This window comes from Grampus griseus (assembly GCF_964374135.1).
Source record: "Grampus griseus genome assembly, chromosome: 18".
Lineage (NCBI taxonomy): Eukaryota > Metazoa > Chordata > Mammalia > Artiodactyla > Delphinidae > Grampus > Grampus griseus.
The window spans coordinates 1,339,023-1,483,201 of record NC_139012.1 but is presented as its reverse complement, the minus strand read 5'-3'; the positions used below and the strand labels follow the sequence as shown (position 1 = coordinate 1,483,201).

At 48.8% G+C, this 144,179-nt stretch overlaps 1 protein-coding gene across 3 annotated transcripts; it reads right to left on the bottom strand.

The window, feature by feature from the left end:
- Positions 1-43,778: 43,778 nt before the first annotated feature.
- TUBGCP3 (tubulin gamma complex component 3) lies at positions 43,779-104,016 on the bottom strand. Of its 3 annotated transcripts, XM_082675963.1 has the most exons (23): positions 103,908-104,016; positions 96,593-96,700; positions 93,424-93,491; positions 90,325-90,402; positions 88,864-89,081; positions 86,927-87,099; positions 86,037-86,155; positions 85,279-85,404; positions 83,462-83,530; positions 82,964-83,096; positions 80,848-81,014; positions 71,483-71,593; positions 71,038-71,146; positions 68,051-68,240; positions 65,955-66,090; positions 64,998-65,066; positions 62,364-62,499; positions 54,663-54,751; positions 54,406-54,537; positions 51,080-51,220; positions 46,974-47,090; positions 46,005-46,045; positions 44,714-44,865 (listed from the first exon to the last, which is right to left on the bottom strand). In XM_082675963.1, the coding sequence occupies exons 1-23, from the start codon at positions 103,981-103,983 to the stop codon at positions 44,835-44,837; spliced, it is 2,637 nt and encodes an 878-aa protein (XP_082532089.1). In that variant the 5' UTR covers positions 103,984-104,016; the 3' UTR covers positions 44,714-44,834. The 3 variants fall into 3 exon arrangements, with proteins under 3 accessions (XP_082532087.1, XP_082532088.1, XP_082532089.1); XM_082675961.1 differs by lacking the exon at positions 46,005-46,045 and having other exon boundaries at positions 43,779-44,865; XM_082675962.1 differs by lacking the exon at positions 46,005-46,045 and having other exon boundaries at positions 43,779-44,865; positions 68,051-68,222.
- Between the last annotated feature and the right edge of the window lie 40,163 nt (positions 104,017-144,179).

Sequence of the window (144,179 nt, the reverse complement as noted above, 5' to 3'; positions counted from 1 at the left end):
TTGATCAAAAGAAAACTTTAAATTCAAATGGGAGAATTAAAGGTAATATGTCATGATTTTAAATGTGTTGACATAGTAAAAAGCATTCTTTCGTTCTTATTCAGCTGGAAGTAATGCAGAACAGCACCCGCGGATATAATTATTGTACAATAGGTGCTGCTCTGGCTCCTAATGTTACGAAACTAAGAACTTTAAGAGTAAGCCGCCGCTATCTAGGTGCACTTTCTCTCTTACAGAACACAATTGTATTTTACTATAGGTGTTCGAGGGAAACGCGCTTTTTCTCTCTTTATCGTGGGACCAGCATTCTGTAGCCCTTGCTCTCTCTCTGCCACGCAAGGAATTCCAAGCAGATTCGACGCCTGCAGATCTTACGTGAGCAGACCCGCAATTTGCGTCATTTTCTCTGGCTCCAGGACAAGGTGTTCACAGAACATTTCTATCCAGCGGAACTGTACGATTTACATTAACAGGGACAACAAGTACAAATCATACTTTTATTTTACATATTTTACATACTTTAACTGTATCTTTACTCAGGTGATCTGCAAGGACCTTGACCAGAAATGTCAGACAATAGTCTGTTTCCATAACTTATGAAATGGGATCATTCGTTTAAATTTTTAATTAAATTTTAGTTAATAAAGTTTTATTTTTTTAATTTTAAATTTTATTTATTTTTGGTTGCATAGGGTCTTCGCTGCGGTGAGAGGATTTCTCATGGTGGTGGCTTCTCTTGTTGCGGAGCACGGGCTCTAGGCGCGTGGGCTTCAGTAGCTGTGGCTTGCGGGCTCTAGAGCGCAGGCTCAGTAGTTGTGGCGCACGGGCTTAGTTGCTCCGCGGCGTGTGGGATCATCCCGGACCAGGGCTCGAACCCGTGTCCCCTGCATTGGCAGGAGGATTCTTAACCACTGCGCCACCAGGGAAGCCCCCGGGATTATTAAAGAATCTGAATCATTTGCCTAAAAAATCTAATTCAGAAAAACAATCCACGGACCTGCCATTTGCCATTTATGTGGGAAACAAAGGACACACTCTGACCTATCGAATTTCCATGACTTTTCTGGGGGTGCATGCATTCTTTTGTTAAATTGGACCCTAATTTTTGAACTAAGTAAACGGGTATGGTTTCAGCTTGCAGGTGAGCAGGTGCCTTCCTTCTGGGGAGGTCAGTGGCGGTGCACTGGCATGGAGACCCCGCCCGCCCGGCTGCGGGCTCTGCTGCTGGAGGGGACAGACAGGGCACAGGTTTGCTGTCCTGCTCCCGGGCACCCTGCTCTCCTGGTTCTTGCTCCCCCCTCCTGGCCACTGGAGTGCCCGTGGGCACACGGGGCCCTTGATGGTCGTTCTTGGTTTCTGTGAATGAAAAATGCTGCTGCCGTATCAGTAAATCGAGGGTGTTGCGGCCCCCAAGCCTGCAGCCACTGCAGCTGCCCCCACGGCGCCCCTGAGGGGACTCCGTCTGGGAAAGCACAGGACGCGGCCCCAGAGAGCTGAGGTGCACGTCAAAGGAACGATTCCAGTGAGCCCAGACTCCCGTACCTCACCGCACATAGAGAAGCGCTACATTCCTTAACTGGAGATGTCGCGTTTTCTTTCATTAACAGTAATCTTTTGATGTTCCGACTACCTGGTCTTTGTTGCAGAAGCTCCTGTATACCCTGGCTCCCCCCGACCTCTTCAGGGGAGTCCCTCCGAGCCTTCTGAGAGGCTGCGTCCCAGGCTTAAGTCCTCAGTTTTGTTTGCCAAATAAAACATAATTTTATCAACTTTTATGTTGTGCATTTTTTTCAGTTGACAGCTCCGATGCAGAGACGAGCATGACGTTGACACCCAAACTTCGAGAAGCTTCTCAGCCCTCGAGGGTGGCCACAGGAGCTGAGGGGGCCGTTGGCTTGTTCTGTTGGGCCTGCTAAGTACTTAAGGTGGCAACTTCTACGTAAAATGCAGCTGCAAAGCCTCTCTCAAACATCGGGCCCGACCACGCGGAGCTACAAGTCCGCAGGCCCCCCGGCATCACCAGGGCCTCTGCTCAGAGCACATCAGCACCCACCCCGCTCTCCCTGCCTGGCCCCGGACTCACGAAGCACCCAGGGTGGGCGTCTCCCGCCGGACCCTCTGCTCTGTGTGTCTCTCCAAGCCCAGGTGGGCTTCAGCGGGCAGAGACCGTGGCCGTTAGCACCTGCTCTTCAAAGTGCGGCCCGAGGGCCGGCGGCACGGCCACCACGTGCTAGAAGCGCCACCTCAGGCCCCTGCTGGGATCCGCTGGGTCAGAGCCTGCTTCGTGCCGGGGTCCCCGGGCCCATGTGAGCGCTTGGAAGGTTAAGACACCACGGACAGGCCCTCTGGGTGCTCAGTCGGTACAGGTGGTGGCTGAGAGGGAGGTGGCGAGTAGCGACAGCGCTGGGCCTGATGCTTTTTAAGCAAATTAATTAAACCTACACTCAGATGAATAAAAAAAGTGAGCTGCACCTACTCCAGAAATCTCAGACGGGGGTGTGGTGGGCTGAAATTAAGGAAACTGGCTAGAATTAGCAATTCCTGCCTTTCAGCTGGCCACTGCCCTGGGGACTGAATCACACCTGGAACTTTCATTCACCAGGTTTCCAGAGGACCGAGCTCCCCTCGCCGGACAGGGCTGAGAAGTGTTTCACGTCACCTGCACGAGCCTGGCACCCATGCCGCTGAGAGCTGTGCTCAGGGGCAGAGAGGAACCTGAATCACAGGCCCTCGGGAGCCTCCGTCTGGGCCCCGAGTTTGCATGTTTCCTAGTGCGTCGTATGGAAGATGCCAGGAAAGGTGGCCATGGGCCCAGAGAGCCTGGACAGCTTGTCACCCACATGCAGCCCAGCCCAGAGGCCACAGGCCGAGGCCACGTGTGCTCGTCTCGCTGGTGCACGCACACTGGAGCAGGACTGGGGTTGTCTGTCACCAACGCTGTTCTGTTCCTGCCCCGTCTTTCTAACATTACTGAATTCAGGACGACCCAGGACGACATGCCCCGTGGGCCCCACGTGAGGACAAACCAGAGGGAGGTTCGGATTATTCACGTCAGCAAAGCCTCGGTGCTCACCCCTGCTGGAACCCGACGCGGGGACCCAGCCCCTCAGCCCCCGTCTGCCCACCGCCGCACCTGAGCCCGTCTGCTGGCTGCGGAGGGAGCCTGCGGCCCCCTTGTCTCTGGCCCCCCGTCGGGCCCCTGCGACTCAGCACAGCTTCACGGGCCCCCGAGGGCAGGGCCGGCTTTCCTGATGGGCTGCCCACCTGCCCCTCACAGCCACCCCACGTGCAGAACTCCCTCTTCCGTGTGGCTCCCACCCGCGGGCCAGGTCTGCTCAATGCCCAGGGGCAGGAAGCACCCACCCAGCTGTCCCATGACGCCGCCGGAACTGAGGGAGGACCACCAGCTGTAAGGGCCTCAAATCTGCAGATGAGAAGCTCCAAAAACCTCCAGCACCTACATTCTATCATGAGACGCTGTCACCGTCTCACTGTTTCCCAGTCCCTTTCACCACAGGTGGCAGCACCGTCACATGTGGCTCAATAGCAGTGCCCGCACAGCTCTGTGCTCAGGTGTTGTGCGTGGTTGTGGACGGTGGTCCTTGATTGTGGATGGTTCTATATAGTTGTGGACGGTTGTAGATGATGGTCCTTGATTGTGGATGGTTCTGTATGGTCATGGATGGTTCTATGTGGTCATGGACGGTTGTGGACGGTGGTCCTTGATTGTGGATGGTTCTATATAGTTGTGGACGGTTGTAGATGGTGGTCCTTGATTGTGGATGGTTCTGTATGGTCATGGATGGTTCTATGTGGTCATGGACGGTTGTGGACGGTGGTCCTTGATTGTGGATGGTTCTATATAGTTGTGGACGGTTGTAGATGGTGGTCCTTGATTGTGGATGGTTCTGTATGGTCGTGGACGGTTCTATATGGTCATGGATGGTTGCGGATGGTTCTATGTGGTTGTAGATGGTTGTACATGGTTGTGGAAGGTTGCAATGGTGTGGATGGTTGTATATGGTTGTGAAAGGTTCTGGATGGTTGCAATGTCTGTGGGAGGTTGTCCGTGGTTAGAGATGGCTGCCCATGGTTGTGAATTGTTGTCTTTGTTTGTGGACAGTTGTATATTGTTGTGAGCGGCTGCAGTGGTTGTATATGGTTGTCCGTGGTCGTGAATGTTCTCACAGTTCTGGAGGGAGCAGGGTTCATCCCGCCCACTTCAGGGGGATGAGCCTCTACAAACTCTGCATCTCCTCGGCAGCACCTGGGGCCACAGGCTTTCACCCAGAACAATCTCCATGTCGCTTCACTTCTTAAACTCAAACGGACTCATTCGAAAGAAGTGCAAATCTTGGTCCCTTTCATTTTGCTCCGGGATTTACATGTTGAAATAGAAACTATTATAAACTAATTTCCTTTTATTACAGTTTGTTTTGATTAATTTCCCATTAAGCACGATATTGTTTTTCAGGCGCATAGATTACTATATTAGCGAAGACTCTCATTCCCGGGAAAGGGAGGTTACAACCTGTTTGTTATAAGAATGGTGGCATTGGTTTGATGGGGTCGTAAACTGCGGGTGTGGACGTGAGGCCTCCTTGGGAGCACATTCAAATCACCAGCTGATAGACTGGGCTCAGGCAGGCGGCTCTGTAGGCGCTCAGTGGAAAACACACTCGCTTTCTATGATAAATAAATAAGTAACCCTTTTGGTAAAGCAAGAAGGCCGTCTGCAGTCTGCCTCTGCCCATACCCAGAAGCTGCTAGAGTCATAAATCCACCAGAGGTCTTGCATTCTGACCCAACCGCACAAGGCCAGCAAACAGCTGGAGCCCAGCTCTTTCAGAACAAGGAGCTCTTGGAGCCTCGTAGCCAAGCCGGCCCCGGTGGCTCTCGTCCTCGGAACCAGGGATCTGCCAGCTGTTCGTGGGGAGAGCTGACCAAGGACGATCCAGCTTCTTGCTTAACCCCCACAGCATTCACTGTTTTCGACCAAATGACAACCAAAGTTACTTCAGAAGTTTCTCATTAGCCTCATCCCTTGAGGACACTCCATCTCAGAAACTCCCCTTGACTTTCAGTCTCTCAGACACTCCCAAGGAGCCAGGGACCGTGCCTGGCTACAGTGGGTGGATTCCGGGTGGTGTTTTCAGAAGAGGAAATCTTAAAACGCTTCCCGAAGTCCAATCAGTGGGCAGCAGGCTGGAATAAAACGAGAGGCCGAGAGGAGAGTGAGGACAGTGGGTGAAGGAGAGACGAGTTCAGTTAAATCCCAGTAGCATGGGCAGGTCACCGAATGACGAGAAGCCTTTGAAGTGCTTGGCGGGGCGACGGCTGCTGTGCCAGTGGGGGGCACACCGGCTCCCTTGAGACCGAGAAGCAGGTGGCATCGCCCTTCCACGGCTCTGAACCCTCCAGAGTCAGGAGGCGCCGGGAGCGGGGCCAGGAGGAGGTCATCCACCTGAAGGAGCCCGTCCTGCTGGGCCCGGCAGGGGAGGGGTGGGAAGCCAACCACTGCGGGACCCCACTGGAGCCCGGGGTCGGTGAGGACTGTGGTGGAGGGGCGGAGGGGCTGGCAGAGTCGGACCCTGACCCCAAAACCCCGGGGGGAGCGGTGCCGGGCACCCACCTCGGAGGGGCCTTGGTGAGCTTCCAGAGCTTCCAAGAGTGGCACCTGGGGAAGTGACCGTGACCTCTGACCCCTCCATTGCCCCTACCACTCGGCCACCCGGCAGCAACACCCAAGCTAACACTCAGGTCCCCTCCTGCCATCTCTCCTACCTCCACCTCCTGCTGCACCAGAGAGGGGAGCCCACCCCTGGACAAGGCAGCTGACGGGCCTAGAGCAGGGCTGGCCCTCTGGGGGTGGGAATGGCCCGGCCTCAGGTTCCAGGTGCACAAGAAACCCCCGGCCCCCGAAGCTGGCATGGCGACTCAGAGGTCCCCCAAAGCCAGCGGGCTCAGCACGGCAGCCCTGGGCCCCCCGGGGCCATAGGGCACCTTAGCAACCACCCTTGACGCTGTGTCCTGATGGGAAATTTGGCTGCAGAGAAATGCATCCGAACACATAAGACCCAGCTTTGACTTCCTTCCCTTCAGAGTGAGATAAAATTTGAAATGTTCAAGTTCAAAACAACCCTGCTGTTCAGGTTTTTAATGTAGACATTGCCTCGTTCTGCTCAGTCAAGGTTTTCCCCCTCTGGCGCCACCTACCCACTGAGTCCATAAAGCGATCATTTGCAAAGAAAGAACCTGTAGGGACTTCCCTGGTGGCACAGTGGTTAAGACTCCGTGCTCCCAAGGCAGGGGACCTGGGTTCGATTCCCGGTCAGTCAACCAGATCCCACATGCAGGCCGCAACTAAGAGTTCACATGCCCCAACTAAGGAAGCCTCGAGCCTCAACTAAGGAGCCCGCCTGCTGCAACGAAGACCCAATGCAACCAAATAAAATAAATAAATACTCTTCTTAAGAAAAGAACCTGTAAGCATCCAGCCCGGTGTCCCCACACATGAAGGGACGTGGCTCTGAAGCAGAGCGGTCACTGGGCCAGGGCCAGGTTTGGTCCATTTGGCTTCCCAGGCTAAGGGAAAGGCATCTTTCTTTTTAAGATCAACATGAATTTTTAAAATCTCCCTCAATTATTTCAGATAAAAATCTGAAGAGACGTGCCAACAACATCACTGGTCGTTGAACTTGTGATAGATCAGGACAGTGCTTTGGGCAGGAATCTCCCAAACCCGCCTCCTGCTGTCCACAGAATTATGCTTCCTGAGTTGTGTGCGCCCCACGAATATTCAGAGGGTGCATTCACCTACTCGTGCCCCAACCGCAAGATTTTCTGTACTTCAGCCACGGCACTGGCCTGTGACCAGCTAAGCGTTTGGCATGAATTTGATCTCAGAATAAAATTAGCCCTCGATTCCCCATTCCAGTGGAAATTGTATGGCCTTCCCTCTCCACTTTCTTAATGGCTCCTTCACTACAAAGCCTCAATTGAATGGCCAAGTTGGCCATCCATAAGATTTGGAATTAGATGTACCGAGCGTAAATCAATAGAAAGGAAATCAAAACTAAAAGGCCAGAATTAGTTTTGCAGCTCGCTTTGCGCAAAACAACTTTGCATTGAACCTCGGGGCCACCTGGAGACTCCAGAACAACGCTGCGTCCCCGCTTCAGGCCACTGATGTAATGAAGCTATTTTATGAGCAGACATTAATGACAAGGCCCATTAAAATGGGATTATATACCTGGCTCATTCACCTCCAAGAGCTGCTAGACAACAAAATTAGAAAACTCAGAATTCCAAGTGTTTGATTCCAAATTGAAAGGGACGATGTATTTGCAAGGGTTTCAGCGGTCTCTGCATGGTTCCTGACTCAGATTTCCACAGAATTTCACGCTCTCGTGAATTTAAGATGCATCGTTTCCTGGATTCAACAGGGGGAGGTATAAGGAAGCCCCTCAGGCTCATTTAGAATTGAGAGGAAGTTATCATCCTCCCTCCAAGACAACCTCCCCAAGAGCTCTGGTCGTTCTCCAGCAGGGCACACCAGGTAGGGACCTTCATCCGTCTCTGCTGGTCCACCCTGGTCCTGTGCCTTCAGACTTGCCAACTCTTTATCACATTAGGAAAGTCATTTTCCAAGCTAATCAGCTCTTGGCTACCAATGGCTGGTCAATTATTAACATGTTATCCCTTCCAAAAGTATTTCATCTCACGTGGTACCCCCCAATAACATAATATTTTAAGTAAAGGAAGAACTCTCTAATGGTAAAAATCCAACCACCTGAGCCAATGAGAAGACAAGTTTGTGTCTTCATGGTCTGAAGGAGCTGCGTACTGTGTCGCCATCTATGGTTGGATCTGTGAACTGCAGATCCCTGTTGTATTTCCACAGTGGGCAACCGAGCCATAAAAGATAGCAGAACTAACTGTTCTATTCTGAACCTTTATTAGTCAAAAGAGAACCATGTCACTTCCACCCTTCCTTCTAGTTCCAAAGCATGGAAACTTTTATTTATTCTGCATTGTTATAAGAAACATGAGTTCTTACTCACAATGAAGCATAAACTCTGACGAACGGGTGTTGGGATGTGTGATTTCAGGGTGAAAAGAGACAGCAGACCCAGCTGCTTCAAGGCTGTGGTGTTATCTTAAGAAAACCAGCACCTAGAGTCTGTCATACAGAGTGAAGTAAGTCAGAAAGAGAAAAACAAATACCGTATGCTAACACATATATATGGAATCTAAGAGAAAAAAAAAAAGGTCATGAAGAACCTAGGGGCAAGACGGGAATAAAGACACAGACCTACTAGAGAATGGACTTGAGGATGTGGGGAGGGGGAAGGGTAAGCTGGGACGAAGTGAGAGAGTGGCATGGACATATACACACTACCAAACGTAAAATAGATAGCTAGTGGGAAGCAGCCGCATAGCACAGGGAGGTCAGCTCGGTGGTCTGTGACCACCTAGAGGGGTGGGATAGGGAGGGTGGGACGGAGACGCAAGAGGGAGGGGATATGGGGACATATGTATATGTATAGCTGATTCACTTTGTTATAAAGCAGAAACTAACTCACCCTTGTAAAGCAATTACACTCCAATAAAGATGTTAAAAAAAAAGAAAATCAGCAAATGAGAAAACTATTTTCACCCATTCACTGCAAAATTTAACAGCAGGCAGAATGAACTTCTCTGCTAAAGTTGATCTTCCCTGTAGAACACTAGAATGACAGAAAGAGATCTCTGCACTTTTTTTAAACTGACAAATTCTACCTCTTTTCTAGAATCTCTGAGTTCTGGGATGCACTTACCGACAGGAAGAATAGAAGAGAGAATTTCTATGGGAAAACTTGGGAGAATGGAAACAAAACATGAAAAATTGGTGCTAAAAAAGAAAAAAAAGTGAATGTGTGTGTGTGTATATCTATATATGCATGTAGTAAATAAATAGCTGATGGGATCTGCATGTTTTGAGATAGAACTCAATTCTATCCTGAAAGTGAGCTTCCTTCAGTACCCAGACAATGAGCGGTGATTGATGACCTTTGATATTTTTCTCCAAGAGCGATTTCAGGTTAAAAAAATATGTCCCATGTTAAGGTGAAGTTCTCACCAAATGTAAAATTTTACTGCCAGTTCACACATTCAGCCAAAAGTTCCTTTAAGTTAATTATACATTATCTGAACAAGTGTATACACCTTCAGTCTCTTCATATCTGTACACATTTTCTGGTACTTTTGTTCTGATTTTTAAAGAACCTTGACTAATTCACTTTAGCGTGAAGCTAATCCTACACCGTGGGGCTAAGTATAAAACAAGTGACATTCTCAAATGGGTGACAAAAATGAACAGACTGGGGACAATTAAGTCTCATTAGCTGCGTGTTGTCACATTAACTACGGGCTGCGGCACCAATTTTCTCTTCTCTGTCATGGGCCAATGCTCCCCCCGCTTTTATGGAGCAAGCCTCTTGGTGATGAGATGCCCAGAGCAAGCCCTGCTTCAGCTCTGTTCATGTCGGGCCCTCTGGACTTTATTTCCATTGCCACAATCTTAGACGTTCACCCCTCAGGTCTGTTGGTCACAGCGATGAGTCACTGAAATGGTCAAGCAGCAGAAAAAAGTTCTTTCCCTGCTGCTCAGTCCGCACCGCAGTTAGAGCCGTGGGTGGGAACAGAGTGATTTTATTTCAAGGCATGATTTTAGAACCTTGAAGGCGGTCATGAGACCCAGACCTATAGGATGCCCGTTTTAATTCTTAGTCACTTGATCCCAACAATCGTAGGACTGACAACTGTGGATTTGTGAACGCACCCAGGGGGATGAACCGTCGTCTGCTTTTCCACAGTGATGGGGAAGAACGGCAGCGAGGCTGCAGCACGCGCATTAGTGGGGGTGTTGCTGGTTTAAAAGCATCTTTAAAGTTTCTTTACCCTGTTTCCCTTTTTGTCTCTCTCTAGTTAATGATGTCCTTTGGGGGGAAAAACCCTGCATTTAAGCTCAGCTAACAGAGGTCCTACTCCATAGTGGTGTGTTTTGCAAGGAGTGGGTCTGGATAAACTTTTCTAGCACAATTTTATATCTAAGCCCTGATGGATTTTTCTTTGAATTTTCCAGTTAATACTTAATTCTATGTAAGCAACTTTTTTCCCCTTTAATTGTAAGGTAAGCCCATCCTCAAACAACAGTGTGTTTTGTATAATATATTGGATTTTGCCAAAATTATTTCTTAAAGCAATATTGGATTCTTTATCTGAATTCAAGAGAATGATACAAAACAGAACCCGAAAATGGAAGTGGTCTCAGGGAGCACGTCTGCCCAGACGTTCTAGGTCTGTCTTTGCCATCCTGAGGCGCTCACAGCTAAGCGGCTACACTGACCAGCCATTTTATTACATGTAGAAATGTGTAAATAATCTGATTTCCTGTAACAGCAACACTGAAACACAGTCTTCTCAGAAAACACAGCCCATGCGGAGACAAAGAGGATGAATGAACGAACAGATGAATGGATGAAAAGATGGTTGGATGGATGAATGAAGAGATGAATGGATAAATTGATGAATGAATACAGCGGTGTTCTCAGGGGTCCCCTTACTCAGGCAAATCCTCCCTGCTGCTTCCTCAGCAGAAGTGGCATTTCACTTTTCTCTCCCACGCTTAGAATTCCCTGTAGAGGGGTCCTGGGAATGCAGAGCTATTTTGGCCCATTGAGGTCAAGGTTGGGGTCCCCAAACGCAGCGCCCGGCACCACCAGCAGCCTCGGGCTGGGCAGTCGCAGGGCTGGTCTGCTCGGACTCGCCTCCCGTGGACCCTCCCCAGGGAGGAAGGGCCACTGGCCACGGCCCACGTGGCCTCCGTGCGAGACCCAGGTCCCTTCCTGCCTTTACAGCATCCACATAACCAGTCCCTACAGTTAATCCGTGAAGCATCAGAACTTGGCGACTGACACAGTTCATCTTTCCCAGCAACTCTGTTTAAAGCTTTCTGAGGACAAAAGTAAGAAGACAATTACACAGATTGCGGAGACCAGAGAAAGAGCAGGAGAAAGAGAAGCTCGGAGAGACACAACCACAGTGGAAAGTGCACAGCTCAGCAGTTAACAGGGCAGCGTCCCAGCTGATAGGACGACAGCCCAGCACCTGAGCGCACGCACGCGCCTGATTAAACCCAGCAACACACACCCGGAAGAAGGCTGTAAGCTGGGACACGTCTTTGCCAGAAGCAGCGTGTTAACCGCTGCTCGTGCACTTCTCCAACTGCAGTCCTTTAATTCTTTCATTTAGAGAACAGTTTACATTATAATAGCCAGCATCACTTCTGTTTTAAAACAATTGATTATATGGCTGTTGCCAAATTATGGACCCACTGGACATTTTCATAAGTGAAAACAACTGCAAATGTGCTTTGAAAATGACCTTTAAATAGGGTGTCTGGTGACACACAGAGGCATGGCCTAAGGGTCCTGGTGCCCCTATTCCGAGGCCTCCCGGGGGTTGAAACATCTCTTTCCTCTCAAGTTTTCTGGGAGCAGAGGTCTGTGGACTTGGCAGCGGGAAGCCCGTGAGCTACAGCCCCTGCCCCCCGCCCTGGGGTCTCTGCCCGCAGACCCCAGCCCTTGCAGACTGTCACACTGCATCGGAGGGCCACATGCTGGTGACTCCACGCGTTCATTCTGTGGCCGAAAGTGCCTCAAACAAATCTTCCCGGAACCTCAAAATCCTGCCAACCCCACCGGCTCAGCACCCGGCCAGCAAGGAATCTTCCCAAGTCCTAAACATCTCAGAAGCCAAGGTGCGGCAGCAAACAGCAGAGGCCCAGAGACCAAATGCCCCCGGGATGAGCGCAGGGCCTTGAGGAGCTCCTTCAGGGACAGGAAACGGCACCGCCAGTGGGGGGTGGAGGGCGGGTGGGAAGGGGAGTTGGGACATGACCCCCGAGGCCAGACCCAGCCCAGTGATCTCAGCATTAGCCAGAGACGAGTGACCCAGCCCCCCGGGGAGGGCCGTCCTAGTGGGATCAGTGTAAGAGGCTTGTCTGAGGTCACCACCCAGCACGTGGCTACGCTGGGAAGTCAACCAGCCCCTGCGACTGGAGCTGACCTCTTAACCCTGGTGCCCACGGCTGCTGCAAACTTGCCCCAGCTGGACACGTGCCCCCACGTTTCACAGAGAGCCTGCACGCTCTTCTACTGCATGAAAATTGGAGCAGACATCTTTTCCCCGTTCTTCCCACTAAGCACCACGAAAAGCCCTGGTCGTCACGGACAAAGCAAACATGGGAAGCCTCTGGAAGGTGCAGAGGCAGCAGAGGTACAAGGATCACGAGGCCCAGGCTGGCCGGGAGCCCCTAGTTCGTGGTTTGGCTTATGCCTCCCACCAGGTGCTGGAGAAACTTGGCAGATCTGGAAACACCCACAGATCCATACGAGAAAGGCTGCTCTCCAGCCTAAGGACCGGGAGACCAGTCGGCCTCCCAAGACCCTCAGTGCTTCCACAGTAATGGTTCCACCCCAGCCAAATAGCACAGAGGAAATTCAGGCCCTGTCCCCAGCCTTCCAGCAGAAGTTCAGTGGCGAGTCGACACCCGCACCATCGTGGGGCTGAAAAGAGGCGGCCGGGCCATGTTTGGGGTTGTGGTGGAGCAGGCTGTGTGGGGAACACGGGCTTCCACCCCAGCCGACAATATCACGGTGCACCAGCACGGGGTCAGGAGCCTGCCTGCTCGAGGACAGGTTTAAATGAGATCCAGAGTCTTATAACACACACACCACCCACGTTTCCATCAAAGACCATCCGCCACACCAAGAACCAGGAAAATGTCCTATGGAACAAGAAAAGACGCTCAGCAGAGGCCAACACTGAAATAACAGACGGTAGGATTATCTGATGAGGACGTGAAAGCAGTGACGGTAAGGATGCTTCACAAGCATTTACAAATACACCTGAAACAAATGAAGAAACAGCAAGTCTCAACAAAGACATGAAGCTTTCAGCAAATAAACAGAAAATACAAAGCAGAACCATCTAGACGTTTCAGAACTAACGACTATTGTATATGAAACAGTGTCAGATACAAATATTGTGTCTGACCCACAAGGTTGGCTCAACGGCAAAATGGAAAAAACAGAAAAAAAACAGTGAAAAAAGATAAAACAATAGACATTCCTCGGTGTCACTGACCATCTTAGCAAGCTGATGAAGAGTCACACAATCATATCAATTCATGCAGAAAAAATATTTAACGATTCTCCTCAAATTGATGTACAGGTTTCACGCAAATTCCATCAAAATCCAAGCAAAATATTTTGCAGACATAGACAAGATTATCCTAAAATCTATATGGAAAGGCAAAGGAACTAGAATAGCTAAAACAATTTTGAAAAAGAAAACTAAAGTGGAATTACTCTACCTGTTTTCCAGACTTTTTATGTAGCTTCAATAATCAGGGCAGTGTGGTATTGGTTGGGGCATAAACACATAGATCAATAATACAAAAGAAACAGAATAGAGAACCCGGAAAGAGCCCCACACAATGACGGCCAACTGATTCTCTAAAAAAAAGGCAAAAGCAATTCAGTGGAAGAAGAATAGCCATTTCAAAAAATGGTGCTAGAGCAATTTTAAATCTTAAGGCAAAATAATGAACCTTGAACAAAACCCACAACTTATCAGAAAGTAACTCAAAGTCCATCATAAATTTAAACGTAAAATTATAAAATTTTTAGAAGACAGGAGAGAAGCTTCAGGACCTAAGGCTTGGTGAAGAGTTCTCAGACGTGACACCAAAAGCACAGTCCATAAAAGGAAAACAGCAATACATTGGGCTTAGCACAATTAAAAACAGCTGTCGTCCTACAGAAGACTTTGTAAAGAAGATTAAAAGACAAACTATGGACTGAGAGAAATGTTTTGCAGACCAAGTGTCTAACAGAGCACTCATAGTTAAGAATGCATAAAGAGCTCTCAAGATGTAACGGTGAAAACCCCCAAACAATCCAGTTGGAAAATGGGCAGAAGATGTTGTCTGCAGAATAATGGTTCCCCAAAGATACCCATCTTCTCAGGCCTGTAATCTCTAGAACCTGAGGATATCTTGAGTTTTATGGCAAAGGATAACTAAGATTGCAGATGGAGTTAAGACGCTAGTAAACTGAATTTGAGGACAGAGATTATCCTGGGTCATCCACATGGGCTGTGTTAGGGTTCTCCAGGAAGCAGAGCGGATGTAGTAGGGGATGTAGGTATATATATAGGTGGAGGTGGTGTAGGTATATATATAGGTGTAGGTGGGGTAGGTACACATATAGGTGTAGGTGGTGTAGGTATATACATATAGGTGGAGGTGGTGTAGGTATATATACAGGTGTAGGTGGTGTAGGTACATATAGAGAGAGATTTATTTTAAGGAATTGGCTCACACAATCGTGGTGACCAGCAGAGCCCAAATCAGCAGGGCAGGCGGGAGGGCTGGAATCCCAGGGAACGGGTGGTCCTACCATCTGCTGGCACAAGTTCCTCTTGCCCAGGGGACGCCAGTCTTTTCTTTCTATCCAGGCTTTCAACTGATTGGATGAGGCCCACCCCCAATCTGCTTTACTCAAAGCCCACCAATCTTTTTTATCTCCTTTGATAACTAACATTTACTGAGTACTTAATACATGCCACGAACTCTTCCACGCACTTTATAGTTTTTATATTTTTCCCTCCCAATTTGAAAACCAACATAACATAAAATTTACCATTGTAACAATTGTTAAGGGTATAGTTCAGTGGTATTAAAGGCATTCATATTGTTGTTCAATCATCACCCCCATCTATCCCCATAAATCTTTTTTAGAAAAAAAAAAAAGACATTTATTCAAAGAACAGAATATACTTAGAATTGTTTGCTTCTAAAAAGCCCATTTTCCCCAAGCTTTAACTTTATGATTTCATATTAAGCAATGAAGTTATTTTACACAATCTAGTTACACAATTTTACAGAGATAGTCCCATGACTCTTTTTATCTTGTGAAACATAAGGTCTATACACTCTGCCTTCACTCTGCTCCTTGCACCTACCCATCCACTTTCTATCTCTGTGATTTTGACAACTCTAAGGATCTCATATAAGTGCAATCAGACAGTATTTGTCTTATCGTGACTGCAAAGCCCACCAATTTAAACCTAATCTCACTCAAGACACCCTCACAGAAACACAGCCAGGATAGGATTCAGTACATGTAGGTACTGTGGCCCAGCCAGAGCGGCCATTGTAATCACAGGGGTCTACAGATGTCGCAGCAGAGAGTCAGAGACAGGACAGGCTTTGAAGATGGAGGAGAAGAGCCACAGTCCAAGAATTGGTGGCTCCTGGGAGTGGGAAGAGGCAAGGAAACAAATTCCACGCAGCTTCCAGAAGCCACACGGCACTGCTGACACCACGATTTTAGGCCAGCGACGCCCGGCTGGGGCTTCTGGTCTCCAGAACCAGGAAGATTATAAGTTTATATTGTTTGAAGTGAGTGTGGAGGACACACCTGCCCAGGGTGGGTCTCTCCGGCTTTGCTGTCCACACCCTTACAGGGAACCGTCCAGAGCGTCATTCGTGAGAGCCCAGCTCTCTCTGCTTGGTCTAAATTGGAAGTGGAGACAAAAACTAGGAAAACTGTCAGCTACTGATCAGATCCCGGCAGGGGCTGTTGTTTACCTTCCTGGACCTACCTGGACGGTTCCTGTGGTTGGCACTCTTTGCTCCTGGATGGTCACCACGGACACTGGTTTCCCTGCCCGGGCTGGTCACTGCAGACTGTGGGTCGAAGTTCTACAACCCTTCATGGTGCTGTTTTCCATTTGAGGCTGCTGGTCAAAGGACCGCACTTGAGTGGAAAGTGTCCAGACCACTGGTCTGTGTGTCATCAGACCATTAATTAACTCAAATGGGACACGGACCCCAACATGCTCCCTGCAAATGTAAGCTGTGCTTAAATCCAACATGTCCATGGACACTGCAAACGTTTGCAGTATCCTCCGTGGCTACCCCTCAAGGTAGACTGCTTTCCACATCTACCCAAAGAAAATCCTTAAAGCATCTGCATTAGTTCCCCATAACAGCAATAAAAACATAAAAAAGCCAAAAGATCCCTGGTGGGCCTGCCACCTTTGGGTCCTCCCCGGGTTTAGGGGGCACCGTTGTTGTGCATCCAGGACCACCCCCCTGTGGTTGGAGGACTGTCCACCTGGGACCCAGCCCTGCCCTGGGGTGGACGAGCTACCCCATTCTGAGCCCCAGACATAGGAATCGGTCCGGGATTGGGATATGGGATGCGATATGGCCCAGGCAAGCCAACCAAAATCCTGTGGGATTTGCTCACTGGTGTGAATGGAGCAAGAATCTCGGAGGGGTGGAGCTGGGAGGTGGTGCGGGGGGACAAGCAGCCTTGCTCCTGCTGAGATGGAGCGGGGACTGGTGATGGTGGGGAGACAGGCGTCAGCCCCGGCCCCCCTGCTGGCTCCAGCACCTGCTCTGTAACTCAGTGAGCTCCCAGCCTTTTCCCAATGCGCCTCTTTCCCCCGAAGCTGGCTTTGTTGGGTTCTGCCAGGTCTCAGGGTCTGCAGGACTGAGGGAGGACGGGAACGGGCAACAGAAGTAAGGAGAGGGGATCCCCGTCCCCCAAGGCCCCAGGGGTCTCCCGCATCTTCCTGTCTCTGCCACCCACACAGGCAGGACGCTGTTCGCTTCCTGCCGTGAGGTCACACACCCTGGACATTCCACAGTGTCCTGGAGACCACGCGGGAGAATCTGAGGGGACCTCAGGAGAGCGTCCTCCTTCCGCAGCTGGAGGAACATGGCGGCTAATACAGGAGTGGCCGTCTTCGTCCTGCTGCTTTGCTGCGGGCAGGGAGCTGAGTTCCGGCCGATAAACATGACCATGGGTACAGTCACGGGGCGTTGCTGTGGGTGGGAGAAAACGGGTGCCTCCCTGGGCTGAGTCAGGCGGGCCATGGCCTTCTCCTGGGGTCCCTCCCCTTCATGCCTCCCCAGATTTACCGTTTGTTGCTGGGGGAATGGAGCAAGTTGGAGCGTTGTTCTATATTTGAAGCTTTGTTCAGATCCAATACTCCATGGGAGAGTAGCATACATTATATATTTTAACTTTTAATTATGGAAAATTTCTAGCTCACCCAAAAGTGGGGGAATCGTGGAAACTCCATCACCCAGTTTCAAGCGTATACTTTTTGCCATCTTGTTTTACACACACACACACACACACACACACTTTAGTTGTTACTGGAGCATTTTAGCATCGTCCAAGACGTCTTATGATTTTATGCAAACGCCTTCTTGCTAAGATAAAGGCATTTTTCTCTTACATACCTACAGTGTCATTGAAACACTAACGAAATTAACAAAACTCCCGTGCAGGGCTAGTACTGGCCCACACTCAGGCCTCCCCCCAGGCCTCAGAATCTCCTTTACAGGCGGCTGGTTCGAACCCCACCCAAGCAGGCCCCACCTGGCTCCGGCTGCTGTGTCCTGACCTCTGAGTTGAGGAAGGGGACAGTGGACGCGCCCCCCTTGCTGGGATGTGACTCGCTGGCCGAGGAGGCCGCAGGTGCAGACAGGGGCGGGGCCCCCCGACCCCCTCTTCCTGGCAGGAGGCTGCAACCCGGGCCCCCTGCTCCCCCCTCCCCTTCCTGCCCCCCTCAGAGGTCACCAAGGGCGAGCTCGAGGACAGGGGTCCCGACAGACCCCCAGCCCAGCTCCCAGGCCGGACGAGCAGGCCCTGGAGAGTCAGCACAGGGCCCATGCAGCTCCCCTGAGAGCAGGACGTGGCCCAGGCCGGGCCCAGAGTTACCAGGGGGGCGGGCCAGCCCAGCCTGGGTCTGGAGGTCCCCCTGCCTGACCTCGTCACGAAGAAGCTACTGCTTCCAGCTGCTTTCCTGCAAGAAACTTTGAGTTTTGAGGCGCCGACCAAGGACGGCATCCTCTGGGTGCTGGGGTGTCGAAGGTTCTGTGACAGGTGGGGGCGTGCGGTCACCCCACACCGCTGGGTTCCCCCGGCTGCCCGTTCCTTTCACGACTGTCGGGCCCCCGGTGCCCGCGGGAGCTGCTCCCACACAGGCTTGACCCAAGCGCTCCTGACGCAGCCCCAAGTCGGTCCGTCTCCTCGTGCAGACAGAGACGTCCGCAGGTGACCGTCAAGGGCTTCCCAGCTCGGTTATCCTAACGCGGGCACAGGGCGGGTGGAAAACTGAGAATGTCAGGGGGAGGAGGCGTCAACAGGCACCACACGGCGAGGCGGCTACGCTTGACAGTGCGCTCCGCAAACCGGCCGAGACCACAGAACGTAAATATTCTGCTTGCGCTCGCTGGCTGGCTGGCACAATGGCTCCGCTATAATTGGGGACAGACACAAAATGAGAAGAATATTTTTAACGAAGTGCTTGCACGAGCAGCTGTGCGCGTTCGTAATGACTCGTTAGTGTCGCAGCCAAAGAGGACTGTACTTTTGTTTGCTGCGTTTACGGAGGTCAGCACACTGGGAAGCCATTGTCATCACAGCACGGCCCTCTTTATGCCGGTTTCCTGTGTTGTTCGAAGCCGCGGGCGCGCAGATGAGCCGATCGGTATGCAGATTGCCCATCATTAAAACTTGGAAAATCAGCGTCGTCACTGCTTTAGTGCTGGAACTTGAGCGCCTGCAGGCGCCACCTGAACGCTCTGTGCGCCCCGAGGGGACGGGGGCCCTGACCGGCCGGCCCCTGGGGGCGGCTGCCTGCTCTCTGCTCTCCGCAGGGGCTGGAGGAAGGGGCTGACCCTGACCTTGAATGCAGGACCTGGAGCCGGACACCCAGCCCTAAGAAGAGGGGGAGGAGCCCTGGGCGGTGCTGCCGGGGGGCCGGCACTCAGTCCCCGCCCACTGCCCGGCCCGCGAGGCTGCTTCAGGTCGGCCAGGCCGGGGAAGCCGGCGGCCAGGAGCCCGGGGGCCCCACGGAGGACTGGCTTCCGGCGGTCAGCTCCCCCAGGGGACTCGGACCGCCCGGAATCGCTCGCTTACGGAAGAGGAGCCGGCGGGGCCAGTGCCTCTGCCCCCCGTCCAGAGAGGCACAGGGCAGGTGGCCGTGATGGTGTCCCTTCCGCACGTCACATCCTCAGCCCGCCGGTCATACGGGAGCCGCGTGGGCTTTTTACGGAAGGACGTGCGGGTCCCTCTTCACCCGCCCGGCGCTCCTTCCCCCCGCGAGGGGCGGCGCCAGTGAGCGCGGCCCGGGAGCGCGGGTGTCACCTCCAGCGCCCGGCGCGCCACCCGTCCTCACCCCTCCCTCCCGGCGGGCCCCGAGTCCCAGGAGCCCCGTGCAGGGCCCCTCCCCCTCGAGCAGGTGGTCGGCCCCGCAAAAGGCAGTCGGCCGACGGACAAGTCGGTGCAAATTCAGGGAACGTTGTTAAACTATTGGGTTTTTTCCCCCCAGTTTCAGGCACTGAACAGCCAGCAGATTTAAGAAATCTGGATGACGATGTGGATACAGGATTTGGTAAGGAGGCTCCTCTTATCACACATCTGGTCCATGCCTGGAGGGGGTGGGTGACCGTCGGTGGGTGTGTCCCAGATAAGCTGGGGCAGCCGCGCAAGGTGGAGCCAGGTGACTTGGTTTGAGGCTAGGATCACGTTCCCACGGCCCGCGCAGGCCTGAGCTGGGCGGAGTGAGACCCCCTTCAGGATGCTGCTGGTTAGGACGCGCAGCTCTGGGGCCGGACGGTGGTCAGCTGAGCTCTCGGGGAGAATCCGGCTCCACCAGGTCAGGGAGTGGCTGGGACGAGGACTCACACTTGCCCGGCGGGTCTGACAGTTACTGTAGCGGAGAATTAGAGTCCGACACCAGCACCCGCTCCGTCCGGGCGGCCCACCACCCAGAGCCCCAGACAACCTTTGGGAAAAGGTCAGAAACAATGGAGTCACCGGGATTTCTGATGACTTTCTGGGCTCAGCAAGCTAACCCTGCAGGGGAACTGCAGCCCCTGCCCCGCCCTCACATCCCAGGCAGAAAGTGGAGAGCCTTAGAAGTGGAAAATCCTTGTGTCTGGAAATAAGCCATGGGACCCACATGAGAACAGCAGAGGTGCTGGTTCAGAGCTCGCTGCGCAGCGTCAGCCACCGTCACTGGCGTGTGGCAGAGACTCAGGCAGATGGGGAGGGGAGAGCTCATGGTGGGAAAGGGGGTTCAGGGGTGTCCAGGGGGAGGGGATGGGGGGACAGCTCAGGGGTGTCCTGGGGGAGGTGCTGGGTGGACAGCTCAGGGGTGTCCTGGGGGAGGTGCCTGGGGGACAGCTCAGGGGTGTCCTGGGGGAGGTGCTGGGGGGACAGCTCAGGGGTGTCCTGGGGGAGGTGCCTGTGGGACAGCTCAGGGGTGTCCTGGGGGAGGTGCCTGTGGGACAGCTCAGGGGTGTCCTGGGGGAGGTGCTGGGGGGACAGCTCAGGGGTGTCCTGGGAGATGTGCTGGGGGGACAGCTCAGGGGTGTCCTGGGGGAGGTGCTGGGGGGACAGCTCAGGGGTGTCCTGGGGGATGTGCTGGGGGGGACAGCTCAGGGGTGTCCTGGGGGAGGTGCTGACCAGAAGCGGGTCCGTGTGATGGGTTAGGGGAGCACGTCTGACTCTCTCGCATCCTGAGTTGGAAGCAGGGAGGAGCATGGGAAGCCATCAGTCACTGATGAGGCCCGGCCGGCCGTCAGGGGGGCGCCGATCCCTGCGGGTGGGTGTTTGGCCTCCAGCGTCAGCTTCCTGTGATGTCTGGGTGGCCAGCTGGCTGCCCTGCAGGGCGCTCACGCAGCGGCCAGAGTGTTTTCTATGTTATGTAGGTCATCGTCCGATTGCATGTTCAATATCTCATTTCTCAAAAAGGAAAATTTTAAGTAGAAAAGGACAAGGTTTAAAACCACAGAGCTTTCTCACCTTGCACACCTGGTCGGCTCATGTCTACCTGAGGGTTCTTCCAGCTACGATTATACGCACAACTTACAGAGGTGTGGAAGTTTCCGGCAGCTTTTGGTCTTGGTTTGCCCACCTTTGGGGCGTCCCCAGCCCCCAGCCCTGAGGGTGACTTCGGCCCCTCTCACCCGAGGTTGTCCCTGCCCGCCGGCAGGGAGTGTGTCCTGCTGCAGCTGGGCTGTCACCACCCTCTCCGGGGACCTCTCAGGATGTCTGCGGGTCATGGCGCGGTGTCCCCGGAGGCCACCCCAGCGTCCTGCGCGTCACACTGACCGCAGGAGGCCTCGCTTCTCTGCGCTGGTCGGCCGAGCCCTGTCCCCTGCCTGGCCGCCGCGCCAGCCCCGGGTAGGGGCCCTGTGACAGCCGGAGGTCTGTGCACACCTCATCCTGCCCTCACAGACGGCTGGATGCCTCGCGACAGAGACCAGGGACCAGGGCTGGGCCGTCCCTGACCCTCCAGCACCTGGACCGTGTCTGGTACACATTAGGTGCTCAGTAAATGCTTGTGGTTCCCTTGAGTGTCCACTCTTCCCCGTGACCCCCAGTCTAGCCTGACGCCATGACGTTTTCGGGACTTAGCGGTGGTCCTTCTGCACAGTAGCTCCCAGCAAAGGGGCCAAGGCCGGCTCGAGGTGGGGGAGGTACTGCGGAGCAGCTGCAGAGGCCGCTCGAGCAGAGCCCGGGGGTGGGGGGATGGGGGGTGGGGAACCCCGCCCCGCGGGGTCCTTTCCTGTGTCCCCAGCAGCCCCACCACGAGGCCGCGCCCCTCAGGTCTCCCTGGCCGGCCCTCCAGCTTGTGCCCCAGGGTCCCGGGGGGCGTCCACAGCTCCAGACATCAGGGCCACCACCAGGTCGTCGGAAAGAAGCAGGGCTGCAGGTCCAGACGCTCCGCACATCCTGTACCCCCCACCCCGGCTGCAGGGGTCTCAGAGCGCCCCTGGGTGCACACAGCCAGGCCCTGGCCAGGCTCAGGCTCTCTGGGGAGGGAGCCACAGAACTGGGAGAGCCTGGCCCCGTGTGTGGGGCGAAGTCTCTGCTTCCTGTGGTGCTTGCGGGCTTCTCCCCTTTCCGTGTGTCTCCACGTGAGCTGGAACCGGGGCACCAGCTGACAGCTTCAACTTGGCTGGGACTGAGGGGCTCCCGGGACTTGGGACTCTCATGCTGAACCAGGAAAATCAGGGCTCGAGTCAATACAAACCCAGTGCGTGGATGGCCGGTCACACGACCACCGGGCTCACAGCTGGGGCTCAGCGCTGCCGTGTATTCATTTAGCCTCAACCCCATCCCAGTCTATGTTAAGTGCTCCCTACATGCCCTGCTTCATTTGAACCTCGTAAAAATCCCGATGAGATAAGCACAGACCCCATTTTACAGACGTGAAAACCCAAGGTTCAAGAGAAACATGTGTAAGAGCACAGCCAGTGAGAGCAGAACCAGAGTGCGGTCCGGGGCTGCCCGGCACACAGTCCAGGACGCCTATGTTAGAAGCTCCCTGGCAGAGGTCAGAGGATGTACAGGAAGGAAACCCTGCCGCATCAGGTAGAAATCAGGAAAGATGCTCGTGCCTGCCTGCTAGGGGATGGCTAGAGGGAGGAGTCTCAGAGAGGGGACAGACGGCAGCAGGGGCAGGAAGGAGAATTACGACGCCGCCCGGGCCGGGTTTCCAGCATCGTATCTCCGGGGGCCTGTTTCTTGTCCAGGGTACCTGGATGGTCTCAGGTTTTCAGAACTTATTTAGGGAGGCGGTTGTCTCCCCACCGAGACAAGGTTCTTTAGAAACCAGGTCCATCTCCACGGAGCTCCTTGAGTCCCTGGTCCAGTCCAGCATTCGCCGCCTGCCTTAGGTCTGCGTAGAGCAGAAGCATGTACGTAGGGTCTTGCATTGCTGGTTTAACTGTCCTTGTGTGCTTTTTCCAAGATGAAATTCTGGTCCGAGAGATGTTGGAGCCAAATAAATCATCATTTCTTGAAACACAAAGACTCCCACCAACATCGACAAAGACTCCGACAAAGAAAAAAAGCAAGTACACATTTCTTAAAGCCTAATTACATGTGTTCCTAGAGGTCTGTGGTACATATGCACAATCCCATCATGGTCGCATTCTTTGAGGCCAGCTACTTCTGGGGCAAAAGCAGATGGAGATGTGGATGAAACAGTCGTCCCAAACATCTGCTGTAATCTCCCCTAGACTGGGGAGGTCACACCTAGACAGGCAGAGACAAGTCCCTTTATCCCGGCTGGTCTCTGGGTGCACGTGCAAGAAGGGCCTCGTGCTTGGGATGCAGGTGGGGTTTAGCCACTGTGGGAACCCGGGGCGTACGGAAATAGGAGCTTTCGACCACCCAGCGCGTTTGATGCTCACCTAAACCTCTGAGAGCAGGGCAGTGACTACGACCCCATCCGACAGGGGATAAAAGTAAGGTCTGGAAGAGGACTGGCCCGAGGCCCCAGAGCTAGTAGTGAACAAAACAATGTGCTTTCCCAAAGTGCAGCTTCCTGTGGTCCAAATGCACACAGATAAGTCAAATAGCACCCTGAGACCCAAGACGGAGCATTTGACCCTCGCTCAGGAGAGAGCAGCATGGCAGAAATCTACACGCAACGCGTGAAAACGCATTCAGCAGCAGGGACGTTCAGCATTTTCTTGAAATTTTACATCCAGATGGAAGTTCCAATAGCTCATGGAACATCTGCTAAACAGCTGGGTTCAAGGAGGTCAGATGAAGCCTGACTGTTTACATACTAGGTGGCCAGAGCGCGTTTTAAGTAGAAGTTGAAAGCTGTGTTAGCATCCCGAGCTAATGCTTTAAAGTACAGTATGGATGAAAACGTTCGCGGGAGTGTACATTTATGTTTTCCCTCATTTTTTTCCATGCTTTTCATCAAAGATGCAGACCTTGATGAGAGCTATCAAGTTGGTGGTCCTGAGGGTTACCGTGAGCTCTCAGATATTTCATCATTATCTCCGGACCCTGAGGACGAAATTCTCAATAACGGTAAATGCAGCCGGGCAGGTCCCAGCCCGAGCTCAGGCGAGGTGGGAGGACAGGAGGATGCAGGCAGAGACGCCTCCTTCGTGGGGGAGGAAGAGCGTGGTTGGAGGGTTGGAGAACGATGCCGCTTCCGCCACCGTGACACCTCCCTGGTCAGGCAGATTTCCTCCCTCCTGGGCACGGAGAAGACAAGAGGTGACTCAAAGACACATTCCCGGGCCCATCGAACGTCTCTGCAGGTGGCGCCCGGGAATCTGCATTTCAGCCCATTCCCCAAACAGTCTTTCCAGTGAGCCGGCGGGCGTCTGGTGTTTGGAAGATTGAACAGGAATAGGGCTGCAGTTACAGTTAATATTTCTAACGCCTCTGGGTGCATCCCACACATTGACCTGTGCAAATTGCCCAATGGCCAGTGTGGTGTTTGCTGAAAGGCAACTTTTTATTTCTATCATCCTTCTCTGCTATTAATTGAGATTCTGGTTTAAGGAAGCGCTTGCCCTTTATAAATATGTATGTATGTGCATATTTAAATGTTTATTCATATCCATTCGCACTCACAAATATTTATTCTATCGCGTTTAGCACGCTAATGTCATTACTGTCGTGTCCAAATTGCCCCAAATTTGCTTTGGGGAATCCTTCCATTTGGTTCTTCTGTCCTTCTAACGCCTCATCCCTTTGGAGCACTTCCTTACGTTCTGGCACCACAAGTACTGCACCTGCCCCAGCCTAAGAATCTGGTTTCTTTTACTGGAGAACTGAACTTAGAAACCAAAGGTGGCTGCCAGGTAAATTCAGTGGAATAGCATTGCTTCCAGTCCCTCTCGGCAGACAGAGCTGGAAAACATATGAAGACACACAAACACACATGCAGATGCAGACTGAGACACATGCACACACACACACAGATGCACACGTGCACGCAGACACGCACAGACACCTCTGTGCTGACTTCTCAGCCTCCCTCCCTGCTTCCTTTGTTTCTCTGTATAAACCATGAGTTCACACGGGCACCTCTGGTTCCACTCCAGTATCAATTTCAGGGGCTCTTCTCGAAGCTCCTTCTCGGTACCACTTTGTTAGGAACTGGCTCCCACTTTCCACACAGATTTAACTGCGTAGTCCTGGAGTTCAGAATTGCTATCCCTGCCCCTGAGAAAATCCAGTCACCCCACAAGAGAACAATATTTTTCATCGGTCCTTTCATCTCTAAGTGTCATTGTTTTCCGGTGTCGCCAGGGCCATCCTCCCTGCCCACCGGGCACCCTGCATGTGGCTCATTTCTAATACGTAAGGCTCCTTGTTACTGTTTGCTTTCCCTTGTCAGTTCCCTCAGCCTGTTAATTATAAATACTTACTTACATCTGACCCTGAAGCATCACTATGGTTTTGAAAGTCACACTCTAGAAAAAGGAACACAGAAACCCCCCCCAGCCCATCATCCCACCTGTATAGGGGACCAGTCTCCTTACTTCCATCTTCCTGTGTCTCCTTTTGCACAAATGAGGAGATGAGAGATATTCATGTATCCCTCCTTTGTTGCATGAGGGGTACACACCATAAATCTCCTCTAGTCTTTTTTTCCACTTAACAATGAAAACTGAAAATCAGTCCACATCCGTTAATACAGATCTCCCTCTATTTTTCACAGCTGCAAAATATTCCACAACGTGTGTAAACCATACTTAGCGCCCTGCTATCTGTGTACAGTGTTTCCACTTGGTTCCAACCTTCTGCAGTTACAAACACTGCTGCAATGAACAGCCTAGTGCATAAGTATTTTCCTATTGTTGGAGATGTATCACCAGGGTAAATTCTTTTTTTTTTTTTTCTTTTTTCTGTTTTTTGCGTTACGCGGGCCTCTCACTGTTGTGGCCTCTCCCGTTGCGGAGCACAGACTCCGGACCCGCAAGCTCAGCGGCCATGGCTCATGGGCCCAGCTGCTCCGCGGCATGTGGGATCCTCCTGGACCGGGGCACGAACCCGTGTCCCCTGCATCAGCAGGCGGACTCTCAACCACTGCGCCACCAGGGAAGCCCCTCCAGGGTAAATTCTTAGAACTGGGATGGCGGGATCAAAAAATGAGTGACTATGTAATCTGAATAGTCAGATAATTCTATATTTACACAATAACTTTCCAAAATGCTTTCCAATAAAATTTGAAAATAACATGAGTGTTTCAACCCAGCCTTTTAAAATAAAGTGTGAGCTGAAATGTTCATAAGTATGTAATCAAATGCTCCCCCATGTTTTCTATGTTCTTCATCCAAGAACCCCAAATTGATGAGAGTTACCAAGTCTGTGGTCCCGAGGTTTACCATGGACCACAGCTCTCCTCTGGCCTTGAAGACAGGTCTCGCAACAATGGTAAATGTCACCTGGTGACTGCCCCGGCCGGCATCCGCGTGCAGTGGAGGGACGGGGCGTGGGCATCGAGCATGGCTGGGACAGCAGCCTCACCCTCAGTGTGTGCTCACACTTGTAAATTATCACCAATCTGATGGGGGAGGAGGGTGTTTCTGTCTTGTTTTAATTTGCAATTTTCTAATTATGAGTGAGTCTGAACATCTCATATTTTAAAGGCCGTTTCTTTTATCATTTCAAAATCTTTCCTTTTATCCTTTCCCTTCAGTCTTTTTTCAAGGCTTATTTTTAAAATATAGTTGGAAACGTACAATATAAATTCTGTACCTTGCTTCTTTATGTCAGATGATAATGATTTTCTTTTTTTCTTCCAGTTTTATTGAGATGGAATTGACACGCAGCACTGTGTGCGTTTCAGTGCACGCATGATGATTTGATTTACACACAGCATGAAATAATGATCACAATACTTTCACTGAACATCATCTCATTTAGATACAAAATTAGAGAAATAGGAAAACATAATTTTCCTTGCGATGAGGACTCAGGACTTATTGTCTTCACAACTTTCATACATAACTTGCAGCAGGGTTAATTACATTTATCATGTCGTACATTACATCCCTAGTCCTAATTTAGCTTATGACTCAAAGTTTTTACCATTTGACCACCTTCACCCCATTCCCCTCCTCCTTAGCCCTGGTAACCACAGGTCTGATCTCTTTATCTATGAGTTTGTTTGTTTGTTTTTGAACTATAATTGACCTGCAACACTACGTTAGTTCCTGTTACACAACACAGTGAATCAGTATTTCTATACCTTTCAAAATGATCGTCACAATAAGTCTAGTTACGATCTGTCGCCACACGAAGGTATTACATAATCGTTGACTATATTCCCCACACTGTACATTTCATAGCTATTACTCATTTAGTTTGCAACTGGAAGTTTCTACCTCTTAATCTTCCTCAACTATTTCTTTTTTCTTATTATTGAAGTATAGTTGATTTACAATGTTGTGTTAGTTTATGGTGTACAGCAAAGTGATTCATTTAGATAGCTAGCTAGCTAGCTAGCTAGATAACTAAATAACTAAATATATATACATATATATATATTCGTTTTCAGATTATTTTCCATTATAGGTTATTACAAGATATTGAATATAGTTCCCTGTGCTATACAGTAGGTCCTTGTTATTTATCTATTTTATACACAGTGGTGCGTATCTGTTAATCACAAACTCCTCATTTATCCCTCCCCCTCCCTTTCCCCTTTGTTAACCGTAAGTTTGTTTTCTATGTCTGGGAGTCTGTTTCTGTTTTGTAAATAAGTTCGTTTGTATCATTTTTTTAGATTCCACATACAAGCGATATCATATGATATTTTTCTCTGACTTACTTCACTCAGTATGATAATTTCGAGGTCCATCCATGTTGCTGCAAATGGCATTATTTCATTCTTTTTTATGGCTGAGTAATATTCCATGTATATATGTACCACATCTTCTTTATCCATTCCTCTGTCCAGTGGACATTTAGGTTGCTGCCATGTCTTGGCTATTGTCAATAGTGCTGCAATGAATATAGGGGTGCATGTGCCTTCTCAAACTGGAGTTTTCTCCAAATATATGCCCAGGTGTGGGATTGCTGGATCATTTGGTAGCTCTATTTTTAGTTTTTCAAAGAACCTCCACACTATTCTCCACAGTGGCTGCTGTAATATTTATAAACCTTTGGATTGGAATGCCTCCAGGTTGGCAATACTTCTACAGGTAGTCGTCATCCTCAATAACCCCTGCTGGCATTCATGTAAAGTAAGTGCCCAGGAGAAGCAAGGATCTAGGTGTTTAAATCCTGACAGTGAGAGAATGTTCTAATTTCATTCTTTTCCATGTAGCTGTCCAGTTTTCCCAGCACCACTTATTAAAGACACTGTCTTTTCTCCATTGTGTATTCTTGCCTGCTTTGTTGTAGATCAACTGACCATAGGTGTGAGGGTTTATTTCTGGGCTTTGTCCTCTCTTCCATTGATCTATGTGCCTGTTTTCATGCGAATACCATACTGCTTTGATTACTGTAGCTTTGTAGTATAGTCTGAAGTCTGGGAGGATTATGCCTCCAGCTTTGTTCTTTTTCCTCAGGATTGCTTTGGCAATTCTGGGTCTTTTGTGGTTCCATATAAATTTTAGGGTTATTTGTTCTAGTTTTGTGAAAAAATGTCATGGGTAATTTGGCAGGGATTGAGTTAAATCTGTAGATTGCTTTGGGTAGTATGTCCATTTTAACTATATTAATTCTTCCAATCCGAGAGTATGCGATATCTTTCCATTTCTTTGAATCAGCTTCAGTTTCCTTTATCAATGTTTCATAGTGCTCAACATATGTCTCTCACCTCCTTTCCTTTATTTTCAATCATTCAGCATCACTTTAAGTATACAGCATACTACATATACTCGGATCTTGCTTTCTAAGGAGTATTGCCAAAAAGAAAAAAATTTAATGCATGAGTTAAGCCTACATACACTGTAAAATCCTAAGAGTTTCACACTGATAGAATTTTGTTTTAAAACAAACTGATAACTATGGGGTAAATCCAAACAAGGATCCCTGGGTGAAACAACAATCATGAAGCAATTCCTGCCTCATCATCGTCATGCAGCCGTGAGTGCTGGTGACCCCTCTTGCAGGTGCTGGTCGCCCCCCAGCCTCAAACAGACGTTCCTCCTCCCCAGCCAAACCAGGCAAGTTTCACTGCCTCTGCCTGATGAGGAGTTGGCGGGAAATACTCCCCCATCTCCACCGCCACCACGTTGATACTTGTTCAGTCTTTTTCGCTGCACGAATGTAACGTTTCCTATTTCCTGATCAGGCATTGATTCCCCCTCCTTTTGCTCTGCAGGCATCCATTTTTGATTTTTCAGGGCATCTAGGATGATGGGATACCAGGGCCAGGAGGGGTCGGGATGACCCACCAGGACCTGCTAGTTTCCAGGAAAGAATGGATCGGCAGAAGGGCTACACAGCCAGTCTGTGGCTGGTGACATCCTGTTAGAGGTTCAGCCCATTTAATTAAAGGGAAACGGCGTCGTGAAGCCCACACCTGCAGGGTAGGTGTCTGCAGACTCTGAATGAATGAACGGGCAGATGAATGACTGAAGTGTCCCAGCTGGAAGGGAACACTGAGCCCTGGAGCTCATCTGAGCAGAGGACCGGCTTCTACAGGCATGTGTTTTATTAACACGGAGAAGAGGCGAAGTCCCATCGTGATCTAGTAACTTCACAAGCAGCTCAGATGCAACCTGACAAGAGTTTCTGCTGTGGCCGAAGGGGCGGGTTCTGGGGTCCGCAGGCAAATCCACCGAGGGCCTCGCCGAGGTGCTCACTGACCTGTCGGGATCAGGCCAGGAAACTGCCAGAGAGAGATCCTGTGGTCACGGAGGAACTGGACTGGAAAAACAGGGGCGAGCAAGTTAAAGGAGTACTCCTCCGTGTTCACTGAAGGCAAAGGGCAAAGAAAAGGTCTGGCAGAAACAGAGGGAAGATCAGACAACAGCACGGCTATAGCTGGAGAGGAACCCGTCTCCGTGCTGGGGGTTAGGACACAGCTGGTCCCTTCAGCCCCGCCTGGTGGGCTGACACCTTTCCACGGGAAGCGGGGCTCCACCAGGCCAGTGGTTTCCAAGCCACTGAGTGGGTCCTGAAATCAATTCATTGGGTTGGCACCAACATCTAGAAGAGAAAAACAGAATAAAAACAATGCACGTGTTTTGTTTCGAGAGACAGGAGGTGGTCACTGGTCACGGGACAAAGCGCCTTCCTAGCTGTGTGGGAAGATTCAAAGACTGAAAGCCGCAGCTTCCGGGATACGCTCACCCTTCTGTGAGTCTGAGATCTGGGCCGTGTGTGCATCACGGGTCTCCTCGCTGCCCTGGTTGGAGCCAGGACCCACCTCCTGCTGGGGGGCCTGCGGGCGCATTCCGCCTACACCCGGGCCCCCCTTCCCCGGCAGACGTCGGTGCTTGAGAGAACTGCTTGCTTTCAGCTTCTCATCCTGAGCGAGGACGAGGCCCATCGCCGGCACCTGCGGCCAGTCCATCCGCCTGTGTCCGGAACAAAATACCGCAGACCTGGCGCCGAAACACTAGGAACCACCCGCCTGTCGGCTATGCAGGCAGAGTCCAGACCAAGGGGGGCTGGGCCCTTAATCTGCTCCGTGCCCCCTGACCCCGGTTCTGGTGGTTTGCACAGTCCTCGGCTTGTAGAGACATCACTGCATCTCTGCCCCTGCCGTCACCTGGCCTCCGTCCCCGTGCACGTCTGTGTCTGCGGCTAAATTTCCCCTTTTCATAAGGACACCAGTCATGTTGTTGGATCAGGGCTACCTTGCTCCAGTGGGGCCTCACCTTAACTAGTCCCGTCTGCAGCGACCCTATTCTAACTAGGTCACCGTCAGAGGCACTGGGGTCAGGACCCCAACACGTGAACTTCAGGGCGACCCCTGACCCCACCTGCCGGCAAAGACCTCCCATCCAGCGCCCAGGAAATTGTCAAGCCAAGAGGAGTTTCCCCGCTGAACGCTGACTGCCTTTTGTACAAAGTAAAAATAAATACCTCGCCATTGTATTCTGGTTAAGAAGCGGAGTGAGGCTTTGGGAGCCCTGTCTTCTTCCCTGTGTTATTTCCTCCCGTGATGCCTGGGTCCCAGGCACGCGGGGATGGCGCCCATGTCTCCAAGGAGACTGCAAGGGGGGCTCCCAGGGCTGCTCAGGACAGGCCCGCCGGGACGACTGGAAGGCGGTTTGGGGTGATCAAGCCCATTCAAATATCAAGTCCAGCCCCGAGCACCCTCCGAAGAGGCTGTGGCCCGGGTGAGAAGCCACGACTCAGATTCTCCCACGTGTGAGCCTCGACTGACGTGTGCTCAGGTTGCCCGTGGGCCACACCAAGAGCGTTTGCTTTTCTCATCTGTGGGCTCAGAGTTTGTCTCTGCCTTGAGCCTGGCTGTCCTGGGCAGGAACGTGGACAGAAATTCACCCAGCGCGAGACTGCCAGGAATGGAAGTAATAGGACGACGACGTCAGCCCTTCAGCACCTCCTACTGACAGACGCAGCCCCACCAATCCGTGGGTCCCGGGACCGCTCTTGGGCCACGTGTGGACGGGGCTGGCGTGGCCTCGTGCATCCCCTATGCTGTCTTCCCGCAAGCTCACGGGTGGGCGCGTGTGCCTTCTGCGGAACAGGAAGTTGTTTAAGAAGCAGGCTGGCGGCAGCCCTGACCGCTCGGGTACGAGGCCACCGGGGCTGTCCTCTGTTCTAGAACAGTGCAGCAGAGAGAGCAGCTCCCAGAGGTGCCTGCTCCGTGGGAACTCAGACATGCAGACTGAGAGCGGGAAGCGTCGCCACGGAGAACAACGCGGCGGGTCTGCCTTCCGGGTGCGTGTTCACTGTAGAGCCCCCATCCATCTAGATGCCGGCGGCCAGCGCCCCCTGCCTGCCCCTCGTGACACCGAGGGGACCCCGAGCCCCGGCTCCCCACCGAGATCGGCTCCCCCGGAACAGGCAGGATCCATCCCCCAGGTTGTGTGGGCAGATTTATCTAGAACCTTCTCCTGCTGCCGAAGATAAACTCACCTCCACGGAAGTGCTGCTCTCGTTTCTGCTCACGGGAGGCCGCCTGGGTGCTCAGCACTGATTTACGCACAAGACCGACTTCTGTTCTTGCATCGTCTAAGACCCCAGAGTTTGCAGTGATTCGTCTGAACTAGGTTAGAGATCAACCCCATATTCTCTGTAGACAAATGATCACCTAGAAGACAGTCGTCATACGTGTCTCTGTTTGGGGGACTTGGAGCCTCAAAATAGGAAGGAATGAGTCGATTATAACGCCTCCTGAGGACCACGTGTTAGGTTGAGCCGTTGGAAATTCCTGTTTGTGCAGATCAAACATGGTCCAATACCTGCAGCGTCACCGATCCCACCCAGTCCCTGGCGCCTTCCAGGCCCCCGCTCCAGGGAGGGCTCCCGCCCCTCGGGGTCCCCACAGGGAGGCGCACCCTCCTCTCTCCATCCTCGGTCCCCCAGGCACCCACGCTCTGCTGAGCAGATGCCGGGCCTCCTGACCCTGTCACCACAGGCAGAGCCTTCCCTTTGCTCGACGGCCTCCTCTCCAGACAGACACACAACCCCTAGCACACAGGCTGCCTCACACCCTCTGGGGGCGTGTTCATTTCTTCCACGAGCAGAGCAACCCCACGCTTCCCAGACTCACTGTTCGGGGCTACACTGAACCCACCACTGACCCCCCAGAGTCACAAACATACAGGCTTCGTAACATCGTCCTCATGAGCCAGACCTCGGAGTCACGAGGCAAAGCGGTTCTCGAGGAGGACTCCCAGGGACGACTCGCTGACGTGGAGTCCAGGCTCCGCGGCAGGGGAGCTGCTCTCACTTCCCTTCCCGGGCTGGAAGAGGCTCCTCACCACTAAGGGGCGTGGTGCCACTGACCATGTAATATATCACCTTTCCCTGACGTTGATCATGTTAGCCTAGTCTTAGATTCTTATTGGTATCTGTCATAGTCCAGAGGAATCCAACCTACCCTCCGTCTTTCTCTGCTGAACAGGAGCGGAAATGGAAACGTTTCTGTGGGACATGGGGGCGTGGGAAACAGTGCAGGGTAGAGGCCAAGAGCTGGTCAGATCCTGGCTCTGCCTCTTATTAGCTGTGCAACCTTGGTTAAATGACTTCACCTCTCTGAACCTGTTTCATCGTCTGTAAGCTATGGAGTTACTGTGAGGATTAAACGAATTGACAGAGGTAGACAACTTGGGGCAGACAGAGTCTGGTTCGTAAGAAATGTCAGGCGTTATTACAAGATTTTTGGGTTTTATTAAGGTATAATTTACACACAGTGAAATCCATCCTTTTTACCGTCCAGTCCTGCAAGTTTTGACAAATACATAGGGTCATGTCGCCATTGCAACGAACAAGACAAAACAGGTCCATCACCCCAAATTCCACGCCTCCATTGTAGTCAATTCCTTCCACCACCCCCAGCCCTAAAAAGGACGGACCTGTTTCCTGTGCCTCTAGCGCTGCCCTTTCCGGAATGCCGTCCACGCGGTGTCGTTCGCTGTGTAGACCGTGAGTCTGGTTTCCTCCGTCGGCCAATTGCCGTGTCATGTGTGTATCCGCCATCGCCCCCTTCTCAGTGAGTGATGCTCCACTGGAACCACAGTTTGTTCATTCCTCACCAGCAGAATGACATCCAACCTGTTTCCAGGTTTGGGAACTACAAATAAAGCCACGGTAACCATCTGCGTAGTAGTTTTGGGGTGGATACAGATTTTCGTTTCACTTAGGTAAATATCTAGAGATACGGTAACTATGTTTTACTTTATAAGAAACTGTCAAGACAGATTTTTGCATTGACTAGAAGGATTCGAGTTGCCCTGGGTCCTCCTCAACATTTGATATTTTCTATCGTTTAACCAATCTAATGAGCCTGCAGCGGTATGTTATTGTACTGTTAATTTGCATTTCCCTAGTAACTAGTGATGTTGCGCGTCCCGTCCTGTTCATTTGCCACCTGTGTATCTTCTTTGGTCAGATGTCTGTTCAGACATTTTGCCCATGATTTATTAGTTTGTTTTCTTATTATTGCATTTTGAGAGGTATTTGTACATTTTGGATACAAGTCCTTCACCAGGTATGTGATTGGACAATATTTTCTACCGGTCTGTGGTTTGCTTTTTCATTTGCATAACGTGGTTTTTCAAAGATCAGGAATTCTTAATATCGATCAAGTCCAATTTATCCATTTTCATTTTATCGATCATGCTTGTGGTGTCGAATATCAGAAATCTTTGCCTAGTTCCAAGTCACAAATATTTTCTATGTTCTTTTCTAGAAATTTTACAGTTGTAGATTTTACACTTAGGACTATGATTTATGTCGCGTTAATCTGTGTCCGTGATGAAAGGTAGATATTTTGTTTTGGTTTGATTTCTTGCATGTCCTGATGCTCCATTGTTTCAACACCATTTGTTAAACAAACTCAGCTTTCTCTGTTGCGTTGCTTTTGCTGACACTTTGCTCTTTGAATTGCCAGATGGTGACAATCAGTCGATCACATATGTGTGGGCTATTTCTGGATTCTTTCTTTTGTTCCACTGACGTAAGATCTATTCTTTTTCAGATTTCACATTGTGTTGGTCACTGTATGTTTACAACAAGATTTGAAATCAGGTAGCATGAATCCTCCCACTGTGGTCTTGATTTTCTAAATTGATTTAGCTATTCTGGTTCCTTTGTCTTCCCATATAAATTGAAGAAACAGCTTGTGAATTTCAACAAAAGAAAACTGGGCGGGATTTTGATTGGGGTTGCTACAGATCTGTAGATCACTTTGCAAGATGCTGACATCTTGACATATCCAGTCTTCTGACCTTGCAATGATTTCATCTCTTTAGGTCTCCTGTGACTCCCCTCATCAGCAACAAAACCCTGCATAATTAGATTATACATAAATATTTCCCATTTCTTGGTGCTACTACAAATGGTACTTATTTTAATTTCCAACTGTCTGTTTCTAGCATATCGAAATGTGATTGTTTCACACACTGACTCTGTAACCCACCACCCTGATCAACCTGCCTTCAGTTCCAGCAGTCTTCCTGTGGATTCTTCAGGATTTTCTACAAAATTATATTATCTGTGCACAGTTTTGTTTTTCCTTTCCAGTATATACACCTTCTATTTATTTTTCTTGCCTTATTTCACCAGCTCTGACACAGTGCTGAATGTCAAATAGGAGTGGTTAGAACAGACATCCTTTCATAGCTTCGGGTGAAAACATTAAGGGTGCTTCTACTAAAAGCTGATGTTAGTTGTGGGCATTTTTAATAGAATCCTTTTATTAGGTTGAAGGAGTTACCTTCTTTCTACTCCTAGTTCGCTGAGCCTTTTGATCAGGAATAGATGTTGAAATTTGACAAAGTTTTTTTCTGTTATCTATTGCAGGCATAGTGAACTTTTTGGTAAAAAGTCAGATAGTAAATATTTTAGTCTTTGAGGGCAATATGGTCCCCGTTGTAACTACTTAACTCTGCCATCGTAGCACAGGAGCAGCCAGGGACAATACATAAAAGAATGGGTGTGGCTGTATGTCAATAAAACTTTATTTACTAAAACAGGTGTTGATCCTATATCTTATGGCCCATAAGCCATGGTTTGCCAACCCTGATCTTTTGAAATCATCAGCTGGGTTTTTTTAATCCTGTTCATATGGTGAGTCACATGTGATTGATTTTGAGTGCTGAACCAGTCCTGTATTCCCAGGATAAACCCATTTGGTCATGACATAGTTTCTTTTCTATATTTTTGAGATTCAATTTGCTAAAATTTACTTAACAATTCTTGCATCTATGATCATGAGTGATATTGGCCTCTGGATTTTTCTCCTTCTGATGTTTTTGTCTAGCTTTGGTTTCAAGGTAATAGTGGCCTCCTAGAATGAGTTGAGAAGTGTTCCCTCTTCTTGATATGTCTCTAGGAAATGGAAATTATTTCTACCTAAAATGTCTGGTGTACACACACACACACACACCCCTCTGGAATTCTCTTCGGACCCCATCTTTGAACCCCAGCTGCTTTGGCCTCTCCCTGCCCCCAACCCCATCTCCTTCGCACATTGAGACCTCTGGGCTCCGCTGTGTCCCCCATCACTGTCTGGCCTGGAAAGTCTCCAGGCAGTAAACTGGAGGAACCACAGGAAACCCTTCATTAGTTTCCCCTCTCAGGGATTTCTATCCTTTGCTGCCCGTCTGGTGTATGCGAAATCATTATTTCGTATTTATTTTTCTAGTTTTTAAATTACCTTGGGAGGATAAATCTGTTCCTTGTTATTCCATCTTTTCCAGGCATGAAAATTCAAATACTAGGATATATTGATGTGGTTCCATTGGGAATCCTGTAGCTATGAAAATCTCTGCATTTTAGCCCAGAGAGAAGATTCAGGTGGCCTGGGAGAGCAGAGGGCAGAGAGCCCAGCCCCCTGGGTTCCTTCCCAGCTAGGTCACCTGCGGCCCCAGTGCCCTTAAGCAAAATCTGCCTCTCTGGGGTCTCACCTGTAAAAGGAAAGTAAACATCATTCCCAAGCTTCGGCAGGTGCACCGATGGTCAAATGGAACCCCACCTGCATAGGGACCATGTGAATGTTGTCATGGTATGTGCTCCCTTGGGACTCCCAACTCCACAAATAAGCAAATTTAAGATGTAAATTTTTATATTTATTGATGAATTGTATGTTTTTCCGTAAATTCCCAGCCTGAATTATCTGTCAAAATTTCCTATACGATTTCCTCTTAAAAATACAGGTGTGGTTTTAAATATTCAGTGAGAGGATGATGTTGGTAATAATCTCTACGATGTGGAAAATCCCTGGAAGGACAACACACAGGGACAGGGAGGGCATGACAGCTGTGGCTCCAAGAGGAAACTAGAGTCAGTGATTGGAATGGCCTGACTTATCACGGACAGACTTTTTCAATTTAAAAATTGTACCATTAAAAATACAAATGTGGTACTTAATAAAATTTAGCTTAGTTTTTTTTTTTTTTTTTTTTTTGCAGTACGCGGGCCTCTCGCTGTTGTGGCCTCTCCCGTTGCGGAGCACAGGCTCCGGACGCGCAGGCTCAGCAGCCATGGCTCACGGGCCCAGCTGCTCCGCGGCATGTGGGATCTTCCCGGACTGGGGCACGAACCCGTGTCCCCTGCATCGGCAGGCGGACTCTCAACCACTGCGCCACCAGGGAAGCCCTTAGCTTAGTATTTTTAAAGCCTGAAGCATCTTGAAGGATACTGGAACTGCAGACATCTTCCCTTCCTTGTTGCCAGCGCAGCCAGCTCTGCCTCTGTGATTTCCGGGGTGTCTGAAAAGTCTTCTTGGTCCCCGACACTGTCCCTGACATCCTGACTGTGCCTAAATGCCCAGTTTAGACTTGGGGCTCTGTTGAGATCAAAGTGTCCCACGGGATAGATATAATTTTATGCCATAATCATTACTTTCCTATTAACATTAGCTTTAACAAAAGATTCATTCACTCACTCAGTAACTATCTACTGAGCACCTGCTCAGAACAAGGGGTTCTTTTCCAACAACCCACAGGGTAGCCAACAACTAGTTATTTCTCATGGGTTCAACAAATATAACCGTCTAAACCTGAAGGTTTTTCTTAAGTGTTCCAGGCTGTACTTATATGGGGTTTTGGGAAAACCGAACGGAGGCAGGTCTTCTTGGTGAGCTTTGCGAGTAGGGCAGGTGGGAAGGGCAGCTTCCTGCAGGGGAGCTCGTCCCCCGGCAACAGGGACCCTCGTGGGCAAAAGCTGCCTGAAGTGGCCCCCACCCCTCACGCTGCTCCCCTTTTTTGGCAGCGGGACCAGCGAGTCCCATGCAATTTTGCGTGCAAAGGGGTGGACAGGAGGGAGGGTGGAGAATCGCCCTTTGGAGGGGTGAAGCATCTTATAAAATGTGCGTCCAGGACCAAGGACAGCAGCCAAGCAGTCAGGAGCATCGTCCATAGAAGGAAGCAGTGCCAGCGCGCACAGTAGACGACACAGATAGCGCTACCGTGTGCTCAGAGCGAGGAGAGGCGCACGGGAAGCAAGAAGACGTGGCCTCCACCCCGTGCCCGAGTGCCCAGCACGCACAGTAGACGACACAGATGGCGCTAGCGTGTGCTCAGAGCGAGAAGAGGCGCACGCGAAGCAAGAAGACGTGGCCTCCACCCCGTGCCCGAGTGCCCAGCACGCACAGTAGACGACACAGATGGCGCTAGCGTGTGCTCAGAGCAAGGAGAGGCGCACGCGAAGCAAGAAGACGTGGCCTCCACCCCGTGCCCGAGTGCCCAGCACACACAGTAGACGACACAGATGGCGCTAGCGTGTGCTCAGAGCAAGGAGAGGCGCACGCGAAGCAAGAAGACGTGGCCTCCACCCCGTGCCCGAGTGCCCAGCACGCACTCTCGGCTCTGGGCTCCTGCAAGGAGGGATGTTTCAACAGCCTCACCCGAGGCCATGTCACGTCACGTGCTCTGCGAAATACTGCGTTCTCAGAGCTCGTGGTTGTCTAAAGCTGAAAAGACGTTTGGAATCCTGCCTGAACTCTTCACCAAACCTTGATCGTTATACTTATTTCTCCTCCAGGAAAGAAGAACTCAGACAATGATCAACATGTGAAACAATCGGTTCCGGACACAATCCTTCAAAACACTGGAAAATCTCCAGGTAAATGGGAACAACCGTTTGGCTCTAATAGGGATTCTCTTCCCTGGTGAGAAGGGACATGAGGCGTCCACTCGAGGGCCCCGCGTGCCCTGAGAGCAGCTCTGGAGGAGCAGGCGGCGCCGTCCCGGGGGCACCAGTGTGGGCGTGCAGGGGTCTCCTGGCCCACCACGTGCGCGTTGCAGGAGTCCCGGGCCACCTGCGGGCGTCGCCTCCCTTCCCGCTGAGCCCAGCGAGGCCGTCCTCTTTCCCAGGAAGAACAGGCAGCAAAGTGCACACGCGTGTACAACATGCACGTAGACACACACACAGACGTGCACGCACACCCGATGCCACTGTGTCCTCGCGTTTGCCGTGCTGGGGAAATGCAAACTGGGTCTCTCTGGTGTGGGAGGTGAAGCCGTGCTCCAAGTGGGGTTTCCGACCTATAGTGCTTTCTTAGCGAGGCGACTAGAGCACAGCTTTCGGCAGGTTTTTTTTATCCACACTCATTCGGACTGTGGGCAGGTTGTACCTCTGCCTGACTTGTGGAAAGGGTTCCTCAGGACAAAGTGGGGTTGTCCCATTTCTCCAGAAAGGCGGGTCTGGAGAAGGTCGTGAATCCTGCCTTAGAAATAACCACGGAGAGAGGACTTCGTTCCGAGGTGCAGACCTGGCAATGGGTTGGTGCTGGTTCTAAAACTCCACTGCTTTTTATAAATTTATTTTTATTTATTTATTCTTGGCTGTGTTGGGTCTTCGTTGCTGCGCGCGGGCTTTCTCTAGTTGCGGCGAGCGGGGGCTACTCTTCGTTGCGGTGCGCGGGCTTCTCACTGCGGTGGCTTCTCTTGTTGTGGAGCACGGGCTCTAAGCGCACGGGCTCAGTAGTTGTGGCACTTGGGCTCAGTAGTTGTGGCTCGCGGGCTCTAGAGCTCAGGCTCAGTAGTTGTGGTGCACGGGCTTAGTTGCTCCGCGGCATGTGGGATCCTCCCGGACCAGGGCTCAAACCCGTGTCCCCCGCACTGGCAGGCGGATTCCTAACCACTGCACCACCAGGGAAGCCTTGATACTTGGTTTTGACGATTATCACGTCTGGAAAAGATTCCTCACCAGGACACGTAGATCAGAATGAGAAGCGCATCACTGGCTGGACTTCTTCATCGCGTTGGGGGTTAGTCCAAGCTGTCGACCGGTTCTGCAGGGGATTTGGTTAAAGTCCGGGCAGTAAATCTCTGTGCTCCGTGACCCTCAGTTGCTGCTCCAGACCACTTAGAACGTGTTGCATTTTGACAACTCTAATAAATAGGCCCCACCAACCGAAACCCTCCGCTTGGAGTATCTTAAAACAAGTTTAAAAGTGGATTCCCGGGGCTGCCCTGGTGGCGCAGTGGTTGAGAGTCCACCTGCCGATGCCGGGGATACGGGTTCGTGCCTCGGTCCGGGAAGATCCCACATGCCGCGGAGCGGCTGGGCCCGTGAGCCATGGCCGCTGAGCCTGCATGTCTGGAGCCTGTGCTCCGCAGCGGGAGAGGCCGCAACAGTGAGAGGCCCGCGTACCGCAAAAAAAAAAAAAAAAGTGGATTCCCAAGTTTTTTAAGTGTTTAAGCCCAACTTACAAAAAAATAAGGGATACATATCATTCTTCACAATAAAATCCCGTAACGATTACGTAACATTTCTGAACGTTCATTTTCAAAATGTTTTCTCTGCAGAACGGTCACACTGACGGGCACCCAGCTCAGCACGGGTGGCCGGGAGCCTGGCCAGAGCCGCGACAAAGACGCCCTCTTCCTCCCACGCCTTCAGCCTGAACACCCGCGATCCAACAGCCCTCCCGGGACCCCCTCCCCCTCCAGCTGGAGACCCTTAGCCTCTGCGTCTTCCACCAGCAACGCGAGGACGCCGCCTCGTTATACGATGTTATATAAGACACATTTCTTTGGAAAAGTAGCTGCTTCCTCACTTGTCACTCGAGAGGTTCCCCTCGCGGCCGGCTGCGCGTCTGAACGCTGTTGGAAATGTTTGCTCAGCGGCCACTTCTCCTCAAGGGAAGACCTGAAAATTGGACATTTATTCTTCAGTAAAATCGAACATCTGACTGTGCGAAGGCTCAGCCCTGAGGTTACAGGGCATCACAGAGGACTTTCAGGGCCTCCTCCCGTCTCCTGGCAAAATACTGTGAAGATTCCACTACTTAAAGGATAAACTGACGCTTCTGCTTCCGCTTGGGCTGCGAAGGTCAAGCGGAAACGGGGGCAGCCCAGCTCCTTCCCAGGCAGGGCCGTCGCAGGGGCCCATGTGCTGTGATGTCCCGGGAAGGGGGGCAGCGAGGAGGGGGCACATGCGAGACGATGCGAGGCCTGTGGTCCCGGAGGAGCCGTGCCCCGCAGACCCCCGCGGGGCAGCTGAGACGCAGGAAGAGCGGCCTGGAGACCCCAAGAGAAACGCTGGGCCCCTCACTCCCCTGGGGGCCGGTGTGTGCGGTCCTCTGTGCCCCTGCTGGGGACACGCAGGAAGCAGGCCCCCTCGCCCGCCGACCGCAGGGCGGAGGCTTGTCCGCGGGGACCCCTTCCCCCACGTACGGCTGGTGTCCCCGGCACACGGGCGGCATCGTGCCGCGCCCTCCGGCCGTGCTCTCAGGGTTCGGAAAGCTTTGCATTCCCGTGTTTCTAAGCGTCCCTCCTCCTCCTCCGCAGCCCCAGGCTGTGACCCCTCCGGCCCCGTCAGGGGCTCCCCGCTCCCGCCTGTGGTGCCGGGGTCACCGGGGCCCCCAGGGCTGGAGCCTTGGGTGGACCACGTCAGGCTTCAGGATGCCCTCAAAGGGCCTGGTGCTCCCTTGAGGGGCCCAGGGGTCAGGCGCAGCTGCTCTGGGCGCCCAGCCTGGTGGGGTGACCCCAGCCAGCCCAGGCCTGCAGTCCGCAAAACAGAGCGGCCTTCCCCAGCCCCACCCTTCACGTCAGGGCATCTAAGGGAAGGACCGCAGCTCTCCGCCAGGTAGGGTGGGCAGCACAGGCTGCAGGACAGGGCGGCCCGTCAGGTGTGGGCGGAGGCTGAGACAGGCCACCCCTGGTCCAAGCATCCCCGCGGGCAGCGGACCCGCAGGCCCTGCAACGACACGAGCCCAGCTTTGCGAGAGAGGGATGAGCTGAGGGCTGCTCTGACGGCAGAGGCTGGTGCGCACGTCCGGTGGGGACAGATGCAGGCTGTCGGGCTCTCTGGCGTCCCCCGGGGGGGGGGTTAGATTTCCGGTGGAAACCAGAGAATGTGTGAGAAAGCCAGTCGAAAGTGCTTGTCGGCAGCATGAATCTGGGCTCCACGCAAGTTGCTACGCGATTTTCCCTGGCTGCATTTTTATTAAAACCTTAAACCGGAATAAAGGCAGAGAGATACAAATTTATTTCTCTTCTTGAAGAGACACCTGGCAACACGTCCACAGAACGATGATCAGTCAGTCAAACTTCACACCATTTGACTCAGTTTTCTGGAAAGCAGAGGCATATTTTCAGCGCAGAGCCGTGTGTGATTCACGCCCCCCTGCGCCCCAAGCCCCCGCGGAGCTGGGCGAGGCCGGCGGGGAGGCTGCAGCGGCAGGGCCCTGGCCCCGAGCGCCTTCTCCAGGCAGGCGGCAGGATCTGACCCAGTGTTCCCGGGGGCCCAGGTCCCAGTGCACAGCTTTAGCACCTGGCGGCCCGCTCTGGCCGGGCCTGGCGACCTCAGCCACCTCAGCCCCTGAACCTGGGTCACCCCGCAAAACCACAGCAATGGAAACACCTCTGGGGCAGCTGGAGGGGAGGGAAAGCGAAGCGCGGGCGCTGCCCGGGAGCCCCGGGGTCCGTCCCAGCCTTCCTGCCCCACACCCCTGCTGCCGCTGCGGTTTCGGTCGCGCTCGCCCCTCACGTGGCTGTGGTGCCTCGTGACCCAACTTGAGTGTGACCGTGGCTATTTGATCAAAGGGCTCTTTTCCCAACAAGTGGGATTTTCAGCTTGGCTGTGCCCTTCTGCCCTGCAAAGCCTGCAGGACGCATCCTCCCCAGCGAGAGAGAATCACATGCTGGGAATTCTGCTGGCGACATGGTCCAAGGCTAAGCCAGCAGGCGGGAGGGTGGCAGGTCCTGCGAGCCTGAGGACGGCCTTCGGCCTTCAGCCTCGGCAAGTGGCCTCCTGCGCGGGGGGACGGCTGGGCCTGCGGGGGTCCGGGCAGGGGCTTCTCTCCACTGAGTGCACGGCCGCAGGCCCGCGAACCTCGTGCACCGGGCCCTGCACGCAGCTCCCCAGCCGCGGCTACCTAAAGCTCAGAATGATTACCACCTTCTGGGTGAAACGGCGGCCCTGCCCTCCCGGGGCCGCGCGGGGCACCTGCCTCCAGAGATGGCTCAGCCTGCAGTGGGCTCTCCCCTCCCCACCCCAGCACGGAGCCCCCCGCTCCCCGAAGCCGCTGCCGACTCTGGTTGGTGAGACCCTGCTCGGGGGTGACAGGCTGCCTGACCCTCCGCAGTCAGCGCCCCCATCTTCCAGGCCCACAGCCCCTCCTGAGTGAGCCCCTCGACCCGGCCCGGTCCGGGCTCCTGTCGGAAGCGACTCCACAACCCACGACTCAGCCTGATTACCTGATGGCTCCTAAGTCAAAGGGCATTTCTGTCCCCAAATCTAGAGTGGCGTTTTCTAGAGTGGCTTCTACTGAGGAGTCACCTCTGGAGAAATGCTTCAGATAAATTAAAAGCAGGCTCCAAGGTCAAAAAGCTTCGGGCAGTTTCTCCGGGAGATACACGATACATCGTCATTTCTGGGAAGCTCTGCAGTACAGAAACCTGCTTCAAAATTCTGATCGTATGAATCTTTAAACTCAAGTTAAACGTATATCCTAAGAAGTTCCGACCCTCGCCCTGGGTCCATCTCTGCACAGCCAGCACCCCTGATGCCCCTTTTCTTGTACAGGGACTCTGCACCCAAAGGAATCGGACGTGGGTAAAAACTGAGAGGACGCATCACGCAAGCGGCGAGGGGGGCGTTCCCTCTGGATCTGCACCGGAAGTTGCACACGGTCTGATGTCTTGGTTTCACTGATTCAATAATTCATATAGTGAAGCACGAACTCTGCCAACCCCCAGCCCCCGAACCTGGCAAGTGAACTATGTCTCTTCATAGACAATCAGGAAAGAACCAACACATCGGAAAGATAATCGCTTTTAATTTTCTAAGTTTTCACTTACGCAACATGATAAAGGCAGATATGACTCGATATGACATTTTTACAAAAAATGTCCCCCCAGCATCTGGGCAGTAGTATATAAATATTTACAATGAAAAAATAGGCAAGGAGAAAGGAAATCTTCATGGTTCAAGACAATTTCTTTCCAATGCTTCTCAGAATCTTGAAAATAAAATACTTCATTACCTTCCTTAGTCATCCATATTTACATGGTGATTCAGCTGATGGTTCAAGAAATCTAGGCTTCAGGATGTTTTGTTCTACGTCACTCCTGCTCTTTTTCTACACTATTTTCCAAGTTATCTGAGAGTAAATTAAATATAAAAATGTAAACTTTGAAGGAAGAGAAAAAAAGAACACGTGTAAATGCACTGATAGAAAGGTCCTTACAGAGGTTAATATTTTACAACACTAAAAACCAAAATAAAATGCTCTCTATATTTCTTTAGTAGGGACATTTGGTTTCAATGTAATTTGATGACATTAACAAAAATTGCCTCTGAAGAGGATGCCGAGGAAACAGCAACGATGTTACCATCCTAACTGATGAGTATCCATCACCCTAATTTTCTCTAAAAGAAACCGTGGTTTTTTTCAAAAAGTGACAAATATGAATTATATCACGGAGAGCTTAAAAGCCTCAACAACGTGTGGTATCTTTTAAATATGAAGACTTTGAAAAATAAATTTGAATAGTGCAAGCCAGCCTCTTTAACGTAGTGATATTACGAATATATTCAACTCCAACGTAGGAAAGCACGACTCTGCCGCCGCCCGACGCCGGGCTGTGGAGGTTGCCAGGATCGAGGGCAGCAGGCGGTCCCCGAGGATGCGATGCGAGCGTTTCCATGACGACGCCTCCAGCGGTACCTGCCGCCCTGAGGCAGGGCCGGGGCCTCACGTGTGGGAGCTGCGCCGGCCCCTGGCGCCCAGGGACACGCGGAGCCGCGGCTCCCGGGCGCGGTAATGCTCGTTGAAATCCAGCCTGAAGCTCAGGAAGCGCAGGCTCTCATCAGGGCTGGTCGTCAGCAACACCAGGAACTGCTGCACGATGCCCTGGAGAGACGCAGGGGACACACGCCCATCTCAGGTCCAGGAAGGAGCTGCCCACACAACCGCCCCGCCTTTAACCCCCTCCGGGGTTATTTCCAACACCCACCCTAGCGGCTGTTCCTGGGACAAGAGTTCACCTAGTCAAGGGCAGCCCCACGGGGAAGAGATGCTCATTTCCACAAATGCAAATTCACAACAGTAATTTCATGGAAAAGAACTAACCAACAGATTTTTCCTTTCTGCCCTTAAGTTCTACAAGAACGAGCAAAACAGCAAAGCAACTGGTGGGAAAACATCCTATTTTTTAAATTTTGAGTAGATAACTTCAGTGTGACACTTTTCATATTTCACATGAGTTATGAAAGAGTATTTAATCATACAGCCCTGACGGGAGGACAAATTGAGAACACCAGGAACAGACACGTGATGGAAACCATGGCTAGGGGACCCGGTGCCTTTGGGGGTGTCGGGCTGCGGCTGCCCCCGAGGGCGGACAGTGCGGCCACATCACCTCCTCATTGGGGGGTTTGCAAAGACGACGACAGGGTGTGAGAGACGTTTAGTCAATTTTAACAGAACAGAATTCCCAACTGCTTCTGTCCGCGCTGAGTCACTGAGGACACCTCCCATCCCTGCCACCCCCCCCCCCCGCCTGTCTCACGTCAGCTGACCGTCACCTGCTCAGGGGAAGCGCTCGGGAAAGCTCTGATCGGCAGAGAGAAGGTCACCGACACACCCTTGTCCTTCCTTCCCGAACTCTCGAGGTGGACACTGCCCCCCACCCTTGCTTCTGGTGGAGCTCCTGGGAGCTGGGACGCGTGCAGACGCGTGTATGCGACACTAGTCACTTTACACTGAGCGAACACACTGCCTGCGTGCGTGTGCGCATGTCACCATCTCTCTGGGTAAGGAGGACTTGGGAGAAAGTCCCTAAGGAACCACGCTGCTCAAAACACCGCCAGGGCTTCTCGCGAGCGCGAAACTGAAACATGCCGACGAAGGACGCCTCCACCTGGACACGTGAGGACATGCCTTCCCGCGGGGCCGGGCCCAGGGCCGCTCACAAGCAGCAAAGCACGGATGGCTGTTAAGACTCTATAGTGCTTCAGCCACCGACACAAAGAAGACAGCAAAGGACTTACGTGATCAGGAAAAGAAGTCTGAACGGCAGTGATTTACAAGGCTGTAATGTTAAGTAATGCTGGGATTACATTAAGGTTACTTTTTAAAAACTGTATTAACTCTACCGGGAAAACATGTAACCACCACTGTCCTTTCAGAAATCAGCACTTGGACACATTTTAAGCTACTGAGTACTCCTCTGCAGCTGGGCAACCATCTTAATTAACAGCACGAACGTAACCACGAGGCACCCATTTCTGAGAATTATGAACCCACACCACATACAGGACCTGGGTCAAGACAGCGCTTCATCATCAAAACACCCGCCCAATAGATACATTTTTGCATTGGACATAAACCAGTCATTACCACCATTCATGAAACGTGTTTTCAACAGAAAGGTAACAGGAGGCCAATGCCAAAGTGAGCCCACTTACAAAAGGGACAAATTTACCCCTTAGTTATGCAGAAGAGAAATTCAAAACTAAAAGTGTGAGGACCTTGGGAAGCAAACTAGATGCCTACGGAACAGGGTTGTGGCGTTTCAGTCAGAATTCTGAACCAATGAACCAATGAATACATGGCACAGAAACATAAGTTTTCAAGGTCTGGGGTTCATAAAATCTTTTCATCTCTATTTCCAGCACTAACATCACCTTGAGAAACATGAAATCAGAAACCAAACCCTCAAAAGAGACAAAGCAGAGCAGAGCGTGTGGCCTCCGCGGCCCAGCAGCCTGAGGCCCGTCCCGCACGCTCCCCACACGCTCCCCGCACGCTGCCCGCACGTCCGCAGAGGAGGGGGCCGCAGAGCCGCACCCACCAGAGCAGCCACGGGAAGGAAGGGCCACCAGAGGTCGGACAGCACCGAGGGCAAGACTCCCACCCAGCGGCAGAGGCTGGACCGGCTGGAACGACGCCCCTTCCGTCATCTGGCGTCGAGCGTCAGTTACCGTGACGTGGGCGGCACCCTGTCGCTGGACACGCACCTGGTAGAAATGTGTCAGTATGCGCAGCTGCGAGCACAGCCTTGGTATCGACTCCTGGAACTCCCGGACCCTCTGGTTCTCCTGCTCTTCTTCTGCGGCCGTCACCCCCCACTGGCCCTGAGAGGGAGAGAGAAGCAGCCGGGTTAGACTCCGGATGGAAGACGCTGGGGGGCGGGGCGCTGACTTCCACCCCTCTGTGCCGCTGGAAACGTCCATGATCTTTTTCTGATGCCAAACTGCTCTCTAGCTTACATTTTTCAATTAATAACATACCTCGGAAGTATTTTACATCAACACACGAGTACACGTAGAACTCCCTCACTGTTCTTAGTAATGTTCATCAGCCCCAGTGTTAACACTGTGACATCCCACAATTCAGACGATTCTTCACAGCTCACCAGTCTTCTGCTAGTAGAAACAATGCTATAATAAACAGCCTGTACCTGTCTGTCATTTTGGACGTATTTCAGTGCAGATACTTTACGTGTCTGTAAACTGAACCCGACGGTTCAAAGCACTGGCACCCTCACACGTTGCATTCACTCCTGACTTGAACGGGAACGGTTCTTACCATTTCCCGTAGCCGTGATGCATGTAAGGACAGTTCTCGATCACTGGTGAAGCTGACTAGCTGCTTTCCAGCCAGCACACGCAGGAATTATCACAGGATCATTTCTTATCAATTAACATGGCAAATTACATGAATAGACCTCTTGAACCCCTGCATTCCTTAAATAAACCCCAGTCTTGGTGAATTATTCTCTCAATATTCTGTTAAATGTTTCCCCTGTATTTTCTGTAAGACTTCTTCCATCAACATGTACAACCCAGGTCTGGGATAAAGATTCTCGCATCTGGTGTCAACTTCACAGAGCTTCCCAAGCAGGCTCTGGACACTTCCCTCCCTGTGACTGAACTGGCGCACGAGCACAGCGCTCTCCACGCCGCCGAGGTCCGGCCGCTCCCTTTCCTGTGGCAGAGCTGCTGATAAGCAACTTTGCTCCTTGCTGAGCCACTGCTCTGCCTAGAATTTGCCCTCTGTCCAGAGAAAGCCCTTCATCTCCCTCCCGTGTGCAGGCTGACTTCACGGGTCTGAGCCAGACAGCAGGCGGCATTTCCGCACCGCCTCGGTGTGTCTGTCTTCCCCCCACGGCCTCCCAGGAGGTGCCCGGCTTGTTCTGCTCCCCCTGGGCCGGGGACGCCCTCCGTCCACGCTCACCCTCATCTCACCGGGGCCCACCTCCTGCTGCCCGGCCGCCTCCGGGTTTCGCTGCTTCCCCAGCGGCTTCAGCGGGCGTCTGGGTGGCTCTCTCCCCGTTTATTTCCGTCGGCATGAGGGTTGCGCATTTTCAGAATCGCGTCCTGGGGCTCCGCAGCCTGAGAGACACGGGCCACCTCTAGCGCCCCTCCGGCCCTCCCTCCGTGGCGGGACCTCACCGCAACCCCATCTTCCATCACAAGCTGGCCCTGTCCTCTCTACTGCCTTGTGCCCTCGACGGCAAGCTGCTTCCCTCTGGACAACTTCAGTGCCCGGTGCGTCGTCCGTCCTTTCCACTCTGTCCTGTCTCTTCTGTCTCAGAACCTCCCGACCAAGCAGGTCTGCCCAGACGGCGAGCAGGCGATGGGTCCAGAGGGCAGCCCCAGCCCAGAGGTTACCCAGAGGCCTCTGCTTTCATGCGGTGGGCTTAGCCCCGCTGCCTCTGTTGACAGGACAGACACGTCTGGTCCCACTGTCATCTCACCAGCAAGACGCTTTCCGGTCTCCCTGACGGTGGTCCTCTTTTACCACATGGTCTGTGTTTCTTCTGACAACCAGGAGGCTTCTAAGTCTGTTCAGCGGCTGCCTTTAAAAGGACAGCTTCACACAGCGGGCCGTCCCTGTGCTCCATTTCTTCAGACAGCGTTAACCAGCCTGAGGGCGAACGATGAGCGCCCCTTCTTGCGGCCTGATTTTAGGAGACGTTATTTCCACGTCTGTATCTTTAATGTACGTACACCTGTCTTACTTACTTCATGAGCTTTAAAAAATACCTCTTGATGCTGGGTTTTAAAAGATGAAGTAATTACTAAACTTATATTACTTTCTATCCTTTCCCTACCACCTTTTGTCTTTTCGAACACAATTTTTAAATATTCTATTTTACTGTAGTATATACATATAAAAAAGCACAAGAATTCTAAGTGGATAGCATGATGCAGTGTCACAATGCGGCATACGCGTCACAGCTGGGCTGACATGCACGTTCACGTCAGCAGCACAGCGGCTGCGTCCAAACACTTTGTCCTGTACTTGCAGCCAGGTAACGATTTTACATAGTTAAATTCAATTTTGTTTTATAAATAAAAGCTATTGCTAATAATTAAAAGCAAAAATGAAACCAATTAATCTAACTGGGTACTGAGCTGGTGGCAAAACCTTACGGGAATAGCTATTTCAGGGAGGTCACCCTGCAGGAGCGGACACGTGGCTGGGAAATCGCATGGCTGCTGCACTGTGGGGGGAGGGTCAAGATGCCTGTTCTGAGAGAGTGGTGTGTACAGGTGTGTACAGGTGTGGGGGGGGCAGGTGGAGTCAGAGAACAAAGAGCTGGGTGAGCTCCTGCTAGAAAACAAGATTTCCAATTGTGAGACAGAAAAAAGAAGAAAGAAAAGGCCTTTAGCCCTAAATTTGAATTGGACATATTATCACACACGGTTTTGAGAAGTGGGAAGAAAGCAGAAAACTGAGGGCAGGGACTGAAGGAGGAAGAGGCGCCTGGGAGCCCTTGCCTAGCAGCAGCAGTGCGGAACGCTGCGGCAGGGGCGGGCAGAGGCCCCCGACCAGGCGCCCTGGGCCCTCCGAGCCGTCCTGCACAGCCCCTCCAGCCTGCAGGGGCCTCAGGTCTGATGACAGTGCGCAGATCACCCTGCCTCGCGAACGTTAACCACTCCTCGGGTACACTCGCAGCTCTCGCCTCTCCCGCGTATCCCGAGCACGTCTGAACAAACACACTGAATAACCTGCCTTATCAGGCAGATCTGCTCCGAGGTGCTGACGGGTAACAGTCTGGGGAGTGAGCCTGGGCGCCCCCAGAGCGCAGACTCCCAGCTCAGCGATTCCCCAGAAGGGCAGAGCTCTGGGCAAGTGGGCAGTTTGAGAAACCACGGCCATGGCGGGATTCACTGGACACTTAACAGCTGACATACACCAGCACATGAAAGTAAGGAGCTCCAGGGGAGTCTGTTTGTTTATTATCACTCCCGTTCTACAAACCAGGAAACTGGTCTCAGAGAGGTCAAGTCAGCAAAGGCACAAAGCTGGTGACGGGGTCGTGGGCCTTCAGTCCGCCTGGTGCGCAGGCTTCCTGGGCGGGCCCAGCCGGGAGGCCCCGGGGGCAGGGGGTCGCCAACTCTGACATTTCAGCCACAAACCCCTGCTCCCGGCAATGCAAACAAAGTGAGCAGTACACCCATCCCTAGAACACCCTGAAGGCACGACACGCATGCTCTGTGTCCCTTCCAAGTTAACGATCCTCTAACGCAGACTGTAAGGGAATACTCAACAATAAAACTAATCCAACCGCATCAACTGAGCAGTCTGTCACCACCCCAAGAATAAGCATCTTGAAAAAGTGAAAGACTGTACAGATTATATCCAATACAAGACATCCCATAAAGACTCAAACTCATTCAATAAATCTTTGTACTTCAAGATCATGAAGGACATGAACCACTCAGTAAGGTGACTGAAAATAGCCAACGTGCACAAACCCGGTTCCCATGGGTACACATGTGCCCGCCAGCTCCACATGAGAGCGACGCAGAGTCGGGCACCACCCAGCGGAGACACCGACGCAGACGAACGTCTCGACACTTGACTGAGGAACGCTGGCAAGAGACCAGAGCTTCCCGTGAACTCTGCCCTCCCTGATTTTGAAAGCTGAGGACAGTGACGGTGCCCACTCCCTGTAAAAGAGTCCAGAGCCGCTCAGGACCCCAGCCGGACGCGGCTACGACCACAGCCTCAGCGACATTTCAGCGGCAGAGTCTGCTGCGCTGGGAATCACTGCGGCAACAGCTCACCGTCTAAGCGGATGAGCCCAAGCCCACCAGCACCAGAACCATACCTCGGCTCCACGCTGCTGCTTCTTCTCCTCGAACTGCAGGCGCCTCTGCAGCTCCTCCAGGGCGGCTCTGTAGATGGCATCTTGAGTGTTCTGAAGCTCGATGATTTGATCAAACACGGCCCTCAGCTGGTTTAAAAGTGCCTGGGGAGAGAGGACAAGTTTTTTCTTTTCATGAACAGAGCCCCCAACACGCTTATTACTAAGTTTTTCAAATAAAATATTGACACTTAGTGAAATTCTCAAGGCGCTCTTTAGCTGTTCATTCATGCATCAGCAGACACTGACTGAACACCCGGTCCTGGCAAATACGCGAATTCTGAATCACCATAGCAACAGCAAGCAGTCAGAGCCCAGGCTCTCGCTGAATCACCTCCCATCCTCACTGAGACCCGGCAACCCAAGGTGCTGCCCGACTCCACAGTGTGGAGCGCGCAGCTGCGCCCGCAGCGGGACTGCTCGAGGATCAGAAAGCGAGGGGAAAGGATGGAAACACTTTTTTTTTTTTTTTGGTGGCACATACCAAAACCAGACATGGAGAATATGAGAGAGGAAATTCTTGAAAAAGTACAAAAAACAAATCCTGCAAGGTTTTTTAGAAAAAGGTATCATGCTTTACACCAGGAATGAAAGGATGGTTTTAAACCAAGGGCGACAGTGCGTCTCCCTAATTCACAGGGTCCCTCAGGGCACACACCTACCGCAGGTCATGCATTCTTTCTCTAGTGCGGCACGGAAAGGAGACCACAGCACAGTCTTGTATGTACACCAAACGATATCCACGCACCATACACATCCTAACCCAAGGCTGTACGGCGAGCACCACGACACCGGCGGAGGGGAAGGGGCAGGGGGCTGAAAGGTAACATGAGAGCCAACACCCACGGGGTCTTTCGTGGACAGCAAGCAGTGAGCTCGGCTCAGAGCTGCCTGTTCCTGGTGGGGCCTCAGCCGTAACACAAAATCAAAACAAAAGCTGGAGATGACTTTTTAACAAGGATTTATTTCCTCTAGTTTGTTTCTTTATTGTAGTCAAATAAAATTGACTATTTTTGGAGCTGGGGTGACTTACTGCTGTTTACTCCAAGCTAAGAGTGCAACATGTGCTTCTGCTGTCAGCAATCTGTTCAGACAGGGCGGCGACGGAAGTGCCTTCTGTGCTGACACCGGTTTGCGACAATTTACAGTGTGACTCAGGATTTCTCTCAAGAATGCACAAGCAGAAATTACGAAAATGTACACACACACCTGTCACAACCTCCAACTTCAAAATTACGTGTATCAAACAGCCTTGTTTTTCTTACTAAGTGACGTAAGAAAAATACATTTAATTTATGTCAATAACACACTGCCTTAATTTGTTTTATATATTGGGTTTCTTAAAAAACAAAAAACCCTCTAGTGATTACTTTAAATAAACCATCAAATTAAAAGTAAAACCCTCAGCAGACGGACCATTTCAGAAAAGATCATTAAGGCCTTCAGCACACGACTCCTTCCATGAATTTAGCCAGGACCAACTCACACGTAAACATCTACTATCATGAGAAAATCACGTTACAGGCGAAAATATTTTCTCGCTTGGATCCTGTTCATCCCCGTAGACATCTTTAGCAGTGAGCAGCGTGGCCTCTAGCTGTTTACAATGGAACTTCCACATGTGCAAACGGGCAGAGACACCGCCACTGGCAGGTGCGTGTGCTCCTGATTCGCCAGCTTGGGGACAACCCCCAGCCCTTCACACGTTTTCTAAAAAGCATTAGATCTAACGATTGTAAATCTCCCTGCAAAACACACACACACAAGATGACTTTTAATTGTTTAAAAACAGTAGCAACTCACATGTGCCAGGCACTATGGTGACGGCTTACGAGCAGCACACAATTTAATTCTCACAAATGTAGGGAAGAGAGAGGGGTGTCGTGCCCTTTCAAAACACGGGAACGCCGGGGTCAAAAGCTGAGAAGTAGGACGGAGCCTTAGGTCCACCTGCCCGCAGTGCCCCGCGCTGTGCGAGTGGACAAGGACATGCTGGCAGCGAACGCCCGCAGCCCATCAGGTCGGGCCCTGGACACTCATCTACCCGGACTGAACATGAGCGTGTCAGGAGGCAGACCCCTGACAGGACCTGCCCACAGCGCCAGCCTGATACAGACGAGGTGCAGTGATCGAGGCTGAAAGCCCTGAGGTGTGCGCTTCCTAAGTTCTCCTTACGCTCCAAGTATTTTAAATTACTCCTGTGCCACTGTTTCAATATGTTTATAAAACATTCTATATAGAAGCATCTTTGATCTGAAGCATCTATAAAGAAGCACACATGATCAATAATTCTCTAATAATGAAATCTGGCATATCAAAATACCTGTTTTCCCAGCCATGGATGGCTAACCAGATATACTAAAAAAATCAGACAAGTACAGCTGATTCACTTTGTTATACAGCAGAAACTAACATACCATTGTAAAGCAATTATACTCCAATAGAGATGTTATAAAAAATGATAAAAAAAAACAGCACTAAGATACAATTGCTCACCTATCTATCACACTGGCAAAAATTTAAAAGTATGACAACATGTTCTGTTGGCGAGGCTGCAGGAAAACGGACTCTCACGCACCTGCTGCTGGGAGTGCAAACGCACACACGCTTCTGGCAAATATCTACTAAAGCGTCTACTAAAAAAGAAATCAGACGGAACAGCGTGTTCCCACAGAAGGACCCCTGCAGCGGGTGGAGGTTTAGTGGGAAGCAGCCCTCTGCGATCCTGAAACGTCTTTAAAGTCGCACATTTAACGTCAAAAATGTACTTGAAATTTTGCTTCCTACTTCACATTTGTCTCAAGTGAAAGCAAAGTGTTCCTCATTTTCCCAGATCTCTGAATAAAATCTAAGCTCCGGGAAGACTTGCCACACGGAACATGCAACTTTCAGCAGGGCCTACAGGAAGGAGTGTCCCAAACAAGCAGGGGTTTATCCAGACAGCCTGTCCTGACTCTGCCGCCAGAGGCTCCGGAAGGCCTGGCCTCCGCCCATACCCCCTGAACTGAGGGATGGGCTCTGAATGCTTGTTCTCGCACTGCCATCCCTCAGGACGACTCCCCCCTGAGCAGCACGCGAGGACATCGCTGCCACCCGAGGAGGTGGATGGGCGCCACCAGTCTTCATCCTTTCATGCCCAGTTCAAGGCACGTTCTCACCTGAGCACTACTGCTCCAACCCTGAGGGGAAACATCACACTAACAGCAAGACTGTCCCGGCTACCAGGGCTGTGGCCGCACCAGGGGACGAGCCCAAGGGAAGGACTGGCTGACCGTCTGTTCTCGTCTTACCCTGGAGTCGGCGTCCAGCAGACAGCGGGAGATGACGGTGTCCAGGAAGGCCTCGTGCGCGGCGATGATGTGGTCCAGGTCCTGGGCCTGCTGCACTTTGTTCCAAAGTTCATCCCAAGAGCACTCAAGCACCTGGAAATGACGAGAGCCTGAGGGAGGCGCTGACGCCACGCTGGCACAGCACCTTCTACGAAGCACAGCACGACGGCCTGAGACAGGATGATCTCAACCAGAATCGAGGGCTGATTCGAACGTACCTCAAATGTAATGTAATACTGCATCTGATGGATGAAATGGACCATCTCGGAAGCCAGAATGTGACAGTGGTGCAGCACCCCAGAGAATTCTGCAAGAGAGCCGGACACCGCCGTCGGACACCAGCACAGCCTGCCCTCCTGGCCACCTGCCAGCTGTCTTCCCCCAAACTCCCTCACTTTCACTCTCGATCCCTAAAGCAGGAACCCGCCTTTCCAGAGTCCATCTCTGTGCTATGTAAACACGTACTTAGCCACCCAATCACGCAGTGACAGATTACTTTACGGAATATAAGGATCTAACAAGAAATGGCATAAAATGAAATAACTGTATTTGAAGAGTAGAGAAATTCTGTTTTACAGAATTTGAATAAATATAAGCTCAATTTTATGGTTTCTTTACAGTCAGTCTGCCTACTGTGCGTGAGACTTTTACTATTCCCTAGCTATTTGGCGACAAAAATGACATTTCCTTAAGTACCGCATGTGACCTTGTCACCTGAGAGAAGCATGAACTTGGAGGGGGTGGGCAGGGCCCAGACTCCACTCCTGTTCTTTGTGAGATTATAAAACCAGGAAAAGGCTGGAGGGTCACCAGGGAGCAGCATTCTCTGCTTGGACTTTTCATTTTTGTTCAGAGACTCCGCTGTACTATTATGGGATACTACTGTCCCTGAAGGCTCCATTGGGGGAATGACTTTAATATGGGTCAGACTGGACATATTTCTGTTACCGCTCCAAGGGCCTTCAATTAGCTACCTGGATAACTCACTTGTCGCATGCGGTTATCTGAGAAATCATTCTTGTCCCTTCCTCAAAGAGTAATGACGGAGCGACGTATGAACAGGTGTGAAAAAAACAACAGTGGTGCTGTATACTTGAAAAACTACTGCTTTCTACAAGCTGAGGACTAAGAGACACTTGTGGGGATTCTGGCTTGTCTAACAGGCCCTCCTCGGCCAGGGAAGAAACAGCACGGTCACCTCAGAAGATCGGCACAGGCCCCAAAGCCTGCCGCCCCCGTACCGTCAGGAATCTGCGATCCGTGAATGTGGTAAACGTTCTTCTGAAAGACAGCTCTAAGCTTCCTATTCCATTCGTAAGCCCAGAGTGAAGGATGTACTCCTCCTCCTAAAACCATCAGAGGGGCTAAGACCTCTAGTGTAGCACTCAAAGTCTATTTAACTAAAATGACTTTTCAATGTAAAAAGGCGTAAGAACGTGCTGTTTTAAGCCATGTTCATCTGCATTATGGTTTAGGTAAGCTTCTCAGAGAAGTAACCCCAGTGTGCAACTCCATCTGGGGTTTAACCAGAGCTGGAACGGCGGGCTGCCCCCCCCCGACGCCAGGCAGTCCCCGGGGAGAGCCGTCCGTGTACATTCAAACATCCCACAGGCATGTGGGCGCGTGCCAGTCCGATTCTCCAGATCTTTCTCAGTGTGATGGGATTTCTTCATAGAGCGGCAAAGTTCCATGAAACGGTCTGTGATACGAAATAGTCTAGAAACCCCGTGTGGAAGGGTCTGTTTCTTTACTGTTCTTCATGTCATCACAGACCTCGGGTGGAACTTTCCCGGAAGCCCAGCGTCTCTGAGGCCTCGTCCAGCACAACCTCACCACTTCCGAGGGCACGGCTCTGCCCGCACTCACAGCAAACGGGGGCAGCCTGTTTCCCAGCCTCGTGAGACGGGTCTGCAGTTTACACTAACCCAGCCTGACATTTTCCCACCAAAGAAAGTTTAAGATCGCAGGCAGAACGGTAGGTCTCATCCCGGCTCCCGGCGGATGACCTGAGAACGTTGAGCGCTGCCCGGGGGCCTGGGTCAGTGCAGAGGCAAGAGCACATCTGCGGCCACTTGCCAGCCTCCGGCTCCAGGACAATCTTGCACACATCAGGGAAGAAGTGCGACTCCAGGTTTCACTGCTCTGTGCAGTCTGGGTCTCCTCTAACTATCACCTAAGCTGAAGTCTTTTCCTCCTGCCCAGATCTGTCTTGGGCTGCAGATCCATTTACCCTTAAAAACATCTCACACAGGTGAGCCTGACCTGGCAGCCCGGCCCCGCTCCTCCCGTAATGCCCGGAAGCAGAGGCCCAGGGGTCCACCCTGGCCACACCTCCCACCCCACGGCTCTCAGCCCCAAGGCTGCAGGCTCCCCGGGCTGCATAACGCTTGCACACCGTCATGGTGGGCCAGTCTGCTGGCCTCCAAGCTCAGCCCTCGGGGCGGAGCCTCCCTGGCCCCTGCTGCACTGAAGTCACACCGGCTCACTGGGCCTCGAGGCCCTTGCACCTGGCCCAGCCCCCCTTCTGAATCCGCTCTTCTGCCGGCCCCCGGCCCTCCCCCACACCCCACTCTTCCCGTCTAACGCACTCACCTCCAGATGCCAGCCCGGGAGCCCCTCCGTCCTATGACACCACCTGGTGGGGGTCTCCCTCCCGTACTCCCACAGCACCTGGTCTTCCCCACTTCAAACGACGATCAAAGCGCTCTAAGTGCCTGCTGACACGTCCAGCTTGCCTGCGAGACAAGACGCTTCCTGACCACAGGGACCTTTCTGTCACATCCACCACTGGATACCAAGAACGGGCAGCACCGAGTAGGCCAATCGTTATTTACTGAATGAATCATTTCGATCCTCAAACTTTAAGGAGACAATCTGCATCATCTATGTCTTGACTATTTCACTCACATCCTTTTCAAAAGGTTTCTGTGACCAAAGGCAAATTTGGCAACAATGGTAAAATGTGTGTTATTTTCTTCATAGTCTTCAAGTACTACCAAATGTATTTTCACTCTAGAAAAATGATCTGTTCTCCAGTCTGAAGGGAGCACGGAGGACAGCATCTTTAATGCACCCTCCTCCCAAGATAAAGCCTCTGAGAGTGAAGGGGCCCGAGGGCACTGCCTCCTGAAAAGGGATCTGGTGAAATAACTCACGCGGTAAAGCCTGCACTCCCTCTACCACCACAGTGCTTCCCTTCCGCACGGGAGAGAGCAAGTGCTCTGAGCTGACGGATTCGGAACTGCTCACTGCCCAGGTAAGGCTCTAACGACTATGAACCCAATTGATACGGAGACTGAATTCACAAGGTATACTTTGGTCCTTTAACTCCTAAAAAATACAACTTACACCTGAAACAGCCCTTGAATCTCTTTACCCAGAACCTTGAAAATACACTTAAAACATACTTAAAATATAAGTACTTGTGTTTTTACAATTGAACCACAAATAACCATATAATTCTAAAACTTCCAAAAGCAAAGCAACATTCACCCCGAGGTCCAATAAATACATAAATACAGTACATCTCCCGCTGGACTAACGTGGCGGCAGACGGCTTTACACAGACACCAAGAATGACCATCTCCCCTCCGGCAGACTTAGGTGTGAGACATTAGACCTGTCTGTAATCCTCTACTGCCCCTCAAGGCTGCGGGAGGGACTTCTGGGCTTTAAAATACACCAGCAGCTCTCACGGGCTTGACCCGTGTGGTGTGGACATCTTTCCCAGAAGCTTCTGCCCAACTGGAGATGCACTGGAAATAGTCTTGAGTGTTGTTAAAAATTACAAAAGTTTCTTTCCAAGAAATACCCTAAAACAATTTATTCACAATTTCAAAATCACCTCCTTCAACTTTTATCTACAGCTGAAGGGATGATATTCACCAAATATCACCAAATTACCCATGAGATTCATTTCTCAAGGCTATGGAGTCAAAGGACATTGGTAAGACCCTGGGTCTTTCCTGTATCCTGGGTACAAGACCTCTGGTCACCGGTCAGGGCCTCCTGCAGACACCGTCTGGCGTCCTCTGTCTACCAGGCCGAGTGTGAGGACACCTGTCCACGTGGGGCTCCCCGAGGGGTACTGGGCTGAGCGCTGCGCAGGTTCCATCCTTGCCTTGAAGGCAAGTGCTGCCAGCCAGCCCTCACCCAGACGAGGCCTCTGAGGCAGCCCGAGGCCACAGCCCAGAATCCGGGCAGAGCGCTAACCACTCAACCTAGCAGTCTGGCAAACAAGAAGAGAACACATCACAGGCGTGTAATCACTGAGGACTACCTACTCACCCACGTGGACAGACACAAAAAGGAACTTTCAAAGAGAAAAACATCTACTCATCTTTGAGCCACCATTCCACTAAGCCTAGAACGCCAACTGTAAGATGAATCATTATCATATCAATCACCAAGAAAGGAAAACAAGTCCCGTGCCAGCAGGGGAGCCGACCACTTCCCCTACCTCCTCCTCCTTCACTTTTATTTCCAAGGAGACCAAAAAGGAGACTATTTTAACACCATTCTTTGGGGAGGGGAAGCTCCATGCACTCCCTGCCCCCAGGACACAAAGGCTGAGAAAGAGGCAGGAAGCTCATTTACCTGTAGTTCTGTATTTGTCTATTTCATCTGGTTAAATGTTATCTGAAATACACATTTAGTTGCCACTAATAGCAAGTTTTTAGATTAACTGAATCTAACAAAAGAACTTCCATTTCTTTTTAAAGGAAAAAAATCTGTAAACCATTTCAGATCAATAATCTTTTCTGTCTAGCTAAATGGCAAATATATATAAAAATGGGTTTAATCGGCTTGGCATACCATTATCAAACTCTCTTGCTCTGAGCAAATCGTTTTCAGGTGTAACTATTTACTCCAAACAACTTATTTTGATGAATATTATTAAAATTATATCTGGGATGATGATCATGGATACTGTGCACATGACCAAACACACACGTGCATATGTGAAGGACTCCACGGGCTGCTTTCAGAAGCATTTTCTGGCATCTTCCTGTATTTTTGCCTCAGATTTATGGTTGGTGGGAAATTTCTATATCTGCTGTGTTAAAAAGACTAACTTCCTGGTTGATCTCTGTTCATCAAGTTGCCTGGCCGTTAATAACTAAAACACTTCCTTATAAGTTAAAGGTAAGAAGGCTGCACTCCAACAGAAACATGGGCAAAAAAACAATTTCCTGACGAAAGAAAGAAAGTGTTTACATTCAAAGATAATTTAAAAAGCATTAAAAGGAATTAAAATGAACTTCCAGGGAATTCCCTGGTGGTCCAGTGGGGAAACTCCCTGGTGGTCCAGTGGTTAGGACTCCACGCTTCCACTGCAGGGGGCATGGGTTCCATCCCTCATCAGAGAACTTAGATCTCGCATGCCATGGGGTGTGGCCAAAAAAATTTTTTTAATTCATACAAAACAAATAAATAAAATGAACTTCCATTTTCACCTATCAAACTGACAGTTTGTTTGAACATAATATCCAACAACTATCAACCAGTGACAGCTGTGCTTACGGGGATGTAAATTAAATTGGTACAAACTTTTCAGGTACAAACTTTCCTGAAAAGTAATCTGACAATATGTACCAACAGAGTTAAAATATAAATACTAAGAAATAAAAGTATTAGTAAATGCACAGTAAACCTAAGATTCGTATCTGTTAACCCAGCAATTCCAATTCACCTATTCTAAAGAAATATCCAGAGGCATATAAATATATATTTACACACAGCTTATGGCATTATTTATATTAGTGGAAAAATAGTAAAAAAAAAAATCAAAAAAACTATATGCCCAACCGAAGAGGAGAGATAAAATGATATGTCCACAGGAGGCAATATTATGCTATTAAAAATATGTTAGAAGAAGTTTTAATGACAAGGGAAAAGGCTCAGTGAAAGAAGCTGAAACTGAACACGATAAAATAGGATCAAGTTATGTTAAAATTACACAGAAAACTGATCAAATAAATGCATTAGTTATCTTCAAGTAGAAAACAAAACTCATTGCTGACTATTCAAAATAAGAGAAAAGCCAATTCGCATAGACACTGCTGATATCCAAATCAGAAAAACGTATCAGAACCAGCTAATACTTGGATCTGTTACAGAGCTCAGATTTCCCACAGCTAAAAATAATACAGTTGTTGGGCTTCCCTGGTGGCGCAGTGGTTGAGAATCTGCCTGCCAATGCAGGGGACACGGGTTCGACCCCTGGTCTTGGAAGATCCCAAATGCCGCGGAGCAACTAAGCCGGTGAGCCACAACTACTGAGCCTGCGCGTCTGGAGCCTGTGCTCCGCAACACAAGAGGCCGTGACAGTGAGAGGCCCGCGCACTGCAACGAAGAGTGGTCCCCACTCGCCGCAACTGGAGAAAGCCCTCGCACAGAAACGAAGACCCAACACAGCCAAAAATAAATAACTAACTTTATATTAAAATAATAATAATAATACAGTTGTTTATTTCGAAAGGAGAAGAGTGATACAATGACAAATATCTGCACTGTGCTGAAATGATCTCGATCAGACACTGAGGAAGATGAGACCCCTGTGCTCGCGGGGAAGGAGAGAGGGCAGGCCCAGTGGACACCTGGCAGGCGCACCGACCGTGTGACTTCCGACCGCGTGACTTCCGGGGAGGTCGGCAGAGGCAGAGCCAGGAGCCAGCGCCTCCGCCCTCATCGACTAGAAAATGGACGCTGAAGGCGTATTTACCGTCCACAACCACGAGAGGCTTTCAAAGAAAACGCCCCCTCTTGAGTCCTTCTCAGCTACTTCAGAGGGACCCTACCATAATCGTCTCGAAGTGAGTCTGGAGGAAGCTCGGCCAGGAGCCTAAGAGCATCACGACCACTCGCCGAGTCCCGCCGGGAAGACAGAAAGCCTGGACGCCAGTAAACCTGTGATTCCGCGTGTTACCACGTGGACAGGTACCCACCAGCCCCCAGCTTCTGGGGTGTCACAGTTCTGGAACTCTGGGAGCTGCCCAGGGAGGAACCTCGACCTAGTAAACAAGCAGAGCTCATGCAGCCTTTCTGCAAACAACTGCTCCTCTTTTAGGAACTGCTTTCACCAAAGGATTAACAGTATGACCGTGTGGTTCTTCTCTGGAGACATAATTTGTTGAAATACTTTCTCAAACGTTTTGACCAAATCACTTCCAATATAAAGATTTCAAAATTATTCATAATTCAAGTCACTCGATATTTATAACATTAAAATGAACTTGGGGCTTCCCTGGTGGTGCAGTGGTTGAGAGTCCACCTGCTGACACAGGGGACACGGGTTCGTGCCCCGGTCCGGCAAGATCCCACATGCCGCGGAGTGGCTGGGCCCGTGAGCCACGGCTGCTGAGCCTGCGCGTCCGGAGCCTGTGCTCCGCAACGGGAGAGGCCACAACAGTGAGAGGCCCGCGTACCACAAAAAAAAAAAACAAACAAACAAACAAACACAAAAATGAACTTGACTACATGACATGAGAGTTTTATTACAGCTTTTAACTGTAAAATATTGTAAAATCTTCCCATGTCCTGGTTTATGAACCAAAACAATATTAAAGCAATTCCCAAACAGACTTTAATTAAAACACTTAGTGAATTTTAAATGAGCCAGTGATTTATTAAACAGCTTTCTTTCCTTAAAGATTATTTTTTTAAAAAATTAAAGTACATATATGAACACTACATGATTCTAAAAGAAACTTCAATGTCTAAAAAAACCTAACTTGACTCAATTTCTTTTCCTGATTTGCACTGAAGTCAAGATAAGCATATTACAAATGAGCCTCTTCACAAAATACAAATCCAAAAGCACAAGAAACCACTTTTCAATACGTTAAGAACACTTCTGTTTTTGCGAAGCTGCTAGAAACCAGGGGCCAGGCGGGGACACGCCCTCTGCCGGGGTTTACCTGGCATATTTCTCAGGAGCTTGGCGTTGCACATGTGCCCCTTCCGGATGTCAGTGAGGATGTACTCCATCCGCTTGGCCCTCCAAAGGAAGTTAAACACTCTCAGGTAGTGGCTCATACACTCTCGAGTGAACACCTGGAAAGAGCAGAACACAGGCTGACAGGATCCTGTGAGGTGAGGGTCCTCCCAGGGCAGGGCTCAGTCTTTTTTTTTTTCCTTAAACAAAAAGTCAGAGAACACACAACCAACTCTAACACGTTCTAAGTAGTATGTAAGCAACGAACACAGCACACTTTAGGAAAGCGTCATCACACAGCAACCACGCTGATCGTTTATGTGTCAGAGCACATTCAACGGACCTGATGTACAAAAGTTCAGTGTGGCCGAAATTCCTTAAAACTATAACCTGTCTTGAGGGGGGACATTCACATCCCACTGCATTCACACAGGGAAACAGCACCCACAGGACGTGGTCCCTCAGTCCATCACTTACTGCAGAATAAAGTTCGGAGGAACATTCAACAAATAAGCTCCTGACACCTCATGTAACACCCTGGAGACCAAGGGTAGAAATACATGGATCTTACCCTGCCCACTGTCAAAATGACATCTGTCCTTCCAAATCCTTCTTCACAGAATTTGTAAGAATCTAAAATAATGCTGTGTTATAGAAGACGTAACTATATAACTAAGATATGTACCCATTCTAATTAAATTCTATACAAAAAATGACAATCTCAATGAGAATAGAAAGGAAATAGAGATTAATATGGTAAATTAAACAGGGAAAAATCAGGAAATCCATTTGCTTCTAAAATCTGATTCTAAAACCATAAATTTTTAAATAAAACAGCCCTTTTTATCTTTCTAGTAACTTCTGTATCCAACTGCACAGAATTTAATGTGATAGTTAAAAATTATTTCAATTTCTAACGCTAGTCTGATTATCTGCAGCTGTCTAATAAAATGGTTACAGGTACAGCCACTCCACTGAGAACATGCCAACCCAGGACATATGCTGACCCTGGGACTGGAGGGCAAAGACTGGACAGGGAAGAGGCCACTCCCTGTGTGAGTCCTGGGCAGACTCCACCAACCAATTACAAGGCCTCTTCTCCTTCCAATCCAGCCTCTCCCGTCGGACCATCAACCCACTGGAGTCAGCAAGGAAATTGACACCTATTAGCCACAGGCAGGGATCTATCTTAAATTTCTTTTTAAATACATCTATGATATAAACTTATTTTCTTGACTCTACTAGAGCTTTCAAAAATCTAAAATCTTGAAAATATAACATTGCGTGATCAATTATTTATGCACAAGGTATGCAATGCATAACTTCGATACTCTCATAAGATGTGCAAAATCATACAATTAAGTAACCGTGTATACAGACCATGCTCAGTGTATCTATCACTCCAGGCACCTACATTTTGTGAAATAATCGATGCAGCTGCCTTCACTATGGTATCATTTATTCTACGAAAAAATAATATGTAGTATATGCAATATTAACAAGGTAGAGAATATGAAAGTTTCTAACATAAATAATTTGTTAAAATATCCTGTTTTGTACATTATAATTACTTAAAACTATTTATGACGTACATCTAAGGAGAAAAAACTAATTTGAATATGACCAAAAATTAAGTCTGAGCACAGCTGTATATTGAAGATGTAGTAGCTTTGATCTGGTAAAGTTTAAACAATGGGAGTTTCCATGTGAAAAGCCTGCCCCAGCAGCTACCGCCTCACAGGAGACAGGCAGGGCCCCCTGCAGAGCAAAGCTGTCAGCCCAGAGGGAATGCAGGAGAGCCGGCTTCGGTGCAGGCTCTCCAGCAGGAGATGGGCCCACATCACCCCTGGAGAGGAAGGACAGCCATGGACAGCCAACTCTGCAGAGACCGCTAGGGAGACACAGTAGAGCCAAACTACACTACTTCTTAACAGAATATTCTCCCAAGAATTAGAAGAAATGCATGTCCTTCTTCAATATTTCAGATATGAAAATGACTGAGATAAGTTCAAAGAGATACCTTGGTCAAGGAGAGTTCACTCAAGTCTGAAAAAAGAAAAACTGAGCACTAAAGAGGGCATTTTAATTGCAGACACACAAGAGAGCTGTGCTGGTCAATCCTTTATGACCTGGGAACCATTCAAGGAAACAGAGCTTTTCTTTAAACACAGTGGAAGAGCGCCGTGAACAACTGCGCAGCTATTTTCTAATCAGCTCAAATGGATACTAAATATCAAATTTTATCCAAGTAGTAAAAATACAACGCCACTAAAATACTTTATAGTTCCCTTCAAATTATCCTAAATTAGTCACTACAGTCTAAGAATAATGGAACAAAATGAATAACCCATTTGTTAAGTACTTGCTGAAACCTATGATAAGAACAAATGATATTAAGAATTCTTAAAATAATCCAGCACTTCAGCACTCATTAGTGACTGGTGCACACACACATGCACACGCACACACACACGACTCTGGCTCGAGCATTCATTCAATGGACGCATCGGGGATGCGAGCAAGCACTTCACGCGGAGCTCTAGAGAGAAACCGACTCTGAAGCAACAGGGACGTGCAGCCACCCAAACAGCTACGACGGCGCCCAGCGGGATCTTACGGTTGCAATGGGCCCATCGACGTGGTAGTCCAGGCTGAAGACGTCCCAGCCGGTGTCACCTGGAGAGACCTGAGAGCAAAAACAAACACACAACTGCAGGGCTTCCCACCACTGTGAAGCTGTCGAGTCCTCAAAGGAAAGGCATTAAAATAAAGCCCAATTTTTAAAAACCACTCCGCAGTTCTGAGCGAGAGCTGCCTGAGAGCAGAGGAGGGCATCTTTTTTCCACTCCTGTACCCTCAGCATCTAGACAGACAGGCGCATACGAGCTGCCCTGCAAATATTCTGGAATAAAGAGCATATTTTTAATGAAATTGTAAAATCAGTTTTAACATTCATCAGCATTTTCTTAAATGACAAAAACCCACTGCCTTTTGTGTTCCTAATCCATAAAAGTAAACATTTTTTAAAAACCCACAGGTTCTGCTAATGGTCCTTCATCATAAGTAAGCAAACAGTGTATTATGTTTATGAAATGCTCATTCCCCTAAAAAAGCCATCTTCTCTCAACTAAAACTAAACACCTCTGTTTGTGATCAATGCTACTGCGATCTGTCACCTCTGTGCCCGGTGTCGTCACCAGCAGCAACAGCGGAGGTGACTAAGCACCCACCTGGCCAGGCCCCAGGACAGAGCTGCACGTCCCCTGCCCGCAGCCCTGGCGGCCCTCTGTCAGGAGAACACACTGAGGTGCAGGGACCCGTCTGAGGCCACACCACGCCAGGCCACCGGACAGGGATTCCAAAGCACGGTGGCCAGCTCCCCCCCACCAGAGCGGAGCAGCATGGAGCAGCGAAGAGAGGGGAGGGGAGGGGAGGGGAGGGGAGGGGAGAAGAGACAGCAGAGCAGAGAAGAGCAGAGAGAAGAGTAGAGAAGAGAGCAGAGCGGAGCAGCGGGGCCTCAGGCCACACGGAGGGCGCCAGCGAGGAGCCCCGGGTGGGACCAGAGCTGCGGTACCTCCAGCAGCCTCACATCCAGTCTTCTGAGGGCCTCAGGGCTGTCAAACTGGGCGTTGGTGGCTCTGACAGCTGTTTCAAGAATTCCAGTCAGGTTGTGTTGGTACAAAGTCGTAGCCGGACGGACAAGCTCTGGTCTTAACAGAGTTTGGTAAAAGCAAAAGAGGATGTTACTTGGATTCTCAATGCGCTTCCTGAAACTTCAGACTATAGAGTTCAAGTGACAAAACCTAACAGGACAAATGGAACCGATACAACAGGCAACAAAATGACCGTAAAACCTGAGTGCTACAGAATTAACTAGAGATAAGATTTCATCAAGTATTTGGGGGAGCAAAACACTTCTTTAAAATTAACTTTGATTCAGCTTAAAACCGAAAATCTTAAGTGAGCCACGCATGTTAAAAAATACAGTTTTCAAACTTAAGCCTGGCCTACAGTAGCATGAACTACTGTAACTTCCTGTACAGATCCAATGGGCAGAAAGGACTAGATTAAATCAAAACAATTGGCTGTGTGGACACCATGATTCTAAAGGCTAAGAACTACCGTGTTACCAGCAAACACTTAAGGGTTACTGACATCTGCGTTCCTAAACATGAAACTGACATCTGCGTCCCTAAACATGAAGCTAACATTTCCGAGGTCCGCCCCAGGTGTGCACAGGGTGGAAAAGGACCAGCAACGTCAGTGTCGCTCAAATAAAGCTGAGGCAAGCTAGAGGCTGATGACATTCCCCTTTTAAAACTAGAAACTTAAAACAGGCCTTTGAGAAGAAATAAATTTTTCATTTGCTATCAAGGATGAGACACTCTAATTATTAAAACGCGGCATAAGGCAAACACGGGTAAGTCGGCTAAATGATGCGATCTGCAACACGGCCATGGCCTCTAAACGTTCACGAAACACCTGCTCTCCTCCACCCCAAACCTGCACACTTGGCCCCCACCCCCTGGGCCACTGAAAGAACATCTCCCCCTAAAAACTCATCTCCACCCACTCCCCACAGGTGCTGCCCTGGGACCAGTACCTAAGTCACCAGTGACCCCCTTCCTTACAGAGAGCAGAAAGGCTCCTTCAGGAAGTATAACCACCAAAAATTCATGTTCAGCAGATCATCAACTCTTTCATGAGCTAACACCTCAAACAAGGTTACCCCTGAGCCTGCTTGCTATGTGTGCCCCCCAAACTCAATCATCTTTCATACTGAAGACGGCCTTCTGGTTAGAGGTGGAACTACGGAGTTTCCGTGGCTGAAGCGGCTTCTCAAGTGCAGTCCCCATGCCAGCAGCTTCCCCTCGGCCGGGACCCTCTAGGGACGCACCGTCCTGGCTCCAGCCCAAAGCCATGGAGCCGGGCTCTGCGGGCAGGCCCGGCCATCCAGTCCAACAATCCCTGGAGGGGATTCCGACACACATGGAGTCTGGGGACCAAAGGCCTGAGACACTGCTGGACTCACAAAGGCATGACTGAAGTGTCCCAAAGGCAGCGCCAAGAAGCCACATGTCCAGTCCTAGGCGCCCGAGTCCACGCTGTGCCCACCCTCGGCTGCCCGGGGCCCGGCTGTCTGCTACAGAGCTGGCCCTCCTGTCTCTATGGCAGGAAGGAGGGACACACACTTCCTTCTAGAAGGGACGGTGCCAGGAGGAACGTCATGGAACTAAATGGAAGGAGCAGTTGTATTTGCTCCATGAAGTTGTTTTGTTTTTTATTTTTTTTTAGCAAGAAATAATGTAAACTAAAAACATGGAAGAAGAAGTTCCATCTTGAAACATACATTTTATTTCTCAGACTACTCTCAAACTGAAGCTAGGCTAACCGACCTCACCACGCACCCCTCATGCCCCTGCTGGTCGGTGCCAGCGCTCAGGAAGCGCACGAGCCCCGCGAGCGGAGCGCAGGACCAGCAGAGCTAGAGGGACATCGGCCTGGTGACGCGACGGTTTTCTCTCCTGGATTTCACCTTCCCAACGTTCCGTGAGGATTTGACACATTTCCTCTAATGTCGCTTTTACTCTTTTAAAGAGAAACTGTAAAGCTCTTTATCGCGCTGAAATCTACTGCACGCCTACAAAAAACCCTCAAGAGCCTTCTTACTTGAGCAAGTCCATTAAGTGCCTGATGAAGTCTCCTTGACCCAGCAGCAAGTACCGCCGCATGGCCTGCATGTGGTCCAGCAGGCTGTACTTCTTATTCAGAACATCCAGTAGGTACTTGCTGGTCTCAAAATAAGCCGCGTCAATTTTCCCCTGAAATGCATTTTCCAAATCTGTGAAAAAATCTGCAGCTGTAAAGAACAAAAGGGAAAAGTACACATACGTACATAATCTGCATCTTACGAGGAGGAATGAGACTCACACACACAGAGTCACTACACCCGCTCACAGCTTCGCTGACAGCCGAGGGCGTGGTCAGGAGGGCTTGTTTGTGCTTCGGAATAACGGGCCCATTAAGAAAAACCTATTTCAGTACTGCTGCTATTCTAGTTATACATTACTGCGGAGAAACTAAGGTGTCCACAGTGAGGAAAATGTAGTTTTCTGTAGAAGCGGAGGTCTGATGGTGCAGCAACGTGAGGACGCCAGGCGCCGAGCTGACCACGGTCATATTGCAGGGATGGGGGAGGGGGAGGGGCAACATACATTTCTGTTGATCTACGTCATTTTAAAAATGTCAATATCTCCCCCCGGAAGTGTTCTTACTGTACCAGCGTTTGATTCATGAAGGGTTTTCACGTCAAAGAAAAGGTCCGATGCCAACCAATGGCAGCCCAAGCGCCTGTCAGAAGACACGCGACCCCGAGCCTGCTGGCCAGTCTCTGTTCCATAGGCTCCCACAGGAAAACATTTACCCTTAACTCTCTAGGCTCACTTCTAAATTTCCAAAATTTCTCACCTATGAGAAATATAAATGTGACTTGTCCCACTGCTTTTTGTATCATTACCAGCAGCCCTCCGAGTCCGCACCTCCCATCCTCCCAGCGGTACTGACAGCCAAACAACCTTCCTCCACAGAGGGCAGCAGTGGAGGGGGCAAGAGTCGCCGACGGAGGCCCAGCGGTCTCCTGCACGCCCGCCACGTGCTGGGCGCTGGGCGCTCGGCGGTGCTGGCCTCCCCCGCGGGTCTCCACGGCAGGCAGGGCACGGCACTCGTCCTCCCTAAGTGCTATCTTCTCCGGCCACTAGGGAAGCGTCGAAAGGCATCAAAACAACTCTTCACCTGGCTCTTCCTCCTTCTGCTACCTCTTCAGCACAGGTGTTTCCAAAAATTCTGTACGGGGATCTCCATATTCTAAGAACTAACCTGGCATCTCTGAATCCCTAAAAAGTTTACGCAGAATAGTGCGTGTCAAACACACCTGAGACGGGGAGCCAGAGGGGTGAGAGGGAGACGTGTGTGGCCCGCGGCTGCAGCCGCCGCCTCGCTCTGGAGCCCTGGGGCCCTGGCCTTAACCGCATGGCGACACAGCTGCAACCACATCTCCCGTCAGCCCTGACCTTGCTCTGGATTTTCAGTACAACTCCAGCACATTCTGGAATCTCCCCTAGCGAGTCCTCTCAGATGCTGAAAATCAAGCTGGGCCAAAAGGAACACAAGAAGGTGCTCAGCATCACTAATCATCAGGGAAATGCAAATCAAAACCACAATGAGACGCCACCTCAGGCCTCGCAGAAGGGCCACCATCGAAACGTCAAGAAATCACAAGTGCTGATGGGGGCGTGGAGAGAAGGGAGCCCCAGTGCAGCCACTGTGGAGAACAGTGCGGCGGTTCCCAAAAAAATTAAGAACAGAACTACCACACGACCCAGCAATTCACATCCAAAAAGGAAATGAAGTCAGGATCTCAAAGGAATCTCTGCACTCCGTGTTCACTGCAGCATTACTGACAAAAGCCAAGACATGGCAACCACCAAAGTGTCCACGGACATATGAATGGATAAAGAAGATACAGTGTACATATCCAATGGAACATAATTCAGCCTGAAAAAAGAAGGTACTTCAGCCATTGGTGACAACGTGGATGGACCTGGATGACATCATGCTGAGTGAAGTAAGCCAGACAGAGAAAAGAAATACTGTATGATCTCACTTACATGTGGAATCTAAAATAGTCAAACTCATAGAATCAGAGCGTAGAATGGTGGCTGCCAGGGACGGTGGAGAGGGGGAAACAGGACGGTGAAGGTCCAAGGGTACCAAGTTTTGATTATACAAGATGCATAAGCTCTGGAGACCTGTATATACCAAATGGCACAGTGCCTACAGCTAGCAGTACTGCACTCTGTGCTTCAAGCACGTTATCTGTACACCTCATTTCATATATCACTTTCTACCATTTACTACTTATTGATTATTTCACTTTTTTGTACATTTAATCTCCATTCCTAGATCACAGTTCATGAAAAGCATCATCATGGTGAATTCATACCATCTCCCCTATAGCTACCACAATGCCTCACACAAAATAAACTTGAATGAGTCAAGACAACAGTATAAGGAACAAATGTAGCCAAGACCCGACAGCTGTCCGTGTTAAGTCAGCCACACAGAGAATACATGAAATTGCTGAGGATGGGGCAGGCAGCAAATGGGGGAAATGGCAGAGAGGGCAGTAGTAAATGAGGGAAAACCACAGAGCGGTTAACACGGTGCGGCATTCTGAATACATAAACGCTGGGAATCCACGCTGATTTCTGAACAAGCCTCTGAGTTCATTAGCAAGTGTTTCCTTACTTTGGCATACTGTCACTGCATCATAAAAAAAGTAACACAAGTTACCAAGGAGAGTAAAATAGCTACACTTACTTATTGTTTAACTGTATAAGAAAGAAAATTCAAAATTTACACAGTAATAGATATTTTATATGTGTCACACTGTGTATTAAGGTATCCTGGATAATAATTCAGAAAATCTGTCAGTCCTATTGAACGAAACGTACTTCAAGCAATATATAGCACTGTCACCACCACCATCACCAACGTCACCCCGACATCACCACTATCACCACCACCACCATCATCACCACCATTGTGCCATCACATTATCACCACCATCCCTATCACCACCATCATCGTCATCATACCGTCCTGGGGTGATTCTGCAGACTTGGTCACAGCTATCATCTTTGTAGTGGGCGTCTGGTCATGACAAACCTGGTGCAGGAAATTTATTGATTTTCCTATCAAAAGCACCTAAAAAAAAGGAAAATATTCTAGTTACCTTTATTCAAAATTAAAACGATCAAACATCCAAGCACTACAAATATTCATAAGCAACAAATTATTCTATTGACTAAAAACTAAATAATAAGAACATCTGGGATAGTATCAAGTGAATTCCAGGAACTGAAAAAATCGTTATTAACAAACACATATTAATGCGTTGAGGCAGTCAATTAACATATACTTCACCTCAAGAATGTAAATCCTAAAATGCCACAAAACTGTGTGTAACTGAAGACTGGTTTTGTCACCGGATGCAGGTAAATACAGCATTAGCACATCACAGTCACAGCAGCCCCACCCTACCTTCCTGGACTGGTCCATCGTCATGAAGGATGGGATCATTGATTTCCTCAGGGTGTACTTGTCGTGCCACAGCCGGTCTGTCTTCACTGTTGGATCTGATGCTACGAAAAACTGAAAGGAAAGAGGCAGTGAAACATTAAAAAGTGATATTTATGGCGAAATATTAGCTAACAGCAACATCAAGAAGTAAGTAATTCTAGGAAGCAAAATTCTCCAGATATTGGGAGGCTTACCATTTATACAATAAATCTTATTTTAAGAGGCATTTTGATAGATCTCTCTAAATGGAATCACTTATTCCCCACTTTTTAAAACCAAAATATAGTGAAAATAAGATAAGCTTTTTCTTAAAGACATGTGGTCGCCCGTGTAAATATAATATCAATCACAGCCTCTGCTGTGTACGTCATGGATCTGAGTGCGAGGCCTGCCTAATCCACACGGACTCTTCCCACCACCTCAGGAAAGGCACACAAGCCTCTGGGGCTGTTTGAATATTCAATTCAAGCCAATTCAGAGTCTTCCTCTCCTCCTTCCACCAATCAGCAGCGTCTCCTCCTGCCGCTGTGCACCGCCTGCAGAGGCCCCAGGTCCACCCGCAGCACTGCAGGAAGCGACCTTCGCGTGGCGCCCTCCCCCAGAACCACTGCGCTCAGAAGTTTCCCCTGTTCACTTCCTCCCCGTCCCTAACCCCGCCCCGCCGCCTGTTCCCTGACATCCCAAAGGGCACAGGTGTTAAGGAGGAAACTAAGCTGCTATGGTTTCCAGCTCGTTTGCTACTACACTGAGGCCACTCTCCTTTTTCAGTCATAGTCCTAACAGACCTGTGCTTTTATTTCTATAAACCCAATCTCTAAAAGCAGAACTGCTGAGTCAAAGTAATTTCTAATTTTTATAAACAACGCCAGATCTCCCTTCCAAACGGCCCTGTCAACTGACCCTCCCACCACAGGAAGCTCTACATTTCTGCATCCTTGCTCGGTTTGAATTTTGCCAATCAGGCAAAATCACGGTTGCTTGTCCTGTTCTTTCACTGACAACAAAGGAAGCTGGGCCCATTTTCATAATGCTGATTACCACATGATTTTCTCCTGTGAATTGTCTTTTTATATCTTCATCCCATCTTTCTACTGTCTTTTTCTTACCAATACACAGAGGCTCTTTGTTATATAAGGGCGAGTGACCATTTGTGAATCATTAAGAATTACAAATGTTTCCAAGTTAATGATCTGCCACTGTGTATGGTCTGCTCCATGTTTTGTCTTTTTCTTTCTGGGTCATGTTGGTGACTGTCTTCCTTTATGGCTTCTGGGTCTCCTGTCTTCCTAAGAGCTCCCATCCTAGATTACGGAAAGATTCTCCACTATTCTAGTAAGCACACTGGGCCCTCCGTATCCCTGGCTGGGGGCATCCACGGATGCAGAGCCCAGGGATGCGGGTAGGGTGGGCACCACACCACTTTACACAAGGGACTTGAGCATCTGCAAACGTTTATCTGCGAGGGTCCTGGAAACAATGCCCCATGGATACCGAGGGACAGCTGTATTCCCGCTGCACTGTTTTAGTTCCTTAGATCTTCCATCCCTGCACACAGTACACACTGGGGTCTGTTTCCTTCTGGGCTGCATTTTCTCTTTACTGGCCAGGCCAGCACCCTTTCCTCTGAGCTAGCGTCCTCACCAGGAGCGATCATTACAGTCACTTACATCGAAAGATTAAAAGGGGAAAAACTGACTCCACCAAGAGACGCTGAGGAGTGTCTGATAGTATGTTTACACCCGTCCACGGCGACTAGTTAGATGGACTGGAGCGCATCTGGTGCTTCGATCCATCTCGGTTACTATCCCTCCCGGCGTCCCGCTGCCCATCCTGGGAGGGCGGAGTGCCTTGAGCTGACGCTGCATCCTTCAGACTCCACGCAAGGTGCCTTCCCTGCTGCTGGCCTGATCCAGGCTCTAGGTTCCTAAGCGTTCATTTCTCCCCCGACCTAGAATCAGCTGCTTCTCCAAGGAGCCCCAGTCCCTTTTAGGGAGAAATGGCATTTGGACCACAGTCTGAGTACTTGGCAGTACTTTAAGTCAGCAGCTGGATGTCTGAGACGCAGCAATGGCCACGTTACACATGGCAGCTCGGTCCTCCCACTGGACTGTAAGATCCATTGAAGTCCTAACATACCTAAATGCCTTTTTGTTGATTTTTACGTAAATTCCAAATCACCAATTGGTGAATAACACACAACCCTGGCTACAAAGGTGTGTCTGCAGATACAAAATGGATTTAAAGAATTTTTAAAATATTTTTAGCAAATATATAGCAATACAAAATTAATAGTTTCCTAGCAAAAAGTAAATAACCAAAATAAACCTAAGGAAGGGGCTTGAGAAACAGAGGAGGGAGGGAGAGAGAAGACTGTAAAAAGAGCAGTATCTGTAGAAGAAATCAGAAATGTAAACTGCTATCACTAAGACATGGGGCCTACTAAACTGTAAAAAAAGGTATCTTTCTTATATTATTCTAGACCACAGAAGAATGTGCGGTACCTGTTTATTTAATGAATCTCGTTTAACACGAGCTAATCCTGATAAAAATAATGCCCCAAATGGAAACTACAGACCACCTTCCTTTGTGAATACAGATGAAGAAACTCTGAGTGAAACATTATCCTTGCGTTACTGGAATAAAGTATTTTGGGGCACAACATACTTCTAATACACACTAAATGTGTAAAAATGAATTACAGAATATTATCATGTAGTCATTAAAAATGAAGTATGGGGATCCCCTGGCAGTCCAGTGGTTAGGACTCAGCACTTTCACTGCGTGGCCTGGGCTCAATCCCTAGTCGGGGAACTAAGATCCCGCAAGCCACGTGTCATGGCTGGGAAAAAATTAATTAATTAATTAAAATGAAGTCTGTTAACTATCAGAAGCCATTCTGAGAATCTGATGAAAACTATAGATTTTCTTCCCAGGAAAAAAATGCTTATATCCACAAAATACACAGTTTTTTGTGCTATTCAGGAGTTTCAGAGATCACATTTTATGAAGTCTTGGTATAGAAGAATATATGTTTAATGGCATGAAATTATTTTCTTTATTTACTTAAAATAAAAATAGAGGTTACAGGACTTCCCTGGTGGTGCAGTGGTTAAGAATCCGCGTGCCAATGCAGGGGACACAGGTTTGAGCCCTGGTCCGGAAGATCCCACATGCCGTGGAGCAACTAAGCCCATGTGCCACAACTACCAAGCCTGCGCTCTAGAGACCCCAAGCCACAACTACTGAGCCCACGTGCCGCAACCTACTGAAGCCCACGTGCCTAGAGCCCGTGCTCCGCAACAAGAGAAGCCACCGCAGTGAGAAGCCCGTGCACTGCAACGAGGAGTAGCCCCCGCTCAGCGCAACTAGAGAAAGCCCGCACGCAGCAACGAAGACCCAGCGCAGCCAAAAATAAATAAATTTATTTAAAAAAAAAAGAGTTTACAAAATACTATGCGTGGTATGATATACACACACATAAAAATATATAAGAATACACTGTAAAAAAGGGATATACAAAAATATTAACAGAGGTTATAGGTTCATGATGAGATTCAATAAATTTTAATTTTCCCCTCTGTGTTTACATACTCAGAAACGTTTTAATTGCACATTTTTAAATCAGAAAAAAATACTGTTCAAAAGAACTGAGTAATTCAAGCCAATGAGTGAACATATGGTACAAGTAAGAATTTTTTTAGAAACACTGTTTTCCCAAGGCGATCAACTAAAAAAGACTTTTTTTTCCTGTTCACAGAAATCTACTCCCAAGGGTAACTATTAAAGGAAACAAAATTTCTAATGATGTTAGGGTCTTATATTTGATCCTTGTATTTGATCCTAGATGGTATGGAGCCAGTTCCCTTTAAGTAGGCATCTGAACAAATGCCAACACTTTTATCATCATGAGGATGAGACTGCTACATTTATTTCCAACTCATATTCTTATCTTTAGATATCAATTTAAATTCTGAAAGTATTTATTGATATTCCTTTCTTCAGTTTTTAAATTTATATTCCCTTTCTAATTTTAAACACATAACTAATGACTGCTTTCAGTACTATTATAATGAGGCTATCACCACTTTAACATAAACTCAAATCAGCCCTGATAGAAACTGAAGTGTCACAAGCTCACCATGAACAATCTAAGAGGTTACCCAGTCACCACAGTGTGTCCGCTCTGTGGCCTGCCATTCAACAGATTAGATTAACTGCATATAAATTGTTATTTATCTGTTATTCACTTAAACAGAAGAGCTAGTTTCTACAGACAACACACTAATTTATCCTGATAGTTGGAGTACAGCTGGATTTTTATCAGTATGAACAATAAGAAAATTTAATTTAAAAGATAAAGAACTCAGGCATTCAGTCACCTTTAGAAGTAGCATCACTTCATCCGAGGGCAAAGTAGCCCTCAATCACCTACTGGCAAACATCTAGAAGCAAACACCGAGAGACCTGGGCACACTTTAGGATATAATTAATCTTGCGAAAAATATAGCTACGGAGGAAAAGAATCAAGGTCAGAATATAATTGCAATATGCTTTTATTTTACTGATGCACTTTCCACTCAAAGTTCTTTAATTTTCACCACTATGTCAAACACAGAAAGAAGTGAGGGAAAAATAAAGCATAATTGAACCATGATTTCTCATGAAGTGCTGGACGAACGCCAAGGTCTTCCTGCTAAGAACAGAAATAAAGAGGGTAATTTCCTCAGCAAGCGACTTATCTTCTAAGACCAGATCCATTCATTCAGACCACAAAGGACCCCAACTTCAACGGGTCAACAGGCAGGCCGCCACCAAGAGACCCGCCTCTGGCCACGCGGAGAGAAGCCGGAGGCTCTGGACCAGGGGAAGGCCCTGGAGCCGACCAGGCAGCCTGGCAGACGACAGCTTTCAGGGGCGGGCGTCCAAGTGCCGAAGCGTAAGACAGGTACACGGTCAACCTTTAACTCCAGTAACTCCCAGCAAGAGTGTAAGCGGAACAAAGTAAGGAGAGGGCTGAAGGCGTCCAGAGAGGCAGTCCAGAAAGCAGCCCCTGCATTCTCTCTAGTTAGTGCCCCGACCTTCCGATCCGAGGATGCAGGTTTGGGAGGCTCAGCAGAGCGTTTCAGCTAACACTTGAAGCAAGTGGAAAGCAAGAGTGCTGACTTTCAACTTTTCCCTTATTTTCCTGTTCCTAGTTGAAGGCCCCAATCCTTTATAGCTCTGACAGGTTTATCCAAAAGGCAAAAATATAAAACAAATTAGCATTGAGCTATCATGTTCTTACCTTGAACACACTGGCGTAATTTGTTTACCTCTCAGTTTACAGGGGGGAACCCACGTGAGCCACTAAATGTCTCACGATAGAGCTTCCCTGGATAGTCATTGTAGCAAAATGAGAAACTCTGGTTTCCTTTTACAGTCCTACTCTGTAAGAACCAAAAATAATTCGAAACTTCTCCCCAGACACTGCAAGCACTTTCTACACTAATCATTCAGTGCGTCTGTAAAACCTTTTTTTTAAACTGAGGTATAGTTGATGTACATTATAAGTTCAGGTGTACAACATATTGATTCACAATGATTAAAAGTCCATTTACACTTATTATAAAATACTGGCTATAGTTCCTGTGCTATACAGTATATCCTTGTAGCTTGTTTTATACATGACCAATTGTTCCTCTTAATCATCCACTTCTATCTTGCCCCTCGCCCTTCCCTCTCCCCACTTGTAACCACTAGTTCGTCCTCTACATCTGAGTCTGCTTCTCTTTTGTTACATCACTAGTTTGTTGTATTTTTTAAGTTCCACATATTAGTGATAGCATACACTATTTGTCTTCCTCTGACTTATCTCACTTGGCATAATGCCCTCCGAGTCCATCCACGTTGTTGCAAATGGCAAAATTCCATTCTTTTTATGGCGGAGTCGTGTTCCATTGTGTGTATATGTACCTCATCTTCTTTATTAATTCATCTGTTGATGGACACTTAGGTTGCTTCCATATCTTGGCAATTGGAAATAATGCTGCTATGAACATCGGCGCGCATGTAACTTTTCAATTCAGTGTTTACGTTTTTTCAGGTATATACCCAGGAGCGGAATTGCCGGCTCCTATGGTAGTTCTATTGTTAATTATTTTGAGAGCCCTCCACAGTGGCTGCGCCAATTCACACTCCCAGCAACAGTGCCCAGGGCTCCCTTTCCTCCGCGTCCTCGCCGACGTTTGTTATTTCTTCTTTTTGATGACGGCCATTTCTGACAGGTGTGAGGTGATATTTCACTGTGGTTTTGATTTCCATTTCTCTAATAATTAGTGATGTTGAGCATCCTTCCATGTGTCTGTTGGCCATCTGTATGTCTTCTTTGGAAAAATGTCTATTCAGAGGACATCTGTAAATTCTTACAGGTCTCTAGTCTTGCCTGCCTTTGCACTTCATCCTAATACAAGATAAACAAAATAAAAGCTGGATACTAATCCCTGCACCACTCGACTAAAGGATCATATCTTTTTAACAATTAAAAGAAAAGTCCGGTCTTCCCTGGTGGCACAGTGGTTAAGAACCCACCTGCCAATGCAGGGGACACGGATGCAAGCCCTGGTCCAGGAAGATCCCACATGCCGCAGAGCAACTAAGCCTGTGAGCCACAACTACTGAGCCTGCACTCTAGAGCCCACAAGCCACAACTACTGAGCCCATGTGACACAACTACCGAAGCCCGCGCACCCTAGAGCTCATGCTCTGCAACAAGAGAAGCCACCACAATGAGAAGCCCACGCACCGCAATGAAGAGCAGACCCCATTCACCGCAACTAGAGAAAGCCCGCGCACAGCAACGAAGACCCAACGCAGCCAAAACTTAATTAAGTAATTTAAAATAAATAAATAAAATAAAAGTAAAATTCCAACTGGTGGACGCAGAGGCAGTTTTAATGATGCCACAGAAATAGCAAAGCTCAGAGGCCACCTGGAAGTTTTCTTTCAGATAAAAGGACTGAAAACTCATCCTTGGGCTGCAAGTCAGTCAAACCCAGAGGCAGCCAAGGTGGGACACTGTGAGTCGCTCTGCAGCAGGAGGGGGAGAGAAAAGCCTCCCGGGAACCAGGTAAACATGGGCGTTTCAAAGAGCTTCCTGGAAGGACCACAGGATAAAGCCACGTTACACAGGAAGTGAGCTCTGCAGAGCCGTCAACAAAGACTGACAGGAGCTGCACGCAGGGAAGTTACTGGGGAGGAGTGGACGGCGGGCCAGAGAAAGCAGGTCCAGGAGCCCCACCAGGCAGACAGGGGCAGACATGGCCCCGGCCCCACTCTGGTCACATCCGCCAGTGAAGCCATCTGGCCCTGGACTCTTCTTTTCTGGAAAGCTTTTTAGAGCACTGATTTATTCTCTTTACTTGTTATAGGTCTATTTAGATTTTCTATTTCCCATGAGTCAGTTTGATAGTTTGTGTTTCTAGGAGCTCTCTCAGGTTTTATCTGGCAGAACGAACAAGCTAATTCTAAATCTATATGTAAGTAGAAATGTGCAGAAACAACAAGGACGATTGTGAAAAGAGCTGCTCCTACCAGATATCAAACTTTAAAGCTACGTTTAAGTATTACTGACAAAGAAATAGCAAACCGAAAAAAATAGTCCAGAAACAGACTCGGGTGTAAACGGGAATTCAGTATAAGATAAAACATGGCAAAACCAACATCTGGAGAGCATCCGTGAAGCCTCTGATTCTCGGTACTATTCTTACACCTCTAAGTCTGAAATAATGTGAAAACAAATGGTTGAAGAAAAATAATTAAAGGAAAAAAGTGCAATTACAGATACAAGATATCCAAATGTATAAACCCATCCCATGATTCGACTCTTAAAAAGTCAGACAAATCCACAGGACAAATGGGGAAACAATACAAACAGCAATTAGTAGGACAAATAAAAATAACCGATGCACGTGAAAAGCTGGTCAATCTCACTAGTAACCAGTGAAACACAAATACATAAATACCATAAGAGACGCCACATCTCATACATTAGATTAAAAGCACTTTTACTCAGGTTGGGTAACATGAAGTGCACACAGGAAGGAGGAATAAGCCGACGGGGGCGCATGGAGTGTGGGGACCGGGAAAGCCACCCAGCGCTCGGGACGGAGTCAAACCTACAGCTGTGCCCTCCCCACAGCCGAGCCGGCCCATCTCCCAGGACTGACTTCAGAGAAGCTCATAAACACTCCCAGGGAGGCACATGACGTGGTGTTCACTTTAATAATGTGGGTAAGATTTAAAACTAAAAGAACATAATCTGTTCGGACAGGAGAGCAACATGTTAGGCAAAAGGGCCGTGTCCAGGCAGCAACAGTTACAAGCCCAACCCTGCACAGGAGGCCCACAGGGCACCCTGGGGGCCTCCACAGCACACACGCACATGTGGATGCCGTGTGTGTCCCCAAAGCACAAAACAGTACCACCTACGGTCAGATCTGCTTCCCTGATTGCTTACGTGCAATTTCACCCGCGAAAAACTAGGTGCAGACAGGAGCCCAGCCACGTGGGCCACACGAACATCCCCACAGACGCACCTGAAACTGCCCTGCCGCCTTCACCCACGCGTTCCAGCAGCCACGACCGCCCATCCTGCCTCCACCCAGGCCCACAAGCTAATACCAGGGCTTTTTCAAGGTCAGTGTCATATTTACTCTAGAATCTGCCCATTCCTTAACCGTTTAATATGCGTTAGAAACTGTGCTACAGCTTCCACTTAATTCCTATCCTTTTTTAATGTAACATAATGACAAGGTTTTTGAGTGTGATGCCCCTCACTCTACTTTTTGTCAGAGTCTGGTTTTTACCATATGATTTTGCATAGCAGTGATTTTTAGGGACAAATATGTTACATTCTGGGGGAACTAACTGTATTTCAATAGGTACATATACACATATACAGATAACTTGTCTCATTAAAATTGTCAGCACCACAGTTAACCAGATGAGTTCAATTCACCCAGTAATGGTGCAAAGCACGAGAACACGTAATACCCCCCCCCGCCAGCAAAACCGGACTGAGACTGGGGACCCCTAGTCCGAGCTTTGCCGCCAGCTTGCTGCTCAACAGGGACAAGCGATCTGCCCTTGCTGAGTCCCCACCGCTCAGACGGGGGTGACGATTTCTCACTGGCCAAGTGCAGCTCTGACTGAGGCAAAGCAGGCCAGGCAGGCCAATGAGGTGCGGTGGCGCCGCCGTGAGGAGGAAATCGTTTCTGGAAAAAATCAAGAAAGGGTAACTGCTCCCACGCTCCTCAAAGCCGCGCCTGAGAAGGGGCCGCGTCCCTTACTTCGTGGTACGTGTCCTCGAGCTCGCCGTCGTAGATCCACCGGTAAAGGAAGCTCAGGACGGGGTGCGACACCAGGCTGAGGATGTGCTGCACCAGGGACCTCATGGAGGGGTCCCCCGTCTTGGTGTAGGCGTGGACGGCTGAAGCCAGCTCACCTCCCTTCCTTCCTGGGGACACAGCAAAACATCCACGTGGACACTCACGGCAGAAACCAACAACTGAACACTACCGCAAACGGCCAAGTCGGAGATGAAGCGTGGCTGCTCTCTCAGTACCGTCCGGACGCAGACGCAGCGGCCAGCACGTGACGGACCAGGAGCCCAGAGGCCGAGGTTCTCCCTGGGCTTCACGTGAGTCAGAGCCTTCACGTGACTCTCCACGACCTCTATGGAAAACGCGACTCGAGATACGACCGAGAACACGATTCTTCACCTTCTCCTGACTGAGACCCACATCCAGACTCACACTTCGTACCGCAACCCAGTACACAAATAGGCATATATAGAAAACAAGAGTTTTACAAACAACACTTACACTTTAAGGTTTTCTGTTTTTTCCTTTTTAAGGAAAAAGATTTTCTTATTTTTTCCTTTTTCTCTTTTGGTAATAATACACTGGTCTCAACTCATTAAACTGATGTCATAACCCATTAACTAACTGGTGGCCCTACAGTTTGAAAACATGGCCCTGTGTTAATAGTGCCCGGTGTCCCAGGAGCACAACTCAGCATAAAATACTGGGAGTGGCAAAAACCAGATCCAACAGTATAAGCACACGAAGAGTTTCCCATGTGAATAATTCTGGAGTTCATTAGATTGCAGAAAGTTTTTTTTTTTTTAACAGCTTTATTGGACTATAATTTCTTTACAATGGTGTGTTAGTTCCTGCTGTATAACAAAGTGAATCAGCTATACACATACATATATCCCCACAGCCCCCCCCCTTGCGTCTCCCTCCCTCCCACCCTCCCCATCCCACCCCTCCAGGTGGTCACAAAGCACCGAGCTGATCCCCTGTGCTATGCGGCTGCTTCCCACTAGCCATCTATTTCACATTTGGGAGTGTATATACGTCCATGCCACTCCCTCACTGTGTCCCAGCTCACCCTTCCCCCCCCGTGTCCTCACGTCCATTCTCTCTACGTCTGCGTCTTCCGATTGCAGACAGATTTTAAGGGAAGGACTGATGTACTCTGACTTTAGTGAGATCCCTCTTGGCATGTGTGCACAAACAGAGCCAGAGCCAGTTGGCAGGTTATGAGGACAGGGCATGAAGAAGGCCCGGAGCGGGGACCCCAGCGCCCCAGGGAGGGCAAAGCCTGGGGGCCTAGGGAGGAGCTGGAGGCGCCAGGACCGAGAAAGGATGGGGGTCGGCAGGAAGACAGTTGGGGGGCTGCCGGTAGCTGGAGAGAAAGGAGGCATTTACTCACTGTATTCGACTTCTTTCTTCTTTTGAGGAAGGTGCCCCCCACACCGTGCCCTTGGAGTCAGTGGCCCCGAGAACCATCCCGCGGGAGGGGGGCAGCACACACGCAGCCAGGAGGGCAGGGTGGTCACCAGCCCCCACATCTCACCTGGCCCTCCCACCCCGAGGGGGCAGGGATCCCCAGTGCCCACGGTTACAGATGAGGAGAGACAAAGGGCTTCCTGGCCAAGGGAGCACACACAGTGAGAAAGATGCTGAGAAGCAACTAGAAACACAGGCTGAGAGCCCAGGGGAGGCCCCACCCAGACGCGCAAACAAGGGAACTTGTGACGCAGCTGCTGAGCCCAGACGTGGGCCAGAACCTGGGGGTGAGTGAAGCGCTAGGAGAGGCTGCTAATTGAAAGACGAATAAAAGAGGAACAGAGATAAGCAGCTGGAACACCGTGGGCCAGAGGAAAAGGCGAAATCTCTGAAAACTAGACCCCGCCCCCTTCCCCTCAAGGAAGTCCTGAGCCTCCAAAGCATAAACACTGGGCTATGAGGGCAGCTGGTTATTCTCCCTATAATTTCACGTCTATTAATTTGTATTTAATCAGCATCCTTCTGGCTGTTAAGCATACAAAAGGGGCAGGCACAAAAACAAACCTCAGTGACATTCCCTATAACCTGCTTTGAAATAAAGCAAAATGACCTTGGCAGTGGTCCACCAGCGCCGCCAGGGTCTTCAGTCTTATCTTGGGGTCGTACGTCCAAACCAGGAGACGCCGGAGCGTTAAGCTACTCTCAAGGCCCAAATTCACACCCTGATCATCTTCTAACTGTAGCTGAAAAACAGGAAAGACAGAATGTGTAAGTATAGGTCACCAAACAGGCCAAGCATGTCTTAATCCATGTGAAGTAGACACGGGGAAAGGATTATCCTCATAAAAATGAAACAGAAGGTCCCTCTGAGACAGCAACAGTTCCTTCAAGCTACAAAGGAGGTCTGTTTCAATGGCAGACAGGACCCTGAAAATTAGCAATGAACTGGCTCTAGGACACACTGAAACTTCACAGATATCCAATCCTTCCCAACAGGATTATCAGATTTTTATCTTTCAAAAGTAATATATGAAGAAACTTAAAAGTTCTGTACAGTGGCATTTCCTAACACTTCAAATCCTGAAGAAATTAAAAATGAGGTATTTACCTGGGAATGTAGAACAGACAGTAAGCGGTAGTATTCTTTGAGCTCCTGGTGCAACGCAGCACAAAAGCTCTGTGGAGAAAGGACGGAGCACAATTAAAGTAGGACACGGTCACTGCACACGACGGTCACTACACCGCAACACACGGGGACCTCGCAGGACGACGCCTTGAGACAAAGTTCGGGTGTCCACGAAACGAAAGTCTGCTTCTGTCCACAGTCCCCACGCAGGTGTACCCACCACGATATACGCATCTAATAGCATCCGGAAAGGGCTGTCCCTCAGCATGAGCTTTGCAGGAGGGAAGTGGAGAAACACAGTGCATTTTTCATAAGCTAAAGGGCATTCACTTTAGACACTGATGCTTTATTTTCGGATTACGTCCCTTCTAATTTTTTTTCATTGAAGTATAGTTGATTTACAATATTCTGTTAGTTTCAGGTGTACAGCAAAGTGATTCGGTTATACCTATATATGTATACATCTATATTCTTTTTTTTGGACTCTTTTCTGTTATAGCTTATTACAGGATACTGAATATAGTTCCCGGTGCTATACAGCAGGTCCTTGTTGTTTACCTATTTTATATACACACAGTACCGTGTATCTGCTAATTCCAAACTCCTAACTTATCCCTCCCACCACCTTCCCTTTGGTAACCACGAGTATGTCCTCTGTGTCCTTGAGAAACCTGTCTGTCCTTCGCAGGTTCTGTCGCAGGCTCTCCTCCTGCAAATCCCTAGGCTTAGGCCCAGAGTTCATTCCAGAGGAACAGGAGTATGTGAAGGTCCTTCTGATACCTTTTCAGAATTTAAGATTGAAAAGGTACAAGGCAGTTTTTAATAATGTGGATGGTACAACTCCCCTCACCAAAATGGGGGGAACTGGCATGGAGTTGCCAATTTAAAAATATCACTAGTGCAGCACGTTAGAGAACATAAAAGAAACATTAAGTGTCTATCAACAGATGACTGGATAAAGAAGATGTGGTGTGGGTGTGTGTGTGCGCGTACATATACAAACACACACACACACACACACACACACACACATGCAATGGAATATTACTCAGCTATAAAAAAGAATGAAATAATGCCACTTGCAGAAGCATGGATGGACCTAGAGATTACCATACAAAGTGAAGTAAGTCAGCCAAAGACAAATATCATATGATACCACTTCAATGTGGAATCTAAAAATAATACAAATGAACCTATTTACAAAACAGAAACAGACTCACAGACAGAAAACAAACGTATGGTTACCAAAGGAGAAAGAGAAGGAAGGGAGGGAGGGATAAATTGGGAGTATGGGATTACAGATGCACACTACTATAGTGAAATAGAGAAACAGGAATTTACTGTATAGCACAGGCAACGATATTCAATATTTGTAACTACAATGGAAGGTAATAAAAATACATACATATATACGTATAACCAAATCACTCTGATATACACCTGAAACACAACACTGTAAATCAACTATCCTTCAATTAAAAAAAGGTTTTTTTAATTGAGAGAATCAAGTCAAAGGGAAAATACACTAAAATATGTAAAGTGACTCATACATGGTCAGTGTTCCTAAGTATTCATTAAACATTTTTAAAAATCGCTATATTTGATTATCTTTGTCACTATCCACTATGTTTTCTCTTTTCTTGAGTTGACCATGACTGACACAGTCCATTTTCAAACCTTCTTTATGTAAAAAGAACCCTCTTCAGAATGACTTTCTTATAAGATTCTAAGGAGATTAAGCATTTCCCGAGGTGAATGTCACCCCAAAACCCCACGTGTCTCCGTAACAAAGAACATACCTGGCCTACAAGTCCAAATGAACGGTCTAGGCTCCTCTGGTCAGTGTATTTTCTGATTTTATTATGTAACCATCCCAACTCAGCAAGTCTGACTGTCGTATCCCTCAAAGATTTATTTAGGTTTGCCTAAAAAGTAAATATATCCAGAGTTTAAAATAAAAAAATTTTAACACTAGGATTTTAATTATTATTATTGTTTTAACCATTTGTACTTTTATAATTCTTAGGCTTCTACATAAGAAACTTAAAGATAACTAATACACCATCACTCAAGTGAAAGCAGTGAGACTCTAGGGAACAAGAAGCGTCACAGAGCAGGCAGAGAAGTAAGACACCTCTGAGCAAGTGTTAGGCCTGGGTCCCACCGCCCCAGGAGTGACTGGCCGGGGTGCCGGCGTGGCAGGGACAGTCTGTGACATCAGTGGCCTCATGACTCGGCTAAGAGTTGCAAAAGGACAGAGGGTCAACAAGAAGGACTGTGGGAAAGGCAGGTTCTGGAAGACAGAAGCAAAGATGCCAGGATACTTGGCCGTCAGGTAACTCGGGCACCACCGCCACAGGAGGAAAGGGGGCAACGCGCTGAGGATCAAACCAGGGCGCAAACCAGGGTTCCGTGGTGCAGGCTGACCAGGACGCCCGAATCTGCACGCCAGCCCTCGTGACCCTAGTGCTGCCTCACAAACCAACCGTGCCTGCCTGGTCCTGATGCCATCTGTCTTGACTTCTGAACACTTCAGACGGGGTTTCAGTGACTGTACCTTTCCCTCCACTTTGTAACAGTTGTCAGCGTTGCTCATCTTGACATTTCTGCCGTCTATGCCCTGGAAGACGTACAGAATATCTCTGACTAGGGCTGCCTCGGCAACTTCCACAGCACCTGTAACACGGTTTTTACAAGGTGAAATAAATCGCACAACACAATTCGCTCCAGGTAATATATTTGCAACCAGAACAAAATTTAAAAACTAAATAAATGAGTTTAAGATGAGAAAGAATATGAAGTTATAAGAAAAAAGGATTTCCTGAAAATGATATGGAGATCCTATAATTTCTCTTCCAAAAGTCTTTTAAAAAGACGAAGCAGTATGTGGGAGTTTAACATATGATCAAGGAGCAGCACAAATCAATCACAAAAGGATGGATAATTATTTCACACGACATTTAGAAAACTGGCTACACAGCAAGCACGCAAACCTGGTTCCATCTCCATCACCATGACGAAAGCAGTTAACACAGCAGAAACGGATTTATGATTTCCACAAACCTTGGAACAAAAGCTAACTCAGAATTTAGGTGTTACCCAATGTCATGACAAGAGGCAAAGCCCACAGATCCAAGGTCTCAGTGGGAGGAGACACAGCGAGAGCCCAGTAGGGTCAGGCTCCCACTCCAGGCTGCAGTTGTGGCGATAATGGTCTATAAATATCGGATTGCAGCAAACCGGGCCTATCGTCACTGGGGAAGGGAGAGCAGACCCAGGAAAGCACTCAGCAAGGACCTGAGGGGTGGGCGGCTCTGGGGAGGCACAGTCAGGGTGACAGGGTGACAAAGCCAGCCTGGAGGACTGAGGCTCCTGAACCCCGTCACCAGACCGAGAAACCAGGCCAAGGCTGTGAGCGTTTAAAACAAGGGGTGCATCCCTACTCACCACCTGCATCCCCTTCTCTCCGTGGCCTCGTCACATTGCGAGAAACAGCGCTGGGGACACCTTTCGAGGTAGTGGTTTGTAAAGAAGGCTGGTTTGCAGTTAAAGTCCATGCAAGACGTGAGCTCAGCTGCTGTCGAAGACAATCTCCCACGCCCGGAGCTGGGTGAGACTGTCTGAAAGAGGAAGGGACCGTCTGTGTCTTCAAATGCCCAGCTCTTCGTGGAGGACACTGAGACAGCCGAAGACACACCACCACCGCGCCCCCGTGTCCCAGCGACGACGCCCACGGCCTCCTGGGCTCCCGCAGTGGCTCTCGGGCTCTTCCTGCCACCTCCACAGACTTCTCAACACACAAGTCACAACCTACTGGACTTTTCTTTACAAATACATAACACACACCACCCAGCTAAAACCACTTTGAGATTCACTACTGGTTTTACCCTGAAAGTTAACATCTTTCATCCAGTCAACATTCGTTGAGTTAAAAAAATCTGAAACGCTGTCCCCCTTCCGTCCTCCCTGTCCCTCAGTCTTCACAGCACTTGATACGAAAAGAAATGTCGTAATCCGCAATTAGTTTTAAAAATGCACAAACATAAAATACAAGGCAAAGGCACCTCCAAGGTCAAGACAGCTTCTAATAATTTGGAGAACATGTCAAAGCTGCTCCCTGAAGATGCAGGAAGCTGACAGCTGATTTCTAATGACATGTTTTGACAACCGCAACAAAAATAGCGCTTCCTGGGACCGCAAAATACAGAAACGAGGATCTCAGTGGCACTACTGCTTCCAAGTGGTGAGCTCTGGTTTTAACTGGTCGAGTAAGAGAGGAAAGAAAAACCTGAAATGGCCCTGACTTTTCCCTATTTTTGACGGGGGGGAAAAGTCATCAACAACACTAAATTAAAACTATGTTTTTGAATAGTCCTAAATTTAAGAAAAAATTCTAAAAGACCACTTCAGTTCAAAGTTGTCTATACAGCTTTTTCGATATCATGACACTAATTATTTCAAATACTTATTTTAAAGGTGAAAATATGAACATCTGTTTATTCTTTTAGCCAGAATATGAGTTTAAGATGAAATTTGGGGATGTATTGTGCTGTCTTTCTAAAATACTAGACTCCATTTATTCCACACGTGTGGTACACACATTCTATCTTCTGATAACTTTAACAAAATCTGATTAAGTCGCACAGTGACTTATAACTGTATTGCGCTCATGTGGAAAACGTCATTTGATGGTAAATCCTTGGTCACTGTTCTCCTGGAAAAATACCCACTTTCTGACATTTTAGAGCACAGTCTACGTTAATGGGATTTCTAGGAACGTGTATGGAAAAACACGCAGGAGAGCAACGTTCCAAGTCCATTCCGGCACTGGCGCTCGCTTTATTCTCAGCCATGAGCTCTGCGTGTAACCGGACGCGACAGCACGTTGATATAAAAGCACCGTAAGGTGCCATACTCCTCAGTCTGAAGATCTCAGCGCTTGAGGACGAGACAGCTTTATCTTATGTTCCTGACATCTTAAATAACTGAGGAAGAGAACAGCACACCTGTGAAGGCGACAACATGCACTGAGAGAAGTATGAGAGCCCAGCAAGAGCCTGTCGCTCAGTTACGGCCAGAGAGGGCTCTGCACGCCGTCGCGTGAGCGGGCCCCCTGCTATAACGGGCCTGTGCCTTAACAGGCGGGAGTCGGCCCAAACCCTTCACAGTCAGCTAGGACTAAACGCGGGAAGAGCTCCCGTCTGAAACGGAGGGAGTGCTTGGAAGGGAACATCCTAGATAAAGCACCTCAGACCCGGCGCCTAGAACATCCCTGGCACATACGAGGCTCTGGAGGTCGTTTCGGTGAAGACGAAATGCCTGATTAAAGGCTGAGCACGCCCCACTCCTACTGTGTGAGGACTCCCGCGCGCGAGCTGGGTTACCCTGGGAGGAGAGGCTGAGGCGTCGGGGTCGGGCCGCTGAGGGCGCACACGCCGATGCTGCTGACGCCGCTGCTGCCCAGGCTGCCAGAGCTCTGGGCCGGCGGGACGCTGCGGTCCTGGTAGTTCAGGGGCAGGGTCTGAGGCCTGGCGTAGTAGTAGGGCGTGGAGTGAGCGTCTCGGGGTAGCGCTTGAGCAAACAACGTGGCATAGCTAGAAACCTGAAAATAAAAGGCGGCACGAATATGGGTACGAAATTACAGAACGCTTTCCCACACCCGCAAAGATAATTTACATTCAGACTTTGGTTCTATTTTTGTAACTGGATTTTGTGCAGGCAGACCTCAGAGACATTGTGGGTTCAGTTCCAGACCACCGCAATAAAAGGAGTAGTGACACAAAGCAAGTCACACGAATTTTCTGGCTTCCCAGTGCATATAAGAGTTATGTGTACACTATACTGTAGTCTATTGAGTATGCAATAGCATTTTGTCTAAAAAGCAATATACACACCTTAATTGAAAAATACCTTATTGCTTAAAAATGCTAACCATCGTCTGACAATGTAAAGTTGCCACACACCTTCAACTTGTAAAAAATGCAGTATCTGAGAAGCACAATAAAACGAGATGTGCCTGTATTTATTAAACGATAAATCAGTTATTATAGTTTTGAAATATGCCTGAACTGATAAAGTTCTGGAAAGTTTTCTGAATCTCAAAACTCCCACATGGTCTGATAACTAAACACTTTACTCAGAAACCAAGCAAACTGAAACTCAAATAATTACTCAAATATTTTTAGAAGTCTGGCATTATTATGCAATGAAAGAATGCTCATTACTCAGACTAAGGCTTTAAAGGTCAATATGACTCTTTCACCCTCATTCTTCAACTCTCTAAACACTCAAATTTCTGTGGTCGAGCATCTTATTACACCAGACTCTCTGGGACTCTGGGCGGCGGCCCAATAGCTCTTTCAAACACCACACGGGTCAAAAACTGAACCCACTGACAACAAACTTTTCATGGTATAAGAGTAATTAATGTTCATCATGATATCTGAAAGCCCAAGAAAACGCTAAAAGGTCTTCTAACCCAAAGAATAATGAAGCTGTGCTAATATTAATAACTTCACAGAATAAAAATCTGAAAACTGATAGTTTATACTCTATTTAACCAGACATTGTTATATTTGAAGTAATAACATGATTCTCAAGAAACATCTTAAGGAAACACAGCACACTGACTAAAAATGCCCTTAAAAACAAAACAAAAAGAAAGAAAGAAAAAGAAATCTCTTGACCCTCGTGACTGCCCAGAAAACTATACAAAATTTTTTTGCTTTTCTCCTACTATTTTCTTAAGTATGGAAGCCAATTCCTATCAAAATTTGGTGTAACTGTCCCAGCAAAAGACACTGTGCTTTAAACAGGCGTCGAGCTGTGAAAACAGAGCCTCTCACCTTGTTAGGCTGCTTGCGCGGATCTTCACTAAGGCTTAGCAAGAGGTAGAGAATTGACCATTTATTTTTCAAAACTCCCTGTTTAGAAAGAAAACAGTAAAAGAACAACTTTGTACTAGTTCCCAATTTTATCTTCCTCTCTCCTAAATTACCCTTATTTCCAAAATAGAAAAGCATTTTAAAATTCACCTGGTAACATCAAACCTAAATTTGTCGATTTTTCAGGCACTACCACAGTGCTATCCATGAGAAGGCAAGAGAACGTTCTCAGGAGGTCAAGACCCTTGGAACATTTAACCCCCTGAAATCTAACTCCAAAGTCCCAATGCGAACATTTTTTCAATTACCCTATTCCTGTCTAACGGTATTTCCTCCGGGAAATAATTCTTATAATAACCAACTTCCAAAACACAGTGATTATAAGAATAATACCATCACAAAATGTGTGAATGCTTTCCCCGCCTTAAGTCCAATTTAAGCCATAAAAAAAGAGTATTAGGAAAAAAGAAAATAATTCCGAAGTACAAGACGTAGGTCTCGGCATCATGCACTCTTGGGAAATTCAAGGTTCTGAAGCACTTAGGTGTCAGGATAACTACCCCTAGGTTTCTATGCAAGGTAATCATACGATTTCATTAATTTCCAAACATGTATCACTCCCCCCGATTCACAACCGTTAACAGCAAGCAGCCCGCCCTCGACACATTTTACCCCAAATTTACAGTGCATTCCACTCTATTCCTGTGTTCCTACCTTTCCTATGCATAGGCTAGAAACTATAAACACTTTATTTACAAAACAAATTATGGGACGGTTACTCACGTTGCACAAGTTCTTCATTATATGTATAAAATATTCCTAGAAAGTTTCTTTAAAGAATAAGCTCATTCCAGGTATTTAATTGATTCACACAGAATTTTTCAGAAACAGCCAACTTCCCAGCTGGGACAACAGCAAGGAAGAAAGAGGCCAGCCCTGACCGAGGCCTCAGCCCAGTGGTAAGCAGACATTCGGGCATACACTTTGGTATCATGAACTACCCTTCCAGACACAGGAGGATCGCTCAGTGGTCCAGGCTCACAAAAGGACCCCCCGAGGAGACATGCATCTCTCAGAAACAGAGACGTGTGTCCCTGCAGCGCGGCAGGAGGGGCTCACTCTTCCCTACCCTGCCTGTTCCAGAGGAAGCCAACCAGAAGCAAGGGAGCCTAGGGGCTGCGATCCACACCCGTCAGCACCCCGGAGCCCGAAGCAGCAGAAAGGGGGAGAGAACAGAGCTGGTGGGACCACCAGAATCAACAACTCCAGCAGCACACACGTTTCAGATGATTCTAAACCACTTCAGACCCTGCTGTCTTAGACTTTGAAACTGAAAGGACCTCAATTCACACATAAAACGTTAAACGCTGCGCACACCCTGAATTCTAAATGTGGAAGCGCGTATCAGGGCCCCGTAAGCCCTAGAGGAGCATGGGAACAAGCGTTGCGCGCGCAGTTACTTTGAGCGGCGCGCACCCCGGCCCACCCCTCCCGAGGCCCCGGCTCCTCTCGCACAGCCCCGCTTCCCGCCCCCACCCCCCGCCGCCCCTCCTCGTCTTCAGCTCTGCCCCGCCCGCCATGGTCCAGCTTCTAGCCCAGGACACCCTGCCCACACCTCTGCTCCCTGACTCCTGCCTGGGGTCTAAAGACACAATGGCAAACGGTAAAGGGCCCCTCGGACCTGCCCTGGTGCCCACGGGCACACTGCTGGAAGGCCCTGACGGGTGGGAGGGAGGACCAAACACCGACCACGGCTGTGGTTCCAAAGAAGCGGACGTTTCAGCAACAAGAAGGGACGGCTCCCGCCGCTCGCTAACGTCTTCCACCACGCTTCAGCCTCCAGCCCTAGGAAGCCGGCTACTATGTAAAACATCGCCGCTTTAGGAATAAGCATTTGGTGTTCCAAACTGAACTGTGGGAAACAGCCATTTAAATTAGAAACGTCTTAAATATGTTTTCACCTAATGGCCAGTGTTAACAGACATAACAGCTCTTACTGATGAAATCTCCCTTTGGGGATCTCAGGAAGGCGAATCAGCATTTCGGGAATGTGACATCTGATAAGCAGATCTTGGTAATATTCAATGCACAAGTGAAATTGTTTTTAAAAATAGAGAAAGATTAAGAAAACCAAATAATACAGCAGTTTGAAACTACCTGCCTGGAAACGACTGTACAAAAAAGGTTCCTCTTTTTCTTTGGATTTTATAATTTAATGTTAGATTATATTCATATTGAAAGGTTTTTTTTTTAATCATATCTCTTGCAAGGTCATTTCTTAACTTCATAAATATCATCAAAGATGGAAAAACATACTTAAAGCAGTGAATCCAAGTAAATCCAATTGAATTAAGGAATCAAAATGGTCAGCACATAAGGTTAGGCTTCTTTTTAGGGGCACAACAGACGAACAGAGAGGAAGACTTGAAAGAAGCACGAGTGCTACCACTGGCAGCGTCAGGCACCGCTCCGTGATGTCACCATCGTGAGACTAACCCGGGATTTTTGAGCAAAGCAGTAAACTTCTCAGGATTTCACTCTCTTCTCTGTAAGAGAAGGGAGACGGCTACCTAGCTGTCCAGCTTCCTTTATAGTCTGAATCACAAAAATCTCCCCCTAGGATTGTTAGTTTACTGGAGTAAAGGCCAGCAGAGTCTTTTATAAAAATAACAGGTAACAGCAGGTTAACATTCACAGTAACAGCAGGAATTGCACCTGATGAACAATGAGATGCACCAACAAGCTAAGCCTCTGCTGTCGTGTGTAGACAAGTCAGAGCTTCTGCTGACGTGCTTCCTCCCAGGGACGTAACTAAGGCTTCGGTGACACGCTCACTGCCCAGGAAGTCTGATCGCTTTCTCACTGCAGCTTCATTCATCTTTATAAGCAATTTCACATTCAACCCAGCTAGAAGCTACTTCTAACACCGAACGTCTTTGAAAAGCAAACACTATCTAGAGTTGAAAGCCACTACCCAACACAGAGAAGGTGACCACGTGCTCCCAGCCACACTGACTGCCTCGCCCACGGCAGAGCAGCTTTCAGACACGTGCGTGATACCTGTGAGTGAAGTTTCCTGTGGAGTTCTGAAAATAATGCAGCATCTGCTTCTCTTCTCTGTCGGGTAACTGGAAAGTCAGAAAATGAGCATGTTAATGACACACACCAAAGTTTACTCTTATGATACTATTTCACCATTCACAGTAATGGATAACTCTGACGTCTGCAACGAATCTTGAGCTTAAGAATCAAAATAACCAGGCAACGTCACTTCAACTCCATAAATTTCGTCAGGTCACTGGATCTGAGATTTGTAAAATATGGACAAAATTAGGCTGGAATCAAAGAGTTTATGTGAAAATTAGCTAAAGTAACAGAAATGATGGGATTTTTTTAGATCCTATCTATAAATAGTAACAAGCCGCCCAGTGAGGCAAAGTACCACGAGTTCAGCTAGTTAATAAAGGCCACCTGGAGGGAGGGATGGGAAGTGAAAACATCTCTGGGATCCTAACTGCAAAAGGCAATAACAGAGAAGTACCCCATTCATGACAGTGTGACTTAAAACCACACCTTCTAAGCTTTTTTGTTAATATACACGCAATGCTTCATCTTGCTTTGGTGTAAGATATAATAGTCAGTTACTGTTTCAAAATCGAAATTGAAACAGCCAAGGGGCTAATCTTCACCCAGGAATTCGTTCCATGCCTGCGTGTCCCCAGGGCTCACGGCCACAGCACATTCTCTAGAAGCCAAGGGAACCAACGAGAAGCTCACTCGCCGCTCGGCTCCATGAAGGAGGACGTGGGCCTGGGAAGAGACGCTCACCCACATCCAGCACGCTGCACGCACCGCCTGTGCACAGATGCCTCTCCGAGGAATCCCGCTACAGCCGAGAGAGAAGCACCGCCCTCAGAAGCTGGCTCACGGGAATCCACGTCTATTCACCCCAGCGTAGCAGGACTGCTTTCTTACAATCTCATCAGCCAAGCTCACTTAGTTTAAATGCTCGAATTCTCCTCTAGAAAGACAATGACCGACTTGACAGCCAGTACCTTTTCACATTCATCACCTAGGAAAGGGTCCCCGCATCATGTACTGACCGTATGGCCCAGCATGTCTCGCATGGACATGCCAGAGGTCGCTTCACCCTGATCAAGCGGCACCTCCAAGTCTCCCTGTGCAGAACGGCAGCGCCCTCTTTAAAATGCACTATTACAAAACGCATTCAACAGAATGAATGCAGCTAAAAATTCAATATAATTTACTTTTACATGTTATTTCTACAGAATGGGACTAATGCTAACTCAGATATAAAAGTCACAGGACAATAAAATATAGTAAGTGATATTAATAAAAATGAACACAGAATATTCACCCCAAAAATGATGTTTTATCTAATGGACTGCTAAATAAAGCAAAACAAGCCTGGAGTTACCATGTACCTCACTTACCAATGTGAAAAATGAAGACACCGACAGGTGTGAAATTTTGTCACACACGAGTTTTGCGATTTGTGCCAATATGAGACATACCAGCATTTTATAGAAAATTTTATAGAAAATGGCAAGTTAGCATTTCTGTGCTATTCTAGACGGCAGAACTACCATAACTCAGCTAATCTAATTCACCAAAAACAATCACCAAATTTCAAAAATATTAAAATGCAAAAACTAAGTCTAAGAATGAATGAAAGATGACAGACCACTGGTGACCACTCCATGCACCACCACTGACACCTCAACCACAGCTGGGCCACGTCAGGGATGGGGACTCGGGCTGGAGGCCCAGGGGCAGCCGCGGACACCAGGTGATAATGGGCAGAAGAGACGCACCGCATCTACACAGCAAGCCTCATTTCAAGGGTACAGAGACAACACAGAACAACAAACTGCACACGGTTACAGCTTTCTTCTTAAAAAAGGACCCTTCAGGACCCACCCAACAACGTGGCTGCCAGTCCTGTAACTGAGGACAAACTATCTTCAGCTACTCCAAGGATGTGCAGTGCTCTCACCAGCGGGCCTGGATCTGTACCTCCATAAAGGGCATGGTCTGTTAAATGCAGTACCCAATAGTTGGGGTTCCCACTAATAATCTAAAACGTAACAATCATCAGGGATCAAGAAGCGAGTACAATGTTCTCAGGCTCAGTTTTACAGACAAGAAAGGAAAATAGTCTCTACAGTATGCTAAATAGTCCGTCCCCCCCACCTTACACAGTACCTACATGCCAGGTCACCCCAAGATCTGAATCATCCCAGCCCTGCACTGCTCACCGAGCCTCCCCCAGACCAAGCCGCTCACACGCCAGGGCCTCAACCCTACCCCCGGCTGCCACACCACCCAGCTCAGGTACCCAGCTCTGAAACAGGACATCCACCCAGAGCCCTGGCCAAACAGTTAATAATTCAACAGCTGAGGCAGGAAACGGTGCCGTGAGGAGCTACCTCCGAGAAGGTGGCGTTAACACTTGCGACAGCCCGTTTCACCTGGGCGGCTTGAAAGCCGGGCCTGCAGGGAGAACGCACCTGCTTTCTTAGGTGCCAGGCTGCTGCTTAGGTGGCTGGGGCCAGGCTCTTGAGTCTGGAGAACTGTGAGGAAAGGGGACCCAGCCCCTGGGGAAGAACAGGGGACAGGGGCGGCTCTCACAGGTGGGCCCTGGTGCTCAGAGCCCCTCCCTCAGATACTGCTGGGACGCACAGTCGGGGGCTAATACGTGGAAAGCTTCCTTTTCTAAGGTAACAAACACTGTGTATGAAAGCTTTCAGGACCATCTCAGAATTAAAACATTCAACAGTAAGCTCTAAAGGACTGCGAGTTACTCACTGAGTTGTTCTAACTGCCAAGATAATACCCTCTGTTATCTGGTCAAAGGGTGCATAAGATTAAATACTTATGTTATCACAAGATAAGCAGCAAGTTATATGAAGTGCTTTTATCTTTCTCACATTCTTAACCCAGGTTATGTTGTTATAATAGTATTTAAAACAACCCCCTTCCACTATGTTCTTGTCCTTATTTTTAATATATATTTTTATATATTTGTAATAGTACCTATAATTAAAATGTGCTTGGGAACTACATATATACATACAAAGAAATACATATATATATAAAGAGATACACAAGTATATATCTCTGTGTGTGTGAGTGTGTGTGTGTATAAACTTAAGCTTTGACAAGTTTAAGAATGCAACACATGATAACACTTAAGAAGAATACGTACGTTCTTTCTTGATTTTTTCAGCTACTAGAAATTCATCTCTTTCAACAGTTGGGGCAAAGTTGCTGCCAATAACTCGCACGGCATACTGGAACTGCTGGGCCACGTCGGCTGAAAGGCAAATAAAAGGATGCAAGTTACCACCATCACATTACGTTGTGATCCCCTGAAGCTCCAGTTCAACACAGTGCACTGGGCATGTGCATCTACCGTCCACCTTCCCCAGGGCTTAACTGAGAGGACGGAAGAGCCACAGAGAGGCAGAATGAATGACTAAATGAGCAGAATGACAGTTTTACAGACAAAGTGAGGGAGACAGCAACACAAAGTCTGACAACTCCTAGGAGACAGAAAACAGACTGGACTGATAAACATAAAAAAAGGAGCAGGAAAAGCGCCAGCCCAAACCATGGCACCTGCTCAGCAGAGCCTACGAGGAGCCAGGGCTCACGTGCACACACACACCAGGACTGGCCGCGAGCAACCAAAACGGGCAATAACGTATGAACCATGTGTGCACTTCCAGGTAAAGAGGGTGGCTTAAACACAGACACGTGCCTCCACGCCCTTCAAAAACCCCATGAAACTGAGAAAGGGGGATCTTGTTTTTTCTAAGGCATAAACCTACAAGAGCAAAGAAAACAAGGCAGATCAGTAAACCCTGCTGACTCGACTTCTAAAAGTGGATCCCACTATGATCACTCCATAGCCACTAGCCCATCTCAACAAGTCTCCTGAGTAGCTGGTGACCTACTCCTCCTTTTGCCCCTGGAGTGAATTACCCACACGCAGTCAGGCTGATCCCGAGGAAGGCTACAACACTGGGCCCCTTGCCACCTGCCACCTCTCCTGGCCCAGCTCACGACACACCAGCCATGCTCTGCGGTCCTGCCCTTCCTTGAGGACGCCTCACTCACGTCCAGCTGAGAACCCTGACACACCCTCCCCCACCTAGCTCCTCAGACCGCCTTCCCACCTCCAGCACACGTACACACGCACACACGCACACATGTACACACACACACGCACGTGCAGAGTCTTCCTTAAACACCACTGCACCACAACACAGAAGGTGAGTGTATACATGGGGGAAAGGAGCAAACAGAAGTAACTCACACTGTTTCTGTGGAGTCACAGGATTAGAGGGGAGACCTTCTTCCTCACGTTTTCCCACTTTAAAAATTTTCTACACCAAGTATACATTAATTTTATAAATATTAAGTGTCACTGAACATCACTTATTTAAAAAGAGTGTTTGTATAACTATTTTAGTTAAAAATTATTTTTAGATTACCATGATCCTGAGTTCTACAAACAACAGTTCATTAGCAACATACTTGAGGACATTACAGAAAAATCCCCACTCTGAAAGTTTCATAAACTTTTGAATTTTCTCCCACCCAAAATTCAAACCTCCTCAGTACCAGACACCCTCCTCTTCCTTGTCTTCACATCTTCTCCACGCCTCTGTACGTCTACCACATCCCTCCCGCCTCTGCAGCCACACTGCAGTTTCCCTATCTGCCTGCCAGCCAAGTTTCCAGTCTATCTTTCTTGTTGATGATAGAGTATTTGAAAAACCCATCCGCTATTTCTTAAACCGAATCCACCTATCTTGTGCTTCAAAGGTGGACGCACAGAATCCAGACCGTGAAGGAAGTCAGCAGAGGCAGTTATTCTCTCTTTAATAGTGACTATCATCAAAGATTACAATGCAAAGTGTCAAACAATGCCAACCACAAATTTCTCCTTTAACACCCCCAAAACAGCATTCAATTTTTAAAGTATACGTAAACTCAATCAGTAGTTCAATGAATAATTGCAAAGCACCTACTACGTGCCAAACAGTACAGGCCCTAAGAATAGAATAGACAAGAAATAGTGGCTAACAAGGCAGCCTTTGTGAGAATACAAAAGAATGAGGCCAATAATACACAAGGTAATCAGACTGTGACAAGAGCTACTAAGAAATAGGACATTACGACGGCAAATAACAGGGAAGACGTCGTGACACAGGCTGGCTACGCAAGGCCCCTCCGAGGAAGCGACCTTTAAGACAGGCAGGAGCCTGCCAGGTGAAAAGCCAGAGACCCAGGTGGAAAGGACACAGTAGTGGGATTCAGGGCTACTCAGGACACTGTTCCTCAAGGAGGCCAATGACTGGATTCTAAAATCCAAATCATCAAAGCCAAACGCACTCCATCAAGAGTCCCAGACAAGGAGGCCCACACAGCAGCTCTGTGATGACCCGGCTTAACCCAAGACTAAAAATAGGAGTATTCAAATTTTGGACCACAGAGTACCGGAGCACTCTCGCCTCCAATCTGCTCTGGGTATGTGCCAGGGGTGGGCGGTTTTCAGGAGCGGGGAAGGGGAGGTACACCCCCCGCCAAGCCTCCCACGGCATTTCTGTGAGAAGCAGTGGCACCAGTGAATTCAACTATATGCTGCCTGACGAGTGCCAGAGAGCCGCTGCAGTGCTGCTGACACACACACTTCCAGCCAAGCAGGTGAGAGGCCACCCCACAGGCAGGGCCCCGGCTTTCCCGCCTCTACTCAGCGGCAGGAGCAGGAATGAGTGAGTTCAAGACAAGACGCTCCAGGATCAGAGGCCTGGGCTCCCGGCGTGGCCCTGCCCGCCGCAGCCGGAGGACAGAGGGCCGGTACTTCACCTCTCCAGGTCTCAGGGACCTCGGCTCTAAAACGAGGCCACTAGGAACCACTGCCACCTCCCAGAGGGCGCGCAGAGCATCTGGCACACAGCAAGGACTCAACAAACGTTAGCTACCTTTCTTATTATTAACCTGAAAATGTCATTTAAATGTACGTTTTGTCTAGCACAGCCATCAAAACTACAACTCAACACAGCACCCTTAGTTTTTAACTTTAAGCAAGATAATGGGGTCTTCATCCTGTAGGTTACAGACAGGCAACAAAATCAGCCTTCAATAGAAATGACCCTCTGGCTGCAGGGTGGGAGAGAAACTGGGAGGAGGTGCAAAGCCAGGGCCGCGACACCGTGGGACCACAGGATCTCAATCCGACACGCGAAGGCCCAGAGAGCACGCAGGTGTGGGCCCAGGAGGTTTCAGATGGAAGACAGCTGCCTCTGCATCCTGAAAGGGTTATTATCCACACGTTCAGGTAAAAGACAACCACTGAACTTCAAGGTGCACAAAAATAAGCGAGTCCCCAGGAATTACAAAAACTCTACAGTCGTGTGCTTCCCAGAGATTCAGAAAGTGACGGAGGACAAACTGTCCAAGTCGTAAGTTCCTGCCTTCCTGCACCTCTTCTACCTGTGGGCTTGTGCGCACGTGACATTGCTTTCGTAAAGGACAGGCCAACAGGTCAGTAACCTGAACCAGCAATCCCCACCCCAGACACAGGTCGGAATGACTGTGTTCCAGACGCCAAGCTCCAACAGACACCGCCAGGACCAGTATCTCTGGAGATGGGGCCCACAATATTAGTTGTGAATAAGTGCCACATTTAGAGAATTCAAAGTGAAAAGACGTAACACTGCATACAGTAAAGTCTTCCCCCTCCACTACTGTCTGGCCACCAGCTCCTCTCCCGAAAGCAGCCAGTGTTACCAGGTTCTCGTGAGATCACAGATGACTCTGATCACAGTGCTGGTTGAAAAGCAACGCTCTAAACAAAACCAAAATAAAAACCATTGCTCTAGCTTGTGGTTCTCAAACTTTTTGGTCTCAAGGCCCCTTTACACTTTTAAGATTGAGGACCCCTAAAAGTCTTTTATTTATGTGGGTTACATCAATCTATACTTACTGTATTAGAAACATAAACCATGATCATTTTTAAATACTAATTCATTTTAAAATAGCAATAATAAACCATTAAGTACAATTTTCAAATGAAGCCTAAACCTTTAAAATTTCAATATACACATTAATAAACATTTAGAGTACATTTTAACATACACATAATAAGGGTTTTTTCCCACATAATATGTTTTGATGTATATTTAATACACATTGATTTTCCCAAGGTAAAGACTACACTTTGTTTGGAACTTCACCAAGAACTCTTCACAATTTTCAAAAATCATAAACCCCACAGCAACACCACTTGTGGTCCACAAACCAAGACGACATCCTTTCCCTGCCTGCACCATGGCTCACGCTGCCCTCACGTGGCCGTTCCCAGTCAGGGCCATCGTCTGACCTCAGTATGTGGGCTACTGTAGTCCTACCTAAGCGTTTGTGCTAAAACACTTACCTAACAAAAACTCCTGTATTTCTTCTTAATCTCTAGTTTGAAAGAGGATTACAAAGTATGAAAAGGAATGTGGCCTCTGGCAGAGCTGAAACACTATAACATCAAGTACATTGTTTCCAAAGACAGAAATAATGACTATCCAAAGATATAATAATGAGTAAAATGTTCTCCAGGAGAGGCTCAAGGATGTGGAGAGAGAATTCTCCTCTCACTGACTGGCACTGTGTGTTTCAAACAAATTCACAAGTGTTATAAGCTGGAAAAGGGGGGAAATAATGGTTATACTAACTTCATAAAAGTGTCAAGCATCATTATAGCTAGGTGCTTTGCTTCTGAAGGTCCCTTGAAGCTAACTACAAATTAAAAAAAAAACTTTATGAAAAACTGATTCATATGAAATTCACATTAAAAGTAACAAGTGTCTATTATGCCTCAATTTCACAGTATTAAAAAAGCAATATTATAAAAGCATAAGGCCAATTGTTTGTAAGCTCACTAGAAAATGTAGTTAATCAAACGTTCTACTAAGTTAACAGATAAAATACCCACCAATGAAAAGAAAAATTTTTTTAAATCTCAAACACTGTAAAGGCAGCAATAACATTGCTCCTTTGTTCACTAAGGAAGAATAAATTAAAACAGACCAAGGCAAGCTATTAAAGACATATATTCTTCAGTAAGTAGTAGCATAATTTGGAATTACGAAAACAACTGTTTGGCAATCCTAGCTGTCCAGAACAGAATAAAGAGAGCATTGTTTTAGTGGACTTTATGATATATTTTACTCTGAGAGGACCCCTCAGGATCTCACAGACAGCTTATTTACTTTTTTTTTCCTTCCAGTTTTATTGAGATATGACTGACATGCATCACCGTATAAGTTTAAGGTGTACGGGAGCCAATTTACTCTTAATTTAGACACAATTCTACACGGTGCAGAACTTTCTGAAAAGTTTTTCAACCTCCTGGAATGGGTGAAACTAAGTCAATCAAAAGGAGCCTCAAATGTTAAAAAAAAAATTTGAGAAACATGATGACACCTAGCAATGAATGAATGGTCTTCAAAGTCTAGTTGTGACAATGGAAACGGATGAATGTGTGGTTTATCCCCAGAGGAAAACTGAGGGCCCACGGGTGTAACGCAAACCCTGACTTTAACATGAGTGAATCATGACCGACATCAGTTCCCTGGTGTCTCCTATGATCAGGAACATCTAATCAGAAAGGCAACTCAGACACACACAGAAGAGCTGGAGATAAAACCAGAAAACAGCCAGGCCCCGCCCTCCTCAAGACCTTGGCACAGGTGTTCCAGGGCCCCTCCCTCTCTCCACCCAGGTCTCTGTTTAGGTATCCTCAGCTTTCCCTCAATATACCTTTACCCTGGGCTTCCCTGGTGGCACAGTGGTTAAGAATCCGCCTGCCAATGCAGGGGACACGGGTTTGATCACTGGTCCAGGAAGATCCCACATGCCATGGATCAACTAAGCCCATGCGCCACAACTACTAAGCCTGTGTTCTAGAGCCCATGAGCCACAACTACTGTGCCCACTGAAGCCCGTGAGCCACAACTACTGAGCTTGCACTCTAGAGCCCGTGAGCCACAACTACTGAGCCTGCGTGCTGCAACTACTGAAGCCCATGTGCCACAACTACTGAAGCCCGTGCTCTGCAACAAGAGAAGCCACTGCAATGAGAAGCACGTGCACCGTAACAAAGAGTAGCCCCGCTTGCAGGAATGAAGACCCAACGCAGCCAAAAATAAATGAATTTTTAAAAAAAGATTAAATCTAGTCTAATAACTTGTAAATTAAAAAAAAATCCCTTTACCCTACTTTATTTTTCATCACAGCACCACTAAACAACATTATAAGTTTACTGATTTTTTTTTAATAAGGAACGTTTCTTCCACTCTAACGATGAGAGAAAACCTTCTTGTTTTTAATTTTTATTTATTTAACTTTTTGGCTGCGCCACATGGTATGTGGGATCTTAGTTTCCCCGACCAGGGATCAAACCTGCGCCCCTGCATTGGAAGCATGAGTCTTAACCACTGCACCGCCAGGGAAGCCCCTAAGTTTACTGATTTTATCACATATCCTCCACTAGAATGTAGGATCTATGAGAGGAATTACCTGTCTGTCTACCTCTGCATCACCAGCGCCTAGCACAGTGCCTGGAGGTGGGGGGAGCCCAAAGATTTCTTAGATGAACAAAGAGAAAGAGTGAAACTTCAAAAACTGGAGCAAGAACCGTGTAAAGTCAGTGTCATTTAGCAGACTGACCAAATAAAATTCATCTTTTTGCTCCTAAGACCATCAAATAAATTATGTACGCTAATCATGAAAGGTCAAAATGTAGTCTCCATTCTTTAATTTTGTTTTAAGTCTCCCTGCAAAAACTGCACACTTTCTTTCCCACATTATGGTGCTCAAGGAGTAAGTAACCCAGTTGCTTCAATTACCCAAAAGATCCCTTCGTAGTGCATCCCCTCTTCCCCCCTCCCTCCCGCCAAAACAAACATCGAGAGACGACAAACTGTGCCGTGTTCTACGGTTCCAGAACTACACAATGGCTTGACCTACTGCACGGGACTGGTCTGGTAGCAGGACTCGCCATGTGAACCCTGCAGAAATGGTTTTACATCAAAAGCAACCAACCCTCAGCCCTTCGTCGAAGGAAAACGTGGCAGGTAACCGTCATAGGCACCTTTGCATGATCCTCAAATCCGCTCCTTTGCTAACGTTAAGGGGAAACTGTGTGGCTCCACCACCCGGACCCCCTCCGCGGCGTCGCCCCCGCGCAGTCACGGGCGTGTGACCCGGGCCAGCCCGCCGCACTCTCCATCCGGATAAGCACGGGAGCGCCCGCCGGGCCTTGCGGCCGGAGGAGGCGGACGCGCGGCGGCTGACCGTCCTCCGGGCTGCACCCCGGCACCGCGCCGGGCAGCGGTGACTCAGCCGCCCCGGGACCGGCCTCCTTCCCCCGCCCAGGGGGCTGCAGCGCCCGCAGGCCCGCCAGCCCCGACCCCGCCAGCCCCGGGGACGCCTCCCAGCCGCCCGGCCAGGCCCGCTACCTTCACTCCTGCCCAGGATCCGGCAGCACAGGTTCTGCAGCAGGACGTTCGGCGACTTCTGGTCCGGGGTCGCCATCCTAGCCCGGGGCTGCCCGCGGGGGCCCCGCGAAGCCCCGGCGCTCGCCCGCCCCGCCCCGAGCCTGGCGTGCTCCGGAGGCCCGGCCGCCCGCGTCCGCCCCGCGTCACGCGGGCTCCCGGGTCCCCCACAGGCTAAGGGCTCGCGGACAGCGCCGGCAAGAAGGGCGCCATTTTGACGGAACCCGCCGAAACGCGGGCCCCTCCCACAATGCCCCGCTTCTTCCGGGCGCTCGGGGCCGCAGGTGCGCCTGCCTAAGGGTTCCTCCCGACGACTGCGGCCCAGCCAGGAAACTTCCGGAACCAGGCGCCCCAGCCGCTGGTGCTCGGGGTGCTCAGACCCACAAACGTCCCCAGGTGTCCTCGAGGGTCAGGACGGCACCGACCCCCAGACGTCCTCAGCAGAGGTTCAGGACGGCCCCTGACCTGCTGTAAGAGTGGAGGGTGCCCTGCAGCGCTTTCACAGTCCATAATTTTTTTTAAAGGATCATTGGTTCTACTTACACTTTGGGTGGAGAAGTCTGTTTATAGAAGTACAAGGGTTTTATGATTTTCGACACGTGGCTGACCATCGACACCGGCCACATTGTCCAGCTTTTCATAAGAGTGCTGTTTGGCACCTCCCCACCCCCAGCCCCAGGTAACTAGTCAGTCAGACAAGAGCGAGAGAAGGGGGCAGGCTCGACCACCAAAATGTGTTACATGGTCACGTGTGGCTACCTGGGGAAAGGGGCTGGCTGATGGCAAGACTTGGGGAAATTAAGCAGCTGCTGCTGCGGTTAGGGGTAATGATGGCTACAGAGAGCTCAGGGTGGACTGTGCTGGGGTACATGCGGAAACCTAGGGTCCTTGCATTTCTAGCTAGAGGCTCAGGCATAGGCAGAACCAGAGGGCGTCTATAACAGCCCTAAAAGAAATCTCTTATTCTTGTACCTGCCAAGTCATCAGAACTGAGGACCAGACTCCAGTTATGATGCAAGTTCAACACACAGTCCTTCCAAGTCTCTCCTGTTAAGGGTGGATGGTTAATTGAGAAGAAGTGGACCCTGAGGTTTGAGATGGAGACGTTTGGGTAAAACGTGAAAACCCAGGTCACCTGAACCTTCTTAAACACAGCAGGAAACCCCTCCTCGTGTGTGTGTGTGTGTGTGTGTGCAGAGTCTGGCCTTTTCTCCATTTTCTGAAGAATCAGGTTGGCTCTTCTCAGCAGCAAGTGAAGCAGAATTCCAAAGGACTCAAGTCATCCTAAAGAAGGAGTGAAAGAGTGGACAGAGAAACAAAAAATCAAAGAGGACAACAGAAAACAAACTTTTGAAACAGTGTGCCTAAATCCAACCACTCTAATGATGGCAACAAGTGTTAATGGATGAAACGCTCCATTAAAAGGCCAAGATTGCCAGAATGAGTGAAGGAAAAAAGCAGGACCTAATTACAGGTTAAGACATATTTTAATATAAAAAGTTGGTAGACAGTAAATGGGTGGAGAAAAGATATACCAAGAAAACAGTGAGGATAGCAAGGCTGGAGTGGCCACATTAACATCAGGTGAAATAGACTCGGAGACGGGGAGTGTCCAGAGACAGAGAAGGACATCTCGTGCTGATAAAAGGGTCAGTTCCTTAGGAAGACACAACTGTAAATGCGCGTGTGCCTGATGACAGACCCTCAAAATACGTGAAGCCAGAGGGACTTCAGAGATGATGGGTGAGGATGCAAGCAACTCCTTTTCACCAAAAAAAAAAGCAGAAAACTGGACCAATTTGCCAAGATGAACCAAGCCAGGGCACTGGAAATCAACCAAAGATAGACCACAAATTGGAAAGCATTCAGTCTTGAAAAAATGATGGAGCTTCTAGGGAGAAAAATGTGCATCTGTGGTCTTCTTGCCAGGACTGCTCCAGTCCCCAACACACAGCTTGACCCAGGAGAGCCCTGGTACTCCCAGTGCACGGTGGCTGCCTGACCATCAGCTTTGGTCCCAGAAGAGGTGGGCTCAATTTGGGGCAGGAGGTGAAAAGCCATGGCTCACCAGCTAAAGGGGGCTTGGTAGGAAACGAACAGGGTGACACTCCAGCTACAGTAGCCCAAGGTTGGGGGCCTACTTGGTACAAGTGGCAGCCCCGCCAGGATTTTAATGCCGAGTGTGACTTTTGTCACCTTGACTAGCCATGGTGCCCAGATGTGTGGTCAAACATTGTTCTAGGTGTCTCTGCGAGTGTGTTTTGGGATGAGAGTAACATGTAAATGGTAGGCTTTGAGTAAAGCAGATTGCCCTCCGTAGCGTGGGTGGGCCTCACCCAATCAGTTGAAGGCCTGAATAGAACGAAAGACTGACCTTCCCCAAGGATGAGGGAGCTCTGCCAGCAGGCGGCCTTCAGACTCGAGGTGCAGCATCAGCTATTCCCTGGGTCTCCAGCTGACAGCTCACCCTGCAGATTGTGGAACTGCCATTCCCACACTCATGTGAGCCAATCCCTTAAAAGAACTCAATCTCTTTCCCTCACTCTAGATAGATGATAGTGTAGAATATAAAACAATAAAAAATTTTCATCCACTTAAAGAAAAAAAGAAATAAAAATGAACATAGAACAGGAGGGACAAGAGAAAACCTATTAAGATGGTATGTTGAAACCAAAGTAGCTCACAAATTACATTAAATATAAACGCACTAAGTCCACAGAGGTGAAGAACAATTCTACTCACATCCCATCGAGGCTGCAGTCTATTGACTGGATGTCTCACTGCTGGTGTGGACCTTGGTCAGCTGCCCTCCAGTGGTGTTCGTACAGTTACTCCTTTTCTCTTTCCTTTCTTGCTCTTTGGAAGAATGTCACTGTGCAGCCCACACCTAGGGAGTGGGTAGTTATGGTCCCCTTCCCTAAGTGTGGGGTACCTACACAGATTTATGTAAAATTTTTCTGCATGGAGATTTGTTTATTCTCCCCCATTTGCTTGTTTTTCAACAATTTACTTATATCAGTATGCATTTGTGGGTATTTATTTTTATACTTTGGGTCATAATCCAATAATGCATCACTTATTTTCTTGCTCAAATTGTTCCAGCCTTGGCTCTTGGGAGCTGTTTCAGCTGGCTCCTTGGACACTCCCTCATGGCCATGAGTTCTTTAAAAATAGTGAATAGACTTAATGGGTTTTAGTATCTTTTTTTTTTTTTTTTTTTTTTTTTTTTGGCTGCACTGGGTCTTTGTTGCTGCGTGTGGGCTTTCTCTAGTTGCACTGAGCGGGGACTACTCTTTGCTGCAGTGTGTGGGCTTCTCACTGCAGTGGCTTCTCTTGTTGCGGAGTATGGGCTCTAGGCACACGGGCTCTAGAGTGCAGGCTCAGTAGTTGTGGTGCACGGGCTTAGCTGCTCCGCCGTAGGTGGGATCTTTCTGGACCAGGCCTCGAACCCGTATCCCCTGCACTGGCAGGCGGATTCCTAACCACTGCGCCACCAGGGAAGCCCAGTATCATTTTAAACTTATAGAACGTTAAGTAAATAGTACAGAAAGGCTCATCGACCCATCCACCCCAAACACAGCTTCCCCTATTATTAACATTTTGCATGAGTGTGGTATACCTGCTACAATTAATGAACCAATATGGACATGATGTTATTAACTAAAGTCGGTAGTTTATGTTAGTCCAGTACTTCTGGGCGGTGGGTTATTGTGGTAACACAGCGAATTCTGTGGTCAGGTGCCCCCGTCTCAACTTTTCTGTAAAACGGTGAGGCAGTCATGTGGGATACCACGGCAGAGAGTTTCCACATCTGGGTATTTGCATTCCCTCCTTCCCCGTGTGATCTGCTGCTCTGTCTCACTCCTCCTTGATATGGGCTACATTTAAAATTCTTTCATATTCTATCTCTTATGTCACATTTGATATCGTAGGAAAAAAAACATTCAAGTTGCCTCAATTGGAAGCTTTGTGATTAAGGACCTTCAGTACCCAACTCAGTGATTATAAAGACCGGTAATGATTGATTGACGAAAACTAGTGAACAGTCTTTCAAATTACAATGAATTTTTAAATTGATATTCACTTTTCTTTTTTGAGACCATAATAATTTACTGTTCTGACATCAGATCAACAGAAAGAAACTCCAATTAGACTTTGAAAACTCATATATTTCAGGAACATGTCATTTAACCCTAGTAAGTGGATGGATAAATTACTTTAGAAGTCAAGAAGTCTTTTGAGCCACTGTCCTTTCTGTTATCTTGTTTTGTGAGTATGTAGTGTTTCTTCTCATACTTTTAAAAAATTGTAATCAGTTTTCAAAGGCTGACATCTGACGCAGCTTTACTATAAATACCACCAGGACTGAGTATTACCTTTGCCCTTCTCCCCGGCTTAGGAAGCAGGAGCCACTACGCCCCTCTTTTCTAGCATTGTTTTTCACAGAGTTCTTTTATCTTATTTCTCAGGTCTATATTTACAGTTTTTGAAGTATATCACGTTTTTTAGTATGCTGTTCAACCGGCACGTTGCTTCTTTGATTTTAAAAGTATTTTAAATTAATTTTAAAAACACTCTTTTAAAATAATACAAATAACTTTTCATAATGGGGATGAAATATCCTTGTTTGGGTACAAAATTCTGTGACTAGTATTTCCATCCTGCCCTCATCTCTCCCCTCTGACCGTGGATTTACCAACTTTACCTTCCCAGTTTACTCATGATCTGGTTGAACGTTCTTATGCTGTTGTCTGGGGGTGGCTGAGAATAGGTGGATTCTCTTGGTAGAAGACTGAACAGAGTTTTAGAGACTCTTCAAGCCTAAGCAGAGCCGTTGTGAGGAGGAAAGAAAGAGAAGGTGCACAGTGGGGCAGGCTGTCCGCGTAGCTGGTGGGTCGCGTCTGCAGTGCTCAGCGCGTGGTGCTGGCGTCGGATCTTTGGAAGATAGAACCTGCCTCCGGGACTAGGGACTGGACGCCCTTTTCGAGTCAGGTTAAAGGTGACAGCTGGCCTGCCTCCTGCGTGGGTCCCTCCGTGCCCTGTGCCCGCCCCTCACCACCCCAGGCACATGAGGTGGGCTGAGGGTTCCTCCCCTCCCGGGGCTGAGAAACCTGGGTGAAAGCCCTCGCCGGCCCAGGCTGGCCCTAGTACAGTGTTCGATTCCACGGCAGGATATACCCTGTGCCCCCAAAGTCTGTGAAGCTTCTGGGACCCAGACCGCCTTTGACCATTCATCACTCCCAGGCCCTCAGGGCCCATCCACAGGGGCTGCGGGGGTCACGATGTCCACCAGGCCACCACGGTCACCTGGCCCAGCATTGCTAGGTTACAGAGCTGCCGCGATCTGCTCTTTGTGTGCAGTGTGGACTAGCCCATCTCTAATCATCACAAGCCCAGTCCGATTCTCCCCGTTACAACCTGAAGTTATCAATCCCTTGTCCAAGTTCACGGCCAGGGTCAGACCCGTGATTCAAATCTGGGTCACAGGACCCCTAGACGGTGCGTTTCAGCCTCTCCTCCAGACACTCGTGATCACTGCTGAGCTGCTCTCCGGGGTCTTTCGGAGCTGCTCTCTGGGGTCTTCAGCCCTTCGGTGCTAAGGAATTTGAGGAACGCTGCAAGGAGAAATCTGATAACGCCTTTGAAAAAAGAAATTAATTAGTTTTCCAGATGATTAGAGCACTTCGTCCCCGTTTGCTTGAACAAATGCTTCGCCGAGTTAACAATGGGCAGACAGGGAGCCTCTTTGAGCCACCAACTCTTCAAGGAGCCGTCGTGGCCGCTGAGGTCTAACACTCTTGCTGCCGGGCTCGGGGCTTTGTGCTCAGGGATTGATTTGAAGCACGTGAATGACTGGACCGCTCGCTTATTTCTATAAATATCTATTCTGTGTTACCTTGGCAGCGACAGAATTCAGCTCATCTCTGCATCGTGGAAAAAGACATTTGCTGTTTGTCACGTTTTTATATTTGCTGTGCCTCAGACGACAATGGGATGGACCCATGACCCATCATGCACAACCAGCGCTGTTTGTCCGTCTTACATAAAATTTTCTTGAGTATATTTTTAAAGACACAGCTGGAATATATCAACACGAGGCGAGTCTGTATGATATGAAGCACAGAATCAAAGCCAAGAAAATCCCCCATCTTGTGTCTTACACATTAACTCTTTTTTTTTACATCTTTATTGGAGTATAATTGCTTCACAATGGTATGTTAGTTTCTGCTGTATAACAAAGTGAGTCAGCTATACGTACACATATATCCCCATATCTCCTCCCTCTTGCGTCTCCCTCCCACCCTCCCTATCCCTCCCCTCTAGGTGGTCACAAAGCAGCGGAGCTGATCTCCCTGTGCTAACACATTAACTCTTCAATTTACACCAATTACACTCTCCCACAATCCCTCACTGCCATTCACATTCAGTGTGTAATGTAAATATAAAACTACCGTGTAGATATTCCCAAGGCGAGGCCTGCATTCTAAAGTCTCCCTGTGCACAACCTCAATTTACAGTTTAGGAGCAACAGACTTAACACAAATTGTACATCAACTATACTTCAATTAAAAAATTGATTAATTTTTTTTAAAAATGCAGCAGCCTTACTAAAGCAGAGGAACAACACCAAAACCAGAGGTGGGTGATCTGACGGCCCCGGTCCTTACGCGGGCGGATCGTGTAACTTCTTCTTACCTGCTTTCTGATCTGAAAAATAAAAGCGGCAGCATTTTATTCATTTCAGATTCTTGTTCAAAGAACGGAGTGGATCACACCCCGTACACGCTGGCCTTGCCTGACCGTGACACCTCAGGGTCCCCCATCAGCCTTCGCAGAAATTGCATCCCAAGAATGGCTGCAGTATCTTTGTAGCTTTCAAGGCTGTCTTTGTGTTATAAGGGGGTTGTTTCAGAATTTTCTCCCCCTAAAACCGGGTCTTTCTTCTTTGAGGGTGATTTTATTTAATTACTAATTCTCTATGTTTGGTAGCTTTGTTTTGCTTTGTTCTTAAACTCAGAAGCCGTTGAGAATTCAGTATAACAATCTTAAATGTTAATAACATCCACAAACATATCGTGCTTAATTTTTTATCCTTGGTTTATAAAATGGGGTCAAAGGTAACATGTACATGAAGGAAAGCAAAGGAAGGAGGAGAGGAAAGATATCTTAAAAAATTATTTATTTATTTTTGGCTGCCTTGGGTCTTCGTTGCTGCACGCGGGCTTTCTCTAGTTGCGGCAAGCGGGGGCTACTCTTCGTTGCAGTGTGCAGGCTTCTCATGGTGGTGGCTTCTCTTGTTGCGGAGCACGGGCTCTAGGTGCGTGGGTTTCAGTAGTTGTGGCGCACAGGCTTAGCTGCTCTGCGGCATGTGGGATCTTCCTGGACCAGGGCTTGAACCCGTGTCCCCTGCGTTGGCAGGCAGACTCTTAACCACTGTGCCACCAAAGAGGCCCCAAGAGATTGACTTTGCTCACTTTATATCCAGAATTTTGTTATGCTGGCTCTGCTTCAAATCGACACTCCAACTCTCTTGTTTTAACTGTAACTGTAACTTAAACCGTCCACCTTCTCTATTCAGATCAGTTTCCTCCCTGGGATCTTAAGAGCAGATTTCCGGGCAAAGACGTCACTGCTTAAGCCCTATTTCCAGAATTCCCAAAAGCATTTTGGTGGTAAAGTGATAGGATTTCTTACTGTCCTGTGAGAAAGCAATCCAATTAATTTCAAATGCTTTGTTCTAATTTCCACCAGGTCTTATCAAGTTTTACCCCATTTTCCTTAGTGTCTTGGCATTATGGCCTCTTATTTTCAATTTATGCATTCATTCTATCTTCCTAAGGTTTTCTTTTGGCATCTTTTAGTTGGGGAAATGGCCTTCATGTATTAACTTACGAAATTGTTTTTATTTAATGGCAGTGTTATATATACACAATTATTTAAAAATAAACTTTTTTCTGCCCCCAAGATAACAAATGTACATGGGAAAAATTGAGAAGCGACAAAAATACCTAAAAGATAAAAATCAGGCAGAATTGCACCCATAGGGGCAGCCCCCATTAATTTTTTTCCCCATTAATGTTTTAGCATCTATACACCCAGTCTCCCTCTGTGTGTGTGCACGTCCATATACATGCAGTTGTACTACACGTACTATTTTGTGACCTCCAGTTTCACTCAGTATCACATCTTGTGTTTTTCTGCGTCATCAGATAGGCTAAAGCCTGACCATTAATGACTCCATAATATCCCGTCACATGGATGTGTCACAGTTTATGTGATTGAGCTCCCTCTTCATGATCCTGGATGTCCTGTTTGTTTGCACATGTTTTGTTATTATATGCAAAGAACATTAAAGCCAATAGAGACAGCTTTGGACCGCAAACACTGGCTGAAGTCCGTTTGTAAAGCCATCCGTTTGGAGCAGACAAGCACTCTACGTCTTCATCAGAGCTGTTTCCTTGAGGGTGACGTTCTCTTAGCCCATCTCATCAGAAGTTAGAGCGAGTTGGGAAGGATTCCGGCCTTTCCACCTCCGCTTGGCCCTTCACAGGTTTGACCAGGCAGTGCCACGAGGAAGAAAGGGAGCAGGATTTGGAGCCAGACGAGAGCTTCCCATCCTGGCTCTGCTGTCAACCGTCCATGCGGCCATCGCAAAGGCACAGACACACTCGAGTCATGGCTTCCTGGTCCGTACAGAGGAGGCAGGCACACTGCGAAGGTAAACATACTGCGAAATGCTACACAAACTGAACCTCTTAGTGACACGGAACGATGTCTCATTATACCTATGCTCCCAACCAGGAGCTACAGATAAGACAGTTTGCCTCACCAAGCCTCCCTGAAGTGAAGGTTATGATCCCTATTTTAGAAATAAGGAGGCTGAGGCTCAGAGAGGTTGAGTGTTTTGCATAAGCTCACACAGCAGTAAATGGCCAAGCAGGGACTAGGATTCATGTCTCTTCCAGGCTGAGGCTGCTTCTGCTATTAGCACATTACCTAATAGGAACTTTGTAATAGAAATTTGGATTACCAATTAGAATGTAGTTTTTAAATCTCTATTTGATTATTGATGGTCTATAAAATGCATTAATACTTCTTTTTTTTAATTTTTAAATTTATTTGGTTGCACCAGGTCTTAGTTGCAGCAGGCAGGCTCCTTAGTTGTGGCATGTGAGCTCTTAGTTGAGGCATGCATGTGGGATTTAGTTCCCTGGCCAGGGATCAAACCCGGGCCCCCTGCATTGAGAGCACAGAGTCTTAACCACTGGGCCACCAGGGAAGTCCCTAAAATGAATTATTAGTTCTTATTTTAACACTATTTAAAAATTAGGGGAACTGCAATGAGAAGTCCACACACAGCAACAAAGACCCAACACAGCCAACAATAAATAAATAAATATTTATTTATTTAAAAAAATTTGGAGATAAAAACTCAGTACAACATCGTGTGTTAAAAAAAACCTTTGCAGGAATTCCCTGGCAGTCCAGTGGTTAGGACTCCGTGCCTTCATTGCCGTGGCCCAGGTTCAATCCCTGGTCAGGGAACTAAAATCCCACAAGCTGTGCAGCGTGGCCAAAAAAAAAAAAATCTTTGCCAGTTGACATCTACCGTGTCAAAGCTGCTGTCTCTGTACGCTTTTTAAAAGCAACGTTTTTTTTTTTCCCCCAGTGAACACTGTTTCCTTCCCAAAATTCCCTGGTGGGTTACATGGAAATTTAAGCTTCTCTGTATCTTGTTATCTAGCTCCTGGGAAATCATTTGGAATTCTTGCTGCAAGAAGTACAATCAGAAATATTTTGGAAGATAGCATTCAATACATTTGATGCAGAAATCTGACAGGATCACTAGGTGGGGAAAATGTGCGTTTGGTTTAGAACTTTCTCAGCTCTTCTCTCCATTCTGTAAACCCACAGAGGACCAGAGAGGAATCCCCTCTTCTGCCATTAGGCCTTTCACGACTTAATAGCGCCAGGTCACCAGTGCCCCGCAAGGGGCCTGGGATGGGCTATACCCAGGTAATCAATCAGGAGAGCGAGGCCAGGTGACGCTGGTCACTGCTGGACCGTCCTCCGAGTGCCGGCCTGGTGCTGCCCTCTGCTGGCCGGATGGGCCGAATTGCTCTCCTGAGACCCGGGAATTGCAGCTTAATCCCATCAACTGGTTTTAGAGAATAAACCTAGTAAGCATTGTATCCTTAACTTTTCTATCCTGGTCCACAGTCTTTGCCTTACTGCAAAAAGCGAATCAGGAGTGTGTTTTTTCTGCATCAAACGAATTAAATGCTATCTTCAAAAATGGTGTTGGAAGAGTCTGTCTCATTTTCAGAATGCTTGAGACTGTTCCATCTGCCATCAGTAAGAGAAAGTGGGAGACATCGAAGTGTACCGCAGAGTCCTTCAGGAAGACTGCGGCTCAAACCCTACCACCAGGCGTGTGACTCCGAGCAACTTATTTCTTCCAGCTTCAATTTTCTAATTTTCAAAACAGAATGAACATATTCACCTTGCCAGACTTTGAGAGGATTCAACAAGTTCATGCTAAAAAAAACCCCAACCTGGTAAACATTTGAAAATTACAGTTTGTAAGGGAGGTTATGGAATGTCTACTAGTAGATTTCAGTATTTGAATTTTTTCAAGATTACATTAAAAGGACCAACAAAGAGATTTCGTTTTTATCACATTGAATCTATTTAAAAATGAAACTAATTCAGCATTACACATATGTATTAAAAATTAATCAAAGATAATTTGAAAGTAGCCAAAGGCCTAAATATATAAAATGATTTCAATAGTCGTAACCAATGAGCAAAGGTCTGCTCTGTAGAGATTATTGACTTTATCTACATGGTACACTGGTCACTGTCAAGAGCACTGCTGTCCACTTGAATCACATAAGACAAAAATGAGATCACATATATGAGGTGGAATCCCTATAACCATGTTTTCAATGTGGAAAATTAACTCATTCGTCAGTTACCTAAGATTGTGTTGTCTTTCGTCTTACTTGCTGAAAGAAAGCATTCTGGCCTCAGAGTCTGAAGCCCTAACTTTGAATCTGAGTCTGGCCACTGGGCAAACCCCTCCCAGATGCTGGAGAGCATCTCTGAGATGGACGCATCTTAACCCAGCGACCACAGAGACCTCACCCCAGCAAACCATTGCTCCCTGGGATACAGTCAATCTGGCCTCTCTCCTCCAACCCCAGAACTTCTCATCTGCTTCCTCTTTTCCTGGCCATGACTCTCGGCCATTCCTTTGACTCTTTGTTAACTTGGACTTGGTGTCTTCCATGCTAATACATGGGGTAGAAAATACATGTCCACCTTGAATTTTCACTTTTCTAATTACAAAGTGAATACATGCTTAGTAAAATTTTGAACTTTGATGAAATATAAGCAGACCAGCATAGCATTGAAAGGGCCCTGAAAACTACATTGTCACTGGAATTACAGGTCTCAGAAGCAGGCTAGGCCTTACACATGAAACATAACCAGAAGCACTGTCTGATAAAATAGGAGACTTGAATAGGATCAAGATAAGATACTGATGAAAGAAATCAAAGACAAGGGTCTTCCCTGGTGACACAGTGGTTAAGAATCCACCTGCCAGTGCAGGGGACACGGGTTTGAGCCCTGGTCAGGAGGATCCCACATGCCGTGGAGCAACTAAGCCCGTGCATCACAACTACTGAGCCTGCACTCTAGAGCCCATGAGCCACAACTACTGAAGCCCATGTGCCACAATTACTGAAGCCTGCTCACCACAACTACTGAAACCCATGCACCTAGATCCCGTGCTCCACAACAAGAGAAGCCACCGCAATGAAAAGCCCTCGCACATCAACGAAGAACCAACGCAGCCAAAAATAAATAAATAAAATTTATTTAAAAATTAAAAATTTTTAAAAAAGAATATTAGGTGATAAAATGTATTACAAAAAGAAATCAAAGATGACACAAACAGATGGAGAGATATACCATGTTCTTGGACTGGAAGAACAAATATTGTGAAAATGACTATACTACCCAAAGTAATCTACAGATTCACTGCAATTCCTATCAAACTACCAATAGTATTCTTCACAGAATTAGAACAAAAAATTTTACAATTCATATGGAAACACAAAAGATCCCAAATAGCCAAAGCAATCTAGAGAAAGAAAAACGGAGCTGGAGGAATCAGGCTCCCTGACTTCAAACTATACTACAAAGCTATAGTAATCAAGACAGTATGGTACTGGCACAAAAACAGAAATATAGATCAATGGTACAAGATAGAAAACCCAGAGATAAACCCACGCACATATAGTCACCTAATTTATGACAGAGGAGGCAAGAACATACAATGGAGAACAGACAGCCTCTTCAATAAGTGGTGCTGGGAAAACTAGACAGCTACATGTAAAAGAATGAAATTAGAGAACTCCCTAACACCATACACAAAATAAACTCCAAATGGATTAAAGACCTAAATGTAAGACAAGACACTATAAAACTCTTAGAAGAAAACATAGGAAAAACACTCTTTGACATAAACCACAGCAAGATCTTTTTTGAACCACCTCCTAGAGTAATGAAAATAAAGACAAATAAACAAATGAGACCTAACTAAACTTAAAAACTTTTGCACAGCAAAGGAAACCATAAACAAGATGAAAAGAGAACCCTCAGAATGGGCGAAAATATTTGCAAATGAAACAACAGACAAAGGATTAATTTCCAAAATATACAAACAGCTCATTGGGGTCAATATCAAAAACACAAACAACCCAATTAAAAAATGGGCAGAAGACCTAAAGAGACATTTCACCAAAGAGGACATACAGATGGCCAAGAGGCACATGAAAAGATGCTCAACATCAGTAATTATTAGAGAAATGCAAATCAAAACTACAATGAGGTACCACCTCACACTGGTCAGAATGGCCATTATCAAAAAATCTAGAAACAATAAATGCTGGAGAGGGTATGGAGAAAAGGGAACCATCCTGCATGTAAATGATACAGCCACTATGGAGAACAGTATGGAAGTTCCTTAAAAAACTAAAAATAGAACTACCATATGACCCAGCAATCCCACTACTGGGCATATACCCTGAGAAAACCATAATTCAAAAAGAGTCATGTACCAAAATGTTCACTGCAGCTCTATTTACAATAGCCAGGACATGGAAGCAACCTAAGTGTCCAACAACAGATGAATGGATAAAAAAGATGTGGCACATATATACAATGGAATATTACTCAGCCATAAAAGGAAATGAAATTGAGATATTTGTAGTGAGGTGGATGGACCTAGAGTCTGTCATACAGAGTGAAGTAAGTCAGAAAGAGAAAAAAAAAATACCACATGCTAACACATATATGTGGAATCTAAAAAAAAATGGCTCTGATGAACCTAGGGGCAGGACAGGAATAAAGATGCAGACGTAGAGAATGGACTTGAGGACACGGGGAGGGGGAAGGGTAAGCTAGGACGAAGTGAGAGAGTGGCATGGACATGTATACACTACCACATGTGAAATAGATAGCTAGCGGGAAGCAGCTGCATGGCACAGGGAGATCAGCTCGGTGCTTTGTGATGACCTAGAGGGGTGGGATAGGGAGGGTGGGAGGGAGGCTCAAGAGGGAGGGGATGTGGGGATATAAGTATACATATGGCTGATTCACTTTGTTGTACAATATAAACTAGCACAGCATTGTGAAGCAATTATACTCCAGTAAAGATGTATTTTAAATAAATAAATAAAAATAAAAGTCAGCTGAAATATTAAAAAAAATAAAATTATAGTTAGAGACTTCATTCAACACCATATTCTGTGATATAAATAGAATTTCTAGACAGGAAATCAGTGAGGATATAGAAAAACTAAATACATTCAACCAACAGAATCTAACATTTTTAGAACACTGCACCCAATAATAGCAGAATACACAGTTTTTCAAGGACCAAGATAAACAATAACCTTAACCTAAGTCACAAATTTAAAAGTATTGAAATCATACAGAGTGTGTTCTCTGACCAAATGGATTCAAACCAGAAATCAATAACAGAAAGACAACAGGAAAATCTCCAACATGTGGAAGCTAAACAACACACTTATACATAATCTTTGGACCAAAAAGGAAGTCTCAAAAGAAATGTTGAAAATATGTAAACTCTAGGGAGATGAACCTACAGCACATCAAAATGTGTGGAATGCAGCGAAAGCAGTGCTGACATCTAAGCGCTTAATCAGAAAAGAAGAAAAGTTTCAAATCAATAACGTAAGTTCTCAACTCAAGAAATTAGAAAAAGAAGGCCGAAATATATCCAAAGAAAGAAAAATAATGATAAAGGCAGTAATCAATACAATTAAGAACATAAAAACATCAAGAAAGTCGATGAAACACAGAGTCAGTTTTTCCCCCAAAAAATCAACAAAATTGATGAACCTCTAGAAAGTCTGAGAAAGATAAATAGAATACACAAATCAGCAATATCAGGTATAAAACGATAAATATAACTACAGATCCTGGGGTTATTAAAGGATAAAAAGGGAATTCTATGAACAACATACACTCATACATATGACAACTCAGAAGAGACGGACCAATTCCTCGAAAACCACAAACTACCAAAATTCAGCCAAGATGAAATAGATAAGGTGAATAGGTATATAACCTTCTATTAAAAATTGAAAAAAAATGAAATTTAATTTAATTTAAAAAAACAAGAAAAAAGGGCTTCCCTGGTGGCGCAGTGGTTGGGAGTCCGCCTGCCGATGCGGGGGGCGCGGGTTCGTGCCCCATTCCGGGAGGATCCCACATGCCGCGGAGCGGCTGGGCCCGTGAGCCGTGGCCGCTGAGCCTGCGCGTCCGGAGCCTGTGCTCCGCAACGGGAGAGGCCACGACAGTGAGAGGCCCGCATACCGCAAAATAAAAAAAAAACAAGAAAAAATTGACCTTGCACTAAAAGTTCTGAAAAAGTAATATTCAGATCCAGATGGTTTCACTAGAAAATTTCACCAAACATTTAAAAAATGGCTACACAACTGCCTCTAGCAAACGGCAGAGAAGGGCATGTTTTGTGAACCCAGTACAACCAAATGTCATCCAGAATATATAAGGAGCTCCTACAACTCAATAGCAAAAACACACAAAACTGATTTTAACGTGGGCAAAGGACCTGAATAGATGTTTTCCCAAAGAAGACATGCAAATGGCCAACAAATACAAGAAAAGTTGCTCACTAGTCATCAGGGAGATGCAAGTCAACACCACAATGAGAGACCACCTCATGCCTGTCAGAATGGCCGTCATCAGAAAGACAAGATATAACAAGTGTTGCCAGGCATGTAGAAGAAAAGGGAACCCTCGTGCACTGCCGGTGGGAATGCAAATTGGTACAGGCACTATGGAGAACAGTATGGAGGTTCCTTAAACGATTAAAAACAGAGCTACCGTGTGATCCAGCGATCCCACTTCTGGGTATATATCCGAAGGATCTAAAGGATATAAATCAGGATCTCAAAGAGACACTGCACCCCGTGTTCAATGCAGCCTTATTCACAATAACCAAGGCATGGAAACGACTAAGTCTGCATCAACGAATGAGTGGACAAACGATGCTTTCCGGCCAAGAGAAAGAAGGAAATCCTGCCATTTCCAACAACATGGATGGAGCTTGAGGGCATTGTGCTAAGTGAAATAAGTCAGACAGAGAAAGACAAATATTGCGTAATCTCACTTACTTGTGGAACCTAAAAAAGTGCAGCTCATGGAAACAGAGAGAAGAATGGTAGTTGCCCAGGACAGGGGGACAGGGGAAGCGGGGTGGGAAGGTGGTGGTGCTCAAAGGATACAAGCTTTCGGTTGTAAGAGGAATAAGTTCTGCGGATCTGATGTACGGCATGGGGACTGAAGTTAACGATACTGTGTTGGATATTTGGAACTTGCTAACACAGTAGATCTTCATTGTTCTTGCCACACATACACACAAAAAAGGTAACTGTGTGGCGTGATGGACGTGTTAACTAACGCTGATGTGGTAATCATTTATATATATATGTATGTATCTCATCACGCTGTACACCCTAAACTTACACAGTGTTATTGATCATTATAGCTCAATAAAACTGGAAAAAATGAAGGATACGCAAAATGAGGCAAAAATATGTCCTTCTGATTTATTTTTATCATTTAGAATCCTGCTGTCTCAACACACAGCTAAACTCCTTTCTATATATATAAAAAAAAATGCGACAAGATATTTCAAAGGCAGGAAAAAAGATGTCTTTTATTTTAAGTTAATGAGCATTACCTTACTCAGGAAGTGTCCTTTCTATCCACCTCAAGTTCCTTTTAGCATCTGGTAGAGATGAAGAGAAAATGGTACTCTGATATTAAATCAATATCAAAGCAGGATAGAAGGGGTGTTTTATATCAGGTTTCCATTCGCCAGCGTTGGCCGTGTGATAATTCTCAGAAATGGTGCTGCGGTCCCTGCCAACAACAGACTCAAAAGTGCAATTTTGGCAAAATAAATAAAATGATGGTTAAAAAATGATTTTCTTCTGCAGTGATCTCATAGGTCACACCATTGTAATCAAGGACGCATTTCTTGCAAGTCTTGTAGAATACGTGGGAAATGGTTGAAAAGAAAAGCCATTGTCATATTTTTAAATGATGTAGAAAGAGGTGAAAGAGACAAGGGGAAACCGGAATTCACCGTGTGCCTACCAAGTGCAGGTGCTTTACGTAGATGTAAATCACCTTCCCAGAAATGCCCGAGAACGCGCTAGCGAACACCGTCTGTGGTTCCCAATCCCAGCTGCGCAATTGCGTGAAGAATTCTCTGAAACCCCGTCAGGATCTCTGGGGCCTGGGCCCAGGATGGGTGTTCTGTGTGCAGCCACGGCCTCCCCGCTGGGACAGCACAGAGATGAGCCCCATCCTCCACGGAGGCCCAGCGCCACCTGCTTCTCCTTCTTCACAGGGCTTTGCTCTTAACCGCCTCCGGTCTCAATCCTTCTTTTTAATCTCTGACTCCTGTTTCACTAAAGAAGAGCCTGCCTGCCTCTGGTCTGTGTGCACCTGCCGTGCGGTCTCCCTAGATGTCAGCCCTGACCCCGAGTCCTGAGCCCCGACACCGCAGCTATCAGAGGCCCACAGCTCCCCAGGATGACTGAAGCCAGCCTCTAACGTCACACCATCTTCACCTCACCCTGCCGTGTCTGGGCACATGGTTGATATTTCACCGGGAAAGCAAATGCCAAATGCAACTGAAATGATAGCAATTTTCTAAAACTCAGCACTCTTTTGCACTGTGGACACTTCTGTGGAGCTGGGGAGAAGAACAGCTGCCTGGTCTACCTCACGGGGGTGTGAGGAGTAGTCCGTACAATCACCGCAAAACGCTTTCCAGGTGCTAAGACGCTGAATCACTGAGTAGCAGCCACCGCTCCCGCGGACAGACCTCAGGGCGGCTTGTCACGGGCGGGTCCGCACGTGCGATGCTTCCCCAGAGCTCCTCCTGTCCTCTGGCACCCTGGTCCGGGTCCCGCATCACCTCCTAGTCGCCCAGGTCACCAGCCGTGTTCAGTTCTCGCCCAGTGGGACTAGTCCCTTTCCCTGGAGGCAGGACAACTGTCCTCCCACCCCAGTCTGTGGAGCTCACGCCTCCCTTCTCTCGCCTCCTGCAGTGGTTCCTGCCCCGTCAACCACCCCTTAAGGAGTAGATTGCCCAGGTTTTCACCCTCTGTCCTTGTTTAGCTTTTACGACCTATGTATACAGAGTATGTTCATTCCCCCATCCGCCAGCTCCAGGGTGGAGTTGTGCTTCTGGGCGTCAGAGGAGCCCTCGGGAAGGGGTCTCCGGTGCCGAGAATGGTCCGCGCAGGGCTGAGGGAGCGGGGGCTGAGTCCGCCCTCTGCACAGCACCCTCACCTCCCAACGTGTGGCTCATCCATCGGACCGGGAGCTCCTGGAGGGCAGAGGCCACGCTTTATTAATACCTGTGTCCCAATACCGACGTATTGCCTTTCAATAAGTATTTGCTATGAATAAATAAATGAACGCTGATTCAAAAGGCACTTAGGGGAAAGACCGTTTGTGAATCATAAATATTTAGAGGGAGGGCCAAGTAGGAAGCATATGTAAGCGCTTCAGGAGCCTGAGAAAAGGCAGCTTTTCCCCTCATTTTGTCCTCGTGAGATGACAGAAGTGATGTCTGATATTCATTACTTTGGCAAATAACCAATAACTTGAAAATTGTATTTCTTCAAATCAACAAGGCCTTCAATCTGCCTCAAACGCATGCAGTTTCCTTGGAGAAGCAGGCAGCCTCTCCCCACGAGGTCCCTTAAAAGTCATCGTCACAGCACCCCAGGGTCCACCCGCCCAGGGCGCCGTGCCCTCGCAGTCATGGCACAAGGGCTACGTCATGGGCCACGCCAGCGTTCTCACAGCTGCCAGCAGATGGTGGAAACCCTGCTTTCCTCCGTGGAACTGTGTGTCTCGATCGCCAGTTCATCTCTTTGAGCCTTCTAAGCCTTCCTGGTGTTAACTATAGGGTCGGGAGTTCCATGAATTTACTTATTGTGAAAAATTAATGCCTTCTTTGAAAAGTAGTAAATTTGTCTCTTCCAAGTTAAAGGAGGCTTCCCCCATCCATGTTCTGGGCTCTGGGTTTAGCAGTCAGTCTTTTCCCTCTGCCTCTGGCCCTCACAGTTTTACAGAATTCAGCCTTGCCCTTGAAGGCCTCCTATTTCTGTCCTTCCAGCTTACTTTTCCCCAAGAGGTGACTACTGACACTGGTCTTCTCTCAGTAGTTCTCATGCTTCCTCTGTGCCTCGGGCTGTAGTGTCTGAGCTTTTCCCGGCATTTCTAGAGTGGAGTTAACGTGCTTTGTCCTAGAGGATGCTGGAGTTGTACATCTACCTCCAGTACCTGTGTGGATGACCTACAGAGTTTGGCTGTTCTCATAAACCGGTGTCTAGAAGAGACCAGACAGAGCATTTTCCTTCATCTGAATCACCTCCGCACGTGCAAACAGATCACATACGAGCTCTGGCAAAGCCCGCCCAGACTTTTCAGTTTTCCAAATGCATTCGGAGTTGTACCTTCCTTACTTCAAGTGGCGGCGAGACCGAGGAATCACGGAGCTAGGAAGGACCTCGACCATCGCTCGGATCCATTTCCTGCCCCTCGGAAGGACCAATTTCACCTGCCCCAGACGGGGGAAACGAATCCTCCCTTTAAAGTGCTTCAGCGAAGGTGACCCCACATACTCGCCCAGAGATGGGTTCTTGCCGGTACAGCTCCTGCCTGGGACCTGGACTCATCAAGCCCGTCCTGAAGAATCGTTCCTTCCAGGACACCTCCCACCCGCAACCTGAATCCTGGCATTTATTCCTCTCCTCCTCTGCCAGGTCAGGGCGCCGAGCCGCTGCCTCCTACCCAAGCCCAGCCGCTGGGGGCTGCTGGCCACCCGCGTCCCACCCGCCCCGTCTGCCTTTGTTGGAAGTTACCCAGGGCTGAACGACGTCCACCACCCCTCCTTCAGGTGTGAGCTCCTCTCTCAGGCCCCCAGATTTGGGGAGATGCAGAGGGACCTGCACCTCCCTGCGGGACCATCTGTCTCCTTCTGAAAGCGGAAACAGACTAGAGAAGAAGCCACGAGGAGCAGACCCAGCCCCGCTGGGGGAGAGCCAGACTCCGCTCCTGCAGAGACGCGCCAGAGCCTTGCCTGCCGGGAGCCGGGGCAGGTGCCGGTAAATGCGGGATGAATGGATGAATGCGTAAATTCCCTTGACTCAGGAATATAAGTTTCAAGAGTCTCATGGAGAATTAAGATCTCTAGTTGCTCTGAATGGAGGAAGGGACAGAACCTATTTCTAAAATAAGTTGTACAGATGATACATTTTCAGAACTTTCAACATAATAAGATGGTGATTTGTTATTTGTTGATTTAAGTGTAACACCTTTTACGGGGCCCAAGGAACTTTTCGACAAATAACTAGAACAGAGCCAAAGGCAGTAAAGAAGAGGAACGGCACTGTTATCCGCTCTCTGCCCACGTTTAGTGGACATGTGTCTGTTTCCACGTGCACTGCTCAGGAACAGGAACAGCCCATTTACAGCCACTGAAAGGACCCTGCACGTCGGGCACCGGCTTCCCCCCGCAGTCGTCCTGCCCGGTGCCCAAAGTATTAGGCGTTTGTCCCACTGGTTTCTGATCTAATCCGCTCAGCAAGTCACTTATAAGATATGAAAGACCTCAGAGAAGACTGAGCCACGGAAGCGAGGCGTCCCCGTAGACCGCGCCCCTCCCGAGTTCACGTTGAACCTCTCCATCCGAAGCCTTAGTCCCTTTCCTGTCCCGCCCCTGTTCCCCTCAGGGTTGAGGAGTGTCACAGAAGAGGGGGGATTGGAACCAAGCGGGTGCAAAATCCCCTCCGTGTCCCCTGTTAATTGTTTGTAGAAAAAAATGCTTTAGTCCCCTAGGCCTTCCCCGAGTTCCAAAGAGAGGATTCAGCAGTTAATAGGACAATAGAGTCACAGGCCTCCTGGGTCCTTCTGAAGGGACAGAGATAAGACACTGATGCGTATCTCTCAGTTGTGCTCTAGAAACTGAGAGCCCCACCCAGGTGGAGGATGGTAACCACGTGCTGACCACACGCGCGTGGACCCCGGAGCGGCTGGGACCAGAAGGTTGAGATTCCCAAAACGTTACCTGCTGCCTCACCACCAACCGACCTGAAGAAGGTCCATGAGCTGATCACACACCCTGCGACCCTCTCCCCCTAGACTGTCTTTTAAATCCCTTCCCTGAAAGACTGCAGGGATTCGGGCTTTTGGAACATGAGCTGCCGTTCATCTTGCTTGGCGCCTGACCTTGCCGCAAACTCCCGCGGTCAGAGTTTGGCTTTTTGTGTTGCAGGCACGTGGACCCTGGCTCAGCTACAGCCTCACACATCGGAGGAAAGTATGTCATGTTCCTCATCCATCCATTTAAAGGCCGACCTTCTCAAACTATCTCCGCAAATGAAACAGAATCGTGGAAAACCACGCCTTCGTCCCACAGTAAATGATACGGAAGGAAAAAGTGAGATAGAAAATGCCGTGTGTGTGTGTGTGTGTGTGTGTGTGTGTGTGTGTGTGTGTGTGTCAGAGAGACGGTCCTCAGAGAGATATTAAAGTTCAGTCCAGAGATTCTAAACGACTTTATTTGGGAAACCTGCAAGCTTACAGATTTGCAGAATCAGCGCAAAGAATGTCCAAAAAGCCTTTGTCCAGATCCACTTATTGTGAACGTTTTGCCCCAGTTGCTTTGGCATTTGTGTCCGCTCTCTCCCTGGCACGTACGATCGCATATAAACACGCGTCCCTTCCCCTGAGCTGTGTGACTGTGGGCTGCGTACGTCGCCGGCCCTCTGACTGCTTCAGCGCGGGTTTCCTTAGACTAAGGACCTTGTCTAACGTAACCACAGAGCAGCTGCCACGGTCAGTAAATCCAACATCAACGCGATGTTTTTATCTAAGCTGCTGCCTGTATTCCAGTTGTGTCACTGACCACATAACGTCCTTCATCCTATTTTCCCTCCAAGACAGGATCTCTTCCAGGGTCACACGTTGCTTTTGGATTGCCCGTCTCCTGGTCTCCTGTCTCCGGCCTTCCCGTCTCTTAGGGCGCGGAAGCGGAGAGCTTTGGTCACAAAGCCGCAGACGGTTTGGGTGGGTAATGTACACGGCCCGGGCCGCCCCCCCTCCAGCAAGGCAGACCCACGGGCATCAGCAGCCCTCAGCTGGTCTCCCCCAACTTGCCCCTGGATTTCCACACGTTCTTTCCGTTCCCAAGCTGCTGGGCTATGCCTGCAGGCGGGGCGGCTCATCCCAGGCCCTGGACAGCCTCCGTGTAGCCTCCTTTTCTGCCCTGGGAGGACAGGGGTCTGGAGGAAGAGAAAGAGGACTTCAGGGACCCCGTAACTCCCACCCCAGGCCCAGGGAGGCAGCACTGACGATGCCATTCCCAGTGGCCAACCGTCCGGAGAAAGCTGGAGGGCTGCGCAGTGGTCCCACGTCACCGCCCTGTGGTCTCTGCGTCCGGGGTCACTGACTGAGCGGCGGGAAGTGCACACCTTGCTCTGGGCTTGTCTGAAAGGCCAGGTAGAACCGTGGGGCCTCTGATGGATGAAAACCTCCAAAACCTGCTTTTAGGTAACATGTAAGCACTTTCAGGCTATCTGAATGCTGGGCTAAATCCAGATATTTCAGAATTTGGAAATCTTCAAAGGAAAAATGAAAACCCTGGAAGCGTTTTGGATTACGACAACAGAACATGAGTGCCTTTTTTAAAGTAAAAAGAAATGCTTAAGGATCACATGTTTGAAAGGAGAATTGATCTAGCTGATACTGGTTATTCGCTCCAGGGGGATTCCAAATACACTCTGTCCTTAAGTTTTTCTGATAGAAAAAAAATCAACATCTGTTTCAAAGATCAGATCCTGTTTTCCTTAATTTAGCATTTAAATTCCCATCCTTTCAAGCGGGTCCCTTTCTGTCTGCAGCGTTTGTTTCTCATCCGTGCACCCCGCTAGCTGTCTCTGTCAAGCCTGTGCTCACAGTTTGTCAACCAGTTATGCAAATTGACAAAGTTGCCAATCCAGAATTAGCAGAACTGGGTTTCCCTTTTTATTTTAAGACTGTGATGGCGCAAAGACACAGCAGCTGTACCGTCAGGATGCTTTCAGCTGCGGTGAAGAGAAAAACCCGCTAAAGTGAGGGCGCTGCATCACGGGCAGGTCCGAGGCCAGCTGGGTGTGCGGCGCCCACTCTTCCCAGCTCTGGGATCCCGGCTCCCCGCAGCGGGGACGGCGGCTGGACCGGTCCACTCCCGGGCTGGGGACTGCCCGTTCCCTCCCGGAGGGAAGGTGGATGGGCACGTGCAGGGGCCCGTCCAAGGCAGGGTTCTCACGAACTATTACAATTCCCGTGTCACAGGCGAGGAAACCGGGAACGCGGAGACGTCCAGCGACGTCAGGGTAGAGCCGGGGTGCGAACCCCTCGCGGCCTGGTTCCGCCACCGCTGACCACGGTCTGCCCCTCCCGAGTCCATGCGTGCACAGGGGCGATGCACTCGTGTCATCCCCACGGGGCACAGGCCAGCACACGATGCTGTCATACTGCCCCCGCCAGCCTTCTGAGCTCCCCGGAGTCTGCCTGTGGCCCCAGCTTGCTCCCAGGGCACCAGGAAGCCGGGGCCAAGTGCTCTGGGGTCTGTCGATGACAACGGCCCATGTGGGACCTCCAGCCTCATGCGGCCACTCCCTCCTTGAGACCCATATCTCAGGGGCCCAGAGCCCTGTGTCTTCCAGGGGGAGGCCTGGGAGGCTTCAAGCAGCCTTACAACCAGCCTGAAACCCTTCACCAAACTCAGCCTAAAGATGCTTCTCTCAGTTAGCACGCTCGGTTCCAGCGAGAAGCACCGCCTCTCAAGAAATATGGGAAACATGGGAAAGGCCCCAAAGGAGAAGCCGAAACAATTCAACGCTGCTTCTGCCACCAGCACAGCCAGGCTCTGTCACGTAGCAACGGACGAGGGCTGCTGCAGGCCGGCTGCAGCGACCCGGCCTTTCCCCTCCCGCCCTGGAATCAGAGGAGCCTCAAGGCCCCAGAGGAGTTGGCTAGATCCCAGTTCCCCAGCACGGCTCACACGTGACAAGTCGTCAGCCGCCTCTGCTTCAGGAAGCTTCCGCCGCTAACTAACCCCCAAAAATCTCATGGAGAAACCGGGTGGAGTCCTGTAGGAGCTCTTGAAACACTTCATTCAATTACAGGGAAGAGCGGCAAGCCCTCGGCTAAGTCCCTGACCCGGTCAGTTCCTGGAGAAGGAGGCTGGCCGGGCCACTCGCTCCCCCGTGCCCCTGACCTGCGCTGTGTCCGTGTGATGACCCCGAGGCTGACCCTGAGCAGACGGCAAGTACAGGCCGAGCCTTCGTTCCTTCCCCTGAGGCCATCTGAGCCTGCGCACTGGAGCCCGTGAGCCACAACTACTGAGGAGCCTTCCAGACCAGCCTCGGCCGGGGCTCCGCCACCAGGCTTCTGAGTCCATCCCGGTGACTCTGCTGGGAACACGGGTGAAAAGCCATGCTCTGAATCTTTGTCTTGCAGGTTGGGGTAGGAGCATCTGCTCAGTTCAAGGAAGCACCGATGCAGCGAACCCCTAATTTGTACCCAGGTCTGTGTGAGGTCCGAGCTGCCCCGGGATTCTGCAGCACTTGGTGTGGCCGTAGCCTGGCAGGGGCTTTGTTACCTGTCCCCAGGTAACCCAGGTGGGGCCGAGCCCAAGAGCCGCTGTGCCCGGCAGGTGAACATTCAGACTCCTCCTATGGGATGTTCCTGGTACGTCCACCTCTTCAGCCGCTCCAGAAACCACTGGTGCTGCTAAGGGGCTGGAGTTTCGGGAGGGGCTGGCTCCCGAAACGGCAGAGTCGCCCTAGCTTGATGTCAGCACATCCATGCACTGTGCTGCAGCCCCAAGCTCACTCTTCCCTAGAACCAGCTTCCCTCTCGTCCATCCTGACTTTGTTGCTGAATCAGCACAGCATGAAAACACAATCACGTCAATTAATTGCTACTTGATGTTATGGCCGTGTAGGCAGGTGGCATCCGTCCCATCAGATACGTGGCCGTGGTCACTTCGGATAAAATTACCCCAGAGGCAAGAATTAGGTGTAGCAGCCCATCCTCCCATTAGCAGCCGCTACTCTCCATCCATCTCCCACAACCTGGGGACCCCAAATGCTCCCCCTCCCCGTTCTCTACTTTAAAGCTTAGCTCATTTACCTCCGAAAGTGGTAAAAAGCAGATACGTTCATTTTCTCTAAGATATAAATGGATGCGTAAGGCTTAGGACGTTTGCTTTCTTAGAGACGTCTCTATTCCACTAGCAAAGGACCTTAAAGTGTGAAAGTTAATTCCCCACCATCTCTCACATTCTGCACATCCTGCAAGCAAGGCAGCAGCTGCCCTTGTCGCCACTAGTTCTCCCAGAACGTCCGTGCAGCTGACAGCCTCGGAGGAGAGCAATGGCCGGGCGCCCTGGAGCGGAGGGCAGGCGTGCTGACTGCCTGCAGCAAAAGATGCACGTTCCCCGAGCCCAGGGACCCACTGTGTGTGCAGGCCCCCGTGTCCCCCGTGGGGCTTGGACAAGGGGACCACACAGCCACGCCGATGCCCCTGCTGCCTGCAGGGCCAGGCGTCACCCAGTCCTCTGTCCCCGATGGGGGTCTCCTGCCTCCTGTCAGATCTGTGGACCTGACGGGCTAACATGAAAGCTCGCATGTAGGGTAACACCTGGTCATGTCACGGTTCTGGGCGCTGTATTCCTATGATGGCAAAAGAACTACAGCAAGGCGTGGCGACACAGGGAAACAGCAATTTAATAAGTGAAAAAGTAAGTCCAGAAACACTACGGAAAGGGCAAGACTCTTTTTACAAAGTTAAAAACAATCACACCCACACACATACTTTTTAGAAGTACATACGAATGCAAAACCACAGAAAAATGAAAGCAAGGCAACAACGAACATGAGATTTAAGACGGTGGTTGCCTGGGATGGGAAGCGAAGGGGCTGGCATGGGGCAGGGTTGAGGTGGAATTACACAGTTCAAGGTAGGTTATGGTAGAAGTTCTAGCTTTGTTTGGGGTGTGGGTTTATAGATGCTTATTACATTATCAAAGATATCTAACGAGTAACTCACCCACCATCCATTGGCCAATGATGAAACGTGCTAATCCGGCTTGTACACCTGAGTCTGGTTAGATAGGGATAGACAATACATTAATTAAATTAATAAATGGATGGGTAGATGGATGGATGGATGGATAATAAATAATGGAATAAAGCTTGAGCCCCCCAAAATCTTCCTCACTGAGGTGGTATCTGGAAGATGAAATGAGAAAATATTATGGGGGACATTGAAAAGAACTGAGAACTGGTACCACTGCAGAATTGTTTTTACACAAACACCAATGGTATCAACATCTTATACTGCGGAGGCCAAAGACATCCTTCAAGTTCCCACTCTAGGCCTCCCTGAACTTTGGTAGGTGTCCACATCGACCCATCTGCAGCATTAATTGAACTCCTAGAAAAGTATTCCAGGGCTTCCTCGTGGTGCAATGGTTAAGAATCCTCCTGCCAATGCAGGGGACACGGGTTCGAGCCCAGTCTGGGAAGATCCCACATGCCGCGAAGCAGCTAAGCCCGTGCACTACAACTACTGAGGCTGTGCTCTAGAGCCCGTGAGCCACAACTACTGAGCCCGTGCGCCACAACTACTGAGCCCGTGTGTAACAACTACTGAAGCCCGCATGCCTAGAGGCCGTGCTCCGCAACAACAGAAGCCACTGCAATGAGAAGCCCGCGCACCGCAACGAAGAGTAGCCCCCGCTCGCCACAACTAGAGAAAGCCTGCACACAGCAATGAAAATCCAACACAGCCAAAAATAATAAATAAAAATAAAATAAATTAATTTAAAGAAGAAAAAAAAGAAAAGGATTCCATTTGGGGAGTGGCCCCCTAGAACCCCAAAGGTGCTGAGGGAGCCGAGAAACAACACAGAACTGTGGTTACTGGTTCCTGTGGAGCATTCACTGGGCCATGGGCGGGACGTAGAGGAGAACCCAGGTGCCCCGCACGGGACACTCAGGCCGAGACATGAAGCATCCTGGCGGCAGCTCTGAGCCCGGCCCAAACCCACTGGCGCCGCCCTGCTGACCTGCCTGGTCCAGGCGGCCCTGAGCGCGCTCTGCATGTCAATGCCTTTCTTAGGACCTGACCCTTCGCCCGGGATCCCCCAGCATGGCTGGTTTCCTCCCCCAGAGTGGCACTGCCTGTGCTAACACACTTGGAAAAAGGATGCAAATTTACAGACTTGTCTAGGTCTCCGGGCTTGAGGGCAACCTTCCAAGGGGATTTTCCTGAAAGACAGAATTGTCCTGGGCTGAGAAAGGCTTGCATGGTCCCCTAGCAAGGAATTATGTGTGTGGTTTAATATTACTTCGTAGGAAATAAAAGAATAACCATCCGAAAGTGGAATTCTGAGACCCAGGCGACCCAGGACCTTGCGAGAGGCTTCGCCGTCAAGGAGGTCTGCGTCCTCATACGAGCCTCCACTTTTCTAATCTCCCCATCAGTAAAGGGCAGACGCGGTCCCTCCGTGCACTGAAATGCTGCGCGTCTGCGCTCGGACATCACCCCTGCGCCAGACAGGCGTCGCTTCCCGGCCCCTGGAAGAGGAAGACCGCCTGCAGCAGGGGCACCAGCTCCTCTCCTGCTCTTGCACCTACGAGCTTGGAAGAGTCACTGAAGCTCCGGAGGTCGTTGTTTTCCTTCTGTGGCCTCCGGTCAGCAATACCCGCCCCACCAGTCGGGGAAGGTTCAAGACGTAATGTCTGTGAAGCTCCTGACCTCATCGGAGAGGAGTGCTCTAAGAATCCAAGGAATTAAAAATAGAAGTGAAACCAGCAGACGTTTAATCGAGAGGGCAGAATTTCCCATGCAGCTCAATACGCTGGACACTCACGACTGAAGGTGAAGGACAGCGCTCTGACGCGGGGCAGTGGATGGGGTGACGGCGAACGAGGCGTCAGGAGCCGGCAGCGCAGCAGGCAGGGCGCGGCTGCCCGTGAGAAGGCCTGTTCTGTGGCCAAACACGCGGCTCCCAGGAAGGGGCATGGCCGCCCGGAAGGGTGGTTGCACTGAGCACCGGGGGGTCGGGGACACGGTCCCAACCCTTCCCCAGACCCCGAGCAAGCCTCCCCCTCCTGAGCCTCATCCCTCGGGGGAGGGGGGAGCAGAAACTTCTCAGCCTCCACCCAGGCCTGCGATGCTTCTGCAGCAAGGATTTGGTCAAATCCCTTAAGCATCTGGGGTCCAAATCCTCCTGCCTGGGAGGCAGCGGCGCACGGACGCCAAGAACCTCGACCCTGGAGCACGGCGGCCTTGGCCTGAAATTCAGTTCTGCCACTTTTAAATGTTTTCCCCAAATTTTCTTATGAAACATTTTAAACTCGGCAAATCTGAATGAATCGTCCAGTGAACGGCCCACCGCCTAGACGCTGTGCAGCCACCGTTTGATCCATTTGTCCTTCTCCCCACGCCTTCTTGCTATTTGTGTATTTCAAGTCAAAGCTCCCTGACGGGACGGCAGCCCCTCGTCAGCCCAGCTCTGCCGCACCTTGGCCGTGTGATCTCGGGCCAGGCCCAGCTGCTAATACTGTGCTTTGTCAGATTATTTTCATCGTAAATGGTTTCAAATATAGAGGACATTTGAAAAAAGTAACCCATTGCCCTTAACTATTGTTTTTTTTTTCCGATCCATTTCATGCAGGCGTGGTGGCCATTCACCCCCAGTCACCTCGCCCTGTGTCTCTCACAGAAGCCAAGCCTTCCTGTCATACAGGGAACTCCATCCATCCTGTCAAGAACCCGGTCAAGATTCACGCCTTGTGTTTCGTTTCAAATGTCTCTTTTGTCTGCTTCAACCTAGAACGGCCTCCCAAAATGTTCTCCCTCCTTTATTTACATAATATTCTCCCACAAAACATTCATTTCTCTTCCATTAAGAAGCACACAGGGGCTTTCCTGGTGGCGCAGTGGTTGAGAGTCCGCCTGCCGATGCAGGGGACACGGGTTCGTGCCCCGGTCCGGGAAGATCCCACGTGCCGTGGAGCGGCTGGGCCCGTGAGCCACGGCCGCTGAGCCTGCGCGTCCGGAGCCTGTGCTCCACAACGGGAGAGGCCACAGCAGTGAGAGGCCCGCGTACTGCAAAAAAAAAAAAAAAAAAGAGAGAAGCAGCACACAGACCCCTCACTCCTTCATACTGTTTAGGAACTCAGAGCCAGTTTTACTTTCAGGTGGAGAAGGATGTTCCTCAGACACGTCTACCTTCTCTAAAAGTCACGTGGCTTCCTTCTTTTACTATGAAGATTCTGCTTTCTCGTCATTTTTTAACCTCTAGACCCTCAGAACAATTAGAAAAGGAACAACAACTCGTGTGAACTGAATTCACAGGTTGGGTCTTCTCCACAGGGTCTCCGTTGCTGCTAAAAATAACTGACTCTTGAAATTTGATTGGATTTTATCAAAGTATCTTGACGCCTCTGTAATGCATCCTGTTTAAGAAGCAGGTCGGGAAACTCTGGAGTCAGTTGTGTGAATGCTACTATGCACTTTATTGAAAGTTGGAATTTGCCTTCCATTACCACGTGCAAGTCTTGCACAAAAGCTAAAATATAAACACGTTCTTCACCTGAAGGGAAGGAATCCTGTTTAAACTTGGTACAAAGTGACCCTATTGAGGCTGTGCCGCCTGGCGGTGGCCCAGCTGCTCCAGAAGAAGGTGCAGACCCGCCCCCCTGACCTGGCTGGGGCAGTAACATCCTCAGCCCCCTACCTGGCCCGGTCGGCGTGGGGTGCAGGGCTGGGGCACGGCGGGAGCGGGAGGCGGCTACAAAGCGTCACCCAAGACAGAAGTGAGGTGGGCGATGCTTCTCTGGGCTCCTGCCTCCCTGTCATCCTCTCCTGAACGCTGGACCCCCGGCCACCCTTCCCCCACACACAGAAGGCCTCGGCCGTCCTGCTCTACCGTAAGCGGCGTCCAGGCCCTGACCTCACAGCCTGCCTCAGGAATCCCATCACGGTCCTTGGCGGTCAGACCGGAGGACAGTGGCAGGTGCTCAGGGACGGACAGTGTGCCCCCAAAGTCACGCCCAACAGGAGCCTGTGAATGCGGCCTCACTGGAAACAGGGTCTTTGCAGACGTCATCGAGTTAGCTGAGGTCACCCCGGGGTAGGGCCTGTCCTATAGTCCAACAGGACTGGAGTCCTTATAGGAAGAGGGAAACTTGGACACAGAAGCCACGTGAAGACGAAGGCGGAGACTGGAGAGCTGCACCCGCAAGCCAAGCACTGCCGGCCAGCCACCGTCACCGGGAGCTGGGCGAGCCCGGCCCCCCGACTCCCGGCTTCCCGACTCCGGCCCCCAGACTTTCTGTTGTGCCAGCTGCCGGCCGTGGTGCTTTGCTGGCCCTGGCAGCCACCACGGGAGGTGTTCACGGCCGGTAAAACTGCCCTTCTGATGGCGGGATCATGGCTCAGCCCCGAAGGGGACATCCCAAATGGTGACAGCGTAGAACCAGCCACACGCCAGGGAGGGGAAGGTGGGGTAGGAGGGCCTCGGGGGCCCCGGCCTCACCTGGGCTTCAACAGGAGTCGGAGGAAGCTGCCTTACGTCATTCTTCTAAGCAACTGTGTCAGGACAGCCAGGTCAACCCGAGGAGTCACACATCTTTCTTTCCAAGTGAAGTTTAGGCAGACGTGCCTGACGTGCCCCACCTCCCCGCCGAGGAGACGCGCGGCCTGGGAGGGGGCAGCTCACCCCACCATCCAGCGGAACAATTCAGTCACTTTTCAGAGATGAAAGGTGCTGTGTGGGGTTTCTGGCTGGTTGTTTTTCCAGGTCAAATAGGAAACGCAGCCAAGCCCGGTCACGCGCCCTGGGCAGGATCCTTCACATCCTCAATAACACCAAAAACACAAACGTTTTCCCGCCACTCTGATCTCACTGTTTACACACTAATAAGGAGAAGCACAGGACACAGCACTTCGGTATAACCACACCGCTTCTTCCTCTTTTCAACAAGACCCCACCGATGCCAAACTCTTTGGCAACTCGTTGATTCAAGAATTGGCAAATGAAGTAACCCCCCCTGTGTTTTTAAATATGCGGACAAGAGACAGAGAAAGAGCACTTGTATGTGGAATCAAAAAAGTGACACCAGTGAACTTACGTCCCAAACACAAATAGGCCCACAGACATAGAACACCAGCCTATGGCTACCAAAGGGGAGAGAGAGGAGATAAATGAGGAGTTTGGGATTAACAGGTACACACTGCTAAATATAACATACATAGCCAGCAAGGACCTACTGTACAGCACAGGGAACTCTACTCAATGCTTTGTTATAACCTACAAGGGGAAAGAATCTGAAAAGGAATGGTTACGTGCATATGTATAATTGAATCACTTTGCTGTACACCTGAATCTAACACAACATTGTAAATCAAGTATATTTCAATTTTTAAAAATTATTTTTTAGAAAAGGCAGAGAAGAAAAGAGCCTGGAGAATGTCTCCTGACTTTTCCTTTAAGGGGGAGGGGGTCTTGAAAACCAGACCCAAGACCTGCCTCCAGCATTCCAGGCCTCCTGCGGGGTGACCACAGAACACGAGCTGTGCCCTGTGGAAGCCTGGAGCACACATTTTCTAACGACCTACAGTTTGGGGTTGAATTAAATATTGAAGCAAACTCCAGAAATATCGACAAGGAAACACAGCAGCAATATGGCATCGATTGTGCTGGACTGCTTAATAATTAATCCACTCACCTTGGGGTTTGAATGTCTTTCTGTTTGTACCTCAGCATCACAGACAAGATACCGGGCGAGGGGCTGCAGCTCAGAGCCTCACCTGGTGTCTCAAGTTCTGAGCAGAGTGTGGGGAGGAGAGGGCTGACCTCATGTCCCGACATCCTGCTGACCCAGGCGAGGGCTCTTCAGCTCGGCCCTTCTAAGTTCAAGCCTCGTAGGAACCTGGCAGGAGCGTTGGATGAACCCCTGAAGGGACCCGAGTGGATTTTCGGTGATGCTGCTTCTGTGCCCTTGCAGCAACCTGACCAGTGTTCTGAACACAGTTAGAAGTAAGTGAGCTCAGCTCCGAGGCCGTTTCTGTTGTAAAGCTGGGCCGCCTCGGCTTGTTTACACGGCCCCATGGGAGATAAGAACCAGAAATACCGGTCTCGCGTCTGTGTCTCTGCCTCCTCGCTGGAGAGACCTGTGTTTGGCAGCATCACACCGGGTGCTCTGAATTCGGGGTCAAACCCAGCACGTGTGCGTATCCCTGCTGGTCCTCAGCGCTGAGGTTCTGAACGGGGCTCTGGGAAGCGCCGGTTCCGGGAGTCTCACCTAATTCTTAAAAATCCTGATCAAGTTATGAATTTAACAGCTGAATAGGTGAAAAGAATCTTACTCCAAGGATTTGCCAACAGGAAGTTCCCTAGATTATCGGTCAGTGTTTTTGTGTTTCTTTTCTCAACAAGTACAATGAGATGGTGGACTTCTTCATTCCAGGAGAGCGATGGGTGTCAGGTCTCAGTGTGGACACAGAACCCCCCACCCCCCTGCCAGGGCCAGCTCGCCTGGAGGGGAGAGGGGCCGGCACCCAGCTCAGATCCCACGGGGATTCAGAGCTTCCAACAAAGGTTCTGGGGCCTGGGTGGAGCTGAGGGTGCTGGCCTCCAAGCTTACGTCAGATGATTTAGACAATCCAGTGGTGTGGGAAAGGGTGATGGATCCAGGCCCACGAGGTGAGGGGTGACGGTGGGTGGACGTGACCGTCAGGGCCTGAAAGGAGCATAGGAAAGGCATGCGGGCGCTGACAGGGGCCCAGTCAGGCGAGGAGAAGGACCACAGGCCCTCTGCCCTTGGGCCTTCATCTGATTCTCTAAATGTGTGAGTTTCAGGACTTAAGAAGCATAGATATTCAATTGCGTCTTCACTGCATCGCCTGGGACTTTGGAGTTTAAGCAAGTGGAACACAGAATGTGGTAAACGTCGGGCCAGCAGGCCCGGGAAAGCACGCTTCACACCTTCACACCTTCACACCTTCATTCATTCATCCATTCACACCTTCATTCTTTCATTCATTCCTCTGCTCCACAAATATTTCTCAAGCATCGACCAAAGCAAGAGCTGCCTCCTACTCTGAGCCAGGCCAGTCCGTGCTCCTTCTAGACGCACTGGACCCTCAGTTTTGTGGTGGGAGGGGACGAGTGGGGGCGGTCCCACCGTTTGCCGGTGAAGGATAACACGGCGCTCGCTGTCAGCACTGTGTGGTCTAAAATTAGGGAAACATCACGAAGCCTCAGGGTTTCTACATCTGTTGCAAATGTGAGGGGTCCACATGGATGAGGGTGTAGGGGGCTCTCTGAGTAGGCAGCCTCCTCTCCATCCATCAGGGTCTGGAAACGCGCACTTCCCTCGGGACGGGACGTCGTGGCCACGGTGGTCTCACCCCCACTGCCGCTTCTTGGGCACCTCCTGAGCCTCCCGGCGGGGCTGCATGCCCCTCCCCCGCGGCTGAACAGAGCCCCCAGCTCTCATCCTGCCGCCACCCTGAGGCCACTCCCAGCCCCCTCCACACCCCTCCCCCACGGACAGACCCAATATCCAGCTCATTAACGAGAAACCTTTCTACGGAAAATTCGACGGGTGAGAATTCACACTTCTCGCCACGAAGCAGACATTTCACACAACTCCTCTTGGCCAGCCATCTTCCTTCCTAAGCTCCCCTCTGCCTTTGCTCATCCCGGGCAAAGTCTCACCTGAAGTCCCCACCTCTCTGTTCATCCTGTGAATCATCCACCTCGGACCTTCTCCGGGCCAGGCAGAGCCTTAAAAATCAGAGGGTGGGGCAAATAGATCAGAGGGTGTTTCTTCAAACGCTTTGAAATTCAAAGAGCAATTCAAGGTAGAACTCCAAGATAATAACAATAACACCCAAAGGCACCATTGCTAAGCATGTAAAGCAGCTCAGAGTGACCACAGGGACCCCGTAAGCACGAGGAAGGAACAAGTTTCCCTTAAAGGAGAGGTGCTGCAAAATTTCCCATTTTAGAGCAAGAAAAGTGGGAACCCAGTAAGATGGAGCGACGTGCACAGGCCCACCCTGTGACCGAGATCTGGGAGATGGCGGGTTGGACCACCACCCAGCTGTGTTAGAAACCCTGTGGGACTTCCCTGGTGGCGCAGTGGATAAGAATCTGCCTGCCATGCAGGGGACACGGGTTCGAGCCCTGGTCTGGGAAGATCCCACATGCCGCGGGGCAACTAAGCCCGAGAGCCACAACTACTAAGCCTGCATGCCACAACTACTGAAGTCCACATGCCTTGAACCCGTGCTCCACAACAAGAGATGCCGCCACAATGAGAAGCCTGTGCAACGAAGAGTAGCCCCTGCTCACTGCAACTAGAGAAAGTCCGCATGCAGCAACGAAGACCCAATGCAGCCAAAAATAAAAATTAATAAATAAATAAAAAACACACAAAGAAAAAAGAAACCCTGTGCTCCGTCCACTGTGAGGCCCTGGGTCCTGAAATGTTCCTGAACTTTCCAGGGTCCCAGGTCACCTGCCACACAGCACTCTGGCCAATCTTGATTTTAACGCTTGTCACGCAGATAAGGCCTGGAGAGCATTTAGAACAGTGATTGGCATTTTGCCATTCAAAACCTCACATGACCTCCAATTTTAAGACACCAGCCTTTGAAGTTTATTATCATGCAGCCTCCTTGATTGTGAAGCTTCCCCTTCCTACTGAAATCTTGGGCTGTACCTAGTGCACAGGAAAAGCACAGCTATCGTAAAAGGAAAGTCAGAAAAGCAAAAAGGAATAGAAAACGGTTGCAAAATGCCCTCCTCGATCTTCATGTTTTATTCATGAATGGACTTCATCAACACTTAGACCACAAACTTTGTGCTATAAGTAGAATTTCTCAGGAAAGCGGCTAACTTAAATTTCCTCACTTCAAGCAGCTCTTTATGAATAATGTATCATGTATTATCCAAGATGCTTGCCAAGTTTGACTTAGAAAATGGGAAAGTAAATTTCGTGAAGTAAAAAGGAAAGGAAAAACTCCAAATCATTCAAGTAACAACAAAATATGACACTTAAAAAAAAAAAAACCAACCAAGTGAAATGCCTCTCCTTAGTCACCAGGTAGATGCAGAAAAACAGATCATCACTGATGTAGAACTTCATTTAATGGCGTTGGTTTGCTGCATACAGAATGTCCTCTGTCCTTGGCCCCTGCCTGGTACCAGCTGTCTGTAAGTCCCCTGTAAGAAATAGTCAGGGGACTTAAGTCTGAGGCTCGAGAAGTCCAGCTTCAGACACCACCATGTCATGTGCGGGGTAGCGCCCACCTCGCGCCATCGGGGGAGAGGGCGGACCTGTCCCAGCATCCTTCCAGTGGAACGGGAGCTGGGCCTGGACGTGCTCCCTGCAGGGAGGGAGAGAGAGAAAGAGGAAACCCCCGGATGAGGGAGGGAGTTTTGTAGGTTTCAAACAAAGATTTTTAATTAAATTCAGTTTCATTTTCTTTGGTGGAAACTAATTCAAATTTTTTATGTTGAACCAAATGCAGCTGCAATTTTTCTAGGTAAAGTGGGTCATATAGGGGTGAGATCACATAGTTCAACCTCATATGTCGTTCGTGGGCGTCATTCTGGCTCAGGCCCACACATGCTACACCTTCCTGGTCAGGGGCCGGGAGTCTAATGTCCTAACTCACTGCTTACCTCTTGGCAGGATGGGGTTCGCTACCCAATGTCATTTTTGCCAGAAACTCGATGGCGGAAAGAGGGGGAGGCACCCAGGAGCGAAGGCTCTCCAACCTGACGCAGAGCAGTGAGTGAGGGGTCGCCAGGGTGAGCGTCTGCTTCCAGAGCCATGGACTCTGCTGCAGTGCATTCATTCGACAAGTATTGTTTGGGAACCTACCGTGTGCACTGCGAAGTTTGGGGATAGTGAACAAGATAGACATCATCCCTGCCCTCTGACCTTTCGTGACCTAAAATGTAAAATGAGGCCACGGTTTCAGATATGACACCAAAAGCGAACCCATGAAAAATAAACTGCACTTCATCGGAATTTAAAACTTTGTATTGAAAATACCATTAAGAAAGCAGAGAGCCCCTAGAGTGGGAGTATTTTCAAATCATGTATCTGATGAGAAAATTGCATCTGGAATATATAAAGAGGCCTCATAATTCAACAATAAAAACACAATCCCTATCTTAAAAGGAAATGGACTTGCACAGACATTTCTCCCAAGGAGACATACAAGGATCCCATAAGCACATGCAAAGAGGCTCAACATCTTTAGTCATTGGGAAATGCACATCCAAACCACAATGAGAAACCACTTCATACCCACCAGGATGGCGGTAATAAAAAGACACATAATGACAAACGCTAGGAGGGACGTAGGGACACGAGCCCCATACATTACTGGCTGGATGTGAAATGGTGCAGCCTCTTTGGAAAACAGTCTGGCGGCTCCTCAAAAGTTTACACACAGAGTTGCAATGTGACCCAGCAATTCCACTCACAGGTGTAGGCCCCAGAGCAATGGAAGCGTATGTCCACACAAAGACTTGTATATTAATGTTTGTAAAAGCATCATTCACAACAGCCAACAAGTGGAAAGAACACAAATCTCCAACCACTGACCAATGGACAATTAAAATGTGGTGCATTCAGACCACGGAACGTTATTCAGCCATCAGAAGGAAGGACGCAGTGACACATGCCACACCGTGGATGGATTGTGAAAACACATGAGAGAGCCGGTCACAAAAGACCACACATTGCATGATCCCATTGACATGAAATGTCCAGAATTGGCAAATCCCAGAGACAGGAAGTAGATGAGTGGCTGCCTGGGTCTGGCGGAGGTGGGGGGATAGTGAGGGCTAATGGGGAGGAATTTTCACTGGGGGTGATGGAAAGTTCTAAACTTCGTGGCGACAGTTGCACAACTCTGTGAATATATTAAAACCCTGGAACTGTATACTTTAAAGGAGTGAATCTTGTGGTATGTGAATTATATCTCAATAAAAATGTTTTCTATAAAGATACACAATACGAAAGTTTATATTTGGGGAAAGAAAAAAGTACCCATCATTTCATCAAGTAAAGCAGAGAAAATAAAGTTCAACTAGATCATCTCACTGGTAGTTTCTGTTAAATCACTAGGAAGGTGATCCTGAGCCACTGATCAGAACTGTGCCTGGCTTATAACTGTTGAGAAACGCGGCATAGACAGGCCTCCTGATTATACGCAGCCTATAAGATAAGGAACATACCACTTAGAAGGGAGGCTATACGTGTGATAAAGTGTTTTATGGTTTTACAGGACCATTTGGCTGAATTAAGAAGTCCTCCTGGGCTTCCCTGGTGGCGCAGTGGTTGGGAGTGCGCCTGCCGATGCAGGGGACACGGGTTCGTGCCCCGGTCCGGGAAGATCCCACATGCCGCGGAGCGGCTGGGCCCGTGAGCCACGGCCGCTGAGCCTGCGCGTCCGGAGCCTGTGCTCTGCAACGGGAGAGGCCACAGCAGTGAGAGGCCCGTGTACCGCAAAAAAAAAAAAAGAAGTCCCCCTTGGTAAGCAGTGCTGGGAAAACTGGACAGCTACATGTAAAAGAATGAAATTAGAACACTCCCTAACACCATACACAAAAGTAAACTCAGAATGGATTAGAGACCTAAATGTAAGGCCAGACACCATAAAACTCCTAGAGGAAAACATAGGAAGAGCACTCTTTGACATAAATCACAGCAAGATCTTTTTTGATCCACCTCCTAGAGTAATGGAAATAAAACCAAAAATAAACAAATGGGACCTAATGAAACTTAAAAGCTTTTGCAAAGCAAAGGAAACTACAAACAAGATGAAAAGACAGCCCTCAGAATGGGAGAAAATATTTGCAAACGAATCAACGGACAAAGGATTAATCTCCAAAATATAGAAACAGCTCATGCAGCTCAATATTAAAAAAACAAACAACTCAATCCAAAAATGGGCAGAAGACCTAAATAAACATTTCTCCAAAGAAGACATACAGATGGCCAAGAGGCACCTGAAAAGCTGCTCAGCATCACTAATTATTAGAGAAATGCAAATCAAAACTACAATGAGGTATCACCTCACACCAGTCAGAATGGGCATCATCAGAAAATCTACAAACAACAAACGCTGGAGAGGGTGTGGAGAAAAGGGAACCCTCTTGCACTGTTGGTGGGAATGTAAATCGATACAGTCACTATGGAGAACAGTATGGAGGTTCCTTAAAAAACTAAAAACAGAATTACCATATGACCCAGCAATCCCATTCTTGGGCATATACCCAGAGAAAACGATAATTCAAAAAGACACATGCACCCCAGTGTTCACTGCAGCACTATTTACAATAGCCAGGACATGGAAGCAACCTAAATGTCCATCGACAGATGAAGGGATAAGGAAGATGTGGTACATATACACAATGGAATATCACTCAGCCATAAGAAGGAACGAAATTGGGTCATCTGTAGAGACATGGATGATCTAGAGACTGTCATACACAGTGAAGTAAGTCAGAAAGAGAAAACAAATATCGTGTATTAACGCATGTATGTGGAACCTAGAAAAATGGTACAGATGAACTGGTTTGCAGGACAGAAATAGAGACAGAGATGTAGAGAACAAACATATGGACACCAAGGGGGGAAAGTGGGGGGGGGGATGGTGGTGGATGAATTGGGAGATTGGGGTTGACAGTATACACTAACATGTATGAAATAGATAACTAATAAGAACCTGCTGTATAAAAAATAAATAAAATTAATTTTTTTTTTAAAAGTGGAAAACAAAGAAGTCCCCCTTGGTCTCTGCTTTGAGGTGCAGAGCAAGAATAACTTAGTTTGAGGGAAATATTATATGCTTCCATCTCAGCCCCAGAATTCTTTTGTCCAAGAGATTTGGGTCATAAAAAAGGCAATTGCTTTGCTTTTATACCAGCTATCTACAAGATGTATTAAGCAAGTACTTGGGCACAATTCACCTGGGAAGGAGGGAGACGGAGGCTTCACACACACAACCAGTCATCAGAGTTCTGGTGACAACCCCGCGTCCAGAGCAGCCCGGCTGCCGGCGAGGCCTGGGGGGACTGTGGACGCTGCGGGCTGCGGGGAAGGGGGGCCAGGGAAGGGCAGCGGCTCCAGCTCCCTGGGCTGTCGTCCCACTGGACCCCGCTGGCCATGGACCCCTGGGCAGTCGTCCTCCAGGGACATTATCACTAGGTGGTTGGAGAAATAAATATGATAGAGCCATGGAAAAACATTCAATTCAGCGATTTAGGCCAGAATGAGGGAGAGCTACACATGCTGGCAGAAAATTGTCCGGTTCCTTAAGTGAGAAAAACATTGCAGAGTCTTATGGAGACAACAGGACACACACGCATGCACGTACACACACGTGTGTGTATATACACACACCCGGGGGGAAAGATCCGGGGTTTGGAAGCAAGCTTTCGATTTTTACCTTATACCTTCCTGTATTATTTTCATTAGAAACCAACCAACCAACAAACAAACATGAACGTGTCTTATAATGAAAAGCAGTTAACAAATATTTTTCAGTCTCTTTCCCATGACAACAAGCGCACCCGCACATCCTGCTTCCGGGCCCCGTTTACCAAGATGAGGACGTTGAGGGAGTGACTCCGGGGAGGACGGAGCTGGTGGTGGGGCTGAGCCTGAGGCTGCCGCGTCCCCGCAGAGGCGTGGCGGGTCCCTGCCCATCCCGGCTGGCACGCCCGGGGGAGGGGGCACTGGGCCGGCTGTCCTGGGGGCCTGAGCCACCTGCTTCAGCAGGTGCCTGAAGCGGAGGGACCCGGGCTGCCTGGAGCCGCAGAATCGACTCCCTTCTCGACCTTTCATCACCTCAGTCTCGGTTTCAGTGCATTCAGTCCCGCGAACACTGTTCTCTGGGCCCCTTGAAAGGGACGCGGCACGGCCCTCCCCCGGGCTCTCGGGGGCGCAGAGCATCACTGCTCCGTGGGAAGGGCATCCAGCCTGCTGGTCTCCACCACCAGCTGCCCCGAGGCAGGTCCCCGTACCTCTACGGCTCTGCAGCCTCAGGCGGGAGAGCACAGGGCAGACAGGAGCCTGACTGCCAAATTCAGTGTTGGGTAGGCTTTCTGGAAGGGGTTCCCATTTGTTTTACTTATTACCAAGGCCTCCGTCTTGGTCTCTGTCCAAACCAAGAGATGCTGAGTGTGAGTCCACGGGGGCAGAGTCCGTCTCAGGAGGACCTGAGATCGGTCCCTGGCATTCGGCGGAGGCACAGAAAATGCACCTAGAGTGACGGGGTGGGGGACGTCCTGCTATTTCCCGGGGCAGATCTTGAAGCCGGTGTGGCCTCGGGACCCCAGGGGAGAACTGGAAGATCACTCTGCAGTGAGTCTCTCTGAGGACCCAGGACCTCTTGGGAACTGGCCCGGCCCTCGTGCACCTTAGGCTGTCCCCCCGACCAGCAAGACGACAGCAGTGAACCGGCACACGGAGACACGCAAAGCAGCGAGCT

Excerpts from the sequence above, each read along its gene's own strand:
- TUBGCP3 (XM_082675961.1), bottom strand. The coding sequence starts at position 103,983 with ATGGCGACCCCGGACCAGAAGTCGCCGAACGTCCTGCTGCAGAACCTG. Across the intron at positions 66,091-68,050 it reads CACTTAATGGACTTGCTCAA|ACCAGAGCTTGTCCGTCCGG; the intron begins GTAAGAAGGCTC and ends AACTCTGTTAAG. Across the intron at positions 62,500-64,997 it reads TCGATGGGCCCATTGCAACC|GTGTTCACTCGAGAGTGTAT; the intron begins GTAAGATCCCGC and ends TGCTCTTTCCAG.